General features: G+C 43.9%; 3 protein-coding genes across 5 annotated transcripts; 2 read left to right on the top strand and 1 right to left on the bottom strand.

Annotated features, from left to right (window-relative positions):
- The first annotated feature begins 1,545 nt into the window (after positions 1–1,545).
- On the top strand, positions 1,546–42,744 carry HOMER3 (homer scaffold protein 3). Of its 3 annotated transcripts, none has more exons than XM_039322623.1 (10): positions 1,546–1,747; positions 20,651–20,794; positions 21,478–21,634; positions 22,269–22,400; positions 23,823–23,930; positions 26,398–26,519; positions 32,112–32,268; positions 35,695–35,802; positions 40,942–41,016; positions 41,928–42,744. In XM_039322623.1, exons 2-10 carry the CDS (start codon positions 20,781–20,783, stop codon positions 42,114–42,116), a joined length of 1,062 nt encoding a protein of 353 aa, XP_039178557.1. In that variant the 5' UTR covers positions 1,546–1,747; positions 20,651–20,780; the 3' UTR covers positions 42,117–42,744. The 3 variants fall into 3 exon arrangements, with proteins under 3 accessions (XP_039178557.1, XP_039178480.1, XP_039178627.1); XM_039322546.1 differs by having other exon boundaries at positions 40,942–41,022; XM_039322693.1 differs by lacking the exon at positions 20,651–20,794 and having other exon boundaries at positions 40,942–41,022.
- Positions 42,745–65,939: 23,195 nt separating this feature from the next.
- DDX49 (DEAD-box helicase 49) lies at positions 65,940–89,584 on the bottom strand. The gene is made up of 13 exons (XM_039322303.1): positions 89,382–89,584; positions 87,928–88,051; positions 86,132–86,217; positions 85,222–85,343; positions 83,027–83,214; positions 76,137–76,277; positions 73,764–73,839; positions 72,601–72,677; positions 72,381–72,478; positions 71,101–71,175; positions 67,610–67,698; positions 67,365–67,436; positions 65,940–66,374 (listed from the first exon to the last, which is right to left on the bottom strand). Exons 1-13 carry the CDS (start codon positions 89,494–89,496, stop codon positions 66,204–66,206), a joined length of 1,434 nt encoding a protein of 477 aa, XP_039178237.1. The 5' UTR covers positions 89,497–89,584; the 3' UTR covers positions 65,940–66,203.
- Positions 89,585–90,657: 1,073 nt separating this feature from the next.
- Positions 90,658–110,972, top strand: COPE (COPI coat complex subunit epsilon). Its single transcript, XM_039322421.1, has 10 exons — positions 90,658–90,848; positions 93,137–93,199; positions 94,596–94,696; positions 97,279–97,431; positions 102,092–102,145; positions 103,238–103,319; positions 104,351–104,506; positions 106,846–106,914; positions 108,963–109,037; positions 110,464–110,972. Exons 1-10 carry the CDS (start codon positions 90,741–90,743, stop codon positions 110,509–110,511), a joined length of 909 nt encoding a protein of 302 aa, XP_039178355.1. The 5' UTR covers positions 90,658–90,740; the 3' UTR covers positions 110,512–110,972.
- Positions 110,973–120,273: the final 9,301 nt, after the last annotated feature.

Raw genomic sequence — 120,273 nt, 5'->3', positions numbered from 1 at the left:
TTTGAAGAACCTCACACTGGAAAAAAAAAATCTGTATTTCTTGCTCTAGAAAACAGAATCCAGACTAATGGCTTCTAATTACAATAAAGACTTTAATCTTTATTCTGATCCTATGGGCTGTTCCACAGGGCATAAGAATATGTTAGATTTCCTTCCTGAGATATTTGTAGGCAGCAGTTAATTAGGACTTCTTGGAATAAGCCAACTTCAAGCTCTTTTCCAATTCTATGATTCCTAATAATAGATTTTTAAACAATGGCCACACTTGGAAGTGTGGTAAGGCCACACTTGGAATACTGCATCAAGTTTTGGTCACCACGATGTAAAAAAGATGTTGAGACTGTAGAAAGAGTACAGAGAAGAACAAGAAAGATGATTAGGGGACTGGAGGCTAAAAGATATAAGGAACGGTTGCTGGGATTGGGTATGTCTAGTTTAACGAAGAGAAGGACGAGGGGGGACATGATAGCAGTGTTCCAATATCTCAGGGGCTGCCATAAAGAAGAGGGAATTAAGCTATTTTCCAAAGCACCCGAAGGCAGGACAAGAAGCAACAGGTGGAAACTAAGCAAGGAGAGAAGCAACCTAGAACTAAGGAGAAACTTCCTGACAGTTAGAACAACTAACCAGTGGAACAACCTGCCTCCAGAAGCAGTAAATGCTCCAACACTGGAAGTTTTTAAGAAGAGACTGGACAGTCATTTGTCTGAAATGGTGTAGGGTTTCCTGCCTGAGCAAGGGGTTGGACTAGATGACCTCTAAGGTAGCTTCCAACTTTACTAGTATTATTATTATTAATGGCTTCAGTTCGAACTATGACAGCTGCCGGGCCAGGGCCAATTCCAGTCCTGTAGCAACTTTCCTCTGCCCACCGGATATTTGACACGTTTAAAAAGATTTTAATTCTAGGAGGACTCCGGCGTGACTGCAGAAGCTGTGGAGTCCGGTTTCCTCCAGCAGATGGCAATACAGAGTCAACAAAGAAGACACCCTCCCCGCCCCCGCCCGCCCCTTTGGAAATAACTCAGAAGAAATGTGATAGAAACGAAGCGGAGTTTGCAGATAAAAGGAAGATACATTAAAATAAATAAAAATTTAAAAAGGAGAAGAAAGGCCGCCGGCATTATCTTCCACCAAAGAACAAAGTCGGTAAGCAGCTCCATTTTAACATGAGTTTTTTTCCCCCCGTTTCCTTTTAAAGCTCTGCAGAGAAAGCTATCGGCTTGCCTGAAGCGCTAGAAAAGAGTGAGAAATATTTGTTCACAGAAACAACAACAAAAGATGACAATCTCTTGCCTCCAGCCTCTTTCCAACTCAAGAGGAAGAAAGGGAATCTGGGATTTTTTGGAGAAAGAAAGTTCTTATCTCTGGGGTCCTTTAGGGTGATTTGGAAGGAGTGCTTTTTGGAGCGAACGGAGCAGCTGCTCTCATCCTTTATGCTTCTCTTCCATCCCCACACCCTTGGGAACATATAGAAGTGTGTGTGTGTGTGTGTTTATGTGTGTGAATGCGCATGTGGTAATGCTCTCCCTTTCTTTCAAGCTCAGAATCCAACCCCGCCTTTTCCATCACAAAGTCATGGATTTCCAAAGTGAAATTCCGGAGGAAATTTGAGGAGTATCCGGATCCGGAGAAAGAGTGAAAAGGAAAAAAAAAAGAGAGAAAGAGAGAGAGAGAGAGGCAACGTGGAGATTCGATCAAAGGAACAACTGAAAGAGACCCAGGCAGGCGAGCAGGAGAAGATGGGGTGAGAAACCGATCTTTGACCTTAAACGGTGCTTGCAGAAAAATCAAGAGTTTGACATTATGGGGTTGGGGGCGTTTTTTTTTTTTTTTTTTTAGTTTTGCTGCTTTTAAAAAAACCCGACTCAACAAAGACAAAGTTTTATTAATCCGAGGAAGAGATTGTGTGAATGTCCTGGTGTACAGGGTTTTAATGTGAGGAGAAGAAAAGGAGGAATTATAAATCTCCCTGTATGTTAAAAGGATGGCATTTATTTTGTTTTTGACTGTATCCCCTTTAATACTGGTACACACTTTGTTCTCATTCCCAACCCCCATTTCATACTGCTGCTCTCTTTCACCCTGGCACACAAATGGTTCCCTTTTAAAGTGGCTTGTGAATGATTAGCCCTCCCTTCTCCATTCATTCCTGTTGAAATATAGTGTGTATCTGCATATTGTAAGTCATTACCCTGGTCACCAACCAATAGTCCATGGGTCCATCAGTTTGACAAAGGGGTGGAGTTTGTCAATCCAAGCTTCTCTCCTCCACCACATATATAATATAAACTCACAGCAAGTAAGTTTTATTGGTGTGGCCCCCTGTCCTTCCTAATCATCCCATTTATTGTTGAATCATTGGATGTGGGCCACGAAAGCCAGCTCAAAGGTGCAGAATTTGCTTTGAGAAACCTAGTTGTTGATTTCCAGCAGGCCCCTGCCCTTCTAGCCTTTCATAGAGCCTTAAAAAGCTGGCTTTTGCCCCAGGCATTGGAATAGGATACGGTTGAATACCTGTACTTGTTTTTTTTTTTTTAATAAAAATGTTTTAGGGCAGGGAAGTTGGGGGCTGGGTTTTGAGGGGATATTGGTTTTTGTTATTTCTTTATATCCTTATTGTTGTAGTTGTGTACAAGTTATAATGCATAAAATGGACAATCATGTAAGTCTCATAATTACAAACATACATACCTTGGGCAGCCTGTGGATGTGAGTGAGAGACTCACTTCAGTTGATAAGCAAACATGGAGTTGCAGTCAACTTTTGATAGAAAGAAGCAGAGATAAATGGTGCAAGAATCCAGAGGGGAAGGTAATATTATCTAGGTTTATTAAAAGAAGCACAATATATGGCGTGCTAGTATATATATCATAATATACAATTATACACACACATACACACACACATATATTCATTGTAATATACAGTATCTCCATACTACTATGGAGAAAGTAACGATCTTACAAAGCTGAGTACTGGATGCAGTGACAACTTGCAGGAATTCACTGGCACAAGATACCCTGTTCTTAATTCAAATGTTTTGTGTGTGTATGTAGATTGGTGTAGTATGTAATGGTGTAAGATGGAAAAGAGATTGATTAATCTTGTACTAGCTACCAGAATGTCTTTAGGGATCAGCTAAGTGCTGGTGAAGCAAACAGAAGAACAAAGGAAGCAGCTTCCTGTTATTATTTATCTATGACTAGTGGAGAGAGAGAATCAAACCCAAGGGCAGCCTTATTTTCCCCCCTTCCTCCATCACCCCAGGCTTAGCATTAGACTCAGTGAAATAGCTTAATCAATGAACAGAGGCTGAGCTCTGCCTTCATTCAGTGCTGTCCATACTCATCAATGAGATATGGATTTCACTGTCTTTAAGGCACGTGGCTCTCTGAAGTACCTCACCATATCAGCTGGGCATCCTATGAAGGGATCTATGGAGTTACAAAGCCAACACACTTCTAGGCTACATTAACAGAGGGATGGAATCAAGATCACGTGAAGTATTGGTACCGCTTTATCACACCTTGGTAAGACCACACTTGGAATATTGCGTTCAGTTTTGGTCGCCACAATGTAAAAAAGATATTGAAACTCTAGAAAGAGTCCAGAGAAGAGCAACAAAGATGATTAGGGGACTAGAGGCTAAAACATATAAGGAACGGTTGCTGGAATTGGGTATGTCTAGTTTAATGAAGAGAAGGACGAGGGGGGACGTGATAGCACTCTTCCAATATCTCAGGGGATGCCACAAAGAAGAGGGAGTCAAGCTAGTCTCCAAAGCGCCTGAAGGCAGGACAAGAAGCAACGGATGGAAACTGACCAAGGAGAGAACCAACCTAGAACTAAGGAGAAATTTTCTGACAGAATGATTAATCAGTGTAACCACTTGCCTTCAGAAGTTGTGGGTGCTGCATCATTGGAGGTTTTTAAGAAGAGATTGGACAACCATTTGTCTGAAATAGCAGGGGATTGGACTAGAACAGTGGTTCTCAACCTGTGGGTCGGGACCCCATTTGGGGTCGAATGACCATTTCATGGGGGTCGCCAAACAACTTAGTCCGCCATTTTTCCCCCTTTTCCTTAGCTGTGCTACTCCCTTTTATTCTATTGGCTTTTGAAAGCCAATAGAATAGACTCTCTTGAATAGAGTCTAATTCTATTGGCTTTCAAAAGCCAATAGGAATGTCCAGGCTGTCTCTGCCCTGCTGAGCCTGCCAAAAGTCCCATTCTGCAAACGGTGCTGCACCAGTTGAATAGTCCTCGACTTACAACCGGTTGAGTAGTCCTCGACTTACGACCGGTTGGGGGTCGCGGCATTAAAAAGGTTGAGAACCACTGGACTAGAAGACCTCCAAGGTCCCTTCTATTATTCTGTTAAAGAAAGCCAAGAGTGGTATTTCTACAATTGGAAGGGCATTATCCAGAAGACTGTTTAGATCAGTGGTTCTCAACCTTTTTAATGCCGCGACCCCCAACCGGTCGTAAGTCGAGGACTACTCAACTGGTGCAGCACCGTTTGCAGACTGGGACTTTTGGCGGGCTCAGCAGGGCAGAGACAGCATGGACAATTCCTATTGGCTTTTGAAAGCCAATAGAATTAGACTCTATTCAAGAGAGTCTATTCTATTGGCTTTCAAAAGCCAATAGAATAAAAGGGAGTAGCACAGCTAAGGAAAAAGGGGGAAAAATGGCAGACTGCGTTGTTTGGCGACCCTCGTGAAATGGTCGTTCGACCCCAAATGGGGTCCCGACCCACAGGTTGAGAACCACCGGTTTAGATCCTGCCATAGGTATCACTATGTTTTCCTTTCCAAGTATTTATAATGGAACTTAAGGCAGTGATTTGTCACAGGGAGAAAATCTTCTGCTTTCAAAGTTTTCCTCCAAATAAGCTGGAGAAAAGACGAGGTCAAAACAACAAAACTTTCACCTTGGCACCTTCAATTCAGCTGACTCAGCAATCGGCTGTCTGCCAGCAATGAGCCACATTTCCCAGACTCCTCCTAGTTGCTGCTAGCTCAGAAAACAAGCTCAAAAAGAGAAGGCAGATGTTCCAGAGTTTTAAAATTAAAGAAGTCCTCCACCCCAATAAGCTGCAGACAGGACCTTACATACATACTTTGAGAAAAGTATCCAGGGATGCATGCAGATAATGGAAAAGAATAGTTAGTATTCTTGTTAAATGCAAGAAAAAAATATGGAGACATTTTGTACAGGGGTGGGGTCTGGTCATTCATGGAACACTGGAACTTTAAATCTCACCTCTAACTGTTTTTTCATTAACTGGAATCTGCACCTTTATGAAACTGACAAGTGATTTTTTTTTTCAAGCTTTGTTTTGAAATGGTGGCCCCCAAATCAAGCCCTTAAACTATCCCCGCCAGGTAATGGAGCTTCCAAATTCAGAGGCAACAGAGCATCTATGAATGTTCATTGCTGGGGAACAAATAGTATGTCTCCTGCATACTTTATTCCTAGAGCAGGGGTAGGCAACCTTGGCTCTTTTATGAACCGTGGACTTCAACTCCCAGAATTCCTGAGCCAGCCATGCTGAGGGGAAAGGGAGAGGTTTCCAAGCTGAGCCATGCTGGCTCAGGAATTCTGGGAGTTGAAGTCCACGAGTCATAAAAGAGCCAAGGTTGCCTACCCCTGTCCTAGAGGCATTTGGCTGCCTACTGAAGGAACAGGATATTGGATTGAGTCAGGATAGGTAATCTCTAGATGCAGAGTGGGTCTGGCACATATAGGCAGTCCTTGACTTACAACAGTTCATTTAGTGATCATTCGAAGTTACAATGGCACTGAAAAAAGTGACTTACGACCATTTTTCACACTTATGACCATTGCAGCATCCCCATGGTCATGTGACTTACATTTGGCTGCTTGACAACTGACTCACATTGATGATGGTTGCCGTGTCCCGCAGCCATGTGATCCCCTTTTCGACCTTCTGACAAGCAAAGTCAATGGGGAAATCAGATTCACTTAACAACCGTAATACTAATTTAGGAACTGCAGTGATCACTTAACAAATGTGGCAAGAAAAGTCATCAAATGAGGCAAAACTCACTTAACAAATTTCTCACATAGCAATGTAAATTTTGGACTCAGTTGTGGTTGTAAGTTGGGGACTACCTGTACGTGCCTTTTTTGTGTTCTTAGGGACATTCTGACTTACGGCTTTTGTGCTCTTAGGGGGTCTTCCCACTGAGAGTTATTTCTCATTGTTTCGAGGCAGGAGACATAAAAACTACTGTACATGTGACACACTGAAAATGTGCAAAAGTTGCAAATTGACTCCAAAACATCTCATCCTACCCAGGAGTGTAATATAACATTGTGTATTTTATATCCCCGGCCTTCACCTAAGGTAGGGGTAGGCAACCTTGGCTCTTTTATGACTCGTGGACTTCAACTCCCAGAATTCCTGAGTCAGCATGGCTGAGCTTGGAAACTTCTCCCTTTTCCCTCAGCATGGCTGGCTCAGGAATTCTGGGAGTTGAAGTCCACGAGTCATAAAAGAGCCGAGGTTGCCTACCCCTGACCTAAGGTTAATGCAGCCTAGGGCTGCCAAAGACTTGTCCACCTCTGAATAAAATGGATTGCTGTCTTGATCCAGCAGGACTACTTATATGTTATGTCCTTAAAGTGCAGTTTTATGGTCTGCTCTAAACCTGCATTTCCAAGAGCATCCTTTCAGTTTAAAATTAGGCTCACTATAAGTAACAAGCAGAAGAGCAGAAAAGATATGAGGGCTAATTGACCATCATTCCACAGGACTATCTAACTTAGGAAAATATTTGTAGCTCAGCCTTGAAATAAAGAGTCCTTAGTGCTCTCTGAACTTGGTTGTTTTCTTGCAGACGTTTCATTGCCCAAACTAGGTACACTGATGATGTTACCTAGTTTTGGTAATGAAACATCTGCAAGAAAACAACTAAGCTCAGACAGAACCAAGAATTCCTCACTATCTAACTTAGTCTCTGATCAATAACAATAATACAGATGTCATAAGAACATGTCATAAGGCGCCTGAAGGCAGGACAAGAAGCAACGGGTGGAAACTAAGCAAGGAGAGAAGCAACCTAGAACTAAGGAGAAACTTCCTGACAGTTAGAACAATTAACCAGTGGAACAAACTGTCTCCAGAAGCAGTGAATGCTCCAACACTCTTTAAGAAGAGACTGGACAGCCATTTGTCCGAAATGGTATAGGGTTTCCTGCCTGAGCAGAGGGCTGGACTAGATGACCTCCAAGGTCACTTCCAACTTTACTAGTATTATTATTATATACCGAGTTACAGTAAAGCATGTAGAACATGACTTCTCAATACTTTCCAGCTCCTTAAAAGCGCTACTGGAGGTCATATGACTGGAAGGAGGTGGGATGGGACATAGGATGAAGGACTCAATAACTTTATGTTTGGTGACGGACCAACTGTCTCTCCCATCCGATATTTTTTCTGAATTTGTTTTCTCTGCAGGTCCCAACCAAATCTGGCTCATTTTTAAACTTAAGCTTTCTTTTATTGGCTTTTTCCATTTCACCAAATATAGCAATATCATTCTGTTTTGGTTTTGGAGTATATTCCTGATGATTGGCAGACAGACCCTAACTTAGTTCTCAGTCCCCATTTATATACAGTGATTACTTCCCAATATTCTGTTAGGTTGCAAAGGATAAAAACCACGATAAATCAAATTCTCCACTATTATTTTCAAAGACACAAACCAGATGCTGGTTAGAAGCCCATAAACAGGATGTGATTGGGACAGCCACTTGTATTTTCCAGGAAATATTAGTCAAAATTCAATCATTTCTGCTTATGAAAATCTACTTAGTTCTGAAACACAAATGGAATATTGTGTTCAAATGTCCTGGCTTCTTGGAAAAAAAAATAAAAACTATTATTTTTGTTTCTGCTTTTGATTGTTTTAATGTCTGGTGTAAATAGAAGATGGTTGGCCATGTGACTATAGTTTTTGGATTATATGGTTACTCATTTTTCTTGATTACTGTATATTGAGAAATTAGTTTTGAGATTCTTCTGTATAATGCCCAAGTCATTTGATTGGAGTGATATAAAAATACTGTCAATAATAAATAACCCACAAAATAGCTAACCAAGATTGAAACTAATCAAAGCTTAGTATATTGTATGAATGCAGCTGCTATGTCCTAGGCATGCATGTCATCAAACATAGTCAGGGTGATTTTAGTTTTTAAAGTTCTTTTCTTTGAAAATAATTCTTTTAAAAGTGGAGAATATATTTCTGTTTTCAGAGGACACAACTGTAGGTTTTACATTGTTTGTTTTACTCTTCACTGCAATATTTAAGAATCTAGTCTTGTTGATTGCTTAATTTAGCTTGCTATTTTCCTCAATCCCTTACAAGTAGAGTGTGAAGCATTTATTCTGAAGTTCAAGACCTGTTCCCTGTGTACTTCGAGATATCATTTAATTCATTAAGTCACTACAATAAGTAGCTTCAATGAAAACCTTTTTTTTGGAGCCCTCTGATTTGGTAGCCTTAGTAAAGAATTCTCCCAGTGATTTATTCCGTGGAGTTATGATTATTGCAATTTAGTAACAATTTTGCCATATACCTTGGTGTAGATCAGTGGTTCTCAACCTGTGGGTCAGGACCCCATTTGGGGTCGAACGACCATTTCACGGGGGTCGCCAAACAAGGCAGTCCGCCATTTTTTCCCCCTTTTCCTTAGCTGTGCTACTCCCTTTTATTCTATTGGCTTTTGAAAGCCAATGGAATAGACTCTCTTGAATAGAGTCTAATTCTATTGGCTTTCAAAAGCCAATAGGAATTGTCCAGGCTGTCTCTGCCCTGCTGAGCCCGCCAAAAGTCCCATTCTGCAAACGGTTGAGTAGTCCTCAACTTACGACCGGTTGGGGGTCTCGGCATTAAAAAGGTTGAGAACCACTGGTGTAGATGGTTTTGGAATTGTCAGACTTTTGGGTTTTAAAGTACTGATGTTGTCACACTAAAGATTTTCTTGTAGAATAAAAAATAGAAATGGAAAAACACTTTAATTGATCCTATTGTCAGAAATAAGTCTTCATCCTGGTTCATCCAAGCCGGGAATAAATAAGCAACATGGTGACTGCTTTGGGAAGAAGGTTACAGTTTATTGAAGAAGCAGAAAGATGGTCCTTGCAAGAAAGAGCAGAGGAGAGGAAAGAGGAGTTGAGCACATGGGCAGTAGGTTTTTATACCCTCTAGCCTTGCTTGGAATAGTTTCCTGTTCCTGTGGCATGAATCTTGAGGCTATTTCTGAGTGTTTGTCTAGGCCTTGATATCTGTGGTTTAATCCTATTATCATATCCTGCTTCCCAGGTGATGGGACTAATGACTCCTAGAGTTTGGGTGGGGCATGCAGATTTTCTCTTTGTCTTCTTGAGTGCTCTGGCTTCAACTTTCTGATGGTTTTACATCTGCATTTGTATGGGGCTAACTCTTGCTTGGGGCAGAGAGATAGATTTGGGGCCAGGTTTGGTTTTAAAAAAATCCTTTTGAGGAAAAATATATTTTTCTGCCCTTTTAATATTTCCTTCTCTGGGCTAACTTCCCTCACTATCCAACCTCAAACTAATACAGGTAGTCCTTAACTTAATAACCACAGTTGGGACCAGAATTTCAGTCATGTTGAAGTATCCACATGATTGGACCCAATTATTTTATTATTTTTACAGCGAATCTATTATCCTGAACAGTGATTTTCTGCAAAAAAGATAGCAAATTGTCACATGACTGCAGGATGTTGCAACCAGTCATAAATGCGAGCCACTTGTCAAATACCCGAAATGTACTAATGTTCTGACTGTGGGAGGCTGCAACATTTTACAAAGACCAGAAGTGCTTTATCGGATGTAAAGCACCCTTTCTGAGGCTGTTGTAACTTTGAACAGTGATTAACAGTGATTAAATGACCAATCGTAAGTCAAGGACTACCTGCAAAGGTAAGAGCTTGTCAGAGTTGTTGAAATATTTGGCTGAAATCAACTTTCCTAAGAGGTATGTTGGATTAGATAATTAGAAGAAAACTAATTTCTTCTAGATCAGACATGTCAAACACAAGGCCGGATGCAGCCCACAAAGTGGTTTCAGGTGGCCCGCAAAGCCATCCTGGAAACAGTGAGGGAATGGCCGGGAGGAAGCCAATGTACAATTTTGTGGTGGCCATCTATGCTGAAGCACATTCAGTCTTAGCTCCACAAGGCCGCCTGGAAACAGCGAGGAACCAGCCCCTGCCGCATTGTCCCCGCCCCCTGGGCGCGTGCTGGGGAGGTGTCACCCTTTGTGAGGAATGAAGAAATGCACAATTGCCTAGAAATGGTCCTGGTCCCACCCCCTTCTGCCAGAGACCCTCAGATCTGTCCCACTCCTGCCCAAGCCCCCACAGGCACCATTGACACAAATGATGTATAGCTGGCCACGCCCACCCAGTAGGCCACACCTACTCCTTCCACGCCCACTCAGTAGGCTGCCCCCCCTGGCCACACACCCTGCCCCCCCGAGGGCAACCGCAATGCTAATGCGGCCCTCAATGAAGTTGAGTTTGACACCCCTGTTCTAGATTTTAGAATCATCTTGTGGGGAAAGAAAAACAACTAAAAAACTTTGACCTTAACTCACATAAAAAGCCCTTTATCAGGTGCAAATAACCGGGAACAGGCGTTGAGTCCAAAGCACTACAAGTGTATTACATGCAACCTATACACAAGAATCTGATCTATTAACGGTCAAGCCAAATTGGAGCTAGATAAGGGACATCAGAATTCACCGCGGGTTGAACGTGGGTCTCTTGCAGGAGTGCACTGACTCCAAGCTGATGATGCAGGCCTTCGGGCTCAGCCTTCTCATTTCCTATATCCTTGCAGCAAGCCTCTGCCAGAGGGAGGAATCCCATCAATTCTGAAATCATCCATTTTTAATGCCCTCCCTGCATGCCCACTAAAGCCCAGGGTTGTCCTAGAATGGGCCCCACCAGCCCACCTCTTTGTCCTGAATCTACTCCCAGCTAGCTAATTCCCTTCTGTCTATATATCATTCTTCATTTTTCATTCCCTAATACATTCACATTCCGTATGGCTGCCCCACATCCTTCCAGACATAACCTCTAAAATTTGATTCATTCCAAGTGATTATGAACGTCAACCTGCTCCTTCAGGATTTGACAATGTGTGGCATTGAAACATGTCACACATGGTTTGTGGAGCCCACAGACTAACAGAATTTACCCACCGGTGTTCTTGGAGAATAAGCTTCCCAGTCGGGCTGTAAACCCTCGTTGCTCAGGGTGATATATAGGGAAACTTGAATAACTAACTGCTGAAGAATAGGGGAAGCTTATCCCTTTGTCTTTTGTAGGTCATTGTAGAAAATGTTGGTATTAAACGAACGGTTTGGTCCAATAAAAGTTTCTTAGATACAGGTTTGGCTGCATTTTGCATTAATTTTATATTCTGCATTTCTTCAGAAAGTCAAGATGGTGTAAATAAGGTCTTCTTCCTCCTATTTTCCTCAACAGTAGCCCTATAAGATCAGTTGGATGATACATAAAGACCGGCTCCAAGTCACCCAGTGAATTTCCACGGTTGAGAATGACGTTGAGCTTGCTGTTCCCAATTCTGGGAGCTAATTACTACACCATACCAGCTCAGTGTTGTTAGACTTCTATCCTACTTTTCTTTTAGCAGTCAGAGTATCCAAGATAGTAGCAGTTGTAAAGTGCTCTCCAGCCAATAACCTCAACATCTTTTGGGGTTTCTCAGATATTGATTGATTATATGTTACAAACTTCCTCCTTCAGTACCTACAACTATCAGCAAAAATACTAGGTTTATCTGAGCTAATGGGCCATTTTCATGCCATCCATTATGGAAAGCAATTGTATATTCTGGTTTGAAATTTAGATCAGGTCAAGAAGCATATGTCTTTCAAATGGCCTGCAGGAGACAGCTGTGGCATTCAAAAAGAGGCCCTTTGCCAAGACTGGGATAAAATATATTTCCGCACTCCATAAGCAGAAAGGGAAGAGGGTCAGAGCAGGCATGGAAGACATAAGCAGCAGTTCAATGAACCAAATGCACAGACAGCCCATAGAACATGAAAGAAAGAAAAAAATAGGGGGTTAACAAGAATAAAGTTTGTCAGAGGAATATTTATTGCAAACTGGCAACTGCAAGAAGGGAGGGAGAATAAGACAGACAAGAATAGGAGGAACAAACTTATTAACCTATTGGTTTTGAACTGTATCATTTTTATTCCTAGCTCCTCTCCTGTGAATCAACCTATTGCTTATAAAAAGCATACGCCTATTAGTGCCTAGGATGGTGCATAGGATGGTCAGTACTAACAAGTCAGAATCACCATTCTCTCTTCATACCCCTTTGCATGTAGCAAGGAGGGTGTGCATTCTATTAACTGATGCTTTTTGGCCTGTAATCCCAAAGATGCTTTTCAAAAGGCAATTTTTGGACTTTCTTGATATTTTTTTTCCTTTCCTTGAAAATGTTTCGCTTGTCATCTAAGAAGCTTCTTCAGTTCAAATATCAGTTCAAGAACTGAAGAACCTTCTTGGATGAGAAGTGAAATATTTTCGAGGAAAACAAAACCAAGTCCAGTTGCCTTATGAAAAGCACTTTTAGCACAATTATGATCCGGATGATTGAGAATCTCCATAGATATTTAGCCAGTAATGCTGCAGGGTGACACACAGCATTGCTGGCAAGAGATTTGAAATCAGAGACTAGGATTACCCAGTGATCATTTTTTGCTTTTGCAGGAAAAAATACTATATGAAAAAAAAAATCCTTACTCAACTTTCCAAAGTGGATTTATACAGCTGTATTTAAAAGAAAAGAGAAAAAAAAGAAACCGAGAGTCTAATGCAGTGGTTCTCAACCTGTGGGTCGGGACCCCATTTGGGGTCAAACGACCATTTCACGGGGGTCGCCAAACAACGCAGTCCGCCATTTTTTTCCCCTTTTCCTTAGCTGTGCTACTCCCTTTTATTCTATTGGCTTTTGAAAGCCAATAGAATAGACTCTCTTGAATAGAGTCTAATTCTATTGGCTTTCAAAAGCCAATAGGAATTGTCCAGGCTGTCTCTGCCCTGCTGAGCCCGTCAAAAGTCCCATTCTGCAAACGGTGCTGCACCAGTTGAGTAGTCCTCGACTTACAACCGGTTGAGTAGTCCTCGACTTACGACCGGTTGGGGGTCGCGGCATTAAAAAGGTTGAGAACCACTGGTCTAATGTTTTGTGGAAAGCACAATTAACAGAAAACACAAGTTTTAACTTTTATAACTCACTCACACAAGATAGTACGACTTAACTAATTTAGGGGAAATTAGATAAATTCACAGATGAGAAACAATCTGTTGATGGCTATTAATACAGCCAGCAAAGTAGAATCTCCCCGTTGTGGGGCAGCATTACTGATCTTGTGTTAAAGTGTTCACGAACATCACAAATTATTGGCTGTTAAATCAGTTCAATATTATTGCATTTTTCTTCTCTGAGAGAATTAAACCTCCCAGAAGCTGGTTTGGGGGATTACGCACCTTGTCCTTGGGAGCTGGGTTGAGCTAGGCCTGAGGCTGCATATTTCTGTTGGCTCATATTTTTTTCAGTAACTTTTAGAAAGTGAAAACTAAACATGAACAAAGAAAGAGCTGCGTATCTCATTCTGAATTCCAATAGGGATGCCAGCTTTTTTCCAACCTATTGCACCACAGATTTATGAAGCTGGAACTCCATCATCTCTAGCAATTGTGCGTTTCTGGAGAATGGGAGGAAATGTATTCCGGCCCATCTGTACTGTATACTATCAGTTTGGGAAGTATGCTTAGCTATCTGCTTCAAGGCATATTAAGGTCAATAATATTATACAGTCCCTTTAATGTTAAACATGCAATTGTTCCTTGGTTGAACAATAGGATTCAAGCGCTTGCTGAGGCTAATTGGAAAGGAGCAGAAGAGACAATAAAAAAGAAAAAAAGGCAAGATATAAAAATAAGGTGGTTTCTGCATGCGTTTTCTGGACCGCGAAGCATAGTCAGAAAAGGGGAAAACATTAAAAGAACAGCATTTTCCCCAAAATGGATAGAAACAAAACAAATAGCATTTAATTTTAACCAAACGTACTGTGAATATGATTACTCTCCACTTCTATATTGAATTATTTCCCACCTGTCATGTTTGCTGATATATTTGCTCATTTATTATAAGTGCTTTTATGCCAGTTCAGTTTTTAAAAAATCTGAACAGCTTACAAAAGCACCGCTACTGTATTGTAATCTATAGTAGCTGGCTGTTGAAGTGTCTGGGACCACATCCAAGACTTTCAGGAATCACAAATTTTATTTTATTTAGTTTGTACAAATATCTCAAGGCAGCGAACCTACACAATCCTCCTTCCTCCTCCTGTTTTCTCCACAACAACAGTCCTGTGAGGTGGGTTGGGCTGAGAGAGAATGACTGGCCTAAGGTGACCAAGCTGGCTTTCATGCCCAAGGCGGGACTAGAATTCACCATCTCCTGGTGATTGTTCCAAAGGCACCCAGCTGGCTTTTGTACCTAAGGTGGGACTAGAACTCACAATTTCCTGCTTTCTAGCCTGGTGCCTTGACCATTAGACCGAGTCTCAGATTGTACACATCCAAAATAAAGCAAGCAGGAAATAAAAATTGAAGCCTTTCTGTGCACTGTTTAGTGATGAAGCAGAGGATATTTCCTGTGAAATAAGTTATTTTCTCTATAGAAATTATTTTCTTTTCACGTGGCCTTGCGTAGTCTCTGTGGGTACAAGTGCTTCAGTGAAACCCGGTATTGTCAGCATCTACGGAGGTGTATGCAACGTTCAAGGCTGTGTACTGAAAACAGGGAGAAAGAAGGGGGAAGATGGCTGATTTGACCCCAAACCTTTCAAATATTAATTTTGAATGGCTTGAAAATTGCTGTGGCAAAAGCCAGCAGAATGTGGATGGACAGAAGACCATTTTTTTTATCAATTATAAACGTGAAAAAATAATATATTCTAAATTATCTTTTCTTCAAATGTTATATAATTTCCAATTATTCTCCCTAATGATGTTTCATTTTTTTTCTTGTTAACTGTTCCAATTTTGATTTTCTGTGATTCATTTAAAATCTTGGAACTTAAGGATGAAAAAATTAGGGCTCTGATGAGCTCAGTGTTGGTCTTTTCTTTTTTTAAAACAAAAATCCAAAGTTGAAATAATGTACCAAAGATTTATACACATAGTGTTGAGAAATCAGCACCACTTCCTCAGATTTCAGAAACTACGTGTACACAGACACACACGCACATCCATGTGTACATGTAGACAATTCGTTCAGCTCCTGTCCCAAAAGCTATTGCCATGACTTACAATCTGCATTGAACAAAAGTACAGGAGGAAGAAAATAGCTCTCTGACCAGCCAAAGTCCTTCCAAAGGTTTCACAAAAAATAGATGTGAGGTTTTAAAAGCACTTGGTATGAACAGAGTGAAGGGCACCACAGGCACTCCAGCCATCAGAGGCGGCAAAGAATGAAAATTGCCTTTAAATTCAAACCAGACGTGTCTAGTCCTGCATCCTGTTTTCCAATACACTGGGCAAATAGGATGACCTCTGGATAGCAGCCAGCTTGGGCTTGATGGAGTCAGCTATCTTCCATAATATCTGGTTAGAGTGAGATGGCATGGCTCATTGCTGAATGAATTGATTTCATTTAGCTTGTGGAAAACTTTCTTAGCATGACTAGCCTGGTGTCTGTTGTCAGGGAAAGAGTTCTTTTTTTAAAAAAAAAATCAAAATGTGTTATTAATTTTGCATTAATCACGATTACTGGCAGTTTTTCCTTTGGTTTTTATGCTAGTGCTGTTTTATTTTACAGAGAATCTTAACCGTTGGAGAAATCCTACGTGTAACTAACATACAAAATGAATCTATCTAGATAAGATTAGTTGGAGGAAAACAGAGGCGCATCCAGCTCACCAGCATACTCTTAACACAGATACTCCTTGCTCAGAAAAAGAGCTTTGTTGGATGAGATTAAATTGTACTGCTAGTCCTCAACAACAGTTCATTTAGTGACTGTTCAAAGTGACAACAGCACTGAAAAAAGTAATTCATGGCCATTTTCCATACTTTCAATCGTTGCAGCATCCCCATGGTCCTGTGACAAAAATTCGGACGCTTTGCAACTGATCATATTTGTGACGGTTGTAGTGTCCCAGGGTCATGTGATCACCTTTTGCAACCTTCTGACAAGCAAAGTCAATTGAAAAATCAGATTCAGTTAGCGACCGTGTTACTAAGTTAACAACCGTGGCAAGAAAAGTCATAAAATGGGGGAAAATTCACTTAACTGTCTCACTTAGCAACAGACATTTTGGGCTCAGTTGTGGTCATAAGTCGGGGACTACCTATATTTGTTCCCTTTAGTGTTGTTTTTCCAAAACCTGTCAGGCAGATAGCTTTAGAAAGCCCCCAAGGAAGGCGAAAAGCTAATAGTTTTATCCATGTTTCTTGGTATTTACTACTACGGTCTAGAGCAGTGGTGGCGATCCTATGGCATGCATGCCAGAGGTGGCACTCGGAGCCCTCTCTGTGGGCACGGGCACCATGCCCCGGAGATAGCAACTGTCCCTCTTCAACCAGCCGCCCGCTAACTCGCTGAGGTCCCATGTGGCCGGATGCATCCCAGCATGGCTGGTTTCCCTCCCCCCCCATCCCATCCCTCCTGAACTCGATGCTCTCCTTTTCCCTGGCACGACCCACTGCATCGCCTCCTCAGCTGTCAGCCGGCCGTCCAGCTCAGAGGCGGCTTCTCTGAACTGCTGGCGGTGGGCTGCGGAGCCCCAGAGTGTGCTGGTTGAGGGGCTGGCAGGCTGTGGCTGCTGACGGACACTGTCGACCCCCATGCACTCGCTGATCTCTGTGTGCGGGTGCCGATGGTGTCCAGCAGCAGCCGCCCTGGCTTCTGCCTCGCTTTGCCCTGCGACAATGGCACCCCCACCCTGCCTCACCTCGCCTTGCCTCACCCCACAAGATGAGCCTCCTGCCCACTGCCCCACCTGCCAGAGATCCCCTGGATCTCCCCCAACCCTGCCTGACCCCCACAGGCGTCCCCATGAGCAAAATAGAGGTGACCATGCCCACCTTGGCCACACCCACCCAGTCTGTCAGGACCAACACAGCCACGCCCACCCAGTGGGCCATGCCCACCTGGCACCTGGCAATAAATAAGTGGGTTTTGGGTGCAGTTTGGACACTTGGTCTCTAAAAGGTTCGCCATCACTGGTCTAGAGCAGTGGTTCTTAACCTGGGCGATATTGCCCCCCAGGGGGCAATTTCATTTTTCAAGGGGGCGATGGAATGAAAAGGGGCAATGTGGGGGCAAAGGAACGAAAAGGGGGCAATATGGGGGCGATGGAGTGAGAGGTTTTGGGGACACTCTTGTTACTGTTTTTCTTTTCGGGCGTTTCACTTTCTTGCAATTGAATTTTGTTTTCAGTGGTCATTACATTTAAGTGTCTTGAATCAATAAGATAATAATGAGATACATGTATCACGAAGTTTGGGAATAAAGTGACGGGTGGCACCAAAATTTTTCACACAGTTGAGATATGGAAAAAAGACTGGAAATAAATTATTTGCATCAATATGTCCTGATGACACTTTTAAAGAAAACAAAAACAAGTGTTTGCATAAATTGAAGAATTATTTCCTATGTTGTGATTGAGAGGTTATGTTGGGGGAGGGGGGCGATGACGACTTCCTCATTGGCTCAAGGGGGCGATTCGTTCAAAAAGGTTAAGAACCACTGATCTAGAGGACTGCCCCAATATTTGAATGTTTCACATAGACTTCTTATCTTCCCATGAAAATGCATTTTCAGAGGCTTTAAAAAGCTGTAAGAAGAGGCTGGATCAGCATCCAGCTTTCCACTTGGCCTGCCTCTTTTCATTTGGCTTTACTCCCATGTTGAAAAGCAGACTCCCAGTTCTCCTTCTCTTGCTATATTTATGCACTTGCCCTCTGATTCACTTTTGGCAGAGACAAGAAGGATTAACTAGACAGATCTCCAGAAAGGCAGTTGCTTTCATCCTTACATCCGTTTCTCTTCATCATCAACAAACATCTGGACTTTGCCTACTTTGGTAGTTTTGGGTTTCATCAACACGTGCTTCCATCGTTGCCTCACTTTTCTTGGGTCATTTCCTTCCTTTTATTGGTTTCCTTCCTTTCCTTTCTTCTTCTTCTGCGTATTGTGCTCCTCACATCCAGCTTTTCATCCTTATTCAGCCAGCAGGTGAGCGCACTGTAATAAGCTGGTCTTCAAAATACCCAAGGAGGGTGATCGTTTTCCCCACTGGCTTGCGGATGTTGGTCCCCATCTCATTGTAAATACTTCTTTCCCTTGGTGAGGCTGTGGTGATGGTGAAACATTCTACAACTCTGAAATCTTGTCAAGCTTGTGTATGAAGTTCAGCCTATTGCCCTCTGGGCAACCCTGTATGCAGGTGACATGTAAGCTACAGCACTGGGTGTAAAATTGTCCCAAGGTTAGAAATAGCCATCTCAGCAGCTGGTTTGAAATGTCTGCAAGTGGGGGAGACCAAATGCCTGAGCTCCAACTTTCTTCTAAAGCAGGGGTGGAGAATGATGCCCCCCCCCTTATGACTTGTGGACTTCAACTCCCAGAATTCCTGAGCCAGCATGGCTGGCTCAGGAATTCTGGGAGTTGAAATCCACAAGTCATAAAGGGGGGGGCATCATTCCCCACCCCTGTTCTAAAGACTAAAAAGTATTCTCTCTCCTGCCTGCCTTTCTAGTCTGTTCTTTTTATTCTTTTGAAACCCTGAATCACCTGATCATTACCTCCTTAATTTACTATTGCAAACTAGAGTTTGTAATATTTTGATTGCTGAAATAATATAACTCAGGCAGCAGCTTTTAGTCAGGTAGCATCTCTGCCTATAATCAATGCATGTATGCACATAAAGTACTGCAAAAATCAAAGCAATCAGTAGACTGACTCCCAAATTATCTGTATGCAGTCTTTGACCGGAAAACATGCATGCTTCAGTGCACTGATACATGCACAGGAGGAATGAAAACACACTCTGATGGCTGAAATATGCCCTGTAAGATAGGATGTAAAACGTGGGTTACACAACTGTAAAGGATACAAACCAAACAAAACAGACATAGACTTCAACGAATAGCTAGCTAGAACTGCAGAAAAAATAATTGCTACCAGCTTGCCTTCCAGTGAGGACCGGTATACTGCAGAGCAAGAAAGAGGACTGTGAAAATATCTACAGACCCCTCACATTCCTTGATATAAAACTGTTTCAACTTCTTCCCTCAAGACGACACTGTAGGACATTGCACACCAGAACAACTAGACATAAGGACAGTTTTTTCCCCCCATGCCGTCACTCTGCTTAACAAGTAGTTCTTACAACACTGTCAAAATACTTAGTAAAGCTGAATTACTATGGTACTCCTATCCTTATCGTCTTATGACTATAACTTTAATGCTTATATCTTACAATTTATATTGTTTATTTAGTATCCTAGTCTGATTTATGTTCTTTGGTTAGCTTAGCTAGTACTCTGTGACTATAACTAAGTGTTGCATCTTATGATTTATGATGAAGTATTGTATTTCACAATTTATGGTGAATGTATTTTCATGCTGTATATGATCATGATTATCACTATTACCTGTATGTACACTGAGAGCTTATGACCGGAGACAAATTCCTTGTGTGTCCAACCACACTTGACCAATAAAGAATTCTATTCCATTCCATTCTACATTATTGCTTATAAAATTTGAAAGCTTTCATCTATATTATGTGTTTCAAAAATTCAGTTATTTATCCTCATAAAGAAAGAATCTTGGAAAGTGTAGAGAAGCCAGGGCAGGTCCCCAATGGATGTCCCATCAGGAAACCTAAACCACTGTAGCTGGGGATGCTTGTGCTGTGCAGATTGTAAATACAGATGTTTTTAAATGCTGTTACTGAAATTTAGATTTCACGTGGCTTAGATCACTCCTTTTCAGAATGCTACAGAGTTGAAAAAATATCAGTTCCCAATAATTTTTGTCCTGTCACCCTTTTTTGTGCTCAGTAAAACTCATTGCCTGCATGTAAGCCTACAGTTAATGAAAAGCTTTATAGGTACTGCTATATCTCACCCATTGTGCCCAAACTGACATTTACCTTTGTCTTTGTAAACCATGCTGATATGGAAACACATAATTTAACGGTTTGTGGATTTTTAAAATTCTTAACAGCTCCCCATAGATTTCAAATGTTGCCGTTTTTATCTAAGTGCGAGAAAATGGCCAGTTCCTTAGTTACCCTTCTGACACTAATTTTGGAATTGTTAATAAGCTGTCCTAACCTAGCATTTGGAAGCTGCATGGATTTCTCCCTCACTCTTCCTTTAGAAGCCAATAATAATTTCAGATTAACATTTTTAAAAAGCTTTAGTTGGTCCTAATCTAGAACTAATATTATGTGTGTTCTGCCTCCATTTAATTTCTCCTTTCCTGTGTTGTACAATGTCCATTAACAGTGTACATTTCCATTGGTAGGAAATGAATTGGTTCCAGACCCTAACCAAAGTGGGATACTAGCCCAGCAACTCTACTAACCTAATGGTAGATGACCTGATCTTTTAACTACCTCTATTGCCAAACCAGCTGCCTTAATCAATCTTAACCAATGTCAACAATTAGGTAATGTCTTACCTTAATCTTCCCATAATCTGTGTTTGTGTGCTTGAGTGTGTGTGTGTATGAGGAAGAGAGACAGAGTGTGTGCGTGAACATTCAAACTAACGGTTTAAAGATGTTGTAATCCCATTTTTGATTAGAGCTTTGAGGTAGAAAGCAGTTGAGAAAGCTGAATTCATTTGTACTTCGATCTGGGTCAGAGTAGAGACAACATTATTTTTAGTCTTGAAAAACGATAAAAACTTGATTTTCATTACTAATATATGTCTCTATGTGTTTGTGTGAATATATTTCTATATTTCTAGGCAGGCCACACACACACACACACACACACACACACACACACACACACACACACCAACATCCTTAAATGTATCAGAATACCGCTTTTCTGATCACAGTGAATATCTAAACTAGCTACCACAGACTCCCCTTTTCTGCACAATTAAGTACAAGAAGAAGAATAACAGTTTAAGGCATCATTTGTTAATTGTTGTCTGAGATCAGCCTCTTAAATTCTAATTTTGTCCCTACCCAGGGACTTCACATAACCCCTTGACCTAGAATGTGTTTGTGTGTCTCTGTGTGTATAAACTTAGAGAAATACATCCTTCAGTGAAAGGGGTTGCCTAATTCTTCCCTGCTACAGTTGAGGTCCTTATGCTCTATTTTCTTCACTTCTGCAGGGAGCAACCAATTTTTAGCACCAGAGCCCACATTTTTCAGATTGATCCTGCCACCAAGAGGAACTGGATCCCTGCCAGTAAGCACGCCTTGACAGTGTCCTATTTCTATGATGCTACTCGCAATGTCTATCGGATCATCAGTGTGGGAGGCACCAAGGTGAGGCCTAAGGGTCAAGCAGCTTCTCCCATGTCCAGTTTCTTGTTTTAAAACAATGATATTAGTAATGAAAGATAATTGTGGTAATTATATTCTGTCCTTCTTTAAGGAAGTTGAGACTTCTTAACACATTTTAATTGTTTTTCATAACAGATTCTGTAGGGTGTATTAAGTTGAAATATGATAAACAGCCTCGTGTCAACCCAGTGACCTTCATTGCCAAATGGGAATTTCCACCCATGTCTCCAGTGACATTGTGATCATACTGTGTTGACTCTCCCAGAAAGATTTTTTTTTAATTAATGAAACAGTTTGATTTGGTCATGCAAAATTTCAAAGTATGCTTATTCAGATTTTCCAACTGTCTTGGTTTAGACTAGAGCCAATGAAGAACGTTTAAAAACATTTCCACCATGTTCATAATTATGTGAGCAACTCTTCAAAGACTAAATTATAAGCGTGGTATGTGAGCTGTCCAGATACATTTAATTTGTTGTCGCCTGCCTGGGTATCCCTGCATCCTGCACCCATGCTTCCTGTGATTTTTCAAAAATTATTCATGCAATTACTAGTTGTGGAAATAACTCCTTTTCTAATCTGACTCTAAAAGTCTTGGTGTTTGTCTTCCTCATAGGCCATCATCAATAGCACCATCACCCCCAACATGACCTTCACAAAGACCTCACAGAAGTTTGGCCAATGGGCAGATAGCAGAGCCAACACAGTGTATGGGCTGGGCTTTCCTTCTGAACAGCATCTCTCTCAGGTGATGAATTATAGGAACTGGAAGGGGAAAGGACCATTTTACTAAAGTTTCTAAAGGACAGTTTGGATCCTACTAGCTTTTCCAAGAAAATATCGGCAGAGATCAGTGGGTGTTCTCATTTTTTTTCATTGTTTTAAAGCTACAAAGACCAGTGTTTTAATCGCAGGAAGGATTTTACAGCTTTACAGAGTAACAAGATCAGTTACTGCAGCCAAATTAGATCAGTTTTCCCACCTTTCATGGTGTATTGGACTATGTCACCATCAATCCCAACCTGCAAAACCATTGCCTGGGAAAGAATAGGAATTCTACTTCCACAGATCTGGAGGCCAGCTGAGTAGGGAAGGTTGATATAAACACGACTCATCTTTCTTAACAGTCCTTCTTTTGGACAAGAGGGAATATTCCCCCCACCACCAAAGGCTTTCTTCATGTATCATTTAATATATTTTTGGCACTTACATTTTGAAAGTATTCTCATCATTATAAACTGACTTTTTTTTGCTTACTGTTTTCTTTGAATTATCTCTTTATTACTTATAATACTCACTTTTAGTAGTCTTTTTTGTCTTTTTTTTTCTTCACAATCATTCTGCGAGGTAGGTGAATGTAAGAGAAAGTACACAATATATGAGATTGTCTCAAGGTCGTCCAGTGAGCTTCATGGCTAAATAGGGATTCGAAGCTGGGTTTCCTTAGTTTTAATCAATTTGTCTTGTACAAATAACTATGGACACCTTTAATGATTCCGTAACATCCTCAAAGAATTCAGGCTGAAGAGTGAGGTCTAAAACTATAAAAAATAAAGCCGTTTGAGCAGATCTTCAGTTATTGGAAGACCTGTTCTGTGTTTGCGCCAGAGTGCAAATTGCAGGAAAGAGATTTTGAATGAACATTGGAAAAATTCCTTCTAGTGGCAATTGCTAATTAATGGTGGAACTGCCAGTCTGTATTCAGTAGCGATGGCTTATCTTGACTGGAAATACTTAAGAAGAGATGCTTTAATTGCAATGTCCCTAACCAAAAGGGAAAATAAAAGAGACGAGGTGACAGCTTTCTTGTAACTCTAACTCAGAACCACTGTGAACAGCTGCTTCCCAACATTTCCCATTATTGCAACAAAAGTGCTTGCTTAGGTAACAGTTAATTTGAAACTCAGTCCTGGAAAAGTGCTTATAGCTCTTAATTCGGCAGCCAAATCCTTACTCTTGTCCAGAAAACATTGATTTCCTATCATTCACAGTGTGGAAATCAATAGCCCTCAGCAAAAGAGAGGAAAGATGGCAGGAGAAGAGGAGAAGCTGATAATATGAAGGTTGCGGTTTCATGGCTTAGTTTGGAAGTTCCAGATCAGTAGATGACTTGTTGTTGTTTTGCATTTTGTATTTTGTTTGTCTTCTGTTCTGTATACTCTAAACACAGTTTGCAGCAAAATTCCAAGAAGTAAAAGAAGCCGCTCGCTTGGCCAGAGAGAAATCACAGGATAAAACTGAATTAACCAGCCCCGCCCTCAGTTTGACTTCCCACCAAGTAAGTCTGGAGGGACTATGTTCCATATCCGTCGGTCCTTAGTGGGATGGCTGAATTCACTGCAAATTAAGCACGATTCAGGTCAAGGGCCTCTCTGTCAAGGACAGCAAATCTTTTCCAAAGTCAGAGCCCATGGATTTTTTAAAAAAATAAAATAAATAGTTCTTAGGCTCATATTTTGTTGTCACTATTCTTTTTGTAAAGAAATTGCATAGTGCACAATTAGCATCTGGTGGCGAGTGGGGTATGATTTTGCAGGACTCTGAGAGGCTGCAAAAAAAAAAAAAAAAAAATTGGCTGGGGAACTGCATGCAGCCAGTGTTCACCGAAGTATCGTCCATTTTGACTGGCAGTGGCTCTCCGGGATCCAAAACTGATCCTCCTCTCCCTGGCTGCCAGAGAGCCTTTTAATTGGAGATGTTGGGGACTGAACTGAGAACTTCTGCTGGCAAGAAAAATCCTTTACCGTTGAGATAAGCTTCTCTGACCCCAGCGATAGCAGATGCAAAGCTGAGTGTGCAGATACAGCAACAAAAAAAGTCAGGAAATAAGGTAACAGCAGAAGAGTCAGGCTTTGCGGCAGTAAGGCAGCCAAGAAAGAATTTAACGAAGGGGTCTGAGCGCCAGCAATAGAATGTCTTTAGCGCGCACACCCTGCCAGAGAAAGAAGTTCCCTGAGGATGGGGCTCCAGCGGGAGTCCGAAAACTTGGAAGACAAAATCTCTGGTCCCGGTGACCGACCCAGATTGGCTCCTGCAGAATGTCTTGCACTACCAGACAAGAAAAGGGTTTTCTGAATTTGATTTCAACTTTAGCTTATAACCGTTTCTATTCCTGGGGGTCCCACTACTTTAAGTGGACGATGGTAAAACTAGGCAGATCTACACTCAATTGTTTTTTTTCCTTTTTCACTCTCAAGATTCCGTAACTTGATTACTGGTGTAGCTTAGTTTTGGATCCATACAATACACCGTATCATAAACAGACAGGGTTTCACAGCATGCCAACCCACAGGGAAAAAAAATATGAACCAAATTTGCTCAGTATGTTGCATGAATGCAACCACTAGGTTTAACTGACTCGGTTGAGTGTACCCATCCTATGTAGACCTCCTACAGCAGTGATAGCGAACCTTTTAGAGCCTGAGTGCCCAAACTGCAACTCCAAACCCACTTAAGCATCGTCGAGTGCTGGGTGGGTGTGGCCCATTGGGTGGGTATCGCTGCGGTGGGAATGGCAGACTTGGTGGGACTAAAAAGTTCAATCGATCAATTCCAACTTTGTGAGATCTTTTTTTTTCCCTGAGAAGTTGAAATTAATTGATTGATTGAACCTTTTCTTTTTTTGCACACGGCGGCGGAAGCCTAAAGTGAAAAGGTTTTATACAACTCAGCTGAAGGCCTAGGACTGGGGCGAGGGTGCGCGTGCCCACAGAGAGGGCTCTGAGTGCCACCCCTGGCACCCGTGGCATAGGTTCGCCACCACCGTCATACAGCTTGGACTGTCTATTTAGGATATGATCTGAGTGGTTTACATGCGTCCACAAATTATGCCTTTGATTTCCCCTGCCTCCTTGCTGCTTAGGCGAGAAGAAAGTAGACACCAGAGATTTATGGTTGGAGGACAGTCTTCTTCACACCACCACCAAGGGATGGCTCTTTTCCTCTGATCTCCTGGGTAACAGGGGTAGATGGATCTGGAGGATGAGAGGCATGTGTTCCCCAGGCTAGTCACAGATGGATTAGTAGTACATGAGGAGGAGGATGTCTGAACAGTCCATTGGCCCAGAGGAGACAAGAATATTAACTAACCCTGGAAAAGAGCAGAGAGAGGAAGTTAATAGAATCATTGTCATGGTTCAGAAGTTCTAGCTGGGTGCTGAGATTAACCACTTGGAGATTGAGTGATTAAATTTATTTGCCAGCCGTCTCGCCACAAGGTGACTCTGAGCGGCTTATAACAGTGAAAGCAATAACGCCATAGGCACATTTATCGAACTGCCATAAAAATACAGATTATAAATTATGACTAAAAGATGGGGAGGGAGGGAGTAGGATTGGTGGGGGGAGGAGGAGTTGGGATCTACTATTGGTCCATCAACAACCTCCAGGTGTGATGCTCTTCCGTTGGGGCCCCAAGCCATCTAGCAGAGCCAGATCTTCAGGCTCTCGTAGAAGGTCAGGAGGGTGGAAAGTGACCTCACTTGGGGTGGGGTAAGGGAACAAGATGTTCCAAAGGGCAGGAGCCACGACAGAGAAGCTCTTCTCTTGGACCCGGCCAGATGGAATTCTCTGATGGCCCACAGCATGCCTTCTGTATGGGCACGGATGGGGTGAATCGAGATGCTTTTTTTGTATTTGTATATGGGTGGGTGGGGGGAGTGTAGAAAAATTGCTTAGCAAGCTGTCTTGAGGACAGCGAAGTCGATGCCTCCCGTGTTTGATTCTCATGTTCCTTTACTTGACAGATTCTGGCCAGCCCCATCATTAGTTCCAATGGTCCCGGAGATGACAAGCTGTTCCGGAGCCAGAGTGCTGACATGGAGATGACAACAGAAAGAGAGCGCATTAAAAAAATGTTCTCTGAAGGGTGAGCAACCAGTTAGGGAGTGATTCACATGGATACATATTCTGCATTTCATTTTCCACCAAGTGATTTAACGAAAGCAAATGGTATTGTCAAGAAGATGCTAAGATATTACTGTTTTTTTATTTTTTTAAATGCCAGTGAAGTTGTTACTTTTGAGGACTGTGTGTTGCTTTGTGATTCAACCCCCAAAATGTCAGCCCTTTAAATTAAACCAGGTCAGGAAATAGAAACCCACAAAAAATACTGGAACTCTATTGGTATAGGCCAAAGCTGGCTGAGAAATTCTGGGTGTTGAAGTCCACAAGTCATAAAAGAGCCAAGGTTGCCTACCCCTGGTATAGGTCATAACATACAGTATAGAAAATCTGATAGTGTTTCTCTTTCCCTTCCTTGTGCACTAAAGAGAATTGACATGGGGCAATCTGGAATTTCTTTTCTACTCTTTCCTGTCTTCTCAGGCTAAGTTGATGTTTTGATAATGCCCCTCACATATTCCCCACACTTCTACAAAAGGTGCTTTAGAGTATCAGCATGGAAAAAAAATAGTGTGTATCTGCAATTCTTGAAAACAGCCACATTTTTTCCTGTGGATAACATGGCAGTTTCAAAGGCAGCTGTGTAGTCTCAGGAACAGAGCAAATGGCTTTTAAAGCATTGCAGACATTTGCCCTCCTGTGCACACCACAGGACTTCCTTCTCTTTAAGTATACTATTCCCCCCTCTCTCTCACACACACACACTTAGTTCTTTATTAATGGATGAAATACTCTTTTTTTTTAGAATGCCCCATTCAGCTTGTGATGAAGATATTTTCTGCTTTGCTCCTTCAGTATTCACCCTGCAACACATTTTGCTCCTGCTAAATTCAGATCACTAGGAAAATGTCTAAAATTAAATGCTAAATTGGAGTATGTGCTGATTACTGTGGCACTCATTTCCTTCCATTCATTGGCATAATTCTCTCTATTATCGGTGTGCACTTATGTATTAATAATTACCTGCAAAAAAACCTCTAACATGATTGCAAAAAATAGGGGTTTTTTTTGTAGTTTTTATCAATATTGTGCACTTTGCATGCATAGATACAACTTTACGCATAGCCATAACAATATTGTCTTTTGCAGTGTTTGTGAAATGAACATTTGCTAATACAAAACTTTCAGTTTCTTACTAATTTTATGTTGTGTGGTATTTCTGCTATTGGTTTTGTTTTTATTTTGTTACAAGCCGTTCTAGGAACTTTTAATTCACTGATGCAGTCTGAGAAATCTTGAATGCAGCCTCCAGAGGCTACTAAAATTTGTTATCAAGCTGTAATTTTTTACAGGAGTGGGCAAAAATGTTTTGAAATGGGTTACTGCAGCATAGACAAACCGTGTCCAATACGAACGGCACGTGAATTCAACGAAGTCCATTTTAACTTTTGTTCGGACCTCCTGCACTATTTTTTTCAAAGGTCACCATAATTACACCAACCCCATCACCAGAGGTGATCGTTAGTCCTGATGAAATTGTGGCACCTCGGTTTATGTTGAAAAGCTACCCTAAAAATGTACTAAAAGAAACAGAAATCGCTCCAGGTTCATCGCTTCTGCTTTGGAAATATGAGCGAATCCTTTTAGGATTCCAATCCCCCAAATAAAGGGACAAATTCACTTTCAGAAAATTTTAATGCAGCTGGGAATGCAGAAGAAAGTGGTGTGGCAGTCAGCACGCTGCTAAGCTGTTTATGTGTTCTACATGTGACATGACTGATGGTACCTCTAGGCCAGGGCTTTTCAACTTTTTCATCCATTGTGCCACTTTTAGGATATGGCAACATCCGAGTACCACCAGTCGCCTAGCAAGGTGTCAAAAACTTGACCAAAAAAAAAAAAGGAAAAAAGTGATAAAGTAAAGATAGTCCTCGACTTACAACAGTTCGCTTAGTGACTGTTCAAAGTTACAATGGCCCTGAAAAAAGTTCCCCCCAAGCCACAGCCGAGCAAGACACCTGCCTGCCCACCTGGCGGCGCTCTTCCTCCTGTCCGAGGTTTTCATTGTTGTGAGCATTTCTGTTGAGGATTGGCAGCGGGGGTGGGGTGGGGGGTGTTTGGTTTTTATTCCCCCCCATCTGCTGGGTGGTTGCAGCAGGTTTTGGTCACTTCACATGATCCTGGGACACTGTGACCGTCATAAATATGAATCAGTTGCCAAGCATCTGAATGTAAATCACAAAACCCTGGAGATGCTGCAACATTCCAGCTGATCGGCGCTTCTTCTGGGCTCAGCAGAAGCGCCAGGGTCAGTGCTGCTTTCCAGCTGATTGGTGCTTCTTCTGGGCTCAGCAGAAGCGCCAGGATCAGCGGAGCCCCACCCGGAGCCTGGTGCTGATCCTGGCGCTTCTACTGAGTCCTGACAGCCCTGAAGAAGCGCCGATCAGCTGGAAAGCGGCACTGATCCTGGCGCTTCCACTGAGCCCTGACAGCCTTGCAGCTCCATTGCCCAAGCTTGTGCAGTGCTGCCACCAGTTCAGCTCATTCTCCTCCCCCACTACTTTTCTAGGATGGTTGCGTACCACCTGCCAAGTGCCAATGTACCACAGGTGGTACCCGTACCACTGGTTGAAAAGCCCTGCTCTAGAATTGTTGTAAAACAAATTGGCTACAGTACCAGGGTGTTCTCATCCTGTTTCTTTTTTTACAGTTATATCCCCCCCTCCCCCAGGCTCTGTAGTTATGCTCTGTTATCAAAATCCTGGGAAGGAAAGGAAAGCATTGGATTTTGGCTATTAGTTCATTCTGTCTTTCCCAAAAACATGCCCCCCCCCAAATGAGTCAGGACTTGTGATACAATGTATTCATTTCCTTAGTCTTAACCCAGACATAGATTCCCGCTGTTCGTTTTTTTTTTCCCCCTAACCCGATATATCACATCAAGGGAATATACCTGGTTCTTTTTCTTTTTCCTTTTAACACAGAATATAGTGTGCTTAACAAGGGAAGGCATATCACATGTGTTTAGAAATACCAGCGCCAGTAAGTTGAAAGCTGGCTATGGTTAACTTGTTTCCATGCAACTTGGCCACACGGTTAATTTTTGCTGCGTTATGGCAGCTGGTGCCTCTAAACACTAAAGGTAAATATTAATTTTGAAAAACTAGCTTCCCTTTGGGGAACTGTGTGTCTTCAGAGTTGCTCTACTGCAGTTCCCCAGAGTTTTTTTTCCTGGTAGAAGGCAAGATTTTATGCTCTGCTAAATTGATAATACTGTATTTTAATAGGGTTTTTACTTGATTTTGTGAGCTCCGAGACATGTTGGTGACAACCATATTGATTCAGTGAAACTTTCCTTCCCTACCTATCAGAGATAAATCTTGAAAGCAATATGAGAAACCGCAGTTAATTTGGATACAACTGTTTAATTGCTCATTGGGTGTGGGTATTTTTAGAGGCTGTTTTATTGCGCTGCCTTTGAAGCCCGTTACTTTGCAGTTCAGGATCACTATCTCCAAGTATACCTGCCCTCGAAGCCCTTGTTAGAAATCCTTCTCCAACTTTGTTGCCCTTCGTTTTTATTAACAACGGATTGATGGAAAATATGTCAGCTGCTGTAGGAAAGAGAGAAAGGTACAAGAAGTGTTAATACCACTTTGCAATGCCTTGGAAAGGCCACACTTGGAATACTGCATCCAGTTTTGGTCACCGCGATGTAAAAAAGATGTTGAGACTCTAGAAAGAGTACAGAGAAGAGCAACAAAGATGATTAGGGGATTGTAGGCCAAAGCAGATAAGGAACGGTTGCTGGAATGGGGTGTGTCTAGTCCAGGGGTAGGCAACCCAAAACACTTAAAGAGCCACTTGGACCCGTTTCCCACCAAAAACAAAACACTGGGAGCCGCAAAACCCTTTTGATATCTAAAATGAAGATAACACTGCATATATCCTTTTTTATCTTTATTATAGGTGTGTGTGTTTGTGTGTGTGGGGGTATTTGTGTGTGTGTATGTATGTGTGTGTGTGTATATATATATATGTATATGTATGTATGTATGTATACACACACACATGTAAAAAAAGGATATATGCAGTGTTATCTTCATTTTAGATGTCAAAAGGGTCTCTCTCTCTCTGTCTCTCTCCCTCCCTCTCTATCTGCCGTTGATCTGCCACTCCTCTTCCCCCCGCTCTCTTTCTTTCTCTCTCTCTCTTTCCTCTCTCTCTCTCTCCCTCCCCCCCCTCTCTCTTTCTCTCTCTCTCTTTCTCCCCCCCTCTCCTATCTGCTGCTCACCTGGCAAGCTTCAAGCTGTTGTCCAACAAGATCAGGGGTAGGCAACCTCATCTCTTTTATGACTCATGGACTTCAACTCCCAGAATTCCTGAGTCAGCCTAGCTGGGCTAGCTAGCTCTCTCCTGCCCTTCCTGCTTCCTGCTTCCTGCAGAGACGCAGCAAAGGGAGGAGCTCCGCCCAGTAAGCTTTTCAGCTGCTCAGAGAACACTGTGAGTGCACTCTCTTTTACACACACACACACAGAGAGAGAGAGAGAGAGAGAGAGAGAGAAAAGCAGGGAAGCACAATTGCCTCTCTCTGTCTCTGTCTCTCTCTGCAAAGGCAGAGGAGGCTGGGAGCCACAGGGGAAGGCTCAAAGAGCCGCATGCGGCTCCGGAGCCGCAGGTTGCCGACCTGTGGTCTAGTCTAATGAAGGGAAGGACGAGGGGGGACATGATAGCAGTCTTCCAATATCTCAGGGGCTGCCCCAAAGAAGAGGGAGTCCAGTTATTCTCCAAAGCACCTGAAGGCAGGACAAGAAGCAACGGGTGGAAACTAATCAAGGAGAGAAGCAACCTAGAACTAAGGAGAAACTTCCTGACACTGAGAACAATTAACCAGTGGAACAACCTGCCTCCAGAAGCGGTGAATACTCCAACACTGGAAGCTTTTTAGGAAAAGACTGGACAGCCATTTGTCTGAAATGGTATAGGGTTTCCTGCCTGAGCAGGAATGGTATAGGGTTTCCCTTCCAACATTATTATTATTATTATGAGCCGAGGTGGCGCAGCAGTTAGAGTGCAGTACTGCAGGCCACTTTAGCTGACTGTGTTCAGCAGGTCAGCGGTTCAAATCTCACCGGCTCAAGGTGGACTCAGCCTTCCATCCTTCCGGGGTAGGTAAAATGAGGACCCAGATTGTTGGGGGTAATGTAAATATATATATACATTGCTTACTGGTGTACACCGCTTAGAGAGTGCTTGCACTTAAAGCGGTATATAAGTCTCATAAATAAATAAAATAAATAAATTATCATCATCATCATATTGGAAGACTGCTATTCTGTCCCCTTCGTCCTTCTCTTCATTAAACTAGACATACCCAATTCCAGCAGCCTTTCCTTATATGTTTTAGCCTCCAGTCCCCTAATCATCTTTGTTGCTCTTCTCTGTACTCTTTCGAGAGTCTCAACATATTTTTTACATCGTGGTGACCAAAACTGGATGCAGTATTCCAAGTGTGGCCTTACCAAGGCATTGTAAAGTGGTATTAATATTTCATCATCATCATCATCAGTAAAATACTTAAAATGCTTCGCATGTTTCCTGTCCCTGTGTCTCCCAGGTCTGTTTGCGAAGTCCAGTGGGAAGCCGAATTTTTCACTCTGCAAGACAATAACAACAAACTGGTGGCTGCGTTGCGTGAAGCTAATGCCAGTGTGGAGCAATGGAAGCAGCAGCTGGCATCATATCAGGAGGAGACTGAAACGCTGCGCCAACGAGTGAGTGGAGGTCCAAGAGGTTTATTCAAGGTTCTCCAATAGAGGAGGGATAAGGAAATAGGGCATCCTCATCCTCACGGCGCCTATTGGCCTAGCCAGTGGGGCCCTCTCTCCCGCCATACTCCTTTGAGGCCTACACAGCTAGTCCTTGACTTACAACAGCTCATTTAGTGACCATTCGAAGTTACAATGGCACCCCAAAAAGTGACCTACGACCATTTCTCAGATTTGCAACCATTGCAGCATCTCCATGATCACATAATCAAAATTCAGACACTCGGCAGCTGACTCTTATTTATGACGGTTGCAGTGTCCCGTGATCATGTGATCTGCTTTTGCCACCTCCTGACCAGCAAAGTCAGCGGGGAAGCCAGACTCACTTAACAACCGTGTGACTAACTTAACAGCTGCAGTGATTCACTTAACAACTGTGACAGGAAAGGTTGTAAAATAGGGCACAATCAACTTAATAACCATCTCACATAGCAACAGACATTTGGGGCTCCGTGGTGGTCACAAATTGAGGATGACCTGTAGAGGTTTGCTGAAAACCTGACTCTTAGCATTGCAATCCCAATTGTCATTTTAGGCGTTTGTAAAGCTTCCGGTCCAACAAATGAAAGAAGCTATGCTTGACAGGGTAACTTCAAACAGTCATTAAATCAGTGGTTCTCAACCTTTTTAATGCCGCGATCCCCCAACTGGTTGTAAGTCGAGGACTACTCAACCGGTCGTAAGTCGAGGACTACTCAACTGGTGCAGCACCGTTTGCAGAATGGGACTTTTGGCGGGCTCAGCAGGGCAGAGACAGCCTGGACAATTCCTATTGGCTTTTGAAAGCCAATAGAATTAGACTCTCTTCAAGAGAGTCTATTCCAGTGATTCTCAACCTTTCTAATGCCGTGACCCCATAATACAGTTCCCCATGTTGTGGTGACCCCCAAGTGGGTGTGGCCACCAATAAGAGAGAGTAGGACAGCTAGGAAAAAGGGAAAAAAATGGCGGACAGCATGGTTTGGTGACCCCCATGAAATGGTCATTCGACCCCAAATGGGGTCCCGACCCACAGGTTGAGAACCACTGGTCTATTCCATTGGCTTTCAAAAGCCAATAGAATAAAAGGGAGTAGCACAGCTAAGGAAAAGGGGGAAAAAATGGTGGACTGCGTTGTTTAGCAACCTCCGTGAAATGGTCGTTCGACCCCAAATGGGGTCCCGACCCACAGGTTGAGAACCACTGCACTAAATGAACTGTTGTAAGTCAAAGGCTATCTGTATTACATTGTTGGAAAAGAAATGGCTCTCTAATGGCACGATAAATGCAATCAATTTAGCTTCTCTCTATAGAATTTTGCAATATAAAACATACATGCTGCTGTCTGGCTTTGAGTTTGCACACCAAATTCTTATGGAGCCTTGGTTGCCTGTAAGGCCTTGGTGAGGAAAGGGCACCACGGGGAAGCACTTCTGAGGTTGTACGTGCTATTTTCCCCCCCAATCCCTGCTTTGTTCTACTTAATGACAGCCAGCTAGTGCTGAGCAGTGGCAAACAGACTTTTTCCTACTTACTGCCTAAACATTGCGACTAAAGTCTGCTAAAGACATGCTAGTTTTAAGAAAGGTGGTTCAGAGCCTACTTTGACTTTCTTTTAACCTTCATTCATAATGTTTATCTACTGCAGCAACTTTGCTACACTTGAGAATCTGTGTGCGGCAAAATAGATTTTATTTGTAGATCAATCCAGCCCCGCTTGATGCTCTTTGCCATTCGGGCTGATTTGGTAATGAATGGAGCCATCATTTGCTTTCCAACTTCTCCTATTCCAAACATTCCTTCCTAGAATTTGGGGTTCCAAATTACTCGGACATTCAGTAATTCCAAAGCTCTACTAATAACACTTCTGGCTTTGATATATACAGTAAGAGCAATTCTGTGAATGAATAGAGAGATTTCTGGCTTTAAGAAAGCTGATAAAGCATATGTTTGCGTTTGCGTGTGTGTGCGTGCGTGCGTGTGTGTGTGTGTGTGTCAAAGAGATTGAGAAGAAATAGCAGTGATTGCCCTTGAAAGAAATGAAAGGGTACAGAAAAGTCGAAGCACACGTCAGGAGAATAGCCTAAATTTCAGGCAGAAATAATTGTACATTTCCCAGTAATCTTCCCATCTGAACTGTTGGATGCATCATTCTTGTTCAACAAATTGTCTCTTTATTGGTGCGGAATATGGGAGGAATCATCTGGTCTGAGATTTTACCTCTGTTTTCTGCTGCTGTTATGTACATAGAAGCTGAATAAGTATGGGCTATTCTCTGTCTGTGCTAATTACATACAGTATTGTACCAGTAGTTCTGGAAAGTCCCAGCCTTTTGATAGGTATAGATATCCGTGGTTCTCCACTCAATGATGAAACAGGTAAGTGGTGGCGCAGCAGTTAGAGTGCAGTACTGCAGGCCACTTTAGCTGACTGTTCAGCAGGTCAGCGGTTCAAATCTCACCGGCTCAAGGTTGACTCAGCCTTCCATCCTTCCGGGGTAGGTAAAATGAGGACCCAGATTGTTGGGGGCAATGTAAATATACATATACATTGCTTACTGGTGTACACCGCTTAGAGAGTGCTTGCATAAATAAATAAATAAATAAATAAATAAATAAATAAATAAATAAATAAATAAATAAATGTAGAGATATGTGGATGATATGTATTACGTACATTACTGCATTTCATGCTTTTCTCTCTTCCTCTTTTTGCCTTTTGCCTTTTGCCTTTTTGATGTCGTGCTGATTTTAATATAGCATCAAGCTATATTTTGCTAGCTGTGCCACAAGTATGCTTACTCTGGTCTGGATATAGGGATTGACTGGGAGAGCTCTGGGAGCAAATTAAACTGGAAATTATCCACCGTAATTTCTCAGCATGAATTATATTACATTACAAAAGACTGTAGGGGTTTTATTGGGCTTAAGGTTATGGCATTTAGGGAAAAGAACTGAGTATCAGTGGTTTGAGAAAGAGTCTAATCAGTCACTAACTTTCTTTTAAGACATATAAAACTCCAGAAATAATACAGTCTTCCTGTTCAAAACAAACATTCTAATATAGTAACTCAAATATGGAAAGTGGATGGATTGTCACAAGCAAATAAAAGATTATGAAGATTGAGGCCCTATCCTCCACTTATCTCCCTTAAACAGAGCATAAATGAGGGTATTGCCGCTTAGCATCCAGGTCTTTCAGGGTGGTTTGTGTGTAGAGGACAATCCATTTTGTGGTCTTTTGTCATAAAGATTGTTCGCAGTTCATCTCAAATCCCTATCTTTTTCAGACTCAAGTTTGTGGTCATGTTTATTTGGTAGCCCATCACTCTTCAACAATTCTGCTGACAGTGTCCTAATTAACTCCATTCTCCTTCTCCCCAATTTCCCGTAGGTGGCAGAGCTGGAAGCCCAGAGAGGCCACAATTCCTCATGTGATGTCAGGAAAGAGACCTGCCCGGCTTTAGAAGAGCTGGAACAGTTGGTGAAGGCCAAAGATGAGGTCAGTAGCGGCATTCCAGATCCCTGAGCTGCTGCTCTAGAGCAGAGCTTATACATTCAGAAGTCCACAATTAAAAACAAGAAAGGAGATTCTCTTAGATAAGTAATTCTCTGATAAAGGAGAATATTTGTAGCTCAGGAGTGACCTGAGGGGTCCTTGGTGCTCTCTGAGCTTGCTTGTTTCCTTGCAGACGTTTCACTACCCCAACTAGGTAACATCATCAGTGGCAGTAAGTAATTCTTTGCATCTCATTTCGCAAGATTAGATTAGTAATAACCCTTTATTTGTAGATTGGAAAAAAATGACTTGGGCTGCGTTTGCCAGTCTGTTTCGAGGTTAAATTCAAAAGTGCTGGTAATAACTTACAAAACTAAGCATGGCGTGCAGGTGGGTTATTTGTTGGTCTGCCTCTGCACATCTACCCATCCCATCAGATCCACTGGAAAGGGCATGTTGTGGGGTCCCATTGATTACAGAATTAACAGAATAACAGAGTTGGACGGGACTTTGGAGGTCTTCTAGTCCAACCGCCTGCGCAGGCAGGAAACCTTACACCATTTCAGACAAATGGTTGTCCAATCACTTCTTAAAAACTTTCAGTGGTGGAGCACCCACAGCTTCTGGAGACAAGCCGTTCAACTGGTTAATATTCTCACTGTCAGAAAATTTTTTTCTTAGTTCTGTGTTGCTTCTCTTCTTGATTAGTTTCCATCCATTGCTTCTTGTCCTGCCTTCAGGTGCTTTGGAGAATAGGTTGACCCTGTCTTCTTTGTAGCAGCCCCTTAGATATTGTAAGACTGCTATCTGAATAACAAAGTTGGGATCTTGGGTGTCATCTAGTCCAACCCCCTGCTCAGGCAGAAAACCCTATACCATTTTGGACAAATGGCTGTCCAGTCTCTTCTTAAAAACTTCCAGTATTGGAACATTCACCGCTTTTGGAGGCAGGATAATAATAATAATAATAATAATAATAATACCAATAGTAATAGGCGCCTTGGGTGCAATCCCAAAACAACTGGAGCATCACTTGAACACCATTGGCATTAACAAATTCGCTATTAGTCAATTGCAAAAAGTGGCCTTACTAGGAACTGCTTCCATCCTGCGACGATATCTGTAATACCATCAAACATCCACATCTGCCTATCCCAGGTCCTGGGTAAGGACTCGATAGGTAGACAAAATGCCAAATCCAATCTGAACATCTGGCTGACTGTGCGATGATCCATAATAATAATAATAATAATAATAATAATAATAATAATAATACAAAATGCCAAATCCAGTCTGAACATCTGGTTGACTGTGCGATGATTCATAATAATAGTTATTATTATTATTATTATTATTTAAGCAGTGTCATCTGACGGGATGCAGGAGGAGACCCTTTTCTGCCACAGCACCTGCCCTTTACAACACTGTCTCCCCCCCACCCGGGAGATTAAATTGGAGTCAAGCCTGCTTGCCCTTTCAAAGGTTGCAAAAACATGGTTTTGTCAACTGACCCGGGAATCTGGTCACAGTTTGGAGTCTACTAGATGGTCATACTGACTGATCCATGAGTTGCCTGCTTTTTATGCTTTTCGGTTTTAATCTGAGTCTTAATTAGTTCTGTTTATTATTTGGTTTTCAGGATGATTGCGTTGTTACTCTTTTCCTGCATTTTGTTTATTGTTTGTGTTATTTAGTTCTTTTTTTTAAACTACGCGGGCCACCCAGAGTTACAAATGTGAGATGGGCAGCTGTACAAATATAATATAAACAAATAGCTACAACGAACCAGCCTAGAATACAAAGCCAGGTCACACAACGTGTTCACTGATCAGAGGGTTTGAATCCACAGTTTTGGGTTAATTGAGTCAATTAAAGGGAAGCTACTTGCTCTTCGGTGGCAAAGGCTCACGGAACACCCGAGGCATTTCCTGGAGAAACTGGATGGAGCGTCTGCATTACCCTAATTGTCAGCTTGATTAATGTGACGGTGCTGCCAGAACCCCTGGCAAGGAGATTTGACTGGACTAGCAGGTGATCAAATTAAACGTGCTGAGGAAACAGTGCTTCAGGAGTCAACTGATGCTGGCTTGCTTTTCTGTCCTTTACTGCAGTAATTAGAATTTGCATGTTTCTAATACCCAAGGTGATTGTGCTGGGGGCTCATTACCAACCCTCCTTTTCCTGGAATTGTGCAGGAGAGATAAGTAGCCTCAAGTATGTCTGAGGTGTTTGAGAACATGTGTGAACCTCTGCCTATATTTGTTGATATAATAAGATGTTGAGACTCCAGAAAGAGTACAGAGAAGAGCAACAAAGATGATCAGGGGACTGGAGGCTAAAGCATATAAGGAACGGTTGCTGGAATTGGGTATGTCTAGTTTAATGAAGAGAAGGACGAGGGGGGACAGGATAGCAGTCTTCCAATATCTCAAGGGCTGCCCCAAAGAAGAGGGAGTCAAGCTATTCTCCAGAGCGCCTGAAGGCAGGACAAGAAGCAACGGATGGAAACTAACCAAGGAGAGAAGCAACCTAGAACTAAGGAGAACCTTCCTGACAGTTAGAACAATTAACCAGTGGAACTACTTGCTTCCAGAAGCGGTGAATGCTCCAACATTGGAAGTTTTTAAGAAGAGACCAGCCATTTGTCTGAAATGGTATAGGGTTTCCTGCCTGAGCAGGGGGTTGGACTAGATGACCTCCAAGGTCCCTTGCAACTTTATTGTTGTTGTTGTTGTTATTGTTGTTGTTGTTGTTATTATTATTATTATTATTATTATGTACAAGTGGGAGCCAATGTAGACAGAGGTGTGCACTCTCATTACACACAGAAAGCAAAACAAGTGCCTTAGCTAGTAATAGCATTACTGATGCATTATTGATGCACTACTATAGCATTACTGATTCTGAGGCATATGAACCCTCTTTCGCTATTCAGAAATAGAGCTTGACAACCTTTTGCCTCTAGGCTACTTCTTTGCTTACCATGCCTTCAGTGAGCCCAGATGGAGAAGAGACTCAGCCAGGGACAGAAATGCTCAGGGGAAACCACACAAGAATAATGCACATGCACAATGATTGCAGTTGCCTCTAAGGCAATGTTTCTCAACCTTGACTATTTTAAGGCATGTGGACTTCAACACAATGATTGCAGTTGCCTCTAAGGCAGTGTTTCTCAACCTTGACAATTTTAAGGCATGTGGACTTCAACTCCCAGAATGCACAATGATTGCAGTTGCCTCTAAGGCAGTGTTTCATGCACAATGATTGCAGTTGCCTCTAAGGCAGTGTTTCTCAACCTTGACAATTTTAAGGCATGTGGACTTCAACTCCCAGAATGCACAATGATTGCAGTTGCCTCTAAGGCAGTGTTTCATGCACAATGATTGCAGTTGCCTCTAAGGCAGTGTTTCTCAACCTTGACAATTTTAAGGCATGTGGACTTCAACTCCCAGAATTCCACAGCCAGCATTGCTGGCTGTGGAATTCTGGGAGTTGAAGTCCACATGCCTTAAAATTGTCAAGGTTGAGAAACACTGCTCTAAGGGAAACACAAAGCTAAAAAGCGGGAAGAGATGAGAATAGGGTCCAACTCACTATTTGCAACGAAAAAAAACAAAACCAAAAACGTACAGCTTTTGAAAACTTAAATCCACATTGCATCCCTCCACAATTCACCAGCATGTGAAAGTGGACAAAATGACAGTATACACCCAAAATTCTTAACCTGGTTAACCACTGCTCCGGTCCTTACAGCTTTAATCTAGCATCACTTAATCATGCTAATTGAGTCAGAAACTATTATTGGGGGGAACATTTCTACCGAGCTGCAATCAAATTACCCTAAGCAGTTTGATTATGATTTTGTTCCATTACATCAGTGTCAACTGGTAGCGAACATGTGAGATTTTTTTCCCCCCAGGATAATCTGTTTTCTGATTGGTCCATCAGGTTTTCCAGCAGAGTGTACACCACTGTTTTAATCAAGTCCATCCATCTTGCTGCTGCTCATTCTATTTTTCCCTTTTTTCCCCACTTTTCTCAGCATTGCAGACTTTTCTGTAGAGCTATGTCTTCACAAAATATGATAATTTGAGCCTGGTCATTTGTGTCTTGAGTGAAAACTGCGAATTGATTTGTTTTCTATGATGCATTTGTTTGCCTTCTTGGCTGCCCATGTTATTCTTAGGAGTCTTTTCCAAATCAAAGGTCAAAATCTTCAGTACTCTTTCTATCCTGCTTCTTCAAGGTCCAATCAATTTCCATTGATTATAGGTGGAAATCACGGCACGCACAATTCTGATTTTGTATGGGATTGACTTGCCCCATCCATGCAGGCAGAGGAGGCAGGCTGCAGGCCCCATTGGTCAGAGAATTCTGGCTGCTGGGGTCCAGGAGGAGGGTCTTCTCTGCCATTGTGCATTGTGCCCTCTGGAACGTCTTGCCCCTTCCCCCCCTCCAGCGAGGTCAGCTCCAACCCTCCTGATCTTCCGTGAGAGCCTAAAGATCTGACTCTGCCAGTGGGCTTCGGGCACCAAAGGAGGGGCTTCATGTGGGAAGTGGTTAATAGATTAATATCAGATCCCCCTCCCCCTCCTCCATCATCCTGCTCCTCCCTCCCTGATACAATTTCCATTCCATGCCCAGGGAATCTTCCCTTAACGTTCTCACGATTGCCAGGTTCATTCATTTGGATTTTTGAGAGGATACAGAGATTTATAAATGTGGCTCGTCTTCCCAGTTTATGGCATCTGTTTCTTTTGAACAGAATACCTTAAGGTTAAAACTACACCTCCTGACTTGAGTGGACGAGAAGGTTCACACAACATCTGGACCGTGAAGAGATCCCATTACTCTTATTATGTGAATCTTCTATTGAGCAGGATTTTTTTTTTTTTTTTATCTTCCTCTCTGTTTCCAAGCTCAGTCCCTGAGCATCAGTGCCAGGTACTGGAGAGAGCAGCCATGATTGGGAGATGATTGTCCCCACCCCCCAAAAAAAAAATCTTCCACTTCATCTGAAAGTTTAATCTGCCCTGTTTCCGAAAATAAATTGTGGAAGTATGAATTACATTTTTCATGCTCAATTTTGTTTTTGTTCTCCATTTTCTTTCACGATATTCTCCCCGCCCACTCGTGATTCAGGAGCTTCAACAACTGAGAAGCCAAAAGGGGCTGCAACAGCAACCGGATGATGAATATGAGGAAACCCGCCAAAAGGTGCAGGTAACAAAGATAACGGAGGGTGAGAAATGATTATGGAAAAAGTCCAAGGGAGGACATGACGAAATACCTCTGACACTTAGAATGGGGTGGCTTTCTTTGCCACCAAGCAGCTCTTGTGGTGAACAGTTCTGATGTGATTCATGTCTCTTTTTTTCTTCCTGGTTTGCTTTCCTCTTGACTTTCTGGTTTATATTATTTGTCATAAGCTATAATCATGTATCAGTGATGGCGAATCTTTTAGAGACCGACTGCCCAAAAACTGGCCCCGACCCCACTCCACCCCCTGCCCCACCCTCACCCTGCCTGCCCGCAGGGCCACTCACCACCTCTAGGGCCTGCCGCAGATCGCCCAGGCAGCCCAGCAGCGCCATGGTGGCCACGCCCTCTGCCCGCACCCCGCAGCATCAACTGTGCACAATGGGGCGTGAGGGCAGAAGTCTTGTCTATGCTGCCTGGCTGCCATGTCCTTGGCTGCGCTGCTCCGTGTGGGCCACACTTGGGGGCAACTCTTCTCCAGGGAGGCTGTTGATGAGGGGGTCGCGGCTGGGGCAACGGCACGTGTGCCCACAGAGAGGACTCCGAGTGCCGCCTCCGGCACCCGTGCCATAGGTTCGCCACCACTGTCATAGATGATTAGATGATATGATTATGAATATTTGAAGGCACCTCATGCCAGATCAGATGCCTCTAGCTCAGAATATCCACAACTTTGTGTGGGTTCCCAGAGAAAAAACTTTTCCCAGTTCTCCCGTAGCAGAGATCCTTTTACGGAGGAGATCTCTGGGGGGAGGGGAGGGGGAAGTCAGCCTAAGAAGCTCAGGTTCCTCTTCAGAGAGTGCCCAAGCCAGGCCTGACCAAGCTGACGGATGTTTGATTTGCAGGACTCCTCCTTTCTCTTTCCTTAGGAGCTAGAGAGACAGAACGCAGAGCTGGAGCGGCGCTTGCATCTGGCCGAACAGGCCCTCTCGGAGACCCTTTCCGAACGGGAGAAGATGCACCAGGAGGTAGCTAAATTGGCAGAGATCATGGACATGAAAATATTTGAGCTGAGTGAGCTCAGACAAGACTTGGCTAAACTTGTGGAGAGCAACTAAAACCAGGAAATACCGTAGAGGAAGAGCGCAACCCTCCTTTAACACCAGCGTGGTGGGCGTGGCCGATCGGTGTGGATAAGAAGTGAAGACGGCTCGACTTATCCAGCGGTTGCATCCTTTTGCCTCTGGGTGCACATCTGGGGAGAAGCGAGTCTAGAGGAGGCAGCGACTGGAGAGGACCTCCCAGCCAATTTCTCCAGCCTTATTGTCCTTTCGGATGCTTCCATTTCTATAAACCGTGATGTGTTTTTTTGCCTAGCCTGAGGCAGTACGATGGGTTTTTCCGCCCCAGTAGTTTTTGATAGAGAACTCTTAACTCTTCCCCTCAGCCATCCTACGGAACCAACGACTGAGTCAGAATCCCCCTATTGTTCCCGTAGGCCTTGTGTTGTGTTTTTAGCAAGACTGCTTTTTATAGATGACTAAAAGCTTCCGTGTGCAGTCAAGCACTCCTAGAGAAATGCTGACTCCATTTTGGGGGGGGGGGAAATCTCGAGAAAGGATGATTCTTCTTTTCTCTTCTTCTTTTATTATATGTATTGTGGAGAGGGGCTGTTTGTTTTCAATCTCAAAATAAGCACTGAATATTTTGAGCAAATCTGCAAACTGTGATATTCCGTTCAAAAAAGAAAAAACTGGAAAAAAAGGCAAGAGGAGCAGGGTGTGAAGACCACAGAGAAAGACGATCTCTAAGAGGGTGGGGGGAGGGCAAGCCAGATCATTTCTCAGTTTGACAGCTGCCAAACACTGATGAATTAGGATAGAATAAAGCAGTGTTTCTCAACCTTGACAATTTTAAGGCATGTGGACTTCAACTCCCAGAATTCCACAGCCAGCATTGCTGGCTGTGGAATTCTGGGAGTTGAAGTCCACATGCCTTAAAATTGTCAAGGTTGAGAAACACTGAAATAAAGGAACTTTTTTTTCTTTTAGTCTGACAAAGCAATGCAATTCACACACAGCACCAAGCAACAGATCTAGAAGTGGGGGGGGGGAGAAGAGGGGAGTTTGTAGGATCACAAGTTCTAGCACGCACCGCTGTCATTTAGCTTCCTTCAACCCGGAACCATGCTGGCCAGGAATGATGGAAGGTGAATTCCAACATACTTGGAGAGCGCCTGGTTTGGAAAAGTGCTTCTTGATTTAATTCCCTTTTCCTTGTCTTTGTTACCTCAAGTATGGGCCTTGAGCGAGGAGGCTAACATGTCATGTCGCTCAGAATTATCTTAGGGCAGGCATGGCAAACAGCTGGCCCGCGGGCCGGATGCGTCACACCGAAATTGCGCCCACCCGATTGCCGGCAATGGGGAAAAAGCCCCGATACGTCGCACAACGTCACGTGACGTCGCGAGTTTGATATGCCTGTCTTAGGGGATCAGTTTTGCCCTGGGTTTGTTTGAAGCTAAAGTCATTCTCCAGTGAGCCCGGATAGCTTCCTTAGGAATCAGCTGATCTTTTCCCGTTCTGAAGCAGAACTCTAGAAAGGCCGCCTCGGAAGTTTCACTCTGGCACTCCGTGTCTGCCATAAGTTTGCATTTTCAGGCCTTGCAACCTTCTGGGGATGGAAAGTGAGGCAGAAAGGGGGCGTGTTGATCCTTGCGGTATTGGCAACAACTTCATGGCACCATGAGTTAGTCCTTAGTTTTCTTTTTCACTCCCAACAGTAAGAGAAAGATGGGAAGCGACGGCCTCCAGCTTCTTTGGCAGCAGCTGAGCAAACCTAAAACTGGCTATTGATCTGACATACTGCATCTATCCCAGGTTGTGTCCTAGTGGCACATAAAAGGCAGGCAGCTGGCCAGGGAAGGAGATGACTGGGTTAGCCATGGGCAAAGAGTCTACATCAGTGGTTCTCAACCTTTTTAATGCCGCGACCCCCAACTGGTCGTAAGTCAAGGACTACTCAGCCGGTCGTAAGTCGAGGACTACTCAACTGGTGCAGCACCATTTGCAGAATGGGACTTTTGGCGGGCTCAGCAGGGCAGAGACAGCCTGGACAATTCCTATTGGCTTTTGAAAGCCAATAGAATTAGACTCTATTCAAGAGAGTCTATTCTATTGGCTTTCAAAAGCCAATAGAATAAAAGGGAGTAGCACAGCTAAGGAAAAGGGGAAAAAAAATGGCGGACTGCGTTGTTTGGCGACCCCCGTGAAATGGTCGTTCGACCCCAAATGGGGTCCCGACCCACAGGTTGAGAACCACTGGTCTACATCTATCTGTGAAACAGAAGAGCCTTTGACAATCCAGCAGGCTTCTGAAAGGGTAGCAGCGACAGCAGCTTGTTAAAAGGTCCTTCGGATCGGGCTCAGCGTTGCTGTCAGAGATGTGGTCTGAAAACAGGAACAAGTCCCACCCTGCTCTCTACATACCCTCCCCCCCCAATTCCCCACCTCCCCTCTCAAGAACACAAGTCTCTGGGCTTAGTTACAATACGGTTCTTCTGCTCCTTTGGGTACTGTTTGCAGCTTGATAACATGGTAATAATGGTGTAAGTGAACGTTTTTATTGATACGGTTTCTCTCGCTTTGGTTTAGTGCTATATGATTGGAACAATAACCCAAGAAGTTATTTGTATGGACAAAATCTGTGTGTGGATGTCTTGAATTTCTTCCCAGTGGCAACAGGCAAAGTGAAATCCCGCAGGAAGACTGACATGTTTTGTTCTAAATTTAACTTTCCATTGTAAGATTCTAGCTTCTTTTGATTTTTAACATAAGAGGGAGAACATCAGAAGAATCTTGCTGGAACTCTCCTGCCTGTTGCACCCGGCATCTTGTTTCCAGCATTGGCTGAACAGCTGGAGAAGCAGCACATGGTGCTTTGCAGTTGGTCCCTTGCAATCAGTAATAAGGTACACTGCTTCTAAGACTGGAGATTCTAGTTAATGTCTAATGTACTGTGCATACATTTGTTTGTAATCTTTCAAAGTCAACTAAGTCAACTAACTTAAGACTTTTAATTTGGAATCTGATTATATGTATCGAGAGAGAGAAATTAATTGAAGTGATTCCCAGTGAAATCTGTGAAAGTGGCAGGTTGAATAATGGATTTATCAGTCCAAGGCTGGAAGTAGAATACCTCATGTTGTTGCCTTCCTATTATTAGTAGAAAAAGTAGATACCGTCATGATTACATGTAAACAGCTGGACCCAGAATTCAGAATTTAAGAATATATTTGAATTTGTGGATTGTTCTTAAGGATCCTGATTCATGTTTGGTGGAGTGTTAGTAAGACAGTCCAAGTCTCACATTTTCTTCTTTGTTTCCCCCCCCCCCACACACACACCTTTTCATAGCAGAAATTGAACTGGAATGTTGGTTTGTTAACAGCCGCTCTTGCTTAACACTACAGGGTTGATTGTGATTGAATTTGGAATGACCTCCCCAATGTACCTGTACACACCCAGGTAAATTGAACCCCTCATAGCAAGCTTATAGCTCAGTGATGACGGGAAGGAACGGATAACATGCAGGTCTTTTCTTTTCCAACTTCTATCAACAATTTCTTCCACTTGGATGGAGTCATCTTAGCACAGTGGTTCTCAACCTGTGGGTCGGGACCCCATTTGGGGTCGAATGACCATTTCACGGGGGTCGCCAAACAACGCAGTCCACCGTTTTTCCCCCTTTTCCTTAGCTGTGCTACTCCCTTTTATTCTATTGGCTTTTGAAAGCCAATAGAATAGATTCTCTTGAATAGAGTCTAATTCTACTGGCTTTCAAAAGCCAATAGGAATTGTCCAGGCTGTCTCTGCCCTGCTGAGCCCACCAAAAGTCCCATTCTGCAAACGGTGCTGCACCAGTTGAGTAGTCCTCGACTTACGACCGGTTGAGTAGTCCTCGATTTACGACCGGTTGGGGGTCGCGGCATTAAAAAGGTTGAGAACCACTGTCTTAGCAAGACCTGAGATGGCCAAAAGATAGGCCTTGTCTTTCCAGAGACTTTCTTCTCCTTCCCTGTATGTTAACTCCTTTTTTTTTTTTTTAAGATCAAAACTAAGCTGACAGTGGTTTTGCTTCTCCGGGATCCAAGTCAGGATGATTCCCCGATGCCCAGGCTTGTGCTCACGGTACTGCACTGTTAGGGACAGGGCAACTCCTCCTGCTGTCCTTGAAGATACCAAGATGGATTAGGACAGGAACAGCAGTCATGTGCGCCACAGTCGGCTCCATGGGCTCTTTGCAGGGTTTGCAGTCCATGGAGGTTTTTCTTATTTTTTGTCAGAAAAGGGATCGGTGATGCACTTAAGATCATTAAAAAAAAAAAAAAAACCTTGCTAAAAGAACAAAACAAAAGTAAGCTCCCTGCAAAATGGTCATTTAATTTAAAGTGTCCCCGGCTGCAGAAAGGCTGAGCTTTGCTAGATTAGAGGCACGGGGTCAAATCATGCAGCAGGGCTATTTCAGGCCATTCTATGCCTCACATCTCTGCCACTGGAAGGTGTGTGTGTGTGTGTGCTTTCCTTGCCACAATCAGTTCTGAGTCGAAAGGATATTTCAATGCAAGAGGCTTTTAACTGAAAGAGGACTCTGTGCATTACTGGGACCCAAATCGCAGCTTGACCATCGAGCCCTTTCTCGGGAAAGCTATCCCATCTCCCTCTGCCTGTCGTCCCTCGTTCTGATGGTCCAGGCAGCAGAGAAGGAGCGATGGAGGGGAAGGGAGGGGAAAGGATGAATCTGCTGAGAAAGTGAACTGTTCAATTATTTGTGAAAGAATGTAGCAGCTGAAGAAGGCACTCAACAACTGCAAACCAGTGAGGGATCATACACCCCATTTCGTTCCTCCCCGTCCCCCACTAGAAAGGATGGCAGAACTACCACTGTGCCTTTCTGTAGGTCAGTCCTCAACATGCACCACAGTCATAAAGCCTGTCACCTGGAGGCCTTGGTTGGTCTCTCAGCGCTTTCATTCTTCCTTCCTTGGGATTGTTTTCTGCTTCATTTCAGTTGAACCCATTCTCCTTTGTCTATTACAGACATGTCAAACACAAGGCCCGGGAGCCGGATGCGGCCCGTGAAGTGGTTTCATGTGGCCCGCAAAGCCATCCTGGAAACAGTGAGGGAACGGCCCCCACTGCCTTGGCCTTGGCCCTGGCCCAGGCCGGCCGGGAGCCAATGTACAATTTTGTGGTGGCCATCTATGCTGAAATGCATTCAGTCTTAGCTCCACAAGGCTGTCTAGAAACAGTGAGGAACCAGCCCCTGCTGTGTTGGCCCCGCCCCGAGTGCATGCTGGGGAGGTGTCACCCTTTGTGAGGAATGACGAAATGGACCATGCCTTGGCGCTTGCCCCGGTCCCACCCCCTTCTGCCAGAGACCCTCAGATCTGTCCCACTCCTGCCCAGGCCCCCACAGGCACCCTTGACGTGAATGATGTAGAGCTGGCCATGCCCACCCAGTAGGCTGCACCCACTCCATCCACGCCCACTCAGTAGGCTGCACCCACCCTGGCCACACCCACCCGGCCCCCCCTGAGGGCAACCGCAATGCTGATGCGGCCCTCAATGAAATTGAGTTTGACACCCCTGGTCTATTATCTTAGTAGTGTGATAAGGATTCCCTCCGCATGTTCATCTGTCGTCGTCTTCTCAGTTGCCAAGTTTTGGATCCAGCACACAGTCTCTTGGCTCCACATTCAAAGCCTTGTTCCTGTCCAACGAAAGGCTTTTAATTGACTGTTTTTGCAACATGAATGACTGGGGGCAATTCCAAACATCTCTCTTAAGCTGTTTGTCTCTGCTGCTAATGGCCGGAAAAGAAGGGAGCTTGAGAAATAGCTATCCAGATGTCAAGCTGTTCTGTCCAGAGGCTGGTTATCACGTCGCCAATTGTTGGATTCTGCTCCTACTTCACCTACAACAGGGGTCTCCAGCCTTGGCAATGAAGAATTCTGGGAGTTGAAGTCCACAAGCCAAGGTGGCGCAGCAGTTAAAGTGCAGTACTGCAGGCCACTTTAGCTGACTGTGTTCAGCAGGTCAGCGGTTCAAATCTCACCGGCTCAAGGTTGACTCAGCCTTCCATCCTTCCGAGGTAGGTAAAATGAGGACCCAGATTGCTGGGGGCAATGTAAATATATATATATATTGCTTACTGGTGTACACCGCTTAGAGAGTACTTGCACTTAAAGCAGTATATAAGTCTCATAAATAAATAAATAAAGTTGCCAAGATTGGAGACCCCTGACCAGAAAACAAAGCATTAGACACTTTCAGCAGTTCCCAAAAGGTTCCACACCCATTTCCATTCTGATTCAGGTGACTCTGAGGATACAGATAACTCCCCCAAATGGCTTCAGTGGCCCTCAGTGTGCTAATGACCAGCTGACTGGAAGAATATAAATCCTTCCACCCCCCACCGGGAAATGAAACGTTGATGAGAAATGAAACGTTTTCAAAGAAAAAACAACAACAAGAAGAAAGTCCAGTTGCCTTTTGAAAAAAGCATCTTTGGGACAACCATGACTTGGATGATTGAGAATCTCCACAGAGACTAGATACTTTGCTTTTGGTGAGCACGTCTTTGTGAACCCCACGGTTTCTATGCTGGGTGAGAAAACAGCATCCGGTGTTCATAAATTCATAGGCTCGTAAGAATGGAAGAGATCTTACATGTCGTCTAGTTTAGTACCCCGGTCAGTGCAGGAGTTGCTTGCTCACAAGCAACATTTCATCAATCCGTGTCAAATTCAAAGCACCAAGAATGACACGGGGCATTGTTTCGGAGTAATTTCTTTGTTATAATTAACCTATAAAGAGAAATCTTAGCAGACTAAAGCAGTTATCTGCAATAAGGATAGGCCTACTCTGTGAATTGCTAGGGAGGATCCAACCTTGCTCTTTTCCTGCCCACCAGACATTCCAAGAGTTACTGGGTGGTCTCTTTGCTCTCAGGGAAATAGCTTCTTCCTCCTGAGACTGTGGACTACATCCCACCAGATCCCACTAGTACAGGGGTGTCAAACTCAATTTCATTGAGGGCCACATCTGCATTGCGGTTGCCCTTGGGGGGCCAGGTGGGTGTGGCCAGGGTGGGTGCGGCCTACTGGGTGGCCATGGATGGAGTGGGTGTGGCCTACTGGTGAGTGTGGCCAGCTCCACATCGTTTGCGTCAAGGGTGCCTGTGGGGGCCTGGGCAGGAGTGGGACAGATCTGAGGGTCTCTGGCAGAAGGGGGTGGGACCGGGGCAAGAGCCAAGGAATGGTCCATTTCTTCATTCCTCGCAAAGGGTGACACCTCCCCAGCATGCACCCAGGGGGCGGGGCCGACACAGCAGGGGCTGGTTCCTCGCTGTTTCTAGATGGCCTTGGGGAGCTAAGACTGAATGCGCTTCAGCATAGATGGCCACCACAAAATTGTACATTGGCTCCCGGCTGGCCTGAGCCAGGGCCAAGGCAGAGGGGGCCGTTCCCTCACTGTTTCCAGGATGGCTTTGCGGGCCACACGAAACCACTTCGTGGGCCGCATCCGGCCCCCGGGCCTTGTGTTTGACATGTCTGCACCAGTGCATCAGTTGAGTGGGGTGGGGAGTAGGAAAACTCCCTTTCCGGGTTCTTGCTATCCATAGAGCTACAAGCAGAAATTCATCATCTGTATTAATTTCATCCTAATCCCAATTTCCAAAGAGATTCTTGCCCCAAGCATTTAGTTTTCAGCAAACCAAAAATAGAACTGATTCAAACCCAGACCTGGCAGCTGCAACCACATGGCGAAGAAGCGTTTATGGAATTAATCTTCTTCTCACACTTCTTTGTGGTTGTCAGGAGGAAGTTTGAGGTTTCCTCCTTCTCCTTTGGCCTTTCTCGCAAGAATGTCAAACTTCTTCTTTTCACTGGATCAATTTCAAAAGAAAGGAAAGGAAAAAGCTGCCCTCTCATTGCTGCATCAGCAGACTGGTTAAAAAATTAAAAGGATCTCCCCGTTCACTGATGGGCTGATTGAGCACCCCGCCCAAATGTTAGTTAATTCAGCAGTCCAGCAACTCAGAACAAAATGGTCATGGAGGTCAGTAACAAGAACAGGAAAGTTTAAGACCTGTGGACTTCAACTCCCAGAATTCCCCTGGCTGAGGGATTCTGGGAGTTGAAATCCACAGGTCTTAAAAGTTACCAAGGTTGGACATCCCTGAATCTAAAAGGGAGAATAGCCACAAGAGCCCCATTTATGTCCTCCAGAATCAAGATGTGGACATTTTAGATAACTAGGCAGGTCCCATAGTTTTCATTCATTATTCCCTCAGTTCACACTGTATAGGGATGAAGAGATGGGGATGAAAACTTAAAATAAGCAGCAAACTGAAGTTCCTAGAGCTATTCCATTGTTGTGGCTGTTCTAGGACTTCATGCTAGCTGACTTTAGCTGTTCACATGTTACTTGCTCCTGACCCATTTATGCCTGTAATACCAACACAGCTTTTAGCAGTTTTCAGACCAACTGCATTTCTATTGGATGGTGTTCTTTGTAGTCTATAATTGCCATTATGCTAATTTATAGGATCTTCATAAATTAGGATAAATTATATCCACAGCCAGAATTCCCATTTACATCTTTAAAGGTCAATACCAACAATTTAAATTGTGCCTAGTAAGCAACTGGCAACTGTTCAGATCTTTCTAATGGGCACCATTTGATCTCAAGCTACAGACTAGGTGCTGCAACTTTATAATTTCTGGATCCTTTTAAGAGAAGCCCTGCGTAAAACATAGTGCATTAGTTAAGTTGGATGTAACCAAGCTGTGGACAACTACCGGTATTGCCAATCTAATCAGTTGGCCTGTTGGCCACAATTATGCAAACCCAACTGTTGACCACAGTTGATAACTGGGAATTCAGTACAAACTCTGGATCACGGAGCACCCCCAGCAAACATCCTGTTTTGGGGCAAGGAACCACTAAAGGGGCAACTCCAGGTCAGAGGTCCTGATTTATTAAGAGCAACTCTGTTGTCTGGGTTTAATTTTATTTTCCTTTATCCGCTAATATCTGTATCCCTTTGTTATCCTTTATAACTGCTGGCAACAGTCTAGTTTCTTGGATTTTTTTCCTTCCTCTCATTTATTTATGGGGACTTTTCCTTAAGAACATGAATTGCAGTACAGATGATTTCCCATAACTTTCCTACCAGTTCTGTTGGTTGGGATGAAACTAAAAATAATTAAATCCCTGGATTCATACCTGGATTCCTTTCCAATGTATGGAAGAGGGGAATGTTGGTCTCTTTGGGGTTACATGGGGATTTGGGGAAGGTTCCTTTCTCTAAGTGATTTCTTGTTCTTCAGTCACTACATGGTGTCTGACTCTTCACAGGCCCATGGATCATATTATCTCAGCCCCCCCCCCCATCTTCCACGGTCACCCTAAGTCTTCCCAAACTCACGCATCAGTGACACCATCTAACCACTTCTTCCTCTGCCGTTCCCTTCTCCTTTCGCCTTACATCTTTCCCAGCATCTGGATCTTCTTCGATGAATCCTCTCTTCTAATTAGGTGGCCAAAGTATTTGAGCTTCAGTTTCAGCATCTGTCCTTCCAAAGAACAGTCAGGGTTGCTTTCCTTCCGGATTGACTGATCTGATCCCCGTGCAGTCTCAAGAGTCTCCTCCAGCGCCACAATCTGAAAACATCAATTCTCCAAGTGATGCTCTTGCACAAGTCCTTTCATTAACAATAGAGTTGTAGGATAAATCCCAAAGCAATGTGGGATCAGATGCACCATTCAGTGCAGAGGGGAAAAAAAATCAAACTAGAAAGTTAAAAAAATGAGCAGATCTTTTCAAAAATTGTACGCCCTCTTAAAGATTCTTGGGAGCTCTGAGCCTGTGACTGACCTTCCAGGGAGGCAAGGTGGCTTTGGTTACTTCCAGAACCTTAATTTATAAGCCATATTTAAAAAGATGGTGGTTAATTCTTTACTATCAGTCCTTTGAGCTGGGGAAATAAAATCCCCCAATAACTCATTAATAATACAAATTTATTCAAAGAACTTGTTCCTCTTACATTAATCATCCCCTAAGAATTTTTTAATCCATTCCAAGCACTCCGCATAGATTATTTTACAACAGATTGTGCAGCAGGTCTAATATAAATAATAGTTATCCCTATTGTGCAGTAGATAAAAGACAAGGACTGCTTGGCTGGGGGCGGGGGAGATTCCTGTTAAGAGTTTCTCAGTTCCTTTTGTTTTCCAAGGCACTTCAGACATCTTGGAGTTCAGAAGCTAAGAGGGATTGGAGAGGAGACCACAAGGGGATCTTGGAAATGGGGGGGAATTGAAAAACACCCCTGACAGATCATTTCTGGGCTTTAATGAAGATGTCTCTCCAAGTGTTAGCCTAGACCAGGGACTCCCAATCTTGGCATGCTGGCTGAGGAGCTCTTGAAGTTGCCAAGATTGGGAACCCCTGCCCTAGACTTACAACAGGAGATGTGCACTAAAGAGTCGCTAGAAAGTGAGACCCAAGTATTTCTGATCCTACTATGAGGCACCTTATTAGGCTTTACTGGAAGAGAGAAACAACCTCTGAGGATCGGGCTTTAGAGGAGGGGCTTCCAGCGAAGACCTTTCAGTCTGATCCAATCGGATCACAGATGAGCCAGAGGTGAGTGAGTGGTGCCAAGTTCTTAACGGGGGCTTTCATTGGCATCCATTCTTACAGCTCCTGGCCATTGTCCCTGAGCAAGTAGGCTGTTTCGTATGACTGAAATAAAATAATAATAATAGTAATAACAACAACAACAACAACTGCTGGATAGTAGACGTGGCAGTGCCTGGAGACAGCAGAATAGGTGAGAAAGAACTGGAGAAGATAACAAAATATAAAGACCTACAAATAAAAATAGAAAGACTGTGGCAAAGGCAAGCAAGGGTAGCACCAATAGTAATAGGCACCTTGGGTGCAATCCCAAAACAACTGGAGCACCACTTGAACACCATTGGCATTGACAAATTCGCTATTAGTCAATTGCAAAAGGCGGCCTTACTAGGAACTGCTTCCATCTTGCGACGATATCTGTAATATACCATCAAACATCCACATCTGCCTATCCCAGGTCCTGGGTAAGGACTCGATAGGTAGACAAAATGCCAAATCCAGTCTGAACATCTGGCTGACTGTGCGATGATCCATAATAATAATAATAATAATAATAATAATAATAATAATAATAATAATAATACAGTTGGAAGGGACCTTGGAGATCATCAAGTCTAACCCCCTGCTCAGGCAGGTAACCCTATATCATTTCAGAGAAATGGCTGTCCAGTCTCTTCTTAAACCACTTCTGGAGGCAGGTAGTTCGACTGGTTAATTGTTCTAACTGTCAGGAAGTTTCTCCTTAGTTCTAGGTTGCTTCTCTCCTTGATTAGTTTCCATCCGTTGCTTCTTGTCCTGCCTTCTGGCGCTTTGGAGAATAGCTTGACTCCCTCTTCATTGTGGCAAAGAACAGCCATAGCTCAGCCTTTATCCACCCACAGCGGAAGCTGCAGAAAAGCACCTTGGATCTCCCCCTGCTCTGAATGGCCGCTGTTCTATCAACCTTTTAGACGAGCAAAGCATGCTAGGTGTGCTCTGCAAGCTTGTCCAGGATTTATGGGTTACGTAACCCAGTTTGGGGGTTCATACGACACACTGCATTGGATAACATGCACATGGGCTGGCTTTGCACATGAGATGGAAAGGTAGTTAACTAGCTTGTCGCTGAGCACCTCTTGTGAATTCAGCCTGCCAGAATAGGAATTGTTCTGTCCTGAGCGGGAATTCATAAAAGCATTTTCCGTAAAAAGCATTGTCCCCAAACCCTGGAATGGCTTTGTTGCCCGGAACCAATAGAGGTAGTTCTTGACTTACAACCCTTTGTTTAGTGACCGTTCAAAGTTACAGCAGCACTGGAAAAAGTGACTGATGACCATTTTTCATCAGTCGTTCTGTTGCAGCATCCCCATGGTCAGCGGTAGGCAACCTTGGCTCTTTTATGACTCGTGGACTTCAACTCCCAGAATTCCTGAGCCAGCCACGCTGCGGGGAAAGGGAGAGGTTTTCAAGCTGAGCCATGTTGGCTCAGGAATTCTGGGAGTTGAAGTCCACGAGTCATAGAAGAGCCATGGTTGCCGACTCCTGAAAATGGTCATAGGAGGAGCCTGTGGTGGCGCAGCATTGCAGGTTAGAATGCAGCATTGCAGGCTAACTCTTCCCATAGCCAGGAGGTCAATCCTGACCAGCTCAAGGATGATAAAATGGGGGCAATATGCAAATAATGCTAACATTGTAAACCAGAGGTCTTCAAACTTGGCCCTTTTATGACTTGTAGACTTCAACTCCCAGAATTCCTCAGCCAGGCATCCATACCTGGCTGAAGAATTCTGGGAGTTGAAATCCACAAGTCATAAAAGGGCCAAGTTTGAAGACCCCTGTTGTAAACCGTCCAGAGACTGCGGTGAAGAATTATGGAGCGGTGTATAAATCGAAGTGCTATTGCTATGATCGAAATTTGGATGCTTGGCAACTGGTTCCTAGTTATGACAGTCGCAGCGTCCGCAGGTCATGTGATCACCTTATGCGACCTTCTGACAAGCAAAGTCAATGGGGAAGCCAGGTTCGCTTAACAACCCTGTTACTAACTTAACTGCAGTGAACGCTTAACAACTGTGGCAAGAAAGGTCGTAAAATGGGGCAAAACTCAACAACTGTCTTGCTGAGCAACAGAAATTTGCAGCACCGTTGTGGTCATACGTCGAGGACTACCTGTACAGTGGTGGTTGCTCCTGACTTTGTTGGACGGCAGCTTCTATTTCCCATTTTATCTCCTCCCCCCCTTTCATTGCAATATAAGAATCCCTCCCCTTCTTGAGCCCTCAGTTTTAAAACAAAAAACATGCTATACTTGGCGCGCGCGCGCACACACACACACACACATACACACACACACACACACTAGCCCTTTTCCCTGTGGGCAGGCTTCCTTGCAACCCAGTTAGGCTTAGCTGTCAGGTTGAGAGAACCAAAACGCAGCATGAGAATCTGAGTGGAGGAAATTCTCCTGACTCTTTTTTTAATTAAATATTTTATTGGGTTTTATAGGGATCGGAAAGGGATGGGATCAATAGGGGTATAGGAAAGGGTAAACACAAGGGAATTGGGGGCGGTGCAACAAAAAATCCACACTTAACAAGCAAGTTACCGTCCGGGTACCAAAATCAAATAAACATCACTTATATAGTACCAAACAATTATAATAAACTGGGTTAACAATAACCATAAGAATAGAAGATATAAATAACATTCATCTTACTAAATAACCATAATTAATAAAATATTACTCCTGACCCCTCTTTATTCAGCAAATGAAGGTGGTGCTGCCCGGCAGTTCCTGTGACCTGCGAAGGGATAGCAAATCTAGAAGAAGAAGAAAAAAACTGCTTTTCATTAGGATAATTAAATGGAGTCTCTGTGTTTAAGAATCCACCTCCTCAGAACATCCATTGTTCAAGATAAGCAAATGGAAACAGCTGACATTTGTGTGTGTCTCTCTGTGTGTGAACTGCTTGTAGGCTTCCCAAGGATATTATTAGAACTGGAACTCTCAGTGGGGATTATTCTCTGGGGCACGACAGGAAGGTTGGAGTTACTTTGAAGCCCTGTGTGTTCACACAACAAAGCAAGACGTGCATGTTCAGAATTCATTCAGCCCTTGGTGAATTTGAACTTTGCTGGACAGACGTCGTTATTCCTTCTGAAGATGTCTCAAGCCAATGGCATTGCAGCCCCCTCCCTTCCCAGGTGTGGCTGGTCTCTTGGCTTTTATTATTTTTATGAATAACTCAAGGCCGCCAACAAAGCTAATCCACCTTCCCCCTCCTTTTTCCTGTGAGGTGGATTGGGCTGCAATCCAGCTGGATTTCAATAGCTTTTGGAGGAATCGGACCCATCAGGCAGACATTTTTACCTCATATTTTTTAATCTGCCCTCCCATCTAGTTTTAAAGAGGTGAACTGATAAGGCAGCCATTTTACGATCACCCCCATCAAACCTTGTAAAAGAAAACTTTCCAATTACTTTACACCACATCGGCTTTGGAAGCCCATTATAAATGACCCTTGACTTTAAAATCCATTTTTGCCTTCCACGGCAGACCATTCCACATTTGCACTTAAACCGTTCGAGAAGGATTATTTGATTGACTGGGTCTGTATGGTGGATTTAGCCAGGGTTTAAAGCCTCAGTGCCTGTGTTCATATCATGTACTAAGTCAAAACTAACTGAATCCAATTATGGTTTATTCGATGCACAAATCCCCCTCCCCAAAAAAATTTCATTTTCTACGCCATCAATGAGAGGCTTAGTTAAGTGCAGTGTGGTTTCTTTGCCTACGACGAATGTTAAAACCGAATGTTAAAACGGGAGGGAAGAGCTGCAATTCCCTCTGGAATTTCCTTGTGGTTAATTAAAATCCCATCTGGACTGTTTCTGCCAGGGGAGGGGCGAAGATGAGAACACTGAGGCCGCTGCACAGATTGAGGCGAAGCTTGTGACTTCATAGAAAGCCATTGACGTTTGCTCCCTTTCCTACTGAGGCAAAGGGCCTTGATCCAACAGGAACCACTGCTGGAAGAAGGAAGGAAGCAACATCAAGTATAGGCAGTCCTCAACTTACAACCGTTCATTTAGTGACCAAAGTTACAGCAGCACTGAAAAAAAAGTGACTTAAGATCGTTTTTCACTTACAACCTGGCCAGCATCCTCATGGTCACATGATCAAAATTTGGACGCTTGGCGACTGACTCCTATTTATAACCTTTGTACTGTTTTGTATTGTCATGGGATCATCTTTTGTGACCTTCTGACAAGCAAAGTCAATGAAACCAGATTTGCTTAACAATCCTATTCCTAATTAAGCAACTGCAGTGATTTGCTTAACGACTGTGGCAGGAAAGGTTGTACAACGGGGCAAAGCTCACGTAACAACTATCTCAGCAAGCGAAATGCTGGGCCCCGTCGCGGCCGTAAGTTCGTATTTCTGCAACAGAGGTCATCCACAACTGTCTTGTGGCAAAGGCTGTGGGCAAACCGCCTTCCCCAACCAAGAAAACCACAGGCTTGGCAGGCATCCCGCTGACTCAGCACAAGGCAAGAACGTCCCACTGAAACATGACCATCCAAGGTTGCGCAACTTTAACATGGGTGGACTTCAACTCCCAGAAGCTTTGCTGGCTGGGGAATTCTGGGAATTGAAGTCTACCCGTGTTAAAGTGGCTGAGGCTGAGAAACACTGCTCCAGGGTGAATTTACACAGATCGTAATGCAAAATGCAAAGCAAGCAGCAGTTGTTTTCTGGACACATCAAATAAGGAGGCTAACATTACTCAAGAGTAGAGAGAGGGCCCATCTGGAGAACAACTGAGGCTTCTATCATCAGAGATCAGCCCGCTCCTTGACGCCTCTTCCAGGGTCCCCACAGTGCAGGAGTTTCCTTAAATGAGGATTCTGACATAAGGGCCACCCATGCTGCCATCTAGTGATGGTGACAGAACACACCTGGGGTGCTGATGGGGTTCTTTGCACCTGGCACACACGTTTGCCAGCTTCATACCATCTGTACATCTTCACACACTATATTTATTTATTTATCAGATCATATGGCTGCCCATCTCACAAAAAGTGACTCTGGGTGGCATATAACAATAAAGATAGAAAAACAGTCATTATTAAAAAATATTAAGTAATTTTTGTTAAAATATAAAAAGCACAAGGCCCAGATAAATTAAATAGAGCAACAACAATAGCATTTAGATTTATACACTGGTCCGTAGTGCTTTACAGCACTCTCTGAGTGGTTTACAATATCAGCATATTGCCCCCCCCGCCAAACAACATGGGTCCTTACTTTACCAGCCTTGGAAAGATAGAAGGCTGAGTCAACCTTGAGCCAGTCAGGATCGAACTCCTTGCTGTGGGCAAAGTTTGCCTGTGATACTGCATTCTAACCACTGGGGCACCATGGCTAATATCAGCCAAAGGGATGGAGCCAGCTTAGAATTTCACCGGTCCCGTGGACCACTTAGGCCTGGTGACATAAGCAGGGTTTTTTTTTGGGGGGGGGTGTCTTCCTAAACAGTAAGAAGGATGTAGCTAACTCACTTTGGGAGAGGGAATGTGGGCCCACCAAATGTAAATACTTGGCTGATGATATCCACAGCATGCCTTCTCTGCCAGATTTATGGGATGGACAGAGGTAATTGGGAAGAGGCGGCCCCCCGATTACCCAATCCCGTGCCATAAAGGGCTTTAAAAGTCAAAAACAGCACCTTGAACTGGAGCCGGAAGGGAATTGGCAATCAGAGCCCACATAATTGTCTATGGTATTGCATTCTTCACCAGTTGAAGCTTCCAGATACTTTTTGAGGACAGTCCCATAGACAGGGCATTAGACAGTAGTCTAATCAGGAGAAGGCTAGGACATGAGTGATTATGAGCTGAGGTGCACAACGTGAAGCTGTGCAAAAGTCTTCCTAGTTACAACTGCCACCTGCTCTTTGAGCAGGAGTTGTAAGTTCAGGACTCCCCAGGTTGTGCACTGGGTCCGTTTGTGGAAGTGCAACCCTGTTCAGCCCTGAAGATAATCCTAGAACTGACAGGCCCCCAAATCCATCAGAGTTTAGCTAAAGCCTGTTGTTCCCCATCCAGACCTTCAGATGAGAGGTTTACTACATTGCTTAATTTACCAGGGGGCAGAGATATTGTGTACTGATGATATCCACCCCATGGTGGTGGATGAGCTTACCCAGCAACCTCATGTGGATGTTAGGGTTTTCTTCTTGTTGTTGTTTTCTTGTTATTCCAAGGGGCAACCAAGACTTTGGATGGACTCTACAGACCAGCGGGAGCAAATCTCAGAAACCCATCCAGATCCATTAGTTACCAGGACTGGACCACTCTAATAGGCCCAGCCTCCCTGCAGTGGGTAGTGGTGTTAAGAGAATATTGTGGTAATTGGGGCATGACAGATTATGACAAAGAGACACCATCTCCCCTCCAATGGCTGCCTCACCCAGAAACCCAGCCACCCCCTCCCCACCATTTCCCAAGACCAGAAATTTGCCACTGTCCTCTCCAGCCATCCCTGGGACAGGAAAGATAAGCACCCCGAAGGCAGTGTACCTTCACTAGCTCTTAGCACCATCAAGGGACCCAGTCATCACTTCCCCACGCCATGACAATGCACACAGACACACTAGCACTCAAGGGCACCTACCCTCCTGCTTCCACCAGCTGGCAAAGGGGTCCTTTCCATTCACCCCGTCAATGCCTTCTCTGGCTCTCACCCAGAGGGAGGAGGAAGTCTTTAAGTCGCCGCTAAAAACTTAACCAACAGATGGAGCCGTGTTGTTTTCTTCCTTCTTGGGGCTACCAGAGGGAAGGCAAAGGGGCTTCTGGGAGAAAGGGAGTCCATAGTAACTTGTCCCCGAAGCTCTGTGTCCAGCAGCAAGAAAAGCCAAGGATGCAGGAAGGGACCGGTCAAGAGCAAAGGCACCCAGCAGCAAAAGCCGGAGAAAATAAGGAGGATACAGGAAGGGACCGTCTTCCACTGCACTTGGAATCACCATTAAGTCCATAAATGCAGTGTGGCAGAAGAGCCAACACAGCCCACAAAACACCAAGCGAGGCCATCTTCTATCTAGCACAGGGGTAGGCAACCGTGGCTCTTTTATGACTCGTGGACTTCAACTCCCAGAATTCCTGAGCCAGCATGGCTCAACTTGGAAACCTGTCCTTCTCCTCAGCATGGCTGGCTCAGGAATTCTGGGAGTTGAAGTCCACGAGTCATAAAAGAGCCAAGGTTGCCAACCCCTAATCTACACCAAGGGTCCTCAAACTTGGCAACTTTAAGAGTTGTGGACTCCAACTCCCAGAATTCCTAAGCCAGCCATGCTGAGGGGAAAGGGAGAGGTTTCCAAGCTGAGCCATGCTGGCTCAGGAATTCTGGGAGTTGAAGTCCACGAGTCATAAAAGAGCCAAGGTTGCCTACCCCTGCTCTAGCATGTTCCATTCTGATCTGCTCCACTTTGCTCCTCCGGCCCAGACAGACAGAAAAATCCACTGCCACCCAAAATTTCCTCCGAACGCTGGAACAAGCAACAATCACAAGGGCAGCCTGACTGTGTGGGCTCCCTCTCTTCCCGCCATCTTCCCGGAAATCTTGTAGCAGCAAAGTTTCCTTTGAAAGCTGCTGCCAAGTGTAGGAATATAAAATAGGAAAAGCTGGAGCGTGAAATTGCAACTTGATTTAAAAGCAATTACGTGTTCTGCCCGGTTTTATAGCGGTTCGTGGTGCCAGAAACTGGCTTTGCAGCTGGTCCAAGAGTGGGAGAGTGGTAAGACCTCTGCGATACGGATGGGTCTCAGCCAGCTGATGCTATTTGTGGAGATCTTTGACTTATTCAGCTCTACTTTTAATTATTTAATAGCACGAGAGTGAGGGAGCAGCTTTTTCTTCTGGAGAGCTGCAGTGTAATACCATGATGGCCCAAATGAGGTCTAGAAGCACTGTTTTGAAGGGCTGGCATGCTCTGGAACCCTTTTCAGGCTGACTGGCCACTGTAGAATCCTCTTGTTCAGGACCCAGCTTGAGTTACACAGTTTGTGTATTTCCAAAATCGTGAGAGCAGAAAAAAAAATATCCTGCCAGGGACTGTGGAGCAGGGGTCTTCAAACTTGGCCCTTTTATGACTTGTAAACTTCAATTCCCAGAATTCCTCAGCATGCCTGGCTGAGGAATTCTGGGAGTTGAAGTCCACAAGTCATAAAAGGGCCAAGTTTGAAGACCCCTGCTGTGGAGAATATAGGGATATATGTGGCCCTTGCTCTCTGAATTTGGTCATTTCCTTGCAGACGTTTCATTACCAAACTAGATAACATCATCAGTGCTGACTGTGGAGGATATGGAATCTGGTATCTCCGCTCTCACTAACACTGAGGAGGCCAGTTTTTTGGGCCAACAGAGACAGAAAAACTGAGTTTAGACTCTGGACTCTGGTTATACCGCTCCACTGAAATATCCAGGAACCATCACACAAATTCTATTTCTACATTCCCACAACACTTTGAACTGCACCCTGGTTTTCCCCATTTCCGTTCACATGTTATGAACCCAACCACTGGGTCTTGCTTCCTATCTAGCTAGGATTTAACCATCCAGACCACCATCCTGCTTCTGCTTTGATCAGGATCATTCCTTCTTCCTGCTCTTGGTGGCTAGGCAAGGAAAGCAAAAGGACTCCTGAGTCAAGAACGGCCAGCTGTCCAGATGAGAACGGAGTTAATGTTTCTCAACCTTAATAACTTTAAGCTGGGTGGATTTCAACTCCCAGAATTCCCCAGCTAATCCACTGAAATTCTTGAACAGGTTGGCCACTTTTATTGGAGAGCTGGGATAGCCAAAAATTGTGTGTACAGTGCAGAAGCACCTTTTCTGACTAACACATTTTTATTAAAAAGGATAAGATTTCATGAGCTATGGTTCAGTTTTTCAGCTACACGGTACAGACCAGGGGTAGGCAACCTTGGCTCTTTTATGACTCGTGGACTTCAACTCCCAGAAATCCTGAGCCAGCATGGCTCAGCTTGGAAACCTCTCCATCCCCTCAGCATGGGTGGCTCAGGAATTCTGGGAGTTGAAGTCCACGAGTCATAAAAGGGCCAAGTTTGAAGACCCCCCTGCTTGTGGACTTCAACTCCCAGAAATCCTGAGCCAGCATGGCTCAGCTTGGAAACCTCTCCCTTTCCCCTCAGCATGGCTGGCTCAGGAATTCTGGAAGTTGAAGTCCACGAGTCATAAAAGAGCCAAGGTTGCCTACCCCTGGTATAGACTATGCATGTGTTTCTCAACCTTGGCAACTTGAAGAGGTCTGGACTTCAGCTCCCAGAATTCTCCAGTCCAGACCCCTTCAGGTTTCCACAGTTGAGAACCACTGAATTAGACTGATGGAGGATGTAGCCAATTTTGGCCAAAATAAACCTTCCCTCAGTCGTGCTCCACTCTATGCATCCGAGGAAGTGAGCTGCAGCTTACAAAAGGCTTTATGCTTTTAATAAAATACATTGCAAATAGCTTTCCAACGCTCCCTTTTTTTTCAGCTTCCACAGAATTGCAAACACAACACTTCCTTGTTAAAGAGCAACAATCCAGCTCATCTTGCAGGAAACAATTAAAAGTCGGAGAAGAAAAGCTCGCTGCGATTCGCCCTGTCATTAAGGCTCCCGCAAAACCAAAACTGACAAAGAAACTAAGGTGTTGGAAAAAAGAACGCATTTTTCCCACCATAAACCAACAAAGGAATGATTTCTTTGTGATTAAAAGAAACGAGATTCTAGTTTGCAAAGTCTGTTTGGGATGGGGCGAGATGTCTCAAAGTCTCTGAATAGCTTGAGGATTTCTATGTGGGTGGGAAGGGCCTTCGATTGGCTTTTGCTGCTAAGGCTGGTGAAACCACTAGGCTACAGTACAATAGATGCTGCTGGATGGATGTGAAAGATCGCGTGGGAAAGGAGGGCCGGCCTTTGCAAAGCTGCGTGTGCGGCAAAGAGACGTCTACCCTGGGAACAGTGTCCATGGCAACCCATCCAGGGAACCCCTGGAAGAGATCGGAGAGATCAGCTGGCCTGCCAACCAGGTTGTGAGTCTGGGCAACCAGCAACAGTAATGCCTGAAACTCAGCCCACATCCACAGCAGGCAGCAAACAGCGTGAGTCTGAGAGTCACGTGACCTGTCATATTTCTAGTGGGAAAAACACACAGGAGATCAATAGGAAGGACACGGAGGAGGCAGGCAGAGCAAAAGCCGGTGGTGAAATGAAATACTGAAAGAAAAGCCGCCATCAGACCAGCTCCTACCTAGAAGCTTCCCCCTCCCCCCCCTCCTGCACGCTTAAGGAAGAGGGCAGCGTCTTTGACACGAGGGAGGCATTGGAAACGATGTGCCACGTTTGGCCGAATGAAAAAGGAGCGAGTCCCTTTCACCTCCTCCAGCAAAGAAAACGAAGAACAAGATTAGGGTGCGGCATCTTGGTGTTTTAAGGGACAGAAAATAATTGGGCTTTTCATAAAACGAGGGCCAAATCCACTGGCAGAGGTTTATCCTTGGATGATTCCCCCCACCCCCTTCCCCTGCTTTCCAGGGGAAATTTGGCAAAACCCCCCCCAGAATTGGGCTCAAGCTGCAAAAGAGCAGCGGCACCAGCCATTAGAAAAGAACGTAGGCCAGGGTTTCTCAACCTTGCCCACTTTTAAGACATGTAATAGTAAAAGTAATAAAGTTGGAAGGGACCTTGGAGGTCATCGAGTCCAACCCCCTGCTCAGGCAGGAAACTCGGACAAATGGCTGTCCAGTCTCTTCTTAAAAATTTCCAGTGTTGGAGCATTCACCGCTTCTGGAGACAGTGTGGACTTCAACTCCCAGAATTCCCCAGCCAGCCATGGCTGGGGAATTATTTCAAACAGGGGGACTGTTCTATGAACCATCTAAGCGTGGGACTCAGGATTTTGGCCTTGAGCTGCAGGGATATTACGGACTTGTGCCTACTTACCATCGGCGGCTCACTCAAGCGCTACAATCTCTACACGCGTGGAACTGGGGAAGGCTAAAGCCGAAGAGATGGTGTGCACACGTGACTTATGACCCGCTACGCGCTGACTACTCTAGTACAACAGTCAAAAAAGCGATTCATCCCTCTTAATTGGGTATCGCCTCTCTAAAAATGCATGTTACTGAGCCAAGGTTGAGAAACACAAGGCTGGATGGGATTCCAAGCTAGCCCAAAAAAAACATGAAATATGTATTTATTATAATATTTAATAAATATTTATTTTTTTAAACTTCTCTGCTTCCCATCTCACTGAGGCAGTTCTAGGTAGTCATTCTATGAAAGAACATACAGCACACTTAAAATAATGAAGAGGATAATTTAAAATTCAATTACAATGCAATTAACTGAGATATGGAGAAGGAAGCCAAGTGAGCATGGGGAGGAGGTAGGATCTGTCTAATCCAGGGGCAGGCAACCGTGGCTCTTTTATGACTCGCGGACTTCAACTCCCAGAATTCCTGAGCCAGCCATACTGAGGGGACAGGGAGAGGTTTCCAAGCTGAGCCATGCTGGCTCAGGAATTCTGGGAGTTGAAGTCCTCGAGTCATAAAAGAGCCAAGGTTGCCTACCCCTGGTCTAATCCATTAACCACCTCCAAGATGTGTTCCCCCAGGCCAGCTGGCAGAGTCAGGTCTCCAAACCTTTTGGAAGGCCAAAAGGGCTGGTGTGGATTTTAATGGGGGGGGGGAGGGAAACATGATGTTCAGGGTGGGATTCAAGGCAGAGAAGGGTCTTCTCTTGGACTCCACCAGCCAAAATTCTTTGACCAACAGGGTCTGCAACATGCCTCTTCTGCCAGCGCAAGTGGGATGGGCTAATCCCGTTGGGCATGAGACACTGAAATGTTGGCGCTGATATAAGATCCATAAATCAAATCTGCACCGGGGTTTTCAGGGTGCCGATGATCACAGAAATTTTTTTTTTCAACATCCACATTCCCAGTTCTGCATACTGAATATGAGAAGTTATACAAAAGTCACGTATTCACCCCATCTCTTTCACTTTAGCTGACTGTGTTCAGCAGGTCAGCGGTTCAAATCTCACTGGCTCAAGATTGACTCAGCCTTCCATCCTTCCGAGGTAGGTAAAATGAGGACCCAGATTGTTGGGGGCAATGTAAAATATATATACATTGCTTACTGGTGTACATCGCTTAGAGAGTGCTTGCACTTAAAGCGGTATATAAGTCTCATAAATAAATAAATAAATTGTAGCGCTTGAGCGAGCTGCCGATGGTAAGTAGGCGTAAGTCCATAATATCTCTGCAGCTCCTATACCAGGGCTCAGGAATTCAACCTCTGCCCTGGGTTGAAACAGGCTATTTGAAACATTTTGAAAGGGTTTTCAGATTGAAATCTTTCCAAAATGACCAAAACGAGACATTTGGAAGCCAAAATACCCCAAATGTGAAATCTCCCGCATAGCCATAGCGTATCGGTGCAGGAAGGAAGATCAGATACTTGGCTACTAATCTGTTATGTAATTCTTATAATTTTTAAATTATTCTTATAATAGTTCTTATATTATTGTTCTACACTGTAAGCCCCCTAGAGTTGCTTTGGATAGTGAACATAAATTAATAAATAAAATCAGAGCCCTCCCCCCCATGAAAAGTGCAGACATAAATCACTCTTATAGCCATGAAAAGTGCAGACATAAATCACTCTTACAGCATTTGACAAACCGTATAAATTACCTCTATTTTTGCATTCATCCAAAGGTCCTTAGAAAAGGGAGCAAGAGACTAAAAACCTTAAGTAGATATAAGAATAGGAAGTGCTCTTTATGCACAGGCTCCTATTATATCATGCTATTTGAAAATTGTCCAAAATCATTTTGGAAGAAAGTTACAGTCAAACCCAAAGACTGTAGCTATGCTTGCATTAAAAAAAAAAACATGTAAGCCTCTGATTTTTCCCCTCATCATAGACAGTGATTTATTGAAAGCACTTGGTTTACTAGCCAGCATCTGCCTGGCACGATCATGAGATTCTGGTGACATCTCCCCCCCCCCCAAAAAAAACCCAGACCCTGCTTCCATCAAAAGGATCCACCCACAAATCACCAAACTGTACTCAGTGGTAAGATTGCCTGGTGAGACTTGAAAACTGCTGGCTGCGAGACACGATCTTACGATTTGGGAAGAGAAGCTGTCTCCAAGGCCCAACTGAAAGCCTTGGTTTTGATTAAAAAAAAAAAAGAAGACAGCCCCGAAGACACACGCCTTGGTCTCTGGACAGCCAAGCAGCTTTTCAAATCTGCCTTTGCTAGTCATTTTTTTTTTCCTAAGCCTTTTCCTCCTGAATGCTTCAGGTCCGTTCACCCAAAGGCCAAAGTTGCAAAAAGCGTCCTGCCTTTTCTGCCAGGTGAATTCGGGACGGAGGTAGCTCAGCTGCAGATCGTTCCCCACAAGGGTCCTTTGCCACCAAGGTTGGACACGTTGAGCGGCCTCACTTCGCCGGAGCCGCCTGCTTCTGCCTCCGCACCCGTTTTTTCAACCTGTGCTGGAGCTGCTTCTGCTGCCTCTCCTGCAGGGTCTGCTGGACTCGGCTCTGGAACTCCAGCTTCTTCTTCTTAATCTTGGCCAGCTCGGCCTTACGTTGCATCTCCAGATCAGGGTCCTGCCAGGATGGGGGAAAGGAGTGAGATTCCAAGGTGCCCAGAAGCAGACCTTCTTTGCAAGACCCCCCCAAACTGTTCCCCTTTCTCAGGCCCTCCAATTGCAGCTGCTTACCGTAAGCATTTGCCTTTCGTCTCCCCCAAAACGGTCTGACCCTCAACTATCGCTTCGTGGAAACACGGATTTCACAGCCACTACTATGTTTAAGACCGAGTTCGCAATTACAACTTAGGATGGTTCCACATTAATGTATCGTGTATAAAACCCAATGTTGTGCTTTGCAAACCATGGTCTGTCAGCCTGGGTCATGGCTAACCATTGCTCTTATTCGGGAAGCCAAACTTTAGCACACTGAAGAAAACCCAGCCGTGCGCTAACCCAGGTTATCTGGATAAACCAGAGATGGAAACCCATAGCAAACCATACTGGCCAGTAAGCTTGCCTGCTACCTTTATAGTAATTTTGCTTTAATAATAATAATAGAGTCAGAAAGGACCTTGGAGGTCATCTAGTCCAACCCTCTGCTCAGGCAGGAAAGCCTATACCATTTCAGACAAATGGTTGTCCAGTCTCTTCTTAAAAACTTCCTGTGTTGGAGCATCCACAATTTCTGGAGGCAGGTTGTTCCACTGGTTAATTGTTCTAACTGTCAAGAAACTTCTCCTTTGGGTCAAAGCAAATTAAGGATGAAAAAAATGCAATCAAAAAAGGAAAAGCGTGGGGTCCTTGGTGCTCTTTGAGCTTTGGTTTTTTTTCCTTGCAGATGTTTCATTACTGAACTAGGTAACACCATCAGTACTAGGAGGGAGGGGGAAGGGGTTGGTCTCTGTTTATATACCAGTGGCCTACCCTTGTCAATGTCCTTGGGGGTGTGTTTTGTCAGTTGCTCCTGATCTGCAAGCCTCCACTGATGGAGGGTCAGGACTGGGGTGAATCCCACTTAGCCCCTGCTCTCGACTGGCAGCAACTGGAATTCTTCTCCCTTTCCTACCTTTCCTTCCAGGATCATCTGCTTCCGCTTATTTATTTCCTTCTTCTCATCAAAATCTGTTGCCTCCAGTCTCTGAGTTAGGAAAAAACAAAGCATGCAGCATTGTGGAGTTACTTGATTGACGTGTTCTTACAGGGGAGCAGCTAAAAGCAGTGGACTTGAACGGAGCTTCTCCGCATCCAAATCCTCACTTCCCAACTTGAGGTCCAGGAACCAGCTCCCTCCCTCCACTTGCCTCCACTTACAATCTCACATTCCCGTCGGACCACGTTCACTTGGGTGAGAATTTTCAGCACATTTTGCTCCTCCACGGAAAACTCCTGAAGCTTCATTTCTAAGGAGAGGGGAAGCCAAACGCTGACACAGCAAAACAAAGCCCCATCTTTTCACAACCAAAGAGAAGTATGCGTGTGGAGATAGTCACTTCAGTCCCTGGGCTAAGACTAAAGCAAGGCTTATTTAGATTCACACAACTGTTATAAACCATGATTAGCAAACAACAGTTGGGTTTATGCATAAGCTGAGCTACAACTAGTTGCAATTAGGCTTTCTGTATTTATTTGTGTTTATATTAGAAACTGCCCACCTCTTTCGTAGAGTGATTCTGGGCAGTGTACATATATATTCAATCAGTATATATATATATGTAATCAATCAGACCGGTCTGTCTGAAAAACCTCCTGTATATACTCCCTTGACGCGGCTGGCAAAGAGGGGAGAAAAGCCTGTGGCTTGGTGGTTAAATCACTGCCTAGTATGTAAACTGCCCAGGTTCAAATCCCATAAAGGGTATGGCTAACTGAAGAGAGCAGAATGAGCTCGAAATGGCCATCTTAGTCTCCCAATTTAATTCTTTAACTCTTTGTCAGAAAAAGAAATTTGGATTTGTAAATGTTTTGCAGTTGCAACTTGAGCCTGCTTAATGCCCCTAGTTGGGGGGCTGCAAGGCAAAAGAGATTGAAAAAAGTAAAACTGCAGTATATATATATATAGTATTGTTTAACCCAGGGGTGTCAAACTGCCGGCCCATGGGCCGAATGCGTCACGCGGAAGCCGTGCCCACCCCATTGCCGGCAATGGCAAAACAGTCCTGATACGTCGCACGACGTCACATGACGTCGCGAGTTTGACATGTCTGTTTTAACCCAATGGTAGGAATAAACATCTTCCTCTAAATTGGATATCTAGCTGCAGTACTTGTTTTTTTTTAGCTGCATACAAAACTTTGGCTAAATGGAGGAGAGGAGGCTGACACGACCTAAATCTTGGCAACTTTGAAGACTTGTGAACGTGTATGGCTGGCATGGGGAATTCTGGGAGTTGAAGTCCACAGGTCTTATAAAGTTGCCAAGGTTGGACGTGCCTGATCTAAACCATTCTGAGTCACCCTTTTTAACAGTCAGGTTTTACTCAGACTAAACATACACCGTTTTTAGGACTACCTAACTGCAAGCAGACCCGCCCCATTTAAAGCATCTTATATTCCAAATCATGCAGCATATCCTAAACTGGGTCCTTTTGCTCGTCTCAGGAGAACCCTCAGAGATATAGCTCTGATGTTGTGTGCTGGGAGGGGCTCAAGATGAGGCATTCCCATGTCTTCTATTATCACAACAGAAGACATGGGAATTAGTATTAGTAAATGACTGGCTAGTACAGGGGTAGGTAACCTTGGCTCTTTTAGGACTCGCGGACTCCAATTCCCAGAATTCTGGGAGTTGAAGTCCGCGAGTCCTAAAAGAGCCAAGGTTGCCTACCCCTGGGCTAGTAGAATAAGAATAGAATATGTTTAGGAAATATGAGAATGTAATTGTTGGAACAATATGTTTATTTTTAGATACTATAATTATTATGTTATGAAAAGAGGGAAATTAGGGATACTCAAAGTATAAACAATATACTTATTTACGGCTAAATTGAAATACGGTAATTGGAATTTTGTAAAGCTTAAATACAGGATTGGGATTTGTATAGTTAAAATGTTACTGATAATTTTACCGATTGATTGAATTTCACTAGAAACGTATTAATCTGAATATGGTATATTACTTGAGGGAACTAGAGAGGGAATTTTTTAATGAGTTAACCTGAGCTATATACAAATGACTTTGTTTTGGGATAATTGATTACCCCATCAGCATGCTGTTTCCTAAGCACTGTGATGTAAAAACTGAAAAAAAAACTCAATAAAACTTGTATTAAAAAAAAAGAAAAAGACAAGGCATTCCCAAGGACAGAAAAGAGGATGGGCTGAGGAAAAGTAGTCCCCAACCTCTTACTTTTTAGGTCTAGAAAGAAACCCACTTGAGTTCTACACCAGTGGTTCTCAACCTTTTTAATGCCGCGACCCCCCAACCTGTCGTAAGTTGAGGACTACTCAACCGGTCGTAAGTCGACGACTACTCAATTGGTGCAGCACCCTTTGCAGAATGGGACTTTTGGCGGGCTCAGCAGGGCAGAGACAGTCTGGACAATTCCTATTGGCTTTTGAAAGCCAATAGAATTAGACTCTATTCAAGAGAGTCTATTCTATTGGCTTTCAAAAGCCAATAGAATAAAAGGGACTAGCACAGCTAAGGAATGGGGGGGGGGGGAAATGGTGGACTGCATTGTTTGGCGACCCCCGTGAAATGGTCGTTCGACCCCAAATGGGGTCCCGACCCACAGGTTGAGAACCACTGATCTAGATAGAAGCCAACTGAGCTGGACCCGGAGAGGAAAGGAGAGGAGAAAAAAGGGAAGAGAAAACAGACAAAAGAACATTTTTAAATATTAGTATTTTAAATATTAGATTGTATGAGGAATTGTGATAAAGGAATTGTGCTTAATTAAAATTTGAAAAGAATAAATAAATATTAAACGTTAAATTAAAATATTAAGGGAAAATTAACCCCCAGGTGACTGATTTGCTAAAAGTTTGAATGTTTACAGATAACTAAGATTTGAGGTTCAGATATTGTTATGAGTTGAGACACAAGTTAAGTAAAACTTAGAAGTATAAATACTAACAATTAAATTCGTATATTGGTTTGTGGTACAAATGCTGATGGTTTATTATTTTTTATTTTTATTTTTTTATTTTTCTGGAAAGGAAGAAAGGAAGGAAGTAGAAGGAAGAAAAGAAAAAAAATTATTAGCCCTAAATATGAGACAGGAGACTGAGAAATTGGGATCATTTAAAATCTGGAAATGATAAAGATTAAACATTAAATTTAAATATCAGTGGGAAATTAAAGTTAAGAAAAACTTATTAGGTTATTGTCTAAAAGATGGAATGTCAAATTAATTAAGATATGTATAGACTGAAGATTATTGATGAATACTAGAAAGGTATTTTTTGTTTGATTGATAGAATAAGAACTGCATTGATCTGAATATGACAGTAGATCTTATGGGGGAAAGAGAGGGAATTAATTGTTGTAATACTTCGAGATTTGTACAGATGATATTTAAATGTAATGAAATTACTGTGCTCAACCGCCACGCTACTTTTCAAATATGTAAATGTAATATTGGAAAATTAATAAAAAACTTGGGGAAAAAAAGGGAAGAGAAAACAGACAAAAGAAAACAGACAAAAGATTTCCGCTGCTTACCTCCCCCGCTTTAGATCCCTCGCTACCTGTCTCTTCTCATCTCCTAGCTGCCAACTATGGCAGCAAGTGAAATTAGTACTTTACAGATGTTTCAGGCTCCCCATCCCCCACCCCAAATTTCCCACCTTTTGGCAACTTACTGATCTGTTCTTCAATCGCATGGACAAGATGGATATCGTACTGGGTCACCAGCGTGATGGCAATTCCGTGCCGACCTGTTAAGAATAGCCATGGAAGAGCAGTGGGCACAGGTGGTTCTTCCCATCTTTCCCCTGAGAAAGCCGGTTCTGGACAGTACAACTAGTCCCCAGCTAAGCGGTGCGGTCAACATTATTCCGATCTTAATTACCAGAATTAAACAAGGATGACCTGTGCTGCTCAGGGGCCTTTCTGAGCTCAGAAATGAAACACAGGTATCCTCATTTAACCGTTTGAAGTTACAATGGATTTTCCCAGGGCTAATTACAACCCTTTTTCAAAGTTACGACAGCCCGGCAACCTCTCTGCCCCTGGTCACATGACTGCATCTGGGTGCTGGGCAACCAGCTCACATTTAGGGCTATTTTGCAGCATCCTACGATCACATGAGTGTGATTTTTGACGTTTTCCCCAGTTTCCTGCCAAAAAACCCTGCCCAATGTTGAAAACAGGTTCGCTTAACAACAGATGCAAAAAGGTCATAAAACTGGGTTCGGTCATATGGTGACCCGCTTAACGACCATGACTTGCAATGATAATTCTAGGTTCAATTAAGTTGAGGATCACCTATAAAAGGGGTAGGCAACCTTGGCTCTTTTATGACTCGTGGACTTCAACTCCCAGAATTCCTGAGCCAGCATGGAAACCTCTCCCTTCCCCTCAGCATGGCTGGCTCAGGAATTCTGGGAGTTGAAGTCCACGAGTCATAAAAGAGCCAAGGTTGCCTACCCCTGACCTACAAAGAGCCTTGAGGTGAGGAGGGAAAAAAACAAGCATGTCAGCACATTGAAAACTTCCAGGGAGAAGAAAATTCCAGCACAACCTCCAAAATAAACAGCATCCCTTCCCTGGACAAGGATGGTCCAATGCCCAGAAGGTGGGGAATCCCAGAGGAAGGCCTCTTTCTAAAGGCCGGTTCAAACGTCAATCAAAGTGGGCTCTGAAGTCACAAAGTACAGAACCCTTAAGGCAGGGGTAGGCAACCTTGGCTCTTTTATGACTTGTGGACTTCAGCTCCCAGAATTCCTGAGCCAGCCATGCTGAGGGGAAAGGGAGAGGTTTCCAAGCTGAGCCATGCTGGTTCAGGAATTCTGGGAGTTGAAGTCCACGAGTCATAAAAGAGCCAAGGTTGCCTATCCCTGCCTTAAGGATTCCTGTTGTTTCCAAAGAGAATGAATCAGACTGACAATGGATTTGAAACCATGAAGAGAATCCCCCTTACCAGCTCGGGCTGTTCGACCCACCCTGTGGATGTAGATTTTGGGGAGTCCGGGTGTGTTGTGATTGATGACTACTTGGACGGTTGGAATGTCGAGCCCCCTAAATCAAAAAGAATTGAAAACACAGAGAAGATGGTTAAGCTTGGCATTCTATCTAATCTGGGATTACCCCCCCCCCACACTTTTCCGGACCTATTTTAGCTACAGAGAGGCTCCACTCACCTGGCAGCTACATCAGTAGCTATTAAGATCTTAAAGACGCTTGATTTGAATTTCGCCAGCGCTGCAAAACGTTGTTTCTGACCCCCCCCAAAAAGAGAGAAGGAAAAAGAACTGTCAATTCTAAAACGAAATCAGCTGAAACCATTTTCCCTTCATTTTAGGTTGCCACAGAATTGGGAGGGGGAATGAGTGTTTTATCTTAGACATAACGATAACTGTTTCATGGGAACCAAGGTCATTGCTAACTGTATTTTGGCCTGGCTGTAACTTTCCTGAAAAAGCCCTTGCAAATAGCAGAGGGGGATGTGATTTATGACATACTACTGGGGCGGAAGTTTAACTTTGTAACTTTCTAACCTGGGGGGGGGGGAGTCTTGGGTTCACTTTTGAACGTGCTGTTATTATGTAGCCAAATAAGTATGTTCTTTGAGGAAGCTTTTTTTTGCCTTGGAGTTCTTTTTGCTGGTCTCATCTATCAGAACCACGACAAGAACATCATTAGAGCAGGAAACTGTTTTGTTTTTTACTCTCTGGCAACGGGATTCGGATGAGAAGAGAGGATTCTACAGGCCAAAGGATCTGCTTACCTGGGATACTCGGAACTCAACCTGGAATTCCCTACATGTGAAGCTGCTTAATTCGTTGAGTGATGGATACTCCCTATCTCCGTGGAGAAGCACAAATGGAGATGCAGCTTAGAAATCTCCTTGAGGTGGATGGAAAAAGAGAGGGGTCCATAGACCTTCTTATGCTCCAAGGAGGCTTGGAGCTGGCATTGGTGGAAAAGATGCTTCACCCAAACTATATGGCAAGGAAGCAGCATGGCAGAAGAATTGAGGAACTGGCCTTGAGCACCCATATTCCATCCTCTGGGCAGCTGTTGGTGGCCACTATTGACTTATTTACTTACTTACTTATTTATTTATTTATGAGACTTATATACCGCTTTAAGTGCAAGCACTCTCTAAGCAGTGTACACCAGTAAGCAATGTATCTATATATTTACATTGCCCCCAACAATCTGGGTCCTCATTTTACCTACCCCCGAAGGATGGAAGGCTGAGTCAACCTTGAGCGGGTGAGATTTGAACCGCTGACCTGCTGAACACAGTCAGCTAAAGTGGCCTGCAGTACTGCACTCTAACTGCTGCGCCACCACTTACCTGTTTCATCATTGAGTGGAGAGCCACGGATGGGAAATTGAACTTCCTGAGCATCATGTTCAGAATTTGGCAGGTCCTAAAAAGGCAGAGCAAGATAGGTGGCGTATAAATTGAACAAAAATACAATACAATAATAAAATCAGTCTTCTGTTACTCTTGGGTGGGCAGGAGCTACACAACTCTGCATCTGCTCAGAAACATTTGCTCTATCCATCTGTTAATCAAAAGAATGTGCCGGTTCCTGATTATGTCAGAAGGCAAGTTTGACTGCTTGGTCAACGCAATTCTTTGAAGTCACAAATGATTAAACTTGACAGATAAGGATCTACTTGCTAATGTTCCTCGAAAGACTGACCTTGCACCCGAGATGGGAGAGGTACACTCCCAAACAAGGCTGCATTCACCTTCCTCTGTCTTCTACTTAAGGAGAAAGACTGGCTCACAATGATAGCAAGTTGCAAATGAGGCAGGGAGTTTTGTGCCCATATCAAACTGGAATTCTCACTTGAACTCAACTAGTTTAGGCTCCAATCTTCCTACTTCAGGTATATTAAGCAATAACCCAACTCTCTGGAGAAAACTCTTTAAGGCTCGGGAAGCTGGAAGGAAAGAGAAGAAGATGACCAGCAGCAAAGGGGACAGATCCAGTTATAGCAGTTGGATTACCAGATAAAAGAGGTTAGGTCAGTGGTGGCAAACCTATGGCACGCGTGCCAGAGGCGGCACTCAAGAGCCCTCTCTGTGAGCACACGTGCCGTTGCCCCAGCCTTGCCTCCCCCCATGACCCCCTCCTCACCAGCAGCCCCCCTGGAGGAGAGTCGCCCCGAGCAGCACAGCCAAGGACATGGCAGCCAGACAGTGTAGATAAGACTCTGCCCTCACACCCCATCGCGCACAGTTGATACTGCAGGACGCGGGCAGAGGGCGTGGCTGCAATGATGCTGCTGGGTTGCCTGGCGATCTGCAGTGGGCACTGCAGGTGGTGAATGGCTCTGCGGGCAGGCAGGGCATGGGGTGGAGCAGGAACGGGGCCAATTTTTGGGCACTCGGTCTCTAAAACGTTCGCCATCACTGGGTTAGGTCTATCTGATAATCATCCTGGAGAAAATTGTATCAATGTGGTCACTTGTTGTTGTTGTTGTTAATTGCGAAGTCGTGTCCGACCCATCACGACCCCATGGACAACGTTCCTCCAGGTCTTCCTGTCCTCTACCATCTTCTGGAGTCCATTTAAGTTCACACCTACTGCTTCAGTGACTCCATCCAGCCATCTCATTCTCTGTCGTCCCCTTCTTCTATTGCCCTCAATCTTTCCCAGCATTAGGCCCTTCTCCAGTGAGTCCTTGCTTCTCATTAGGTGGCCAAAGTATTTGAGTTTCAACTTCAGGATCTGGCCTTCTAAAGAGCAGTCGGGGTTGATCTCTTCTAGGACTGACCGGTTTGAATGCCTTGCAGTCCAAGGGACTCGCAGGAGTCTTCTCCAGCACCATAGTTCAAAGGCCTCAATTCTTTTGCGCTCAGCCTTTCTTATGGTCCAACTTTCACAGCCATACATTGCAACTGGGAAAACCATGGCCTGGACTATACGCACTTTTGTTGGCAGGGTGATGTCTCTGCTTTTTAGAATGCTGTCTAGATTTGCCATAGCTTTCCTCCCCAGGAGCAAGCGTGGTCACTAGGAACTATAAAAACCTGATGGAACATCATCCATCCATCTTATAGTATACCCTCAGCACATTAGACTTTAAAACCCTCCACGTGTTCCCAGCAGTGTTGGATTCTGCACAGGAAGACTCACTTTCTTCAATACTTTCTATAGCAAAATCTGATCACTAATCATTCCAGGAAGTGCTGAAGGAAAGGAAATGTCTACGAGAAATCCCATCCTATTCAGAGCACACAGGATATTTTAAAGGTAAGGAAAGAGAAAATGGCATTTTCTCCTGAGCACAACCTACGCTAGATCAGTGTTTCTCAACCTTGACAATTTTAAGGCATGTGGACTTCAACTCCCAGAATTCCACAGCCAGCATTGCTGGCTGTGGAATTCTGGAAGTTGAAGTCCACATGCCTTAAAATTGTCAAGGTTGAGAAACACTGTGCTAGATAAACTATGTCCACCCCAACCGCCTTCTCCTCAATCTGATTTAAAACAGGGAAGAGAACCCAGAATTATTTTTTTAAAAAAAAAAAAACACCTTCAAACATTTTAATTTGAATTGATGGGCAAGTTTTAGCCCGACTGGCACGTTGCTATTCGGTGTCCTTACATTAAGACTGAAATACCAGCTCTGGGCCAAAAGAAGAGACCGAAGAAGAGGAGAAAGCAGAAATTATGGAGGCAAAGATGCTTCGGGTGCTGGACAAACTCACTTGCAAGTGTTGGTGAAGATGATGATGGACCAGTCCTCATGTTCATCTTGGAAAGTTTGCACAAGGTGGACCAAGTAAGCGTCTTTGACCTTCTCGGGCACCAGTAGGTAACGCTGGTCAAGCTGTTCCACTGTCCGTACTCTGGTGGGATTTGGGGGATGGAGAGAAAGAAGAAGAAGAGATCTTAAGGCATGGAGTTAAGGCATAATGTCAAGCCCTTCAAGGGAGGACAGGTCAAGAAATAGACACCAGAAGAATGTCTGGAACTTGATTGTTATAGACCAGGGGTAGGCAGCCTTGGCTCTTTTATGACTCGTGGACTTCAAATCCCAGAATTCCTGAGCCAGCATGGCTCAGCATGGAAACCTCTCACTTTCCCCTCAGCATGGCTGGCTCAGGAATTCTGGGAGTTGAAGGCCACGAGTCATAAAAGAGCCAAGGTTGCCTACCCCTGTTATAGACAGAACCTTTTAAGACGGGTAGCGCATCCCTCTGCCTCCTGTTATACCAGTATTGTATTTCTCAAACCAAGACAACTTTATGATTAGGCCGTCCACACAATCTTAAAAGAAAGCTGGCTGGGGACTTCTGGAACTTGAAGAATTCCTGGTCCACACATCTTAAAGTTTAAAAGTTTGAAAAAGCATTGTCTTATACCAGGGATAGGCAACCTTGGCTCTTTGATGACTCGTGGACTTCAACTCCCAGAATTCCTGAGCCAGCCATGCTGAGAGGACAGGGAGAGGTTTCCAAGCTGAGCCATGCTGGCTCAGGAATTCTGGGAGTTGAAGTCCACGAGTCATAAAAGAGCCAAGGTTGCCTACCCCTGACCTATACCATCTCAGACAAGTGACTGACTAGCCCAGGGATAGGCAACCTCGGCTCTTTTGTGACTCGTGGACTTCAACTCCCAGAATTCCTGAGCCAGCATGGCTCAGCTTGGAAACCTCTCCCTTTCCCCTCAGCATGGCTGGCTCAGGAATTCTGGGAGTTGAAGTCCACGAGTCATAAAAGAGCCAAGATTGCCTTCCCCTGTCTTATACCAAAGAGAAAAAGGCAGGACAATCTTGAGTTTCTTTCTCACCCTTTCTTCTTCCCGGGGCTGAACTAATATTCATTTAGTCATTCTTGTATTCCTTCCTTGAGTTGATCTCTATACTCCTCTGCTGTCATAGTATGTGGAATGACCTTGGGACAGTGGACAAAGATGCTGCTTAAGATGAGACAGCATAACCCACAGCAGCATAAGAGTGAGGGCAAAGGATTCAGCCTTCCCTAGTTTCTTGCACTGTAAAGGAGTCAGGGCGAGGAGAGGAAATGTACTTTCAAATTTGCAAGATTCTATCAATGCAGCTTCACAATAAAGTAATATTGAGGTGTTAAGGGCCCTGTTCCCTGGCTGTATTAGCATCCCCAGTAACAGTTTTACTTGGTTCCATATATCTTTATTTTGTACTGTTTTGTTTTTATGTCATATGATGCACGCCACCTAGAGTCACATGTTGAGCTACAGGCAGTTTCTGACTTAAAACCATTCGTTTAGCGACTATTCGAAGTTACAATGACAATGAAGAAAGTGACTTATGACCGTTTTTCACGTAGATGCTTGTTGCAGCATCCCACATGATCAAAGTTCATATGTTTGGCAACTGGATCGTATTTATGACAGCTACAGCGTCCCTGGATCTTGTGATCCCCTTTTGCGTTCTTCTGACAAACAAAATCAAGGGGGAAGCCAGACTCACTTTATAACCGTGTTACTAACTTAACACTGCAGTGATTCTCTTAACAACGGTGGCAAGGAAGGTCGTAAAACGGGGCAAGACTCACTTAACAACTGTCTCGCTTAGCAAGAGAGATTTTGGTCGTAAGTCGAGGACTACCTCGTAGAAATAAAATAAAGCAGTTCATCTGGTCATGTTTCCTATTTGATTCGCCCTGCAAGGCCAACAGCTACAGAAGAGATTGAAGTGAAGAACTTTTATTCTTTTTCTTGTCTGTCTCCGTCATGTCTCACCCCGTAAGATTCTCCCTCGTGTCTCCCTCCAACAGTTGGCTTCCCAATCAAGGGCAGTCCAACAATACTCCCTCCCACTAAGGCCCTCCTCTACAAGAGCAGCTATACTGCTGGGTGTAGATGTTATTTTATACATTTTCTTAACCTTTCCTGTAACAGCCCTCACCCAATGAAATAGTCACCCCTCAACAATATAGGCAGCCCCCATTTTGCTGAAATTCCATAAACAAGTTAAAACCATATTATTTCATTCTAGTTCTGATTGCCTGGTTCAGATTTTCTTTGAGGTTAATGTTGGTTTTCGCAATTCGTTTTTGAACTTGTTTACTTATTGGGGAAGAGTGTTTCTGTGGATGTTGTATACTGCCCAAAGTCCCTTGGGACTGGAATGGGTTATAAATACCATAAAAATAAACAAAATGAATCAATGTTATAGGAGACTCTGCGTAATTGCTCTGCTCACATACAGCAATCTGCCTGGGCTGTGGAAAATTCTAGTTTATCGTTTATTGCAAATGTGGATCCCCAAATTGGCCTCTGCTGGTGGAGGCGCCTAAAATCCGTGCTTTTACTTCTTTGATCTGTTATAGTGATGCAGGAAATAAAACTCCAGTGTTGGTTGGTTCAGTATTAAAACTGATCTGGGATTTCCGCAATATCATTCTTAAGCAAAGTAGGAGTTGGAAGCAAAAATGTTCCACTATCTCAGGGGCTGCCACAAAGAAGAGGGAGTCAAGCTATTCTCCAAAGCACCTGAAGGCAGGACAAGAAGCAACGGATGGAAACTAACCAAGGAGAGAAGCAACCTGGAACTAAGGAGAAACTTCCTGACAGTTAGAACAATTAACCAGTGGAACAACCTGTCTCCAGAAGCGGTGAATGCTCCAACACTGGAAGTTTCTAAGAAGAGACTGGACAGCCATTTGTCCAAAATGGTATAGGGTTTCCTGCCTGAGCAGGGGGTTGGACTTGATGACCTCCAAGGTCCCTTCCAACTTTATCATTATCATTATTAAAAATAAAGCCTCCGCTTTCGATTTTTGGCAGGACTGACGTATCAGAAATCCCAATTTAAACTGAATACTGAAGGTTCCTGTCTGCTTGGTTATTTCCACTGACAGAAAAAAAATGGCATCAGTGTGTACAGGTGGTCCTCGGCTTGGAACCCTTCGTTTAGTAACTGTTCAAAGTTACAACATCACCGAAAAAAAAAGTGTGACGGGTTTTTCACACAACCGTTGCAGCAGCTCCATGGTCACGTGGTCAAAATTTGGGTGCTTGGCAACTGACATGTATTTATGATGGTTGCGGCGTCCCGGGGTCATGTGATCCCCTTTTGTGACCTTCTGACAAGCAAAAGTCAATGGGGAAGCCAGATTCATTTATCAACTGCGTTTACTAACTGCAGTGATTCGCTTAAAAACTGTGGCAACCAAGGTCATAAAATGGGGCAAAACTCGCTTAAGAACTGTCTCTCTCAGCAACAGAAATGTTGGGCTCAATTGTAGTCATAGGTCTAGGACAGGGGTAGGCAACCGTGGCTCTTTTATAACTCATGGACTTCAACTCCCAGAATTCCTGAGCCAGCATGGCTCAGCTTGGAAACCTCTCCCTTTCCCCTCAGCATGGCTGGCTCAGGAATTCTGGGAGTTGAAGTCCACGAGTCATAAAAGAGTCAAGGTTGCCTAGCCCCGGTCTAGGGCTACCTGTATTTTTGGCACCCAGCTTGTTTACCATAAACTAATCTTCTCTGCAAGACTGACCTAAAATCTTTAAAGACCGTGAGATTGGCCAGCTGTTAGGGACAGGCATTTTGAAAGCACCAGCCAACGATCAAATTATAAACAGTTACTTAAGCCTGGTCAGAGTCCATCAGAAATGGAGCCTTCATTAGGAAGTCAAGAGATTCAAGTCATTACGCCGGAATTCATTCCAAAGCATTCATTAAGCAGAAGTGGGGGGTAAAGAAGAAACTTAATTAATTGTACGGGATCAATTGGCTGAAGAAGATTAAGGCGGAAATTGTGGCTTGACTGAAATGTTTAAATAGGCTTATATGAAATCATTTATCCTTTTTAGCAACTGGATGAATCCTCCCTTCACTTCCATTACATTTCATTCAGGAAGGAGGAGAAAACAGTCTTATTAACCTATATTTATTGTACTTTGAATTGAGAGCTACCCCCCCCCCGGAGCAGTTTGACAATCATTCTGTTTATGGTCACTTTGTGGGCTCTGTCTACATCAGTTTGGTGTAGCAGTGAAGGTGCTGGCTGATAAACCAGGAGATGGTGAGTTTTAGCCCCCCCCCCTTTAGGCATGACATTTTGAGCCAGCCACTCTCTTTCAGCTCAACCCACCTCACAAGGTTGTTGTTGTGGGGAAAATGGAAGGAGGAGTATTAGGAATGCTCATTGCCTTGAGTAATTTATAAAGTAATAAAGGGGAGATAATCTAATAAACTCTCCATCCATCCAATTTAGGCAGTACCCATCTCGCTATCCAATTTGATTAAAGTCTCCTTAATCCTTATCTGATAATGCAAGGTAGAAGGATATTTAGACACATAATAGAATAGAATAGAATAGAATAGAATAGAATAGAATAGAATAGAATAGAATAGAATCAGAACAGGAATAGAATAGAATAGAATAGAATAGAATAGAATAGAATAGAATAGAATAGAATAGAATAGAATCAGAACAGGAATAGAATAGAATAGAATAGAATAGAATAGAATAGAATAGAATAGAATAGAATCAGAACAGGAATAGAATAGAATAGAATAGAATCAGAACAGGAATAGAACAAAAATAGAATAGAATAGAATAGAATAGAATAGAATAGAATAGAATCAGAACAGGAATAAAATAGAATAGAATAGAATCAGAACAGAATCAGAACAGGAATAGAATAGAATAGAATAGAATAGAATAGAATAGAATAGAATAGAATAGAATAGAATAGAATAGAATAGAATAGAATAGAGCTGGAAGGGATCTTGGAGGTCTTCTAGTCCAGCCTACCGCTTAAGCAGGAGAACCTATACCATCTCAGACAGGTGACTGTCTCTAGCCTCTTCTTAAAAATCTCCGGTGATTTCTGGGGCTAAGCTGTTCCACTGATTGATTGTCCTCATTGTCAGGAAGTTTTCCCTTAATTCCAGGTTGCTTCTCTCCTTGATCAGTTTCCATCCATTGTTTCTCATCCTTCCCTTTGGTGCTTTGGTGAATAACGTGACCCCCTCTGCCTTGTGGCAGCCCCTCAGATACTGGAACACGGCTATCATGTCTCCCCTATTTCTTCTTTTCTTTAGACTAGCCAAACCCAAATCCCGCAGCCGTTCTTCGTATGTTTTAGTCTCCAGGCCTTGGATCGTCTTAGTTGCTCTTCTCTGAATTTTTTTCCAAACTCTCAACATCTTTTTTGTGACATGATATTTTGCAGGTGTGGAAGAGAAAAGAGCAGGATCAAAGACCAGGTAATTCTTTGATCTCTCTTAGGAAGGCGTTAGGACAATCCCTTCCTTGGAGACCATGTGAAACAGGCTGCTTTCCTTCACTGTTTTGCCAGGATGCCATGATTCCTAGTGGAGATGGGCACCGACAGGAAGGGGGCTGGGTTCAAGGCTTCTCCTGAAAATGCCAGGAAGGTATCCCTTGGCCACTTTAAGACTTGTGGACCTCAACTCCCAGAATTCCTCAGCCAGCAACGCTGGCTGAGGAATTCTGGGAGTTGAAGTCCACAAGTCTTAAAGTGGCCAAGGTTGGGCCCCCCAATCTAGATGGCTAGATGGGCCAATTGCACAATTCAGGATGTGAACTGTTTTCTTCTACAGGTAGCCCTCAATTTACGACCACAATTAAGCCCAAATTTTCCACGGCCAAGCGAGACAGCTGTTAAGTGAATTTTGCCCCATGTTATGACCTTTTTTTTGACACAGTTGTTAAAGTCAATCGCTGCAGGTGTTAAGTTAAGAACACGATGGTTAAGTGAATCTGGCTTCCCCCATTGACTTTGCTCATCAGACGGTCGCAAAAGGGGATCCCATCCCCCTGGAAGACTGCAGCCGTCATAAGTGTGAATCGGTTGCCGAGCGTCTGAATTCCGATACGTAACCCATGGGGATGCTGCAACTTTCGTGTGGAAAAATGGTGGTAAGTCGCTGTTTTTAGTGTTGTTGCAACTTTGAACAGTCATTAAACGGATGGTTATAAGGCGAGGATGATCTGTTGTCAACGCTGCTAACATCGGATGTTCTTGCTTTGACAACGTACGGAGATGCAGCCATTTTCCTTTTTATGTTTTACTCTTAGAATTAGAGTTGGAATTAGATGATACTGGGAGAGGAGGAGGAGGAATGTGCACGGGAGTTGAGTTAGACATAACAGTATTGTAACTAGAGTGAGAACCAAGGTTTTTTTGAAATAAGAGATAAGAAATGGTGGGTTGAAAAACTGGAGGGAAAGCCTGCATTTCAAACTAATTGGAGAATGTGATTTATGACTGTTAATTAGAGGAGGGAAGTGTGCTTTGATACTATGTGCTCAGGGGAGGGGAATTCAGATTTTGGCTTTGCCTATGTACGATGTTATGCTATTCGAATAAAAGATTCTTTAAGGTAAACAATGCCTCCAAGTTCTTTGAAGAGTTTCATCTGTCGGAACCATGACACCTGTACTAAAAAAAAACCTAACTGCCTAACTATGAATTTCACTGTAGTTTCATTCTGACAGTGGGAGGAAAACCACCATTTCTACAGCACACAGTTCTATAAGCCTCTCTCTCACTTCTTCCTCCTCCTCCCGCCAGACCCCAAATGCTTTCTCCGTTAAAAGACACACACACACACACCCTCAAAAGCCAAACTCACTCAGATGTCGATTCCCAGAAGAACGGCTTGTTCATGGCGATCTTCTTGAGCTCATTCAGGGTATCTGTCAGGGTGGCACTGAAGAGCATCGTCTGCCTGTCAGCTGGAACTGCAGCCAGGATGACTTCCAAGTCTTTGGTAAAGTCGGTGCAGCCTTGTTCCAGCAACCGGTCAGCTTCGTCTAGGACCTAAACCAGAACCACAAAGGAAAAAGGAAGCGGCCGCAGCTGAACCACCAAAAACCTAATAAAGATCAGACCAAAGGGTAAAGGCAGCCTGGGAATGGACCATGTTTCCACTGAGGAAATACCAACATCAGGGTAAGTAAGATCTGTGGACTTCAATTCCCAGAATTCCCCAGCCAGCATACTATTTCATGCTCGCTGACTTTCAGAACCCTGATAAGGGTAGTCCTTGATTTATAGTCCTAATTGAGACAGCTGTAATTCAGATTGATTGCTAAGCAGGTCATCCACATGACCAACCCAATTTTATGACATTTTTTTGTGTTAAAACGTGTCCAGTGTCTGCAATTTATAGCAATCAGGAAGTAAATAACCGTTTCCAGCAAAGAACATTGTAAATTATGGTCATATAACTGTGGGATGCTGCAAACAGCTGCAAATGCAAGTCAATCACTAAGCGCTCAAAATGTGATCAGGGGGTGAGGCAGCCATCAGAAGCCAAGCTGTAAGGACCTTTTTTGGGGATCTGTTGTAACGCTGAACGGTTGCTAAATGACTGATCCTAAGTAGAGGAACACCTGTATCTGTTTACTCAGCTCTCTGGTGTCCTAAAAAAACACTTTAACCAATGTGATGGCAGCCTACAATGTTTAAATCCATTTTTAAAAAACTGACTTAACAATAGTCAGTTTTACAGATTGCATGGTTTTAAAACAAATCTTACTACATGGGGATAAGCTTGGGGAAAAGGAAGTGGAAGGAATAAACCAACCACAAAGTATGTTGGGCAGCTGTGTGGTCATTGCAGAATTTAGTATTGGCCATTTTGATCAAAGCAGAGAGGTTGCCAGGTCTTTAAGACTGAGGGGACTGGAGGCTAAAATGTATGAAGAACAGTTGCTGGAATTGGGTATGTCTAGTTTAATGAAGAGAAGGACGAGGGGGGACAGGATAGCAGTGTTGCAATATCTAAGGGGCTGCCACAAAGAAGAGGGGGTCAACCTATTCTCCAAAGCACCCGAAGGCAGGACAAGAAGAAGCAATGGATGGAAACTAATCAAGGAGAGAAGCAACCTAGAACTAAGGAGAAACTTCCTGACAGTTAGAACAATTAACCAGTGGAACAACTTGCCTCCAGAAGCGGTGAATGCTCCAACACTGGACGTTTTTAAGAAGAGACTGGACAGCCATTTGTCTGAAATTGTATAGTGTTTCCTGTCTGAGTAGGGGGTTGGACTAGATGACCTCCAAGGTCCCTTCCAACTTTATTATTATTATTATTATTATTATTATTATTATTGAAATCACAGGCAGTCCTTGATTTATGGCCGGTCACTTGGCAACTGTTTGAAGTGACAACCAATTTGAAAAAAGGCAACTTTGATCTTAAGTTCCAATAGTCCTATCCCTGCCTGGTCACATGACCGCACTTCAGGCACTTGGCCCCACATTTATGACCATCTGCAGCATCCCATGGTCATGTGACTGCCTTTTACAACAATTTTGCTGTGTTTTTTCTTTTTTTTGGCAAAATCAAACCTATAGCAGGTCCTTAATTGGCTTAACAAACTGGCGTGTTTGCTTCACAACTTTAACGGTAATAAAATCAGGTTGGTTATGTAACCAAATTTCTTTTACAACCATTACGACCTACAGCCATAATGGGCAGGCTCCATTACAGTCATAACTCGAGGAGTACTATACTTATGACTGAAGCTCTCCAATTTGTCTAATAGTAGTACAATTTTTTCTCTCCAGCCTTTTTCTCCCTTTTTCTGAGTTAAGGTTATATGCCAGTTTTTCTCAACCTTGGCAACTTTAAGATGTGTGGACTTCAACTCCCAGAATTCCCCAGCCAGCCATGCTGAAGCTCCTTCCATTAAACTAGTGTTTGGCAACTTTAAGATGGGTAGAATTGACCTATGCTGGCTGGGGAATTCTGGGAACTGAAGTCCACACAACTTAAAGCTGCCATGGTTGAGAAACATTGCTCTATCCAAAATGCCTTACCAAGAACTTGATGTTCCGAAGACTGAAGGTATTGGAACTCCGTAGGTGATCAGCCAGGCGGCCAGGAGTAGCAATGACCACATGGGGCTTCCGAGACAGCTCCAGGGCTTGAGAGACCATATCTGAAAGTCCATCAAGAAAGAAAATCTTAGCACAAGAGATAGGGTCCAAAGGGCGATGCGTCCCATCCCACTGTATGAAGTGATCAAATAAATATTTTCTGCAGCTTCACAGGGCATAAGATAGCTTGTGTAAAACATTTCACAATATATATCTATAAAATGTTTTATAGATGGCATTTGCCACCAGCAAGATTGGCAAAAATGTTTCAAAATATGTCAGATAGATGTTGGAAATGTAAACATGAGTCAGGTACTTATTATCATGTATGGTGGACATGTGTTGAAGCAAAGAGGTACTGGAAAAAAATACATACTTGGCTAGAAAAGATGTTGGGAAAACATGTTGATTTTAAACCTGAACTTTTTTAAATTAGGTCTTATGCCAGAAAAGATGGATAAACAAAGTACATATTTGATTTTATATGTGATAACAGCGGCAAGAATCATATCTGCACAATGTCGGAAAAAGGAAGAATTACTATCAGAGGAAGAAATAATTAAAAAAAAATATTAGATTGTGCAGAAATGGACAGACTTGAAAGAAAAGGGTTGAAAGAAAAAGAAGAAACAGAATACTATCAGACTTGGGATTTATCAATGGCTGGAGAAAAGAATAAAGGATTAGGAATTAAATTTGCATTAGTGAATGATAAACTCAAGACAACACGTTGCTGAAAAAGCACTATTGAATTGAATGAAAAAAGATTAAAAAAATTTTACAAAAAAAAAAAAGATAAGCTTGTTTAAGGGGAGGGGTGAATTTCCATCTTCCAAATAAAGTGACGTACCCATTCCCCCGACAATGATGCAGTCCTTTAAACCCAGAGGCTTCCCAAGGACCCGGAACTGCTCGGCAATCTGATAGGCCAGCTCTCTGACAGAGAAGGGAAGGCAAAGAGAGAAGTAAAGGCTCTGTTAAAATAATATGTATTGTTTTAATTACCAATATTAAATTCATACCCCACCTTTCTGCTTATATAAGCACTCAAGATGCCTATTTAACTTTGAAGCATCTCCTGACAGTATATGTGTGGCTGGACCATAATCACAGAATCCTTAGATTAGAAGGGACCTTGAAGGTCTTCTAGTCAAACCTTCTGGCTGATGCAGGAATCCTCATTCCATTCTGGATAAATGATTGCTCAATCTTCTCTTAAAACCTCCCAGGGATGGGCACACACAATTTGCAGAGGCAGCCTGTGACACTGCTTTTCATAGCTCCTGCAGTTCACAGTTGGACCTTTCACTATAAAGCTTGTCTTATCCTCAGGTACCATGGAGAATTAATCTAATTCCCTTTTCCCTGTGATATCCCTTCATCACGAGATCCCTTCATGCATCGGAAGACTGCTATCTAACTATGGAGATTCTGAGTCATCCAGGTCATGGTTGTCCCAAAGGTGCTTCCCCCACCCCCAAAAGACAAATGGACTTTTTCCTTGAAGACGTTTCGCTTCTCATCCAAGAAGCTTCTTCAAAACTTTCTTCAGAAAGTCCAGTTTAAAAAAAGCATCTTTGGGAAGACTACTCTCCCCTTAGCATTCTTTTCTTTAATCTAAAGGCGCAAAGAAGCATGATGTCTTTAATATGAGATTTTATTTAGACTCGTTCCTTTGCTCTGTTCAATCTTAAAATTAAAGCGATTTGCAGAGGGAGAGCGGACTTCCCCTCTTTGATTTCCTTCTTGAGTCTGTTGCGGGTAAGGGAGGATCCAGCATGATTTAGGGTTTCCAATCTCTCTTTCACGATCACTTTCAAAGTCCCTGAGTAAGGAAGCATTTCCAAACAAATCATATTGCTAGTGATATCTTAATTGTTGTCATTTTGAAATGTATCACAAGCCTGCTTTGTCCTTCTTAGTATAATTCTCCGGGCTACCAGGCCTTCCAGGGCCATTTAGTGAGTCTTTGGGCCTTACTTCTCTGCTTCCACAAATCTTAACAGAATAACAGAGCTGGAAGGGACCTTGGAGGTCATCTAGTCCAACCCCCTGCTCAGGCAGGAGACCCTATACCAGGGGTAGGCAACCTTGGCTCTTTTATGACTCGTGGACTTGAACTCCCAGAATTCCTGAGCCAGCATGGCTCAGCATGGAAACCTCTCCCTTTCCCATCAGCATGGCTGGCTCAGGAATTCTGGAAGTTGAAGTCCATGAATCATAAAAGAGCCAAGGTTGCCTACCTCTGCCCTATACCATTTCAGACAAATAGTAGTCCAATCCTTCTTAAAAACCTCCAATGTTGGAACACCCACAACTTCTGGAGGTAATTTGTCCCACTGATTGTTGTAACTATCAGGAAATTTCTCCTTAGTTCTAGGTAGCTCCTCTCCTTAATTAGTTCCCATCTTTGTGTCTTGCCTTCAGGTGCTTTGGAGAATAGGTTGACCCCTTTCTCCTTGTGGCAGCCCCTCAAATATTGGAACACTGCTGTCATGTCACCCCTAGTCCTTCTTTTCACTAGACTAGACATATACCCAATTAATCTTTGCTTTGTGCAACTCATTTAAGCACAGATCACGCCAAGAATTCACCTATCCACCTCTTTGGGATAAGTGTCATTTCCCAAGCTACATCTTCTCCTACCTTGTTGGTGTCAACACCAAGGAGAAGATGCCAAAAGGATCTTCAGAAAGTTTCTGCAAGATGGGGAGCACAAAGGCAGCTGTCTTGCCACTTCCTGTTTTGGCACAGCCCATGCAGTCACGACCTATGGGAGCAAGATGTAGGAGGACAGCTCAATATAAAGGCAAAAGGTGTGGTGCATTTTGTGTGTGGTCAGAGGCACTCTTTTCCTTATGGCCAACATGTGGAACTGTGAGAAAAATCAAGGAAGGTTATATGTGGAAAAATATTGAAAAAAAATCCAAACATTAATTGAGGAGAGCTAATTGTGGTGCTCTTTGGGACTTAAGAGAAAAATACCAGTTTGAGGTTGAACTGAATGGAAGTATTAGAAGTCTGTGGAGATTCTCAACCATCCAGGTCATGGTTATGAAAAAAAAGTACTTTTGGGAAGTATTAGAAATGAGAGGTAGGGCTTAAAAAAGGGACTGCCAGCAGATGTTGATCAGAACCACCAAAAGCCATGGTTACATGTTGACTGGGCAAAACACTAGGGAAGAGTAACAATATTAGGGTTTTTTTAACAGCAAGAATCAGGCTTGGCCAACCTTAAACCCTAACGAACTTATTTAAAGTATTTATTTACTCAATTTATATAGCCACCCATCTTACTTTTATATGACTTTGATTGGCTTACAATAAAATACATGGGACACATAATATACAAAATAAAACACAAAGCATTATTCAACCAATCATCTGCACAGCCTGTATATCACATCCAAGGTCCCAAGCTCAGGCACAAAACCAAGTTTTCAAGGTCTTATGAAATGCCAACAGGCAGCGGGCCAATCTAATTTCAGGGGGGGGGATGATGCTCCAAAGGGCAGGTGCCATGGCAGAAAAGACTCTCCTTCCAGGTCTCACCATGTTTAGCTGACAGTTCCTAGAGCCTACTTTTCTGCTGGAATGAGTGCAAACAATCGGGGGGGGGGGGGAGAGAACGGTCTTGTAAGTAACCTGGTCCCAAATTTATCCTCTGGATTATATTCCATGCATCTAACAACTTGAGATCCTTATAATAATAAAATAATTAGTCTTTCAAGTACATAGATCTGCTGGGAGTGGAGCAGAACTTCAGGGAGGCAAGGCTACAAAAATAGTTGAGGTTCGCTGGGTCTTCCAAAAAGTCCGTCCTATATAAAATCTTCCTCGAAGTCCACACAACTCGTGATGACTTTAAGGATGTATTCCAAGTGTGACCTTACCAAGGCATTGTAAAGTGGTATTAATACTTCACGTGATCTTGATTCTATCCCTCTGATAATGCAGCCCAGCATTGTATTGGCCTTTTTGGCAGCTACAGCCCACGGCTGGTTCATATTTAAGTGATTGTCCATTAGGACTCCGAGGTCCCTCTCACAGTTACTACTATTGAGCAAGGTACCCCCTATAGTACTATCTCTGGGTCCTACCTTGCAGCGCCGGAGGGATGCAGGCTTCCTGCACCGGGGTGGGCCTCGACAAGCCCAGCTGCTCCGCCTGAGACACCAGCCAGGGATCCAAGCCTAAAGTGCGGAAACCGGCCATTTTCCGACCGAGAGACCGAGCAGCGGCGCTTCAGACCGGCAGGATGGAAGGAACGCGAGGGAGAGAGCAATCCCAAGATGCCCCGCGACAGAGACGCGTCTGGTGACGTCACCGCACAGCTGCTCGCGGGTATTGTGACGTCACTGGCGAGCGCCGCAGCGTCTTTCAGAAGCCATTGGGGGCTCGCCGCACGGTTGGACTACGATTCCCAGGCATTCCCGGCATCAAGGAAGAGCCTTCGCATAGATTTCAGGGAAGGGAGATCTACCCTGAGTCTAAAATCGAGGTCCATAGAAATCTAGTGGAGATTTATCAACCCAGTGCAAAACTTATAAAAAGTCTCGGGGCTACGGTAGACGAGGAACATTGTAAATTTAGTAATAATAAAAAATTGAAAGGTACCTTGGAGGTCATCTAGTCCAACCCCCTGCTCAGGCAGGAAACTCTATACCATTTCAGACAAATGGCTGTCCAGTCTCTTCTTAAAATCTTCCGGTATTGGAGCATTCACAGCTTCTGGAGGCAGGTTGTTCCACTGATTAATTGTTCTAACTGTCAGGAAGTTTCTCCTTAGTTCTAGGTTGCTTCTCTCCTTGATTAGTTTCCACCCATTGCTTCTTGTCCTGCCTTCAGGGGCTTTGGAGAATAGCTGGACTCCCTCTTCTTTGGGGCAGCCCCTGAGATATTGGAACACAGCTATCCTGTCTCCCCTCATCCTTCTCGTCGTTAAACTAGACGCACCCAATTCCAGCAACTGTTCCTTATATGTTTTAGCCTCCAGCCCCCTGATCATCTTTTTGAAGTATCTCTTTGATACTCTTGAGCATGAGAAAACGTCCCTTCAGAAGCTGACAGAAAAAACGAAAATGCCTTCCTTCTGAATTTTCTCCACGCAGAAGAATAATTATTTTATTCTTAACGTTGTCGGAGAAGCAAATCCCACTAGATTCAATAGGGTTTCGTCTTGCTATTACCATAATCCGGTTATATAGTATCACTCTAAATTCTATCTCTATGCGTCGGGTGGCGGATATGTCTCCTTACCTAACTACAATTCCCAGGAGGCTTTCCGCCAATCATCTTTCTTCTGCTTCCGATTGGTCCGTCTCGATCTCTCTCGTTCTCGTGGCAGGCGGGGCAAAAGGGAGCCAGCCAATCAACGTTTCCCACAGTGCCTTGCGCGGAAGGGTAAGGAAGGCGAAGACGTGTCGGGTTTGCCGCTGCTTTGAAGGGACGCACGAGCGATGGCGACTCCTGCGGGTTCAGGCGAGGCTGACGAGCTTTTCGACGTGAGGAACAACTTCTACATCGGGGCCTTTCAGGCGGCCATCAACGAGGCGCAGCGAGTCAAGGTGAGGCGCCGGCCGGGGCTGAGCGGGGATCTCGGGGTAGATTCCGAAAATGAATCAAGGAAGGCACAACCTGTTGAACCGCTGCCTAGCACGAACATGAACTTGAACGTCCTCTAGCTCAGGGGGTCCTCAGGCCACTTTAAGACTTGTGGACTTCAATTCCCAGAATTCCTCAGCCAGCAAAGCAAAGCTGGCTGAGGAATTCTGGGAGTTGAAGTCCACAAGTCTTAAAGTGGCCAAGGTTGAGGATCCCTGCTCCCTAACGGTGTTAGACTGCAGGTCCCAGCATCCTCAACCAGGCGATGTCACTTGTAGTTCAGTGAAAGGCCTCAAGTTCAGCGCGAGGGAGGGGGCAATAAAATTAAGATTTAAATATAAACAAGATCAAATAAATAGTCCTGCAGTCAAGGAATAAGTTTCAATATAAGGACTTAATGGAGCAGTCATGGAGGACTTGGAATATATGGATTTTGACTTACAACCACAACTGAGGCCAAAATTTCTTGTTGCTAAGCAAGACAGTAGTTAAGTGAATTTTGCCTCGTTTTACGACCTTTCTTGCCAAAGTTGTTAAAGAAATCACTGGATTCCTTTAAAAGGGTCGTTTAGTGAACCTGGCTTCACCATTGACTAATAATAATAATAATAATAATAATAATAACAACAACAACAACAACAACAACAACAAAGTTGGAAGGGACCTTGGAGATCATCTAGTCCAACCCCCTGCTCAGGCAGGAAACCCTATACCATTTCAGACAAATGGCTGTCCAGTCTCTTGACAGAAGGTCTCATAAATACAGGCCAGTTGCTAAGGGTCTGAATTTTCATCGATGTTGCAACGTTTGTAAGTGTGAAAAACAGTCAGAAGTCACTTTTTCAGTGCTGTTAACTTCAAACAGTCACTAAATGAATGGTGGTAAGTTGAGGACTATTGGTATTCAGATGCTGTGATATGTCTATGCCAGGGGTTCTCAGTGTGCCTGGCTGAGGAATTCTGGGAATTGAAGCCCACAAGTCATAAAAGGGCCAAGTTTGAAGATCCCTGATCTATACCCAGAAAGATCAGAATCATACAGATTATGGTTTTGCCCGTGACAGTCTACTGGAAGTGAAAGTTGGATTTTGAAGATGCAGGATAGAAAGACTATTGACACGTTTGAACTTTGGGGTTGGAGAGCACTCGTGAGAAGACCAAGGAAAGTATAAACAAACAGATCATACAACAAATCCATCCAAAGATCTCACTTGGAAGAGGGGGGTGCAAATGACCAGGCTCAAATTATCATATTTTGAACACCTTATGCAAAGGCCTAGCTGGGAAAAATATAAGGAAAGAGAAATAAGATGGATTGACTCAATCATAGCAGTGATGGGTGCAGTCACTGGAAGATGAGAAGGATGTTTTGAGAGAGATCATGCTGGTAAAGGTCTGTGTGGCTGGCACTGATGGCATGAATCAATCAGAGAACACTTTTACTGTTGTTTGGTAAGAGAACATCCATCTGTAACTTTTAAATTATATTAAAAGTCATTGATCTATTTCTCCACATCTTTAAAGATATGTCAGTTACCCTGTTTGTTAACCTGTCTCTTATACCTGTGTTAGAAAAGCAAACAAAGTAATTGTTATATTCATAAATATGTATGGAACTACATATTTTTTACAAAGCAGCTTGGAGTAGTTCTAAAATCTGATTTAAACCTATTTCTGATTATTCATTTTTATCCCTCTTGTTTCCTCTGAGCTGGCCTGGGGGCTTTTCCTGCTTTCATGTTTATTATTAATAATAATAAAGATGGAAGGTACCTTGGAGGTCATCTAGTCCAACTCCCTGCTCAGGCAGGAAACCCTATACCATTTCAGACAAATGGCTGTCCAGTCTCTTCTTAAAAACTTCCTTAGCCTATGGCTAAGGAGCATGGTTCTCACCACAGACTATATAATACTCTGAAATGGGGCTGTGTGGTTACACAGGAACAACTAAAAATGTGTGGTGTTCTGTGATAGTCCAGAGGTGGGTCAACAATGGATTTTTGAATGTTATAACTATGGATTCCAGCATCCACTGCTATTCTCGAATAGTGGCTGCGGATGCTTTGAGTTATAGTTGCAGTTATATCTGGAAATCACCGCATCCCAAAAATAGATTTTTTTATATATTTAACTTGATAAAGATGTTGGTCCTGAGGTGTTTTGTGACTTAGAGAGTGGTGGGGTGAGGGTAGTGCTTTATTGTGCATGTGTGTGTACTGTTATGAAAAGAATCTTTCTTTTCTCTTTTTAGCCATCCAGTCCGGAAAAAGAAATAGAGAGGGACATCTTCCTGTATCGTGCTTATATTGCACAGGTAGGCCAGGCTCATCAAATGATCTGAGAAAGCGCAGAAATGGCAGCTGCCAGGTTTACCTGCTCTTCCATCCGTGTGCCTTGAACCGAACTGTGCAGTTTTGGATTTTTGTGTGGATTGTTTTTCCATTGAGTTTCAATCAGAATTTGATGCCCTGAAGAGGCTAGTGATTAATATGAATAGTATCTTAAATCCTGTATTTGGGTGGCAGCAGCCTCCTTTGATTGCTAGCTATTAATCCAGGTTCTAGGTGCTTCCCCCAAACTGGAGAATCTGTTATTATCTGGTTGCTGCTTGACTGAAGTTTTCATTGATCGCAGGAAAATTGCCCAAGTCTGTTTTACAGAGCCGTTTAAACTGGGTGCTAGGCATAGATGTCCATAGGGTATGGTCAATATTGAGATATTGAGGGAAAGATTCTATTTACCATCATGGTCCCCATCTTGACTTTTTTTTAAATCATACCTGGCAGATGTCCTCAACCTAGGGATCTGGACCAGAAAAATATTCTGGGCTGGGGGAGGGGTTTACATGGCTGCAATTGTTACAGATGTTGGTTTCTTCTTTCAAAACCCTCACAGTTTTCTAGACTCATATAGTTGGGTAGAGCGGTCTCATGGCCTAGTGGTGAAGATGTTCAGTTCCTACTTTGAAGGTTGAGAGCTCAGTTCTAGGTAGCGGCACACGTTTCTTTTCTAAAGCGCAAAGAAAAAAATATCTTCTGCAGACTTCATGTGGCGTCTGGAATGGTATTCATCTAGTAAACGCTCAGTTCCATCCAGTCGCCCCGACTTTATCCTGAATTAAGAGATTACAGGATCCTAAAAAGGGAGCTGTGTAGTAGTTGGGTAGTTCCAGGGATACATACGCATGAAGGAGGCATATAAAGAGAGTAACAACATGGTTATGCTTTAATATTCTTTAACTTGAGCATATAGTTCATTCCTGGGACTGCAAGGCTATTCTGCAAACTTCCATGAGATGCAAAGAAAGATGCAACTTCCTTAAGAAGGTACTTAAGAGTTGGAAGCACCCTTCTGAGTCCCCTGTTCTGCTTTGAATCCAAGTACCTGCACATTTTTCTTAGGTGTGCTGCATTGTTCCTCCCAGAATAGCCAGAGGAACAAGACACAGTGTGTTTTGGTTCTTTTTCTCCAAGAAACGGAAACTTGTCCTGGTTCAAATGACATGCTGACAAGCTAGAGGCGGAATGTCCATTGTTTGTTAGTAGGAATCTTTGAAGCCAGAACATATGCAATTGAACCGAGTTTTTTTTTTTTTTTGGGTGATTGCTCATTGCAAAGCTTAGCATTAAAAGACTCGTTATCTTGCCTGCAACGTTCAGTCTTGCTCATGATAGAAACGGGAATCTTGTTTTTCCTCCTCCTTTGAACAGCGCAAATATGGTGTGGTCCTGGATGAAATCAAGCCTAGGGCTTGTCCAGAGCTTCAGGCCGTCCGGATGTTTGCAGAATATCTCTCCAAAGAGAGTCAGAGGTAAGTCTGAGACTTGCATGTTACACTCTCCTGCAAGGAGAATTCTGTGTCCTCTTCACAAAGCTGCAGGTAATTTTATATCAAACTATGTCTTGGCTGGCTGAACCTGGGCCGATTCTTTTATTAAATATAATCTATTGAAACAACAAAGCAAACGCTAACATCGGCCGCTGCCTAGGACTCAGCTCTCAACTTTCAAAGTGGGAACTGAACATCTTCGCTATTAGTAAACTGGAAGCAAGGAAAAAAAGAAAGAAATTGAAGAAAAAGCAAGAAGTGCAAGGGGAAAAAAGTTAAAAGAAATAGAATAGAAAGAGAAAAGTATAAGCAGTGGCTTCTGACATTCTTCACAGCATTTATAAATATAAACATATTTTGATCTTTCTAAAATCACATGTTAGAGCATGCAGTCTTATTGTGCGAGATAACCCAGGAGTAAACACAGGAAACAGTGGTCTGTATTAAATAGTGGTTTATCTTACACTAGCTGCAGTATCATACACCAGGAACAATATACATACATGTGCTAATACAGCAGGATCCAACAAGCCACAGTTACAGTAGGAAACGGAAGGAAGAGAACACATCAGCACAGCCTTTCCTTTATACAAAGGCTCTTAAAGAGACACAGACCCTTCTGAGTCATTCCCATCATTACATACATTACATAAACTGATTAGCTGTTAAATCAATACCTTGACACTCCTCCCATTTAAAGCTGAACAGCTGCTAACCCAAATGCTTTTATGTACTCTTGATGCTTGCATGCATTTAAAGGCTTGGTCAACATATCAGCTATATTGTTGTCAGTGGAACAATGCTGTAACTTTATCGGTTTATCCTCTACAGCCTCCCTGACGTTAACAATATTTTATGCCTACATGTTTGCTTCTTCCGATACGTTCTCCTGTTGCCATCTTTATACATGCAACATTGTCCTCAAATATTGGCACAGCTTCTTTCACATCAATACGTACATCTCTTAGTAACTGGACATACTTCATACAGTGGCTTCGGACATTCTTCACAGCATTTATAAATATAAACATGCTTTGATCTTTCTAAAATGACATCATATTTTTCTTCGTTTTTGGAGAATTAGGGTCAACCTATTCCACAAAAATGAACTAGTAAAAAAGTAGCAGAAAAGTAGTAGAAATAAGCAAGCTCTTCTGGGAACACAGCTGAAGAAAACTTTTAAGTGTGAGGTAAATGCAAATAGTCCTCGACTTACAACCATTTGTTTAGTGACTGTTCAAAGTTACAATAGCACTGTAAAAAGTGGCTTATGAGAGTTTTTCACACAACCAGGTCAGCATCCCCCCATGATCACATGATCAAACTCCAAATGCCTGGCTAATATGATGGTTGCAGTGTTCCAGGATCATGTCATCACCCTTTTTCGACTTGCTGACAAGCAAAGTCAATGGGGAAGCCCAGTTCCCTTTACAGCCATATTACTAACTGCAGTGATTCACTTAATAATTGTGGCAAGAAAGGCTGTAAAATGGGAGAAAACTCACTTAACAACTGTCTTGCATAGCGACAGAAATTTTGGGCTCAACTGTGGTCGTAAGTCAAGGATTGCCTGTAAACAAGTGAGTCTGAGGAAAATTGATTAGCTCTCCTTACAAGTCGGAGAGGAAAGATCTGTCTACTTTTCCTTTTCTGACACAAATGAAATAGAGATAATTGGATGCTGTAGAGGTACTAGACCAGGGGTAGGCAACCTTGACTCTTTTATGACTTGTGGACTTCAACTCCCAGAATTCCTGAGCCAGCCATGCTGAGGGGACAGGGAGAAGTTTCCAAGCTGAGCCATGCTGGCTCAGGAATTCTGGGAGTTGAGGTCCACGAGTCATAAAAGAGCCAAGGTTACCTACCCCTGTACTAGACTTACAATTGTTTATTTAGTGCCCATTCAAAGTTATAATACTGAAAAAAGCAACTTATGGCCATTTTTCACACTTTATGACCGTTGCAGCATTCCCATGGTCACGTGATTTACATTCAAATGCTTGGCAACGGATTCATATTTATGATGGTCCCGGGGTCACGTGATCATATTTTGCAACCAGTGGAACAACCTGCCTCCAGAAGCGGTGAATGCTCCAACACTGGAAGTTTTTAAGAAGAGACTGGACAGCCATTTGTCCGAAATGGTATAGGGTTACCTGCCTGAGCAGGGGGTTGGACTAGATGATCTCCAAGGTCCCGCCCAACTTTTTTTTATTATTATTATTATTATTAGGAAGCCAGATTCACTTAACAACTGTGTTACTAATTTAACCACTGCAGTGATTCACCTAACAACCGTGGCAGGAAAACTTGTAAAATGGGGCAAAACTCTCTCGCTCGGCGACATAAATTCTGGGCTCCGTTGCATTCATAAGTTGAGGACTGCCTGTACTTTTCTGAATTCTCAAGGAGGTCCCGTATTTTTAATATTCCTTCTGCTGAATTTGCGGAAGGAAGTTCGGCCCCCCTGAAAAGCTGCTCATAGTGAATTTGCAGACTGTTCCCATGGGGGGGGGGAACGACAATGAGGTTTATTTGACCTTCCCCTGTTTTTTTTTTTATAGGGATACAATTGTGGCAGAATTAGATAAGAAGATGAGCAAGAGCATGGAGGTCACGAACACCACCTTCCTGCTGATGGCAGCTTCAGTCTACTTCCACGACCAGAATCCTGATGCGGCGCTGCGGACCCTTCACCAGGGTGAAAGCTTGGAGTGGTAAGTGGATTTGCCCCCTTGTTCTCTCAGGCGAACCTGAATCCCATCATCGCTTCCCTGCTATTTCTTTAGAATAATTGTTATTTCCATAAAGAAGAACTTATAACTCATCCCATCAATTGAATCACAATCTGTACACCTGATTGTTCTAATCTTATATCCGATTGGTAACAAACACTTTCTACTCTGAACTAGAAGCCGTATGTACTCAAATAACGATACGTTTCCTGTTGGAGAGATTCTTTTTTCCCTCTTTTCTTAATTTAGAATAGAACAGAGCTGGAAGGGATCTTGGAGGTCTTCTAGACCAGCCCTCTGCTCAAGTAGGAGAACTTATACCATCTCAGACAAGTGAATGTCCAGTCTCTTCTTAAAAATCTCCAGTGATGGAGCATCCATGATTTCTGAAGGCAAGCCGTTCCACTGGTTGATTGTCCTCACTGTCAGGAAGTTTCTCCTTAATTCTCTTTGATCAGTTTCCAACCATTGTTTCTTGTCCTGCCTTCTGGTGCTTTGGTGAATAACATGACTCCCTTTTCTTTGTGGCAGCCCCTCAAATACTGGAATACTGCTATCATGTCTCCCCTATTTCTTCTTTTCTTTAGACTAGCCAAACCCAAGTCCCGCAGCCATTCTTCGTATGTTTTACAGGTCTTTGATCATCTTAGTTGCTCTTCTCTGAATTTTTTCCAAACTCTCAGCATTTTTTTGTGATATGGTGACCAAAATTGGCTGCAGTATTCCAGGTGTGGTCTTACTAGGGTTTTATAAAGCGGTACTAATACTTTGCATGATCTTGATTCTATGCCTCTGTTTATCTAACCCAGGATTGTATTGGCTTTTTTTGCTGCTGCTGCACATTGCTGGCTCATGGTTAAGTGATCATCCCGTAGGACTCCAAGGTCCCTTTAGTTTCTGAATCACCAAGTAGTCCTCAACTTATAACCATTTATTTAGTGATAGTTCAAAGTTATGAACTTGCATTTATAACCATAGCAGTGTCCTCGTGGTCACACGATTAAATTAGGGCACTTGGCATCTGTCACTCTTCTACAACAGTTGTAGCATCCCTGGGTCTTCTGATAGCTATTTGTGACTTTCCCAGCTGGCTTCCGACAAGCAAAGTCTATGGGGGAAGACAGATTCACTTTACAACAGTCGTTTAACGATGTGATGACTCACTTAATGAGCGCATCACTTAGCAACAGGGGTTCCAGTCCCGACTGTGGTCGTAAGTCAAGAACTACCTGTAATAGAAAAAGTCAGAGGTCACAGAAATAAGTTACTGAGTTGTGAGAGTCCATGAATTGATCTCCCATTCCTAGAAGAAGCTCAGTTGGTGCACAAGATTTATTTATTTATTTATTTAAAAAAAAAAACAAATTTTATTAGTTTTTTAATTCTTAAGACAAAGTACTCAGGACACACCGTGGTACTGGGGTAATCAAACATCCTAGAACAAAACATATATACATAGTTCAATCAATACATCAAGTGTTCCCTCTCTTTTTCCCTCCAATAGCATAGTATAATTAAAATATCCAATTCTAGCTTAAATTTATTCAACCTAGACATGATTTAAGACTTTATAAATTTACAATACCATAATCAAATTAACTTTAAATAAAAACATTATCAGTTCAGATATCCCTTTGAAATATATTCTAGTTCCTTAATTTTATCTTAAGTTTTATTTATTTATTCTTCCACTAATCTCCCCTATTTAAAATAAAATATTAATCTAACCTATACCTATCTAATCCATCAATTAATCATTCTCTTTAAGCTGACAAAATAGTATTAGACCTTAAATCATTTCAATCCATTAGACAAAATTCAAATTTCATCCAGTTAATTATCATAACTAATAACATCTATGTCATCAAACAAACACATATTAAATTAACCCAATTAATTATTAAATCAATCCAAATCTAAAACATCTCTTCAATTATCTTCTTTCCATTACATGATAATTTTTATACAAATAAACCTATCGTTCTAAAAAATACATTCTTAGTATTCTAAATTACCTTTAATCCATTATATAAAAAATATCTCATTTTTAGGCAAAAATATTGATCTATCCTATAAACATCTAAATATATCTATCTTTACGTAGCTAATCCATCAATTAATCAATCTCTTTAAGATGACAGAATAATATCAGACCTTAAAACATTTCAATCCGTTGAACAGAATTCAAATTTCATCCAGTTAGTTGTCATAGCTAATAACATCCATGTTATAAAACAAACAAGTCATCTTATTTGATTAACATTCAATTAATTATTAATTCAATCCAAGTCTGAAACATCTCTTTACTTCTAACTCATAATCTTAATCCTTAAATCAGTCCATAATTCTAGATTGCCTTTAATCCAATGCATGAAATTTTAAATTTCATTTATCAATCTTATTCGAGCCTTCCTCTTATGCCAGGCAGGTTTCCATAGCAGAGCTTCCCTTCCAGCTGATAAATCTCTTTTTATTGCTTGTAGTGTCATCTGATTCGGTGAAAACCACCTTAGCCTCTGCATTGGCCCTCTGTTTCTCTTATCCATAACGCCTCGTTGCTTCAAAAGTTCAAAACTCAGTCTTTGCTTTTCCTGATCCTCAAAGCCATAAGTGGACTGCTTCTAAGGCAGTGGTTCTCAACCTGTGGGTCGGGACCCCATTTGGGGTCGAATGACCATTTCACGGGGGTCACCAAACAATGCAGTCCGCCATTTTTTCCCCCTTTTCCTTAGCTGTGCTACTCCCTTTTATTCTATTGGCTTTTGAAAGCCAATAGAATAGACTCTCTTGAATAGAGTCTAATTCTATTGGCTTTCAAAAGCCAATAGGAATTGTCCAGGCTGTCTCTGCCCTGCTGAGCCCGCCAAAAGTCCCATTCTGCAAACAGTGCTGCACCAGTTGAGTAGTCCTCAACTTACGACCAGTTGAGTAGTCCTTGACTTACGACCGGTTGGGGGTCGCGGCTTTAAAAAGGTTGAGAACCACTGTTCTAAGGCAAGATAAATATCTCTTTATTCTCAGTTAAATCCTTTTCTTGTATAATCTGTTTTGTAGGATAGTCAGGTGTAATCTGAGAGTCAGTTTTGAGTAGAAGTTCTGACTCTTAATTCTGTAGTAAACTCTTTTATTGTAGTACATATTTCTTCTTTGGCCTCATAGATCTTTTCCAGTATAAGTTTACAGTTTAAATGTGATTGAGGCTTCTCCATTTTAACAATGGTTAAAGAGAAATCCTTTTTTCTTTTCTTTTTTTAGTGGGGGCTACAGTTGAAGAGTATCCACCCCCACAAATCCCACAGCTGGCTCAAATTATCTTTTCTCTTGAAAAAAAGTTTGAAGGCCAAAACCATCTCATCTCCAAATAGTCAACAATTACAATATTAACTTTTGACCAGTAGATGTCCTCAGTAAGCTAAAAAGTCTTTTTCAAACGCCATTATTATCTCCCCCCCCCCTTTTTTCTATTTTTTATAGAAAGAGTGGAAAAAGAAATACTCTCCCAATATAAAATAATAATGCCGCTCCAAAAACCCCCTATTTATTTAATTTTTATACTGCCCAGAGTCGCCTTATGGGGGAGATGGGGAGCATAATAAATAAATAGATTGGATAGATGGATGGATTTATGGATTTGTGCAATGGCTCTGCTGGCTGGCCATGGTTCCCACCTGTTCCACGAGCATGAGTCCCTAGTGCATGCACAGTCTTATTGCGCTGAGGTAACCCAGGAGAAAATACAGTGGTTTGTATTAAGTGGTGGTTTACATTGCAATCTCTACAAATATACTAGAAACACAGTAAATACATGTGATAATTCAGCAAACTCCAATACACAGCAATGACAGCAGGAAACGGACAAGAGAGAAAGACTCCAGCAAGGCCTTCCCTTTTATACTCAAGCTTTTAAAGGGATACACCCACATGCTGAGTCATTCCTATTATTGCATTGTCCACCTTACATTGCATTACATCATTACGTAAGCTGTTTGGCTGTTCAGTCATAACCTTGACAAGAAGGACCCCTTAACTGTATAAACCAGTGGTTCTCAACCTTTCTAATGCTGTGACCCCATAATACAGTTCCCCATGTTGTGGTGACCCCCAACCACTTATACATCACCAGGTGCCAGGGGCGTGGCCAAAGAAAAGGGGGAAAAAATGGCGGACAGCCTTGTTTGGCGACCCCCGTGAAATGGTCATTCGACCCCAAATGGGGTCCCGACCCACAGGTTGAGAACCACTGGTATAAACAAGAGTTATTGATTGAGATGGGCAGTCATAGAAATTGAACAAACTCAGAGTACGTGAAAATCCTGTGACATGCTTGCTCTAAGGCAGAGGTCACCAACCTGTGGGCCACTACTGGGCAGTAGCTGCCGGGCACGGGCCAGGCTGGCCAGTGTGTACACACTCATGCCCACTTGCCCTAGTGCCGCCACTCTACAAACCGGGCACACCAAAACCGAGGCACTGCTAGCATCACGCGGGTGCTAGCACCGCACCGTTTGCGTCATGCGTGTTTATGGCCCCGTTTGTGTGTGCATGCGTATAAAATGCTTTCCCTTCCCCTCCAGTCTTGCCAACTGAGAAAGGTTGGAGACCTCTGCTCTAAGGCCCTAAAATGCTCCTTCTTTCTTTCTAGCATGGCCATGACCATCCAGATCCTACTAAAACTGGATCGTCTGGATTTGGCCCGGTAAGTTTCCCAACATATCAGCATCACCCTTCCTGCCTTTAAAAAAAAAAAATATTGAAATGAATTGAATTTATTTTTTTTTAACCTGGGGTTACCAAAATCAGAAGGGGTGGATCATCTCCTAAATCTCTAGGACTGCGCTTGTTAACGTTTTGAGTGAATGGCAAAATATTGAATATCACAGCCATTCTGTGGCACATCAGAAAATTGTAGACAATGTATATATATTAAACGTGTTAAACGTGGTTTGAGAGGAAGTTACACAATTTTTTTTTAGCATCAATACTATATTAACATTTTAATGTTGAATTTTATTATGGCGGCAAGGTTATTGATTGGGCAATATTGGAAGAAAGATAAATATGGGATTAGAAAGTATTATTTAGCTTTTGAATAATTTATAGTTTAAAGTGGGTATTTTTCTTTTTTTTATTGTTATGTTATGGTTGGACTTGTTGTTTCTATGTATTGGAGTTAAAGTACTTTAAATTTTTTGGATGTATGTATAGTTGGTTGATGTTCATTTAATTTGTATGGTTTTTTTTTGTTTTTTTTTAACCCTGTATTCAGCTCTGGGAAGGAGGGGGGAGGGTTATGGGGGGGAGGGGGGGAGGTATTTTATTGTAAAAAGTTTATAAAATTTTCAATTAAAAAAAATACTATATTAACTATATGGCTTATATGAAATACACATAATACCAAAATTTGAAAAAGCTAAGAGAAAAATCTCATGGCACACGCTAGAAACAGGCCCCCCAGCATGCCCACGTGTCGTGGAACACTGGTTGAGAACGCTGCTTCAGAGAGAGGCTATAAGTAGAGGCTTATATTTTGGCATGAGAAAGTTCTCTGCTCAATCAGAATGAAGATGCTACTTGGAGAAGCAGGGAAACGTTTTGAACCAAACAGTAAAGAAGCCCAGTCGCTATGGCTCAACTTCCAGACATCCCCGTTTTAAATGAGGAGGTTGCAGGCAAGGAATCGGTGTCAAATAGGGGGGCTTCCCTGAGTCGTTTGCCATATGACACTTGCCCCAGTCCTCCAGAGGTGTTCCACTCGTGTGCCTCCTTCATCTTTGTTCGTTCTCTTCAGAAAAGAGCTTAAGAAGATGCAGGAGCAAGATGAGGACTCAACGCTGACGCAGCTGGCAACTGCATGGGTGAACCTTGCGATGGTAGGTGCCATTCATGGCAGTCGGGCATTAAGGGAAGCGTCAGGCCCCAAGAACGACACACGGAATTACTGAAAACTAATTTCTTTTATTGTTCTTCACCTGTAGACAGAGTCTTGCCAGATTGAAGCAACTGTTTGCTTAACTACAGATAAGACTCTAGGACAGGGGTCTTCAAACTTGACCCTTTTATGACTTGTGGACTTCAGCTCCCAGAATTCTGGGAGTTGAAGCCCACAAGTCATAAAAGGGCCAAGTTTGAAGACCCCTGCTCTAGGAAAAGCAAGGGAGGAGCCATTTTAACCCTCTTCCTACCAGCCGAACTTTCCAAGCTCCGCAGCCTCTTGCCTTCCAGATAGCAGTCCCTTTCACCTGGGAATCCAGACTACAGTCTACCCCGTAGATGTAGCTTGCTGGGGGATTCTGGGAGTTGAAATCCACAAGTCTTAAAGTTTCCAAAGATTGGGGACCTCTGCTCTAGACCAGAGGTCCCCAACCTTTCTGGCTTGGCGGCCCAGAAGGAACGGGAGCATCAGGGAAATGTGTGCACACACAGCCCATGTGCACAAATGGAGGCACGCATAATGGCACTAGCATGCGTATGCATGTGGGACACACGCATTGGCGCCTGTATACATGTGCAAACAGGCCGCTGGCGCCCTGCGTGACGCAGTGGTAGCATCCCCGTGCATGCGCAAATGGGTCCGCTAGCACTCGCACGGCGGTACTACTGCAATTGGGGGGGCTCGCCAGCTATTCCCAGGGCCCGTTGGCCAACAGGACATGGCCCGGTACCTGTCCGTGGACTATAGGTTGGGGACCCCTGTTCTAGAACATCATCGTTCTCCTCCAATAGTTCTGTGAACAGAAGTATTTTCATGTTAGGTGAGAATCCTGAAATGGTTTAAATTCTCAGCATTGAACTTATGGAGTCGGGGATTTCTCAGGCACTAGCTCCTCATCGTGAATATGCATGCAAACTGTTTAACACAGTGTTGTTCCTCCTAAGGATTTCCCAATGTCTTACTCTGCAGGGTGGTGAAAAATTGCAGGACGCTTATTACATCTTCCAGGAGATGTCGGAGAAGTGGTCATCCACACTGCTGCTCCTGAACGGCCAAGCTGCCTGCTACATGACTCAGGGCAAGTGGGAAGATGCCGAAGGGGTGCTGCAGGAGGCTCTCGACAAGGTGGGCTCTTCCCCAGAATTCTGGCTGAAAGGCAATTCTTGCAAAGTTAGGGGCTGGATTCTCATTCAGTCGCTAAGTCATCTCCAACTCTTTGCAACCCCATGGACAATAGCACACCAGCCCCCCCCCCCCCCCGTCCTCCACTGTCTCCCAGAGTTTGCCCAAATTCAGGTCCATTGTGTCGATGACACTAACCATCTCCTCCTCTGCTGTCCCTTTCTCCTTTTGCCTTCCATCTCTCCCAGCATCAGGGCCTTTTCCGATGAGTCCTCTATTCTCATTTGGTGGCCAAAGTATTTGAGCTTCAGTTTTAGTTGTCGGTCCTCCCAAGGTGGAGTTTGTTTAGGATTGGCTAATTTGATCTCCTTGCAGTCCATGAGACTCTCAAGGGTCTTCTCCAGCACCACATTACAGGGACTCTAGGCATCCTTTACAAACTGCCGTAGCATCAAAGTTCCAACTGAAGCATCATGCTACATTGAATTATGCCATTGTGCAGTTGCATTCAGTCTGATGCAAACTACATTGCTCATGCATCAAAGTCATGACATACATCATATATCCTTGCAGATTCCCGTATGGGAAAGACCTGAATCCTGTTTCTGTTCCACAGTTCTATCTACTCCTTGCAAATCAGTGATCTTATCAGCCTGTTTGGATAATATCAATTTGTTATCCTGATTCCATCCATCATTCGTAGGGTGGGAATGGAGAGTTCAGTTGCCAGCATCTAATACAGCTATAGGACAGGAGAGATCTGATTGGACGTAGGAGAAGACTACAGTCAATCAAAAATGGATCCTTGGTCCAAGTATCACATAGCTGCAAAAGAGGCAAAAGCAATCAGTCAAAATATACTTCCAAAATCACTTCATTCAATCTTGATCAGATCCCACCTGAGTACTGTATCCTGTTCTAGACACCATTTTTTCCCCAGAAAACTTCAGGTATAGAAGAATAAGTATTGAAAAGGGCAATAAAGTGCTTCAGAAGATTGAAAAATCAGCTTACGGGAAAACTATGCTTAGTTTTTCCTTATTTTATTATTTAATGGATTGGGTGCAAAAAGAAACAAATGAGCAAACATACAGTGCATTCGGCATATCACACATACATATGATTGATGCTATTTTTCAGGTATTAAAAAAGAGATCTACTTGAGCAGTAGAAAATAAAATTCATAAGGATAAGAGGAATTTAGTAGTGGAAATGAGTCTTGCCCGGTATGGATACTTATATTTTGATTTCTACCCTGAACAGGACTACATGGTTGGAATAATCCCCTTCAATTACAGGATTCTGAAACTTTCCAGTTTGGAGCTTCTTGGGTCATTGCAAGTGATCCAGCACAGGCACGATCTGTTCTCCACAGTAATAAATCCTAGCCTGGATGGATCAGTGGCTAATCCAGTTTCGGTTTTTGCACATCGCTTGTCTGAAAAATAAAATGGTTGCTTCCTTCCTGGCTTTCAGAAATTATTAGCCTGTCTGGTTCAATCTCAATACCAGAGGATGGTAGATGATGATGATAGTAGTAGTAGTAGTAGTAGTAGTAGTAGTAGTAGTAAGTTGGAAGGAACCTTGGAGGTCATCTAGTCCAACCCCCTGCTCAAGTAGGAAACCCTATACCATTTCAGACAAATGGCTGTCCAGTCTCTTCTTAAAGACTTCCAGTGTTGGAGCATTTACCGCTTCTGGAGGCAGGTTGTTCCACTGGTTAATTGTTCTCGCTGTCCGGAAGTTTCTCCTTAGTTCTAGGTTGCTTCTCTCTTTGGTTAATTTCCATCCGTTGCTTCTTGTCCTGGCTTCAGGCACTTTGGAGAATAGCTTGACTCCCTCTTCTTTGGGGCAACCCCTGAGATATTGGAAGACTGCTATCCTGTCCCCCCTCATCCTTCTCTTCATTAAACTAGACATACCCAATTCCAGCTACCGTTTCTCATATGTTTTAGCCTCCAGTCCCCTAATCATCTTTGTTGCTCTTCTCTTCCCTCTTTCTAGAGTCTCAACATCTTTTTTACATCGCGGTGACCAAAACTGGATGCAGTATTCCAAGTGTGGCCTTCCCAAGGCATTGAAGAGTGGTATTAACACTTCACGTGATCTTGATTCTATCCCTCTGTTAATGCAGCCTAGCACTGTGTTGGCTTTTTTGGCAGCTGCAGCACACGGCTGGCTCATATTTAGGTGATGGTCCACTAGGACTCCGAGGTCCCTCTCATAGTTAATTTCTCTGTTCTTGAGTTCTCAGCTACATTGATGGAGGAACTTTGTCTGGAAGAAAACAGCATATGGCGGTCCTATTCAGCGCTGATTTTTGTGCTTCTCTCCCCTTTCAGGACAGCAGTCATCCTGAGACCCTGATCAACTTTGTGGTCCTCTCACAACACTTGGGGAAGACTCCAGAGGTAGGTTCCGTCTCTTTGCCTTCAGGAAAAAATAGAATTTCAACTTTTTTGACCATAGAGGTAACCCTTGACTTAAGACCGATTGCTTAGCAAACCGATCAAAGTTACAGTGGCCCCACCAAAAGGTACTTATGATCTAGTTCTCCAGTTCCAACCCCCACCAACACCCTTATGGCAACCTGTTCACAACCTGCAATTTTTGACATTTTGACCAGAAACCAGCATCTACTCCGCATTTCTGGCAAAATCCTCATAGTGAACAATGGGTTTCTTTAACCACCTGCCACAAAAACGGTCATAAAAGGAGGTTGGTCACGTAAATGACCCGTTTTATGACTGTCACAATTTACGACTAATTTCCAGGGACTACTTGTATCCTACAGCCATCTCTTTTTGGCTAGTATTAAGAGTTCAAAGAGCTTAAATAATCTGTCATCTCTGACCAGTTCCCAAGTTCAAAATGCACCATCTCCTTGGCCAGAGCGAGGATGTCTACTTAACAATTCCCAGTTCTCTCTTTTGTACTGCAAAATAGTATTTGTGATTGAAAGCAAAAATGAGTTCTGCAAGGAAAAAAAGGCAAAGAAAATTGATATACATTTTTTTAAAAAACCCACCCACCCCACCCCCCCAATGAGAAATTCTGGCCAGGCATTGCCAGAATGCATTGCGCATTGTGACTTGTTAGTTTTGAATCGTTGTTTGTTCATGTCCCATCATCTATCTTCCTTCCCCATGGCATTAATCAATACTTAGATAAGAGAAAAGGAATGTTCTGGTGTACTGTAAGCCAGGATTCTAAATCTCTCCTTCAATCAGTGATTTATTTCTGCCTCTTCAGGATAACTATAAGCCAGGGCTGTGCCTCCAAATTCTCTCCTACCCCAAATGGGTGAATCCAACATGTTGTTCACCTTTTTCAGGGTCTGAAGAGCAGGGCAAAATTGCTCTCCTTAAAAATCCAATTATTTTTCCACGAGTGGAAAACTTAAGGGACAGGACAAGTATTTAAACCTCAACCGAGGTTAAATACCATTTTCCCTCTTCAAACGTCCTCCCAGATCTGCAAATTGGGCCAAGAACTTTAGGGATCTGGCCGTTCCTGTGATCAGAACACCACAGTCCCCAGATAGGGCTAAAAAATAAATTATTCAAAGGAGGCCTTACTTACATTCTTGTCAACCCACATACTCAAAGCACCTGATGGGCACACAGAGTCACTTGGCTGGAGGACTTTTTAAGCCAGTGTTTTTTCAATCTTGGCCACTTTTAAGAAGAGAGGACTTCAACTTCCAGAATGGGGGGGGGAGAAGGATGATTCTGGGTGGAGGATTCTGGGAGTTGAAGTCCACTCTTCTTAAAAGTGGCCAAGGTTGAAAAACATGGCTCTGTCTGAAGAGCCACTTATCTAGGTTGCTTTAGTGGATTCTTGCACTCAGCAATGAAATTAAGGCCTTAAATGACTCAAGTCTAGAATTCTCAGAGGGAAGAGTAACTCATTAGGGATAATAAATTGCAGCCCTGACCTTGATGAGCTTGGCTCCTTTCCCACTGCCATTTTTTTTGGGGGGGGGGGGAGTGGGAACTGGCCTATTCTCCCCCTTGCTGGAGCCCTAGCCATCTCTTTCTCCCTTGACCCTTCTGCCCCCTGGCCGCAAGACACGCATGTTGCAAAGGAAATGGCTGGGGAAGTTTTTCTTTGCTATTCCATCCATGGTCGTTCCAGCTTCCTCAGCCGGGGAGCCGATCTGCCCTCCTAGCCCTCTTCATCCCAATCCATTGTGTGTTTCTGGGCAGCTCTCCTGACCTCCTTCCTCTCGTGGCCAGGTCTGTTGGGAGTCCCTCCCTGCGTGGGAAAGGTCAGAGGTCACCCAGTTCTCAATCAGTCTCCTGCTGACAGGGAAGAATGGCTGGCTGGCTCGCTTTTCCCACTCCCTCGGCCTTTTCCTTTGGGAGCGGAATTTGCTCTTCTCCTGCTGCAGGAGATTTTCGCTTCCCTTGTTTTCGTTGTTCATCACTTGGGTTCTGTCCCGTCTTCCTTCTTTTAGGTGACCAACCGCTACCTGTCGCAGCTCAAGGATGCCCATAAAAGCCACCCTTTCATAAAGGAGTATCAAGCTAAGGTAAAGCATCTCTTCTCTTTGGCTTTGGCTTCTGAGAGAGGGGAAGGGAAGGGAAGGGAAGGGAAGGGAAAGAGGGGAAAGGGAAAAGGAAAGGAAGGGAAAGGAAGGGAATAAATAGAGGAGGAAAGAAAAGAAAAAGGAAAGAAAATAAAGGGAGGGAGGGAGGGAGGGAGGGAAGAAGAAAGGAGGGAGGGTTTTTTTTAAGGCATTTTTGTTGTTTTCCAAGCATTGCAAGTTGTTGTGACACCCTCCCATATAGTGCCATAAAATAAGTGTTTCCATCAGACACAAGTACAAGTAAACTTGGGAATAAACGACATAACAGTTCAATTTCCCTTGAATGCATTTCTGCTGGACTCCAGTGCTGGGGATTGCTGAGTCAGCAGAGAAGCAATAGAGGTAGTTCTCAACTTATGACCCCAGTTGGGACCGGAATTCCCATTGCTAAGCAGTTGCAACTGATCTTGCAGCCTTTGTGCCACGGTTGTTAAGTGAGTCCCTGCCGTTGTTAAATGAATCATGCGATCGTGAAGTGAATCCAGCTTCCCCCATTGACTTTGTTTGTCGGAAACTTGCAAATGGAAATGACTGCTTAACAATCATGGCAAAAAAAAAAAGTTGTAAAATGGGGTGTGATTGACTTAACAACCACACTGCTTAGCAATGGAGATTGTGGTTGTAAATTGAGGATTACCTGTACTTAAAGATTACTATCATACCTTTTTCATTTAGCAAACTAAACGCAACTGGTTCCCTTAAGTTTTTCTTCTCCCAACTTTTGTATGTTCCTTTTAAGGTGTCATGCCCAGAATTGGACACAGCACTCCCAACTGTGAAATAACCCTTGTTGATAAGTGGGACTGTTAGTACCCTTTGACAAGGACACACAACTTCTGTTGGTGCACTTCCAGATTTTAGAGGTGGTCCTCGACTTATGACCACAATTGAGCCCAGAATTTATATTGCTCAATGAGAAATATGTCAAGTGAGTTTTGTCCCGTTTTATGACTTTTCTCGCCACATTTGTTAAGCGAATCACTGCAGTTGTTGAGTTAGCAACACGGTTGTTAAGTGAATCTGGCTTCCCCCGTCGGCTATGCTTGTCAGAAGGTCGCAAAAGGGGATCACATGCCCCCCCCAGGACGCTGCAACCGTCATAAATGTGAACCACTTGCCAAGCCTCCAAATGTAAATCATCTGAATTTTGAACGTGTGACCTTGGAGATGCTGAAAGAGTCATAAGTGTGAAAAAGGGTCATAAGTCACTTTTTTTCAGTGCCATTTTAACTTTGGACGGCCACTAAATGAACTGTTGTAAGTCGAGGACTACCTGTATTGGCCTTTTTAGTTGTGGCACTGTGGATTTGATTCTCTCCTTAGAATGTAAACATCTTTTCTTTCTTTCTTTGTGTTTTGGGTTATAAAGGAGAATGACTTTGACCGCCTGGCCTTACAGTACACTCCCTGCGCATGATGATGCATCAACTCTACAGCACCCTGAGAAGTTGGATTCTGCCCAAATTTCTTGCAGGAAACACCTTCTCCGCCCTAGTAGACACTGGACATTTCCCTGAGTTGGCCACAGGCAGCAAAACAGTCCAGGTTTTCCGATGCTGTTTCTCCAGTGTCCTTGGGCTCCTGTTTTAAGCAGACACCGGGGGGAATAGAGACATGGAAATGCCAAACCTTTCAACATTCCCAATAAATCCCCCATTAGCTATGCTTGTGAGACCGTTTCCAAGTTGAAAGTATGAACTATTTTTGGCATCAAAATTATTGATCCAGTGGGCCTCTTCCTCTTCCAGGTGGCTCCTGCGGTGGTTTCTTGCATGCTCTTGCCCATGAAGGCACCTCGAGTCGAGCGTGACCTGAAAGAGGCTTCGCAAACGCTCAACTGGTTGCAAAAAAATAAAATAAAATCCAAGCTGGGTGGTATTTCTCAGTCCAGTTCACCTCACAGGGTTGTTGTGGGGAAAAATAGGAGGAGGAAGGAGTATTAGGTATGTTCACTTGCCTTAAGTTATTTATAAACAACAATAAAGATGGGAAAAGAGAGAGAGAGAGGGAGGGAGGAGATACATGACAAATTGATAGAGATAGATTGATATAGACCGGGGGTCTTCAAACCTGCGTGCCTGGCTGAGGAATTCTGGGAGTTGAAATCCACAACTCATAAAAGGGCCAAGTTTGAAGACCCCTGATAACAGACAATATAGATCAGTGGTTCTCAATCTGTGGGTCGGGACCCCATTTGGGGTCGAACGACCATTTCACGGGGGTCGCCAAACAAGGCTGTCCGCCATTTTTTCCCCTTTTCTTTGGCCACGCCCCTGGTACCCGGTGATGTATAAGTGGTTGGGGGTCACCACAACATGGGGAACTATATTATGGGGTCACGGCATTAGAAAGGTTGAGAACCACTGATATAGATAGATGATAGAGGTAAATGATAGAGATGGATGATAAATAGAGATAGATGATAGATGGACATAAATCAATGATAGAGAATGTACTTAGTCCTCGGATGGAAGACCATCAGGAAATCTCAGAGCTGTGAACTAGATTAGGAAATGGAGAGAAAAAAAAAACCCTCTGAAGAAGGCCGTGGCCAGCTGCCCCCCTTTTGCTGCCACAAAAATGCTGCGGAACGTACCTGAGAATATTCGGCTTCACTTGGACACTTCCCCTAATGAGCAAATGCAGCCATTTCAGAATACAATTCCTGTAAGGAGCAAGGTGAGGAATTCGAGTCCAGCAGGGGATTTTTAACGGGAATGAGAGGAAAGAGCCTTGGGTTCCTCTACAGGTGGCCCTCGACTTACCACCACAATTGATCCCAACATTGATGTTGCTAAGGGAGACGGTTTAAGTCAATTCTGCCCCATTTTACCACAACCTTGTCAAAGTTGGTAAGTGACTAGCTGCAGCTGTTAGTAAAACGGTCGTTAAGTGAATTTGGCTTCCCCATTGACTTTGCTTCTCAGGTCGCAGAAAGATCACATGACCCCGGGACACTGCAACCGTCATAGATAAGAGTCATTTGCCAAGCGTCTGAATTTTGATCATGTGACCATGGGGATGGTGCAACGGTCATGTGAAAAATTGTAATAAGTCACTTTTTTTCCAGTGCTGTTGTAACCGGTCACTAAACGAACTACCTATATACTGATCCATGCATTCCTTCCCCCCCCCCCCATAACTGGGGCTAAGACTAAAACTGGGTTTGAGGGTGCAGAACACCACACGAAACACACCGTTAAGCCAGAATGCCACTAGGAGATGGGCCGAGTGAGGTTTTCTGCCTGTCCTACACCTCTGCCTGCAAAGGCGCTGCCTCAATTCTGCCAAGCAACATTCAAATCGAGAAATAGGGCAGAAACACCCCCCCCCAAATTGTCCCAGACTCCCAAACCAAACCAACGTCCTCCTGCTGCATCAAGGCCATCTTCCCCCTTGTTGGCGCTTAGTTAAAAAGGGGCGGGGTGGGTGGACAAAAGATGGTGTGGGAAGGTAGTAGCCTGCCTCTCTTCCCCTGGCCTCCAAAGCAGGACTGGGGAAAGAGGAGGAGGGGAACGTGAAGGGAGGGGGAGGTTTAAAACTCCCCCACATGCTTTTGTACCTGGCTCACTTGCAGATTTCTGAATGGCGTCATTGTCATGTTCCCTGGTTTGGTTCTGGGGTGGGAGGGGGAGCCTTGCTGTTCTGGGCTAGAATTGCTGGTAGATACAGGGTGGGGGTGTGTGAGGAATGAATGTTTCCTTTGTCTGCCAGGCCTCTGGCGCTTGGTTGACGGCCTACACAAGGAATGAATGAAGTTTTAAAACCGAGGAAACAATGGGGACGCTGCCTGTCTTCTCTTCCTGCTGGGTGACAGTGCAGGAGGCCAAAATTCTGCCTTGTTTGGGAAGGAGAAGTCTCCTGGAGCCACCAGAAATAACGCAAAGGCGTTGGCAAGTTTTTTTGTGGACAAACAAGGTGATTTTCATGCTCCCAGCAACAAGTCACTAGCCTTGGCTCTTCGGCCTGCTGGAAGTTAAATGGGTGTTTTTCAGCCCAAATGGAGATCTTTGAGGGTCACTTCCTAGCTAGACATTAAAGCTTGAAAGGGGAATCTGAACTCAGATGCAGAATGAATGACGGGGTCATTCAAAGAAATCGACTTGCAAATGACAAGTAAAGGGTCAATTTGATGGGGATAGCATCAGGAGGATTCCATTAGACCAGTGTTTTTTCAAACATGGCCATTTTAAGATGTGTGGACTTCAACTCCCAGAATTCCCCATCCAGCATGGTTGGCAGGAGAATTCTGGGAGTGGAAGTCCATACATCTTAAAGTGGCCACACTTTGAAAAACACTGCATTAGACCTAAATGTGAATGGGGTATGTAAAATGCCAAAGGGATTTATTTATTTATTTATTCCTGTTGCCTCCAACATCTACTGCATGGAAGTTCACTAAATCAACAGTTTACTGGACAAAAATTGGTCAAAATAGGACAAAAACATGTAGCTCTACCTTCCTGCTTTTGGGGGATTTTCTCTTCATATGCAATTTAAATCCTTCCTGGTGGGTTGGAAATGGATGAATAGTGCTTAAAAGATAATAAAGTACAACAAACACACACACACACACATACCAAGTCTCTATATCAGGAACAGCCTGAAATATTTGGAAATTAAAATGTAGAGAGAGAGGACTTTTCCCTCTAATTCATCATATATTGTAAAAATATAAGAGCATGGGAAATGAACAATGCAAATCTTAAACTTGCATTTAAAAAGATGTATTGTCAAGGTTAGGTTGATCTGTTTTCTAATTTAGGAGAGTTAATCAGAGAATTAATTCACTAACAAGCATTAGCCTTTATGTACTTAAAAGATGCGTGGGCTTATACCCTTATCAGCCCACACATCTTTTTTCACTGGTAGAAAAAAATAGCCACTGGTACATATACAAAGATCTTTACTCAAATAACAAAGGAAAATTAGAACAACCATTTTCTTGATTTCAGTTTCTGTTCCCTCAAATGTTTTTCACAACAGCAAAGAACTGTTTCGGAAATGTTCAGTGTGTTTTTTTTTGTTTTGTTTTGTTTTGTTTTTACCTTTTGACTCAGAAATCAATCTTTTTGGTTTCTTTTGAAGTAGTTCAAACCACCACATTCAGACTGAGTCATCCAATTATTCTCAGTATACAAATGGGAGGCATGGTTCCCTTAAACGTGGGCTGCCAAATGATGGGAATTTCTTGAATGCTAAGGGAGACTCCAGTTCAGGTTTGGCATTGGGTTGCCTACCAAAGGAAAGCGTGTCGTGGCAAAAAAAAAAAAAAAAAAGTTTGGTGGTACCTTTGCTGGCTAACAACTGTTATTACAGGTAGTTCTCAACTTACGACCACAATTGAGCCACTTTAATCCCATTCTGAATCTGTAATTGTTACTGGAGGTTTGGTTCAGCATGCATGTAAACCAAGCTATTCCGGTTTGAAAATCCTGGATCATGATTTAAAATGTTTACTGAATCAGCCAATACTGGCTTATCCCACAAGTCATAGTTAAACTCTCTTTTCCCCCAGAGTACACTGACAGAATGGCTGAAATGTAAAACATTTTATAGACTTTAGAAATGCATGAAATTACAATTATCCTGCCTGACAATTTCCTCAAATAACATGGAATTGTGCTCAGTGGAATTTTGTTCTGTGTAGAAATGCCTACTGTCTGGTACTATCTATATCTATATCTATCTGTATCAGTGGTTCTCAACCTTTTTAATGCCGCGACCCCCAACCGGTCGTAAGTTGAGGACTACTCAACCGGTCGTAAGTTGAGGACTTCTCAACTGGTGCAGCACCGTTTGCAGAATGGGACTTTTGGCGGGCTCAGCAGGGCAGAGACAGCCTGGACAATTCCTATTGGCTTTTGAAAGCCAATAGAATTAGACTCTATTCAAGAGAGTCTATTCTATTGGCTTTCAAAAGCCAATAGAATAAAAGGGAGTAGCACAGCTAAGGAAAAGGGGAAAAAATGGCGGACTGCGTTGTTTGGCGACCCCCGTGAAATGGTCGTTCGACCCCAAATGGGGTCCTGACCCACAGGTTGAGAACCACTGCTTTATGGGATTCGAACCTGGGCAGTTTACATACTAGGCCAGTGGTGGCGAACCTATGGCACGCGTGGCAGAGGCGGCACTCAGAGCCCTTTCTGTGGGCACGCATGCCGTGCCCCGGAGATGGTAAGGAACTGGCCCTCGCCACCCTGGCCCCACCCACCCAGTCTGCCATGACCACTGCGGCCATGCCCACCCGGCACCCGTTGATAAATAAGTTGGTTTTGGGTTGCAGTTTGGGCACTGGGTCTCTAAAAGGTTCACCATCACTGTACTAGGCAGTGATTTAACCACCAAACCTGCAAGCTACCCCCCCACCCTCATGTACTTCTCCTTTTCTTATCTCTGTTCTCCATGCCTTTGTCTGCCTCTCCTGGGAGAGTCCACCCAGAAAGGGAGGAGGAGATCTTGTTCTCCTGTCTTTTAGCCCTATGCAGATGACCCCCCCAACCTTTGGAAGCAGAGCACACTGACCCAGATGTTACCTCCATCATGCAACCAGAATGGAACAGATCTTCCCAAGTCCTACCATTCCCCCAGATGCCTGTGAAAGCTGCAGAAGGGAAGGAAGGAATCCTGGAGCCATTGGTCCCCATGTGAAGCCTCAGAAGAAAACTAGGAAGACTATGGGAGGGCGGGTGGAAATTCATTGTAAGTGTCAATCCAAGTCCTTAGTCGTCCGGACTAAGGACTTGGATTGACGCTAATACGTACAGGCACAGCACTCTGGCTGACGATGAGCGACGACGATCCCGTCGACGATCCGATGGTAAGTGAGCCCATAGCCCCTTTCGTCCTACCTATAGTGTTGACGAGTCCACAGTCCGGGGTACGATGGGAATGCCGGGCACTGATAGACACAGGGTGTACCCGGTGCTTGATAAGCCGAGCACTAGCTCGGGAGCATGGAATCCGTCTACATAGATTGGCCCAGCCTGTGCGATTTGAGCAGGTAGACGGCTCCATTAGGCGGGGCTCCGGCGACCCACATCACTGAACCAGTGCGTTTGGAGCTTGGGGCCCATTGGGAAACCCTCTGGTTTGTGGTGGCCCCAGCCATGAGTGAGGCCGTGATCCTCGGTCTGGCATGGCTGGATAAATGGGAACCCACCATTTGGTGGGAGGTTGGGTACCGTAAGGTACGCCTGGGAGTTGGGCCCCAGCCCCTCGGACAGCTCCAGGCCCCAAGGACAGTCAACCCAGCCCCGGTGTGTGGAGCGAGAGGGGGGGGGAGGACCTGTTCCCCAGGGAGTATCAGGACCTGGCTGCAGTGTTTATTGAAGAGGAATGCAACCAACTACCCCCTCATCGGCCAAAGGACTGTGGCATTGAAATTGAACCTGGGGCTAAACTACCAAAGCCTCGATGTATGCCATGGCACCCAGGGAACTGGAGGAGTTGCGACGGTTCATTGACGTAAACCTGGCGAGAGGCTTCATCCAACCGGCTCGTTCTCGGATTGCCGCTCCTGTCTTGTTCCGAGAGAAAAAGGATGGGTCGCTTCGTCTCTGCGTCGACTTCCGAGGTCTGAACGCTGTCTGTGTGGAACATCAGTACCTACCCCCGCTCATGAAAGACCAGTTAGCCCAATTAGGGAAAGGGCGGATATTTACTAAGTTGGACCTTCGGGAGGCGTACTATCGAGTACGAATACGACAGGGGGACGAGTGGAAGACGGCGTTCAACTGCCTGTTAGGTAGTTTCCAGTACCGCGTTATGCCGTTTGGGCTACAGGGGGGCCCCGCGGTATTTATGCAGTTAATCAACCAGGTACTGCACGAACACCTATATCGGGGGGTCCTCGTCTATCTTGACAACATTCTTATTTATACTAAAACTATTGAGGAACATATTAACCTGGTACGGCAGGTATTGAAAAAATTATTGGAGGCGAAGTTATATGTTAAGCTATCCAAGTGTGAGTTCCAACGTAATCGGTTGGACTATCTTGGTTATCGCATATTGGTGGCAGGAGTGGAAATGGACCCACTTAAGGTGAAAGCGGTTCTTGACTGGCAAGCGCCCACCACATGAAGGCAGTTGCAAAGTTTTCTGGGGCTCGTCAATTTCTACCGGCAATTCATTCCATCGTTTACTGCCGTGGCCCACCCTCTTAACAGAACTCCTGAAGACAAAACATCTAAAGGGTAAGCCACGACCTGGCCAGCCGGTAGGGTGGACCATGGCCTGTCAGAAGGTGTTCGAGGAGCTCAAAGCACTTTCTGCCAAAGAGCCAGTATTGCTCCATCCAAACCCCGACGCCCCGTTTGTTGTCCAGGCTGACGCAAGTGACGTGGCTGTGGGGGCCGTTTTACTACAACAAAACCAACAGGGGTTACTGCAGCCCTGCGCATATACGTCCCGCAAATTTACTACGACGGAGCGAGGGTGGGCTATTTGGGGAAAAGAAGCATTTGCCGTCAAATGGGCACTGGTGACATGGCGGCATTTGTTAGAAGGCTCCCCTCGACCATTTGAGGTGTGGACTGATCACCGGAACCTAGAAGCGCTACAAAAGCCATGGCGCTTATCACCGAAACATGTCCGGTGGGCCCAATATTTTACTCGATTCCGTTCTACCCTGAAATATGTACCGGGATATGTACAGGGCCTTCAGGAAGCCGAAATGTCCTGCCTGCTTGGCGTCGTGGCATCTTTTAAGGACGGTTAAACGTAACTCCTCAGGCAGCTTGACCTTATGCCATCCTGCCAGGAGGCTGAGTCCAGCCAACAGCCCCTGGACCACTGGACCAGGCCACCTGGACCAAAGGCCCTGCAGAACCCAGCCCAGAGATAGCAGGCCCTGTTGTCACTGCATCCCCCAGGTGGGGCAGCCGGAGCCGAAGACTGCTTAGTCGAAACTGCGACGTATCCGCCCGTCCAGAGGTGCCGTCCGACCACTGCCTCAAGGCGAAGCCCTGGCAGCTGCCTTCACCGAACCGTTCACGGAGGACGTCCAATGTATACTCCCCTGGAGCAGTGGAGTAGCTCCATTCCTCTTCGTCATCTCCTGTTAACCGTCTTTCCCTCCATCCCAGCAGGGATGATCTACCCGGTGGGTTACAAGGCCTACCGGTCTCCAGAGATGTTAACGCTGGGCTCTGCCACCATTCTTCCCTCGGCTTGGAGACCTCAGCATCCTTGGCCGCTGCCAAAGGACCAGGCACCTGGGTGGTCTTGGGCCTCACCACCGGTTGCTCTTCCCCTGTCACGGCTATCTGGACAGAGTCTGCTGGGACAACCGCTGCAGCACCAGCCACTGCAATGTCCTCTACCTGAGGAGCGTCCTGCGTCCCCTCCGCCATTCCCCAGAGCTGAGGTAAGGGCAGAAGGTAGCAAAGAGAAGGGGGAGTGCTGACTTACTGTCAATCCAAGTCCTTAGTCGTCCGGAATGAAAACCAGGAACGCAGGAACTCAGTGCACGTCAGGAAGTTTATTCACTGCCTAACTAACAAAGTCAGCACTGGGACTGGTTTGTTCCCAGTGCTCTTTATAACATGCCCACGCCCACATCCCCACCCTCCGCCCACAAACCACCATCCGCTTGATTAGCCTTATAAACCCACCCTTGTGATCCAATCCCTCTTCCCGTGAAGCCCTGCCCCCTTAGTCCAGCGCCTGTCCCTCTGTCGCTGCCTCACGTCTGCTTCCCTCAGCTTTGGTAAGTGTGGCTGCTCGGTACAGTCCAGCCGGGGTAGTTCTCCACGTCCTCTCCTAGCAAGTGAGCTTGTTTGTTCGGCCGCCGGCCAGTCCCCGACGCTCAGCTGGCCGGTGGAGCATGCAGCACCGCCCCCTGTGGCTCCTACGGTGGCTGGCGAGGAGCTGTGGTTACGTGGCGCCGCTGGCCGGTCTCAGCTGGCCGGCGGGGCGCTCAGCGCCGGCCCCTGCGGCTTTTGCGGTGAGGAGCTGCAATTCTGTGGCGCCACCGGCCGTCCTCCGACACTCAGCTGGCCGGCGGAACGCTCAGCGCCGGCCCCTGCGGCTTCAGCGGCAACTGGTGAGAAGCTGCAACCACGTGGCGCCGCCGGCTGTCCTCCGACGCTCAGCTGGCTGGCGGAGCGCTCAGCGTCGGCCTCTGCGGCTTCGGCGGCGACTGAGGAGACGTCGGGACTCGTGGGCATGGCGACGACGTGGACTGGTGGGGTGGGGTTTTCCTTCCATTCCCCCCCCTACTGAATGGCAAGCCCCGTGGGGCTTGACAGTAAGGTTTTCTTTCTTGCTCCATTTGTATTGTAATAACCCAGTTGAATTTATTTATGGAGGGATGGCCTTTGGGAATAGTTGGCACAGCAAGTACTGAACACCTTGGACTTCGGTCTGATGGGAGAGAAAATTTATCCAGAATGTTTGTGTTGTTTGTTTTGTATTAGCTGTGTGCGCGCGTACACACACACACCATTCAGAATTACATTGAGTCTATCCCCTCCACCTACCTTCAGTAAAGTTTCCCAGTCTGGTTTTTGCTCTGTGGCTCCAAAGCTTTGCATATACAACTTCCAGCAAATTCCAAGGGGGAGGAAACCAGGCCTCCTCAGGCAATTTGCAATTCATATGCCCTATCTGGAGGAAGTAGCAGGAAAGAGATCTCCAAACCTAAGCCCTCAATATCTTGCACTGGTGGACTCAGATTGGGAGTCCTAGGGCTCACTATGTGCAATTTAAGAAAATTTAATAGCCTGGCTTGCATACTGGCTAACCTCAATTGGACATTACAAACCTGGATGCACTGAACTAAGAGCTAAGGCAGGAAACAACCTTTGGAAATGGGCAGCCAGTGGTTATGTACTGAGGCAAAGCATGGCTGTGAAGAATTTTGGGAGGAATGTGCACACCTGACCGGAAGATCAACATGACATCCAACATTTGAAAATGATTGGCACAGATTATTGGACACTGTAAATTTCTTTTCCACCTAATAAAGTTTTTGTCCTGACTTTTAGAACTTTATGGGTTGGAAGCTCCCCTTTTGGGAGCCACTGCAGGGATCTTTTTCTGCTTGCCTCCATTATTGTCTCCCCCCCTCCTTTTTTTGGCTTAACAATTTAAAGCTTGTTAACCAAGTATCCCTGATCAGATCAATTTTAATCTTGTGCCAGTAAAAGTGTGTTATCCACACTATTATGATACA

This window comes from Crotalus tigris, unplaced genomic scaffold (genome assembly GCF_016545835.1).
Source record: "Crotalus tigris isolate CLP2741 ecotype Arizona unplaced genomic scaffold, ASM1654583v1 scf7180000017543.2237141, whole genome shotgun sequence".
Lineage (NCBI taxonomy): Eukaryota > Metazoa > Chordata > Lepidosauria > Squamata > Viperidae > Crotalus > Crotalus tigris.
Note: the sequence above shows the minus strand (reverse complement) of the source record. Positions and strands in the feature narration are given on the sequence as shown.

Coding starts and splice junctions, on each gene's coding strand:
- DDX49 (XM_039322303.1), bottom strand. CDS start 89,496: ATGGCCGGTTTCCGCACTTTAGGCTTGGATCCCTGGCTGGTGTCTCAG. Junction 85,344..86,131: donor CATCATTGTCGGGGGAATGG/GTACGTCACTTT, acceptor ATGGACTTTCAG/ATATGGTCTCTCAAGCCCTG. Junction 72,479..72,600: donor GCTACTGATGTAGCTGCCAG/GTGAGTGGAGCC, acceptor TTTTTGATTTAG/GGGGCTCGACATTCCAACCG.
- HOMER3 (XM_039322546.1), top strand. Junction 21,635..22,268: donor TCAGTGTGGGAGGCACCAAG/GTGAGGCCTAAG, acceptor TCTTCCTCATAG/GCCATCATCAATAGCACCAT. Junction 26,520..32,111: donor AAAAAAATGTTCTCTGAAGG/GTGAGCAACCAG, acceptor TGTGTCTCCCAG/GTCTGTTTGCGAAGTCCAGT.
- COPE (XM_039322421.1), top strand. CDS start 90,741: ATGGCGACTCCTGCGGGTTCAGGCGAGGCTGACGAGCTTTTCGACGTG. Junction 97,432..102,091: donor CAGGGTGAAAGCTTGGAGTG/GTAAGTGGATTT, acceptor CTTTCTTTCTAG/CATGGCCATGACCATCCAGA. Junction 104,507..106,845: donor TGCAGGAGGCTCTCGACAAG/GTGGGCTCTTCC, acceptor CTCCCCTTTCAG/GACAGCAGTCATCCTGAGAC.